The sequence below is a fragment of the Natator depressus genome, chromosome 4, assembly GCF_965152275.1.
Source record: "Natator depressus isolate rNatDep1 chromosome 4, rNatDep2.hap1, whole genome shotgun sequence".
Classification (NCBI taxonomy): Eukaryota; Metazoa; Chordata; order Testudines; family Cheloniidae; genus Natator; species Natator depressus.
The window spans coordinates 114,009,973-114,130,566 of NC_134237.1; the positions used below are offsets into that span (position 1 = coordinate 114,009,973).

General features: G+C 42.3%; 1 protein-coding gene and 2 long non-coding RNA genes across 4 annotated transcripts; 2 read left to right on the forward strand and 1 right to left on the reverse strand.

Moving 5' to 3' along the window:
• Nucleotides 1-21,947: 21,947 nt before the first annotated feature.
• Nucleotides 21,948-66,196, reverse strand: LOC141986771 (uncharacterized). Of its 2 annotated transcripts, none has more exons than XR_012639357.1 (3): nucleotides 65,988-66,196; nucleotides 32,594-32,655; nucleotides 21,948-22,889 (listed from the first exon to the last, which is right to left on the reverse strand). It is a non-coding gene; the product is annotated as an uncharacterized LOC141986771 (long non-coding RNA). The 2 variants fall into 2 exon arrangements; XR_012639356.1 differs by lacking the exon at nucleotides 65,988-66,196 and adding an exon at nucleotides 65,123-65,606.
• Nucleotides 66,197-66,279: 83 nt separating this feature from the next.
• On the forward strand, nucleotides 66,280-92,891 carry WDR1 (WD repeat domain 1). The gene is made up of 15 exons (XM_074951676.1): nucleotides 66,280-66,500; nucleotides 66,877-66,998; nucleotides 71,117-71,207; nucleotides 75,909-76,056; nucleotides 79,240-79,420; nucleotides 81,422-81,499; nucleotides 82,318-82,398; nucleotides 82,502-82,735; nucleotides 83,642-83,729; nucleotides 84,984-85,140; nucleotides 85,972-86,059; nucleotides 88,184-88,294; nucleotides 88,756-88,929; nucleotides 91,217-91,361; nucleotides 91,970-92,891. Exons 1-15 carry the CDS (start codon nucleotides 66,485-66,487, stop codon nucleotides 92,077-92,079), a joined length of 1,824 nt encoding a protein of 607 aa, XP_074807777.1. The 5' UTR covers nucleotides 66,280-66,484; the 3' UTR covers nucleotides 92,080-92,891.
• Nucleotides 92,892-109,100: 16,209 nt separating this feature from the next.
• Nucleotides 109,101-112,259, forward strand: LOC141985974 (uncharacterized). Its single transcript, XR_012639084.1, has 3 exons — nucleotides 109,101-109,223; nucleotides 111,179-111,425; nucleotides 112,077-112,259. It is a non-coding gene; the product is annotated as an uncharacterized LOC141985974 (long non-coding RNA).
• Nucleotides 112,260-120,594: the final 8,335 nt, after the last annotated feature.

Sequence of the window (120,594 nt, forward strand, 5' to 3'; positions counted from 1 at the left end):
TGGCAGTGACAGGAATTGAGGTCTAAATAAAGTTGGTTTATCTGGGAAGTGCTGGGGGGCCATATCCTGGTTAGAATTGTCTCAGTATGGTCTGCTGCTGAGTCTATACATAACATAACATGATGGTTTGGAGCTTGCCATTTGAGCTCTGGACACCAGATGTCACTGTTGTTGCACATTTCTATAGGACAGATGTCACTAAATCCTACCACATGACTAGGGCCCTTCGTTTTTAGTTTTTCCTGGGAATTTATCATTGTTTATTAGTACAACAACAGAAACAGGTGAAAATTGGTAGGAAAACTATTCATAATTTTTCTGGATAAATATTGGGGTTTATTTTGGTGGACAGAAGGATGGGGAGGAGTATTCAGGAGATTAATGCTTTGATGAAGGGAATTCAATGTGGTTTGCTGCAGAAGTAAAACAGAATTCAAAACACAATGCCACCTCTGAATTTAAGAAAAAATATCTCTCTAATCCTCAAATAAAACTTTTCATTTGAATAAACAGTTTACTGTTGTAGACTTAGAACAATTAGCCTATAAATATTTACATTTAATAGCTGGGCCAAACCATTTGCAGCGCATACCCACAACTTCATCCTTTTCTCCTGTTTTTGTTTGTTTAAAGCTTTCGAATACTTCCTTGTGTTCTGAAACATATTCTGCTACAGATTTTTGCCTTCTTCCCATTTTAGTGTGTCAGATCTTTAAACCATTATCTACTAACAGCTTGAACTGTGTATGGAATGGGCATGAGAGTAATCATTACGTTCAGATGTGCACACACTTTTGAGCTTGCACATGTGCCTGTTTGTTTATTGTGTGTATCTTCTAAACTGATACATAGCCTTACTTGAGCAGGCAGCTTTGCATATACACAGACTAATGTATTTTCATAATATATGCATCTCATACAATGCATTTTTTCCTAATAAAACAAATTATTTTTATATATTTGAACGATACAAAAGTATGGTGAAAATCAGGAAAAAAAACAAATAATACTTTCTTTTAACAGAATTTTTTTGATAAAAATCAGTTTAAACTGAAAATGAAGGGGCTTACACATGACAAATGGGCCGTGTTGGGAGTGGTCAGTTATTTTGGGGAGTTAAAAGAATCCTGTGGGTTCCCCATGAGATCCCCTTGTTAAGTTGTCTGATAATATTTATATATGCTATTTTTCTTGTTGCAAATCCAGATTAGCTGTTTTATGGAGCCTGCATTTAATACTAGTGCTTAAGACTTGGCTTGGTGTATTCTGGGGATAGCTGAGACCTAGAAAGGGGTCTATTGACAAGGGGTAGAGATTGCCCCTGCTATTGTGAATCATCCAAGCCCTTTGGAGGGTCCCCAATCCCTGGCATGGGTGACGTACCTGCACAATCTTGGATCATGCGTATGTATGTATATATGCAGCTTGCTAGCAAGAGTCAGGGACAACCTCACAGTGCTAAATTTTTCCACATGCTGTTGCTCAGGGGCCACTGGGCATCACCTTGTACCCAAATGGGTTAGGCAGAATCCCAGTTAGGACTGTGTAGGCCTTGTGCTTTTCTTTTGGGGGTAAAGAGGCACTTTTTCAGACATCTGGAGTTTCACTGATTCCTGTTCAGCCCAGTGTACAACGCAATAGAATTTGTGTCTCTTGTTCGAGTGGGAAGAAAACTCTCCCCTTCCCCCCCCCCCCGCCCGCCATCCCCACACACACACAAGCTCAGCAGTAGCCAGGCACACTGGAGTAAACTAAAAGTAGCCTAGACCAAACCAAATGCTAGCACTTGTAATTTAAGGAACAATCCTACATTTATAGGGAGATGAAGTGGATTATCTGGGAACATAGAAATTGTTATACTGGATCAGACCACTCATCTATCTAGTCCAGTATCTCATCACCAGCAGTGACCAGTATCAGATGCTTCATAGGGAAGTGCAAGAAATCCTGCAGTGGGCAGTTATGGGAAAACCTGCACCCAGGAAATGTTACCTTTGAAACCACAAATAGAGGTTGGACTATGGCCTGAAAATATATATATATAGCTCTGGATATTCTTGTTATTCTTAATAATGTCTAATCCTTATCTTGTATGCTTTTGCAGTTATTAAAAACAGTAAAAAGAAAAAGAGGACTTGTGGCACCTTAGAGACCAACAAATTTATTTGAGCATAAGCTTTCGTGAGCTACAGCTCACTTCATCGGATGCATTCCGATGAAGTGAGCTGTAGCTCACGAAAGCTTATGCTCAAATAAATTGGTTAGTCTCTAAGGTGCCACAAGTCCTCCTTTTCTTTTTGCGGATACAGACTAACACGGCTGCTACTCTAAAACCTATTTAAAACAGTGAAACCCAAGCTTTGACTAGTTACATTTTTGTACATTGCAAAGCAGTGAGACCTGCACTGCAATCCTGATGTGGAACTCCCCTTTGAAGAATGTTGTAGCAGACAGACTTTCCTGGAAAGCTTCTGAACCAAAAAGATTTAAGAACAAGCCCAATATGAAATCTTCCAAACTTTACCCTCTGCTTATGCCCACTTCACTTTATTTTTGTTCATATTCAAGCCAGGCCAAAATACATATTCCTAAAAAAGTCCTGAGTTGCTAATCTTCTAAGATTTCTGCTTAAAATAACTAATTTTGTAGTGTGAAAATCTACTTTCAGAAAAATTCTTCCACTGAAAAGTAATTTTCTCTGTTCCTTCCCACTTCCTCCTGATGTTGAATATATACAACCACTGTATGTAAGTTGCAATGCAGTTTTAAAATGTTCTTATTTCTATTCCAATAAAGTCTGGAGGCCATGCTCATATTAACAGACAATTTTGAAAAAATGTTATTTAAGCAAACTTGTTATATACATTACTAAACTGCAAAATTTAAAAACTATTCTTCAGAGTCTCTGTAGCAGTGGTGGGCAAACTGCGGCCCATGGGCTGCATGCGGCCCCTCAGGGTAATCCGCTGGCGGGCCGCAAGACAGTGTTTACATTGACCGTCCATAGGCATGGCTCCCCACAGCTCCCATTGGCTGGGAATGGTGCACCACAGCCACTGGGAGCTGCGGGCAGCCGTGCCTGCGGATGGTCAATGTAAACAGTGTCACACAGCCCAGCCCGTCAGTGGATTACCCTGACGGGCCGCGTGCAGCCCATGGGCTGCAGGTTGCCCACCACTGCTCTGTAGCTTATCTAGGTCACTGTATTTTGGTGTTGATGCACTCAATTAGGACTATGATACAAGAAGTCACAGTGTAGTTCGACATTTCTTTGTCATATGTTTGAAGTTTATCTTCATACACTCTGTCATTTAAAGATGTACCGAAGAATCTTCAGAGGTGGCAATTTGGTTGTGTTTCTAGGGATTTATTGGACTATTGTCTGAATTCAAATCCTAACTGTGCCACAAACTATTTGTGTGGCTGTGGGCAAATCGCTTAATCTCTCTATGCCTCAATCCTGCCCTGTAAAACAGGAATACTACTCTTATATTTTCTCACCCCATCTTTGTCTCTTTAGACTGTACATTCTTTGCGGCAGGAACTGTCTCTCGCTATGTATTTGTACTGCATTTAGCAAAATAGAATCCTGATCTCAGTCGGGGCTTCTAGGCACTATTGTAATACAGATAAATATCATCATTTGAGCACTTAGTTAAATCCCTAGAAAACACAGAGATTTTTCAAAAGGTGAGGGAGAACAGTGCTTGAGTTTTGAAAATGTAGCCCTTGCTCTAGGAGCCTGAGCAGCCGCTGGGATTTTCACGTCATCTCTCGCATGAGGCTTTCCCAGCTTTTGCTGTGCCTACTTGAAACAAAATCCCACATCATTCATAGTCTATATGCCATTCATAATCTATCAATCTTATCTCCATTTTCAGAGACAATGTGCAAATATCAAGCACGGAATTTTCAATTGCAACAGTGGATATAATACTAATTTCCCCCTTTTAATTGGTTACTTTTTTAAAAAAAACTGTGACATCTCCATTATGCTTGTGCTAATTTAAAAAAATAAAAGTTAATTATTTCCTCAATTTGTTAATTTCTCTTGTCCACACTCAGTGCTGACAGAGCAGTCTGTTAGAACTATTTTGCCTACATGTCAAATTACATCTTTAGTTATTTCCAGCATATTATTAATCTCCAAGTACTGCTTGAATCCTTATGTACATTTTTCTGAAATGAAATGGATCCTAAAAGCAAAGTTAAATCTCCTTAATTTTCTCCCTGTGGTGATTATACTGGTTTCAAATGGTGATATCCATATCTGACTAAAGGAGGCAATGTTTGTTCTATTAGCATTAATTCTGACAAATCTGAAACACCAGTAGCCTTATACATCCTTTGTTCATTTTGTAATGCAGAGTTCGTCTCCATCCCCTAATCAGTTTTGGAACCTGCACTCCTGCAACTTTTAACCATCTTTAAAAAAAAAAAATTGAAGGACCTGTCAAGGTGCCTGTCTCTTTAGTAGAAAGAATTATCTAATTGAAATTAATTTCCCTAAAATCTATCTATGCTTATTATGACAGCTTCCCTTGTTCCTAACCAAGAGTTAGTAAGCACATTATAGGGCTCGTTCTCCTACTTCATCTGACAAGTCATATGCCTGGGTATGCATCATAAGCAGTCCAATAAAGCAGTACATTGGCTTGCATTTTCTTGTGTCAGTCTTTGCAATATTGCATGCCATCTTATGTTTATAAGAGACTAAATGAGGCAGGAAAATACATATATACTCCCTTATGTACTGATGGGAGCTAGCTTCCTCAGATCTGGCAGATTCATGCTTTCCAAACAATTCACTCAAACCTTTCCTCTGGGCTTAGGCATGCTTATGCAAAATGATGGGTGAATCCTCAAAGCCTTCCCACCCTTCAGACCCATATACAACTCCCTTCTGAGCCAGCGATTAGACATATGGCTGTTGTCTGAGCAAAAAAACTCCACTTAGTTTTAAACTGCTTCATACCTTCAACCTATGTGTACTGGCATTTGCCACAAATCTCAACATTTGCAAAACTAAAATGGATTTACTCAAATTCCCTGTGGAAATATCAGCTACACTAGGGAGGTAATTTCCCATTAAGAATTCAGCATATCCTGTTATCTCTGATAAAGAGCTAGTAATGCTTCTGAAGCAAGCTTTCTTGGAGAGTCCAAATCAAGGGTCAGAAGTCATACCTCCCCTCCTGTTTGACTTGTCAGTAATTCCTCTCCCTCTGCTTGAAGTTACTATCTCTTTCTGGAACATGGGACTTTGTATCAGTGTTCAACATAGCAGGGGTAACATATTTGGTAAGACTTGTAACTGTCAGCAGCGAAGACTAAATAAATATTTGTTAAATACACACAGAAGCGTATACGTTGATCTGTTTTACTGACTTCAGCATGGAATGAGAATTTCTCAGCAGGAGAGTACTTTTTATAAGCTTCCCTTTCCTGGAGTTTATCCAGCCCTCTATGGAGACTCAGCCACTCTGTTGTTTTCCTTCCTTCTGGGAAGTGTTGTTCTAGCTAGGTAAAAGCTGCTTAAATTTTGATATAAAAAAAATTATTTCAGAGGGTTAAGACACTGCAGTGATACCCAGTGTTCTAAGTATATTTAGGGTTGCCAACCCTCCCAGATTGGCCAGGAGTCTCCTGGAATTGGCCTCAATCTCCTAGTTGCTATTGAAAGCAATTCATAGGATGTTAATAGGCCAAAAGTCCGGTCAGCTGCGCAGCGGGGCTAAGGCAGGTTCCCTACCTGCCCTGGCTCCGTGCGGCTCCCAGAAGCAGCCGGCAGGTCCCTGTGGCCCTTAGGCACAGGGGCAATCATGGCAGCTCTGCGCACTGCCCCCACCCCAAGTGCTGGCTCCGCAGCCCCCATTGGCCGGGAACTGCAGCCAATGGGAGCTGCGGGGGCAGTGCCTGCAGGCGGGGTCAGTGCGCAGAGCCACCTGGCCGCCCCTAAGCCTAGGAGCTGCAGAGACATGCTGTTCGCTTCAGGGAGCTGCCCTGAGGTAAGCACTGGCTAGCCAGAGCCCACACCCCCTCCCATACCCCAGCTCTGAGCCCCCTCTTGCACCCAACCTCCTTCTGAGAGCCTGCACCCCACACCTCCACCTGCACCCCAACCTCCTGCCCAAGAGTCAGCCTGAAGCCCCTCTTAAACTGCAAACCCCTCAGCTCCAGCCCAGAGCCCACACCCCCTGTCGCACTCCACAAGTTGGCAAGAGCAAATGGGACAAATGCCCATTTTTGCCAAAAATAATTTTTTTTTAAAAAGTCAGGACAGCCGGGCCAGGGCTTAAAAAGGGGACTGTCCCAGCCAAAACAGGATGTACGGTCACCCTAGCAGCAGGGCAAGGCACTTTTAATGCTGCATTGCTGAGTCAAAGTTCCCTTTGTGGACCTACCCCTAACTTCCTACAGAACCCCATGAGACTGATCCTGCTGCACTGAAATCAATTGGAGATTGTCTTCCACTGCTTGCAATGGATATAATGTTGACAGTTAAAAGTTGTCTGGGAACAAGAGTCCAGGAGGAAAAACCTATAAGAAGAGGGGTGGAGCTAAGACCTTCTGGGCATGATACAAAAATATCTGTAGGCTTTGATAGGCTTTTTGGAGAGGGTTGAGAGTATGCTTTCCAGAACAATGAAGGGGTGGAGAGGAGTTTCTGGAGGTGATTGACTGAATTCCTGTTGAAGTGATTAATGCTGCTGGGATTTTATTGTACTATCAGTGATGTATTAGAGTGCTTAAAGCCTTTCATAGAGTTGGGTTTTTTTTAAACTATTATTGTACTTAAATCTAAGTAAATTAGGAATGAACCACTTTTTTCCCCTCTCTGAATACTGAAGGAGATGAGCCACACTGTAATTTGTGGCTTGGGGGACTTGGCTGAAGCAAACCACAATTCATAATTTTGCTTTTGGGACTTAGACTTAGGAAAGCCAAAAAGTGTTTGTGTTTTGTCCTTTCAGGGGCAAGATATCAGTCTTTGCTGTTGAGTAAATGATATCCCACTGGTCTCTAAGCTTTCCTTTAAGTGCATACATTCTCCCCTTGGCTTATGCAGTTCTGACAGGCTTGCTTCACATACATTCATCTTAACATGAACAAAACACTTGAAAATACACTTTAAAAAACTATGTTGCCTGTGGGAAGATGGGTGAAGTGACCTAAAAAACGCTTTTCTTCTCTGCAATTCTCAAATTTTAAAATCTCTTTGTGATGGGGTGTACACCTCACACTAGCCCTGCAAGAGTGAATTAATCCAGTTACACCCAATCAGCCAATTAGGCTGCAAAAGGGAGAGATTTAAGCTGGAGGAAGCTAATCAGAAGGAGGCTTACCTCTGAAGGAACAGGCAGGGCTTCTATAAATTCAGGAGACTGGAAATAGTGTGGAAGGATGTAAGGAAGTTGTGATAAATGAAAGGGGAGGTAGCTCCCTTTGATAGACACCCAGCCAGCCAGTTAGCTGTAAAATTCATCTTGGTAACTGTTCTCGGCTTGCTTTACCAGTAAAGTGTTAACAAGCCCACAGGTAAAAGAAAAGGAGGGGGTACCTGACCAAAAGAGCCAATGGGAAGGCTAGAACTTTTTAAAATGGGAAAGAAACTTTCCCTTTGTTCTCTGGAGAAGCAGGGACAGAGCAGCAATGCTATAAGCAGGAATACTGTGTGTAGTTTGAACCAGATATGAAAAATTATCTTCCATACCTAGAAGGAATCATTTGGATAGGTATCAGAGGGGTAGCCATGTTAGTCTGGATCTGTACAAGCAGCAAAGAGTCCTGTGGCACCTTATAGACTAACAGACGTAATAAGCTTTCGTGGGATAGGGAATGTTTAGATAATGCAATCAGGTTTATTCTTTATTTTGGCTTGTGGACTCCTCTATGCTAACCACAGATGCTTTTGTTTGCTTGTAGCCGTTAAGCTGAACCCCCAAGAAAGCTATTTTGGGTGCTTGGTTTTTGGAATTGCTCCTTTAAAATCTAGCAAAAGCCTAAGTTCCAGATGTATTTTCTTTCTTTTTGTTTTAATAAAATTTACCTTTTTTAAGAACAGGATTGGATTTTTGGTGTCCTAAGAGGCTTCTGTATATGTTGTTTAATTAGCTGGAGGACACAGCTAATTTCAGTTGTTTTCTTTCTCAGCTCTTCCCTGGAGGGGGTGAATGGGCTTGAGGATACCCCACAGGGAGGAATTCCCAAGTGCTCCTTCCTGGATTCAAAGGGGGGTTTTTGCATTTGCGTGGTGGCAGCATTTACCAAGCCAAGGTCAGAGAAAAGCTGTAACCCTGGGAGTTTAATACAAGCCTGGAGTGGCAAGTATTAATTTTCAAAATCCTTGCAGGCCCCTACCTTCTGCACTCAAAGTGACAGCGTGGGGATTCAGCCTTGACAGAAGTTGTCTGCAGTCACTCCCTAGGAGAAGAAAGGGTTGTTTGGGGGTTATAGAGGTAGGTAGCCTATGATTACTCCCAGGAGTTGGGCTGACAAACCCAGAGGAGTGGGAAGAGACAGAAGGTATGGAAGACGCTCAGGGAAAGGCTGCAAGTTTCAGGAGGGAGCAGACTGTGACTGTGGCTGCTGACTAGAGAGAAGGATCCTTGAACTGGAACCCAGAGTAGAGGGTAAGCCTGAGTTCCCCTACCAGCCACTGAGGAAGTGGCACCATCTGGGCAGGGAATGAAAAGACTGCCTGAGCCTGTTCACAGGAAGGGACTTTGATACCATGGAACTCAGAAGGGGGGGATGCTGAGTGACCTGACCAGGGAGCTGAGTCATGAAGAAGCAGCAGTAGCAACTGAAGCGAGAAAGTAGCTGAAGACCAAGAGAGAGAAACACAGATGGAGTGTGAAGGGGGTCAGCCATGCAAAGATAATCTCCAGAACCCATAGGTGCTGGCACTAGGGGTGCTGCAGCACACTCTGGCTTGAAGTGGTTTCCATTATGTAGAGTAGTGGTGGGCAACCTGTGGCCCATCAGGGTAATCCACTGGCGGGCTGTGAGACAGTGTTTACATTGACCGTCCGCAGGCACAGCTACCCACAGCTCCCAGTGGCAGCCGTTCGCCGTTCCCAACCAATGGGAGGGGCAGGAAGTGGTGCGGGACGCAGGGGGGTGCTGGCCGCTGCTGCCCGCAGCTCCCATTGGCTGGGAACAGCAAATCGTGGCCACTGGGAGCTGTGGGCAGCTGTGCGTGCAGACGGTCAATGTAAACACTGTCTCGCGGCCTGCCAGTGGATTATCTTGACGGGCCACAGGTTGCCCACCACTGATGTAGAGAGTTTACAGTTTGGTTCAATGGCTTTCAGCACACCCACTATAAAAGTTGTTCCATCACCCCTGCCAGAACTGCCAGGAGGCAGCACCACCTACAGTGAGTAGAGCCCTCCCCACAGCACATTTCATGCTGAAAACTCTGAGTATGTGTAAATGCTTGCTCCAGCAGAACTTCTATTGCACAAATGCTAATAGAAATCTCAAAGATCCTTCTACACAGATCATAAATCAAAGTACATCTTAATATGTATTTATCTAGTATAGACAATATCTATGTATACATAGATGCCTGTGTGACATTGTCTAATTAAAATATAACTCTGCAAACCATTGTTGCTACCACTGCTATATAATTGCAGCAAATCTTATACAAAATATAACTCATGGCCAGAAAGGGTTAAACAGCTTGCAGGCTGAATGACCCAAAGCTGACCTTTAAAGACATGCTAAAAATGTTAATTAGGGCCATTGCATGCTAAGTAGGCTAGAATTTTGAAATGCAAACCTATGTTAGAAGTTAGAGGTAATAGTAATTGTGTGTATCTTCGGTGCTATGCATGTAATCGGACAGTTCCTGTCTGTCATTCTAACTATTGATTCAGAGCTCAAAATGTAATATTAACATTTAGATGAATCTTCGGTAAAATAATGTCTCTTTGTCTATATGTCTCTGAAGTCTGTGATAGACTGCCTAATGGATAAAGTGACCTATGTTAATGTGTGTAACTAATTACTGGTGGTGTTTAAGTAAGTGGTTACATCATTGTTTACTAACCAGGACTGCATGATCAACTGGATGCTAGAACACTGTATAAAAAGACCCTTGGGTCCTGATTCTGTCATCTCAGATCTGCTTAAGCTTCATCAGGGGAAGTTTGAGTTATACTGGTATGCCCTGAATAGGATATTTGGACATTGGACTATGACCCTTTATAATTCAGTTCATAGAACTCTTTGCAACTACAAAGCTCACCATCTCTGCTATGAATCTGAACCTCAATAGACTGAACTCATGTCTGTATGGATATTGATCTTTTAACCACACTCTTTCTCTGTTTTTTAATAAATTTTAGTTTAGTTCATAAGAATTGGCTGTAGCATTTATTTGGGTAAGATCTGAAACATTCATTAACAGGGAGGTAATGTGTCCGATCCTTTGGGCTTGGTAGAACCTTTTCTTTTATATGATGAAATAAGATTTTCAGAAATCATCATATTTGACTTAAGTACCTGGATGGAGGCCTGAGGCTGGATCGCTTTTAGGGAACTGCATTGTTTGGACTTCTGAGTAACAAGTAAGGTAATAAAGAAGCTGTTTTATGCTGGCTTGGTAAATCTAAGTATTGGAATATCCACCAGCTTTCTGGGGATTGTCTGCCCCATTCTTTGCAGTTCACCCTAATTGAGTGACCATAGCTGGCCCCCACTGGGACACAGTTACCTCAGAGGGGAGCCAAGCTAACTCTATATGTATAGGTTTCAGAGTAGCAGCCATGTTAGTCTGTATTCGCAAAAAGAAAAGGAGTACTTGTGGCACCTTAGAGACTAACCAATTTATTTCAGCATAAGCTTTCGTGAGCTACAGCTCACTTCATCGGATGAATAGCTCACTTCATCGGATGAATAGCTCACTTCATCGGATGAAGTGAGCTGTAGCTCACAAAAGCTTATGCTCAAATAAATTGGTTAGGCTCTAAGGTGCCACAAATACTCCTTTTCTATATGTATAATGGTGTAGGTATCAAGAGATAAGACAAGCCCCTTTTACTCAGAAGAGCAGACCCGCCCTCTGCCGTGTCTGTCACCGGTGTACTGGCACACAGATAGGGAAGAGGGAGGGAGATCTATATGTAGTGTGTGAAATAAAGACTGACTATAAGTAAAGTTAAAAACAACAGGTAAATGTGTTGAGGGAATAAGTACAATAAGGGGAGGGAGATGAGCATGAATAAACAATAGCTATAGGAACTAACATAAACAGGGAAACAGCAGCTTAAAACAGGAGCATGAAGCTGAGGCCCAAAATACAAAGTCACCCTGGCAATAACCATATAAAACCCCAACTAATAGAACCCTAATTATCTCACTATCAGCACATCTGTGGCGTCGAAGTCCAGGGTAATTGGAACCCACAAAGGAGGAGCACTGGAGAGTCCCTTGATGTCAACCAGGATGGAAGAAGAGGACCGAGAACCCTCTGGTGATGTCGTCCCCAGGAACAGGAGCAGGTAAGGTGGAATGTTGTCTTCTCTTTTCTCTTCACTTCAGGAAAGGTGGTATCCTTCAACGATGCACTGATGCTGCAAAGACCTGAACCATGCACGCACAGTCGCTAGGATGGACTGCGCCACTTGTCTGTGAGTACAGTCCTTTTATGCAGTTTGTGATGGGAAAACATGGTATAGTCCCAGCAAAGGCGGGAAACAGTCTGAGGTAAAATGTTCTTGAGATCGCCCAGTGGCGGGGAAAAACCAGTTTGATCCAGTTGTTACTAGGTCATGACAACAGGGCACAAGAGTCACAAATGGAGTTTACAAGATGACAGACCAGACTCCATCTTGGATTGCTGCCATATCCTTATAAACTAATTATTAGGCATAACGTGCACATACATTTAATAAACTAACAACAATTTAACAATTTACACCCAACATATCCCCTCCTTGGGGCCTTTTTACTTAACTAATTATAAAAGGTCCCAATCAACCTCAAACCATGTAGAATGATAACAATACATATTAACATAACAATGCACAAAGGATTCACAAATAATATAACAGGCAAGCATCTACAAGGTATTTAAAACAGAGATATCAAAAGGAATTTGCTTAGACTTCTTTCTACCTTTTCTGAGCTTACACAGGTAAACATTTAATATAACCACATATATGATTAAAACGGATTGTATTATAAAGAGCACCATGATTGGGTGGAGCATAGCAATCCAGGAGGCATGAGCTTCACCTGCATTGGTGGTAAGATACCTTTCCACCAATGTAATGGAATAGTTTCATCCTTCACCTTTTTGAGGACTCATTTAATTTTATCAACTGAATGATGGACTGTGAGCAAGGTTTTGAGAACTTCCGTTTTTAAAGTAATAGGTGAGCTGTTTGTGATGCAATAGTTTTTTAAATAGCTTCTAAGTTAGCGCCAATATGTATGGGCTTTATATAATTATATAACCGATATTCAGATTGTATAACTTTGGACTCTAAATCACGCAGTGTTAGGTTAATATCACATCCTGTTAAACTGAACACTTGACACAAACAAATATTTATAGTAAAGTTGTTTGCTATATGATAGAACTTATTTACTACAAACATTGGACAGAGGCTTCTCAAGCAAATATGTTTGTCCACCTGGACTATGGCTGACTGATATTCAAGGGAATGATGGTGTAACTCATAATTGCATGTCCCCAATAAAGAGTTTAGACACACATGCCTCTTCCCATATGCCCGAAGTACAAGTATACTCCAGTCCCTTTTGCTCCGTACAAGCCCGTAGATTAACTGGTTTATATTCTTTTCCTTTAAAATGTACCCATTTACTATCCTCTATAGGTACCATGAGGGATTTGTTGGCGAAGATTTCCAATGAAACTAGAGGATAGATGACTTCCTCAACAGCTGATTTTAAGGTAAGTACAAGGCTATGATTGTTTCATTGTGGGGATAATATGTAAAGCTAACAAGTTTCAACCATTCATGATGTTTCTTTTCAAATTCATTGGAATTACTTCCAATTATTCTTTTTAATTCTAAGGGCACGTTTCCATTCAAACCATCTCTCATGATTGATTTTGCCACACTCAGTAACCATTGTTGTGCCTCTATGCAGGTCAGTGCCTCAGACAGATTTGATTGCAAAATACCCAGTGCTCCCAAGACTTGCAGGTGGTCTTGTTCTTGTATATCCAGCCAATAAGGGAGGATATGAACAATATCAAACTCGGTGGTCCCTAACTCCATCAACGCTTATGACAATGGCTCAGTTAATGTCAAAATGTCATGCCCTAGATCGCCTATTTTTTTGGCAAGAAAGTTCTGGTCGATGGTATTAATTACTCCAAGCCTGACTCCTACATCTCCAAGCACCTTGGCTATTATATCCCTTTTCTTTCTTTGCTGTACAGAGGATGGTAAGATGCCTTGTAGCCACGCTTTCCATCCCATCAATTAAGGTGTCACAAAGGGTGCACGTAGAAGGTGTAGTGGAATGATGGATATCTGTATTGGCATTATGATTTTCTTTAAAACAAACTAAGGTTTGATCATTACAGTTCTTGAAACATCTCTTTTTATGACAAAAGGTCCTACATAACTAATTTTTGGTGGTGGCGCAATGGTTAATTTGAATGACGTTTCCAGTTCAAAGGGGCCCTTGACAACCCATAGTCCAGAATGCAGAATACTGGAGTTGAAGATTTCCAATTCAGGTGACATTATGGTGTTTTTCTGAATTGTCCAATTTACAAAACTTGGATGAAACATAATTAGTTAAAGAGAACATTGATCTGTACATAATTGGCAGGATAGAGTCATACTCTGATGTTCGTTGGTATGAGGAGGGGTTTTGGCCCTATACGCAAATCTGTCCCAGAATGTGTATGGCAGGTCCCCACAAATATATTTTTTTTAAACTGTTCTAGGGACCTCACTAGATGCACTTTGTTAAAAGTCTCATCTCCCTCCATGGTAGATGTTTGGTGACATTCTGCAGACGTTTGGTGACAGTTAAATAGCACAATCCCTTTGATTTATATGCAGATAACGTGGCCCATTCTCTTTCCTCATCTCTGATCTCCCTTCCAAATTGCATCCCTTTTCTTAGCCCTATTTCCTCTATTTTTCTAGGTTTTGCTGCCCTTAAGGGTATGGTAGTAGGAAGGGAATTTGTTGTTGTTTTCATAGTAGGTGATGGAGATACTTCCTTCCATGGTTTTTCCTGATTTTGAAGTTTTGCTTTATTGTAGTTGGTCTGACATATCCAATCTTCATTTTCAGGGATAACCCAATGTGCAGGGGTGAGAGGGATTTGAGTTCCTGGCAGATCTCATTTTCCCCTTCGTCCAAATCCAAAAGTGCGTCCCTAGACTGGTCCCATAGGTGGTGGTTCTGTTCTAATGCCCTCAGGGAAGGGCTTCATAGGAGCATTAGGTGGTACCATTCCCATCATTTGGATTCTAGTTCCTTTGTCATCATACTTGTGATCATATTCCTCTGATGTATAAGTCTTCTCTTTTGAATCTTCCTCTTGGTCATACTCTAAGATAGGGATTTTCCACTTATAGAGTAGACTTTCATTTACTTTACAAAACCAATGTTCATTCTCTTGAACAACTAAACTTTGACAAGTCCATAGGCATAACCATGCCATAACTATATACATTAGACATTTTTCAGAAATGTTCATGTTTCTTCCAGCACCTATAAAAGAGAACATGAAAATGTTAAATACCCTATGGTGGCTTATAATCACTTTTCCTTGTTCTTTCCTTCTCAGAATTATCAGGACAGATATTCCCTTTCCATGCCTTAAGTTGCGTACTATGGAACCACTTAGTGACTCGTTTCTTTCCAGATCTTAACTCTAGTTGGTACGTGGTGGGACTCACTTTGTTGACAATGGTGACAGGACCAAACCATCTGGGGCTGAGTGGATGGTTCTTCTCTGAGTAATATCTGAACAAAACTTGGTCACCTACGTGCCATTCAATAAACTTGAGGTTATTATTGTTTTAGGAGCAGCCGTGATCTGTATGCTATGTATAATCTGTATGCTCAAAAGGTCTGTTACACTTTTCTTCCCCACCCCCCCGTCTCCTCTCCCTCTTTGAATACCAGTGAAGTGGCTTTCCCCCTCCCCCTCCCTCCTGGATTGCTTGTGGGATGAATGGGGGTTCCAAAGAGGATGGATCTAGACTGTTCTCAGTGGTAGCAGATGACAGAACAAGGAGTAATGGTCTCATGTTGCAGTGGGGGAGGTTTAGGTTGGATATTAGGAAAAACTTTTTCACTAGGAGAGTGGTGAAACACTGGAATGCGTTACCTAAGGAGGTGGTGGAATCTCCTTCCTTAGACGTTTTTAAGGTCAGGCTTGACAAAGCCCTGGCTGGGATGATTTAGTTGGGGATTGGTCCTGCTTTGAGCAGGGGGTTGGACTAGATGACCTCCTGAGGTCCCTTCCAACCCTGATATTCTATGATTCTATTAATGGGCTGCTTGAACAGCTGGCAGATCAGAAGAGCTCCCAGGTAGAAAAGCTGTCTGGAACTTTAATTAGGCAGCGATCACACACCCAGTGCATGGACACTGCATGGATACTGCCCGAGGTGGAGTGTGACCAACCAGACGCAGCCAAGTAATCTCTAGTGACAGGCCATGAGGAGCAGGTCCTTAAAAGGAGAAGGGGCCATGTGCTCAGGAGTGCACTCACAAGCTTGTACCTCCCATGAAGGCCCTTCGCCCGGACCACCTGGCCAGTGGTTCGCCACATTGCATTCCATCATGCCTCGGGAAGACTTACCTTCATCACACCATCTATCGCTGCACTGTGGGACACTTACCTTGAAGGATCCTGACATCTCCAGTGCTGTGCCTGTCCTGGGAGCGTGAGTATGTGAGTGTGACCCCCCCATGTCCACTTCTTTTGAGCTTAGCTATCACTATAATAAACGTGCTGCTTTCTGCCAAACTCTGGTGGGTCATTAGTCCTCCCTAAGCTTACCAGCTGGCCCAATTTTGGGTAACAATTATTTAATATTTGGTCCATCTTTTTACAGTTGGCCTTCAGGGTGATAGCTACCATTTTTTGCACATCAGAGAGTACCTTCAGTAAAGATTTTATATACTGGTCAGTTACTACTTTCGGTTGATATTCATCAGGGGGCACCCCTCCTGGCACCCATCATTGCTCCGGTGTTACCATAGGCCTTCCGAAGAGTACCTCATGGGGTGTAAAACCATGGGATTCTATTGTGGATCTTATTGTCATGAGGATCAATGGGAGATGTCTATCCCAGTTTTTGCCTGAGGCGTCTATAACTTTTCGGAGTGCAGTTTGACCTTTCCATGAGGCCTGAAGCTTGGAGGTCGCCCACTACGCGATATCTTTGTCTCACCCCAGGGCTATACAGAGTTGTTTCATCACTTCTCCAGTGAAATGGAGGCCTTGGTCCAAATCAATGACTCTTGGTAAGCCAAATCGACTAAATGCATTTTCTAGCAGTAGTTTAATGGTAGTTTGGGCAGTACAGTTGCATGATGGATAGGCCTCGATCCATTTGGAAAAGGGATCAATACATACTAGACAGTACTGGTTTCCTCTGTTCATACGAAGTAGGGGACTGATGTAATCAATTCATACCCTTAGCTGTGGACCATCCACTGGCTGATGGAGAGGAGGTCCCTTTACAATTTTAGTGTCTGGATTATTCTGAGCACATCTTAGACAATTGTTAATAAGGTGCTCAGTGTCCCTTACAATTTCTGGCCATCAGGCCACAGTAGCCAACTTCTTCAGTGTCTTTTATACCCCAAAATGACTTTGGTTATGTTCTAATTGTATTAATTCCTGATGAAGCACATTCAGAATTACAAGCAGTGGAATGTTCTCTTCCTCTGATTCATGATCTTTACCTTTGTTCTTTGTTGCCATGATTAAGCCAGATGGATGCTGCTGAATGTTATATGATTTAGACTTTCCATTCTTTAAAAGCTGTTTAATTTCTGGGTCTCGTAACTGCAATTGTATAATGTCCTGATGGTCAGAGGGGTTGTTAGGGCATCAATAGTTGCCTTTACTTTGTCTCATCTGGATTCTGGTCCCAAGCTTGCAGCTTGCTTTGCTAGTTGGCCTACCTTGCTGTTTAGGAGGGTGATTTCTGCCTGGTTTTTACGGTGAGCCTTGACTTTGAACAAAAAGTATCACCCCCCGGATTCCGCTAGCTGCCATGCATATTGTAGGTATCCTGCGTAAGCCACTGGCTGGTTGTCTGTAGTTTTCATATCTCTTGTTTTCCACATTGTCATCCAGTCAAGTAGTACTCTCATTGCCCAATTAGAATCAGTACAGATGGTAATGTTCGTTGAAGCTTCAGCATTCTCCAAGGCTACAATAATTGCTACTAACTCTACAGCCTGGGCTGAGTTGTGCCTAATGGTTCCTTGGAACACCTTGTCTGTAGCAACATGTAAGGCTGCAAATCCTGTGGCTGCTTTTCCGTTAATGTACATGCTACTACAATCTACAACCCATGTGTCTCGATTACATGCTTTAGCTTCTTCATACATTGATTCCAATTTAAAGGGAAATACAATTTCAGGAGTCTTGATTTCCGGAAGTGGACATTCATGATTTGTCTGGGACTCTGTTGGAGCACAACGTGCAAATAGTGCCAGGCTAGGGTGTGTGACTTTCTCCACCTGTATCTCCTTGTTGATCAAGGCCAATGTCCAATTAGCTAAACGAGGGTGACTCTCTCTCTGAGTTGGCTCTTCCAGTCAGTACATACTTTACAGGAGTATGTGTGGTCTTCAGTACTATGGGAGCCATACCTACTATGTACTCCCAATGCGCCAGTGCCCATACGAGAGCTAGTAGTTCTAACTCACATTCTGTGAATTTTTGTTCTACTGCTGATTGAAACCTATAGCCTATGGATCTAAGGTACTAAGAAGTTCCATTGTGTTGTAACAAGATAGCACTAATTGCCATGCTGGTAGTGGCTAACTGGAGGTGGAAGGGCTTGTCTACCTGTGAGAACGCCAATGCAGGTGCTTCCATTAAAGCTTTCTTTAGTTGCTGGACCACTTTTTGTTCTGTTTCTCCCCACTTCCACAGTTGGCCTTTTCTGAGTAGTTGGTATAGTGGCCTTGCTTTTTCACTATAGACTTCAATAAAGTCTCTAGAGAAACTGACCAGGCCTAAGAAAGATCTGAGGGTACTCGCGTCTGTTGGAGCAGGCAGTTTGGATATCAGTTCTATTCGGTTAGTAGCTGGCTTTCTTCCAGCAGGACCCAGTTGTACTCCTAGATGGACGACTTGTTGTTGTACTAGTTGCGCTTTAGTTGGGTTCACCCTGAATCCAGCTTTCTTCGGAATTCCCAAAAATTCATCCAAATCTTTGATATTGTCTTGCTTGGTCTTTGTAGCTATCAGTATGCCATCCACATAGCTAATGATGTTATCTCGGTAAGAGGCAGTTTTCCACAATGCTGCAACAATCCAATGACATAGGCTTGGGGCATTGTGGTACTCTTGGGGAACCCTTGTAAATGTAACCTGCTATTCGTTGAAAGTGAATGCAAACTTATAGTAACAGGAGGGATGCAGTGGCATAGAAAAGAAAGTGTTGGAAATGTCCAGAACACTATTCCAGCATGCACCCTCGGTAATCAAGTTCATTACTTCTGGGACCTTGGCAACAACAGGAGCTAACCTGGGTGTCACTTTATTTAGTCCTCTGTAGTCCACAGTTAATCTCCAGGAGCTTCCATCTGCTTTTTTAACTGGCCAGATATGAGAATTACAGACACTCTGGCAAGGTATTAGTACTTCCTGGTGTAGTAAGACCTCTATGGTAGATCAAATTCCTTCTTTTGCTTCTGCAGAATACTGATACTGACACAATGGTTTCAGGTCAGGACCTTCCACTTTGCAGCTTGAACTTTACCACAACTCAGTTTACTGGGAGCAAACACTTCCCTGTGTTTGCTGGTAACACGTTGGATCTCTTCTTCCCATACAGGGAGTTGCAGTTTTTCTGGAGCCTTGGCAGCAAAGATGCCGTGGGCGGCATAGATTATGCTGCCTGATTCTCCTTGTTCTGCTTGGATTAGCATTCTATTGGGTAAATCGATGGCTTTATTTAATCGTTGTAATAGATTTATTCCTAGGGTGCTGGTGCTATCCAGCTTCTGTAGTCTAAAAGATGCCTGTGTAGATAACGACCCAATATGACAAGTGATAGCATATGTAAAAGGAATAACACTTTCTTTTCCATTATAGGATACCAGAGATTTTAGTTCTTTTACTGGTAAATCTTTGGCTGTAGAACTTCCCTTCGCACATAATAGACTAGTAGAGGTCCCTGTATCCACTAGCATTGGCTGTTCAAATTTTCTGAAGCTTCCCATTATTTTGATTTTAATGTAGGCCTGCCCCACTCATCATTGACTATAGAGGCTACCACTCCAGGGGCTTGGGAAGTTCGGCCTCCTCAGTATGTATCATTAGAGGAGACAAATTCTACTGGAGTGTTGGAATTTTATTCTCCAGCTCTTTGTCCAGATTCATATTTGGCTAGCTTCAAAAACATGTCTTCTGCTGACAGTTTTTGCTTGTTTAGTTTGTCCCATGGCTCATATTGAGACAGTCTCTTCAACATAATCTTTTTAAAAGTTCTCATTTCATCACCAGTCCCTCTGAACATAAAGTTCTTGTACTCCAGAGTTTTAGTGGTGGGGTTTTGTCCTGTGTTGTTACCTTTGCTATCTGTTGACTCCTTAAAAAGAAAAGGAGTACTTGTGGCACCTTAGAGACTAACAAATTTATTAGAGCATAAGCTTTCGTGAGCTACAGCTCACTTGACTCCTTGTTACTATAGGCATCTACCTTCCTTTTTGTTGATGTTCCTATACGGGCTGATTGTTGGAGCTTAAAAATCTCCTTTGCTCTTGCCCCTAATAAAGGCAGTTGAGTATTGCATATGTCTGTTGGACACACTGCTAACCGTGTGCTAGGAGATCAACCTTGTATATACAATTCTCTCAGTTCTGGTATGTCATAGGTATTTACCCCATTTTGGTTTACCCCTAATCCTGCCAGCCAGAACAACAATTTTTTTTTCTCATAAAGTACTTCTCTGGCCTCTCATCTACGCTCTGTTTCTCCGAGTATACTTTGCCCGTTATATTATCATGCGGATAAATGAATCTAAATACACATGCATAACACATATTGTTCATTTGCCTGAATTAACATGTTGTAAGGAAGAGCTGCAAAGTCAGCACTGGACATATACTCCCTCAATACACAAATCACAATCTTGCGTTAAATTTGGTGTTACAGATAACTTAGCTACCCAATTAAGCACAGTATCCCGATTACATGGGCCCATATGCTTTCTCATGGCTCTAGCTTGCTCTGGTGTTAGAGCTTTACTCTCGTCTTTCACCAGGCGAGGTAGCCCCGTGTTTTCGAATTGGGTAACCATGGTCACCACAGGATGGTTGCTGCTCTTTCCCACACCAGTCCATAGTTAAGGCAGCTAGAGGATTAGTGTCTACTGCCTTCATTAGTCCTTGTGTCAATTGCAGCTGGTCTTGCGATTGCTTAATGTGGCACTGACATTCCACATGGGAGGCAGGCTTTTCCCGGTTATCAGCAGTCTCCTTGATTAACTGCCTAACTGCTGCTTGTGACTCCAGCAGTTCTTGCATTTTGATCTCTGCTGTTCTCTCAGCTGCTGTAGCCTTAACGCTAAGGTCTCTCAGCTGCTGTACTAACTGAGCCACCTGAAGTGTCAGGGTGGGCACAGTGGCTTTCGCTGCTTGTAGCTCAGCGGCTCGTTGTTTGGCCGTCTGAAATTGCTGCTTGCTCTTTTCAGTTTTCTGGTCTGCATGCTGTTTCAGCAGTACCACTTGGGAGTTGAGCTCATGGCCGACCATGGCCAGACTACAGATTAGAGCTCATTTCTACTCCCTTTTACTGAGCTTGGGCTTGCTGGTGTTATAGCGAGCCCATAAGATGGAGAATTTGTCCAAGGAATCATCTCCTGCTAATGATTCCTACTGCCAAAGATTTCCTCCCTTCCAAAAGAATCAGTCACATGGTCCAAAGAGTTATTAGACCACGGAGTCCACCCTTGAAGGCTAAAGATATGGTCCATTGTGCTGTTAAGAAGTTGCTTACCCAACCCCAGGATAAAAAGGACCACTCAGAAAGAAAGGAGAGCTCCAGTAAGAAAACCACGCCTTTACACATGGCACCTGGGCCCAGGCTAGGCTATCCTTATGCCAAAGAAAAGAGTGGCCATCCTTTTGGAGCCCAGACCACTCCATACCTATCCCCTAGAGGGGAAAAAGGCACTAATGGCACTGGACAGAGCAACCAGTAACTGCTACCTACTACCAGTGGGGGGACCCCGAGCGTCCCCAGGACTCCTTGTCCACAGTAGCAGAATTTCAATGGGGCTGGGATAAAATCCCACCCTTGCCAAAGGCGGAGGGGAGGGGAGAAGAGCCAACTGGTTCACTTGCCCTTCAGCTATTACAATACTATCCCAGCATGAACTCCCTCCGAGTCTCACGGACAAACACTGCTGCTGTTCACAAACCAAACAAAACAAGCCTAAGAGGACCCTAAGGAGACAGCTAATCCAGTCCACAGAGAGTCCTTCCGTGGTCACAAGGAATGTTACCTCAAAGGGGAGCCAAGGTAACTCTATGTGTATAATGGTGTAGGTATCAAGAGATAAGACAAGCCCCTTTTACTCAGAAGAGCAGACCCGCCCTCTGCTGTATCTGTCACCGGTGGACTGGCACACAGATCTCCCTCCCTCTTCCCTATGTGTAGTGTGTAAAATAAAGACTGACTATAAGTAAAATTAAAAATAGGTAATTGTATTGAGGGAGTAAGTACAATAAGGGGAAGGGGATGAGCATGAATAAAACAGTAGCTATAGAAACTATCATAAACAGGGAAACAGCAGCTTAAAACAGGAGAATGAAGCTCAGGCCGAAAATACAAAGTCACCCTGGCAATAACCATATAAAACCCTGACTAAGAGAACCCTAATTATCTCACTATTAGCACGTCTGTGGCGGCAGTGAAGTCCAGGACCTGCATTCTTTGGGTATGTTACAGGGTCCCTGCAGGCTCTCCCTCTTGAGCCTGCGCCTTGTGTTTAGGCTGGTATAATAGAGTCTTCCACGCCTTCTTTTGCGGGATCACCCAAGTGTCTTTGTTTACAGTGTTCATGCAGTTCCCACATCCCCCAACAGCTAGTGCCCCACGGACCCTCCCCAGGGTCTCCTGGCTTTTGAGGTTTCCTTCTTTGGTAAGGAGACAGCGATACCACCCTCCTGTCTCCTCCCAGGCTAGCCTCCCCACTGAGGTTTGCCCAGGGCTTTTATAGCCCTCTCATGCGTCAGCCCAGCTGTCAGCAACTAGCTCAGCATGTTCCTCAGAGCCAGCCCTCATTAGGGCTTGCAGCTGGGCTCCCTGCTGAATACCTGTGTCTCAACCCCTGGCCTCCTGGACAGATAGCAGGCTGCAGCCAGCATTTTGGCAGGGCCTTAAAGGGCTTTACCCCTGCCCTGCCACAGGGTAATTGGAACCCGCAAAGGAGGAGCACTGGAGAGTCCCTCAATGTCAACCGGGATGGAAGAAGCAGACTGAGAACCCTCTGGTGATGTCGTCCCGAGGAGAAGGTAAGGTGAAATGTCATCTTCTCTTTTCACTTCAGGAAAGGTGGTATCCTTCAACGATGCACTGATGCTGTGAAGACCTGAACCATTCACACACAGTCACAGCCACTTGTCTGTGAGTGCAGTCCTTTTATGCAGTTTGTGGTGGGAAAACACGGTATAGTCCTAGCAAAGGAAGGAAACAGTCTGAGGTTAAATGTTCTTGAGATTGCCCAGTGGTGGGGAAAAACCAGTTTGATCCAGTTGTTACCAGATCAGGATGACAGGGCACAAAAGAGTCACAAATGGAGTTTACAAGATAACAGACCAGACGCCATCTTGGATTGCTGCCATATCCTTATAAACTAATTATTAGGCATAACATACACGTACATTTAACAAACTATTAACAGTTTAACAATTTTCACCCATACAACTCCAGTTGTATTATTAAAATCAGTAGAATTTGTGCAACTGCATTGAGTATGTGCAGCAATTAGTTCTGATACATGGAAGACACACTGTAATAACAAAAAGAAAAGGAGTACTTGTGGCACCTTAGAGACATGCTCAAATAAATTGGTTAGTCTCTAAGGTGCCACAAGTACTCCTTTTCTTTTTGCGAATACAGACTAAACATGGCTGCTACTCTGAAACCTGTAATAACAAAGGCTGTAAGCATAAACATCTACTATCATCACTGATGATTTCTGGATACTTCAACTGCTGTGAACAAGATATTAAAAATAATCTGGCTAAAAGCCATTAGGACGGCCTTTGGAATTACTATGTCTCCAAGAAAATGACACACATGTAAAAGAGGAAAAAAGAAGAATCAAATCTCAGAAAGATAGGAAGACAAAAGCTCACTCATGCATTAACTAACATCTTTTGTTTAGAACTGAATCTCTCTGCTTCCTACAGCCCCAGAAGGTCCTGAGGTCATTGATGGCTGGGCTCCTGCTCCATATTCCAGATTTTCTTACAAAAATATATTTGATTTTTTTTTTTAATTGTGTGCCCTTCAAAATTAATGTCACACATATACCTCAGTCTTTCCAAGGATGCTGCCCCATCTGGGTTCCTACTACAGCTGTAGAAATTTTTGCCAGCACTCCTAATTCTTTTGATTCATTTGTCGCCAGTGCAAGAGGATAAGGAGGAAAGTAGGCTACATGTCCGCATGAGAGATGGCAAAACGAGAGTGGGGAAAGACATTCTTCTAGGGCCCAATCCAACTCCCAAAGTCAACTGAAAGACTCAGCGTTAGTTTCAAGAGCAGGTGGAATAGTCCCTTAAGGAAAAAAAAAACATTCTTATGCTGAACACTCTTCCTGCTTTCAAAGAGAATGTCTAGATTGCATCTGGGAGTGAACAAGACCTGTGCTCGAGGGGCTTGCACTAGCGCACTAAAAATATCTGTGTAGACATTGCAGCTTGGAATCTGAAGTCTGGACAGAAGGGTGGGCTTCAGAGCCCAAGCTTCAGCCCAAGTCACAAGGTCAAAGCACCATCCACACAGCTATTTTTAGCATGCTAGTGCAAGCTCCTCTAATCTATGGACCCATGCTGGAGGTGGCGGGCTGGAGGGAGGGGAAGAGGTTGCTCCCAGATGCATTGTAGACATACCCTAGTCAGTTTGGATATGTCTGTACTACCCACTGGGTCGGCGGGCAGTGATCGATCCAGCGGGGGTTGATTTATCACGTCTAGACTAGATGCGATAAATCAACCCCCGAGCGCTCTCCCGTCTACTCCTGTACTCCACCGCCGCGAGAGGCACAGGCAGCGTCAACGGGGGAGCAGCAGTGGTCGACTCACTGCAGTGAAGACACAATGGGTTAGTAGGTCTAAGTATGTCAAATAACGTAGCTGAAGTTGCGTAACTTAGATAGATTCCCCCCCCTCCCCCCCAGTGTAGACCAGGCCTCAGTCATCTGATGCCCCACAGCATCCAGAGAAGAAAGGCCAGCAGAGTGATGGGTGACAGAATCTGTCTGTCTACAAAGAGAAAAGGAGTACTTGTGGCACCTTAGAGACTAACAAATTTATTTGAGCATAAGCTTTCGTGAGCTACAGCTCACTTCATCGGATGCATCCGATGAAGTGAGCTGTAGCTCACGAAAGCTTATGCTCAAATAAATTTGTTAGTCTCTAAGGTGCCACAAGTACTCCTTTTCTTTTTGCGGATACAGACTAACATGGCTGCTACTCTGAAACCTGTCTGTCTACAGGCATTTATAAAGCACTTACCACTGTATATTATAAAAGGGTAAGATTGTACCCCAAGGACACAACCCATAGTAAGGGATGATGTGTACCTGTGCAATCCCAGGAGTTTCCAAGCAAGTAATTGTGGTTCAGAGAGCCACAATTCCCACCTTGATCTTCCTTACTTCAGAGAGGTAGTAACTTGCTGTTGGCCTGAGTCAAAATTTAGCCCTAAAGTTGTCAGCAATGGCTGATCTATTTGTAAACCTTAGAATCCCCTCAACAGAAACTTGTGCCAGTGGGTTAGCAAAGCCTGTGCCTTGGAAGATCCACTGTCACCAGACAACCTTCCTTAAGATAAGTGGAATCACTTTGCTGGAAATGTGCCTTTCTCTGCCAAAATCTTTTACTGGCCAGTAACTGTCCTGAGAACCTGAGTGGGCCTGCACTAGAGAGGGACTCCACATTCAGGTAGTTCTGGTAGGTATGGTACATGTCAAGTCTGCAAGAAATCTGATTTTGGACTGTGAGGTCGAGTGATGATCTGAATTGGTAATGTGTGGGCCCCGCCACTTCCATCCCTTGAGGGGGACAAAAAGTTCTAAAAAGGAATCCTGGGCATTGATGTCCATATCAGAGAGCAAATCATGCCCATTTGCTGATCAAAACTTATGTCATTGTCCTGCATGAAGGAGCTTGGTACGTCAGTTGACCAGGCTTAGAATGACTTCCAATTTTGCCTATTGGAAATGTACTTAACCAGTAAAACCTCATTGTTTCCACAAAGTAACACTGAATAACATTTTTAAAGGCTTCCTGCTTATAGTGTACTGTGTTAATTTGGGACTGATGAAATTAATGATTTATCATAGAGATGTTTCAATTTTGTATTGAGACACTCTAGATGATGGAGCTACTGCAAGCCTGTTTCTGGAATGTCTGTGCTGAATGTACTGTTTGTCATATGGTTTCATGTTGTTTTTGAGGTCAGCAGGTCTATGTGCAATTCCTAGGATTGTAATAACATTCATTAACATTTTTGAAGGGCACTCAGTATTTTAACACACAAACGTAGAAGTTGGTCTACGTTCATTCATCTTATTCCTAAATGGGTTCCAGAATATTTTCTTTAGACTCATCACAATTATTAGAATAAAATCCTGTCACTTATACAATTTTCATATAGGAGACTATTTGAACAATACAGTATATTTTCTAACAAAAATAAGGGGTGGTACAGAAACTTACTCCAACTGCCCTAAATAATTGAATCATAGGACCGGAAGGGACCTCAAGAGACCATCTAGTCCAATCCCCTGCACTCATGGAAGTTCTCAGTATTCATAGATACTAAGGTCTGAAGGGACCATTATGATCATCTAGTCCGACCTCCAGCACAACGCAGGCCACAGAATCTCACCCACCCACTCCTGCAAAAAACCTCACCTATGTCTGAGCTACTGAAGTCCTCAAATCGTGGTTTAAAGACTTCAAGGAACACAGAATCCTCCGCAAGTGACCTGTGCCCCATGCTACAGAGGAAAGCGAAAAACCTCTAGGGCCTCTTCCAATCTGCCCTGGAGGAAAATTCCTTCCCGACCCCAAATATGGCGATCAGCTAAACCCTGAGCATATGGGCAAGATTCACCAGTCAGATACTACAGAAAATTCTTTCCTGGGTAACTCAGATCCCACCCCATCTAACATCCCATCACAGGCCATTAGGCCTATTTACCATGAATATTTAAAGATCAATTAATTACCAAAATCATGTTATCCCATCATACCATCTCCTGCATAAACTTATTGAGTTTAATCTTAAAGCCAGATAGATCTTTTGCCCCCACTGCTTCCCTTGGAAGGCTATTCCAAAACTTCACTCCTCTGATTGTTAGAAACCTTCATCTAATTTCAAGTCTAAACTTCCTGGTGGCCAGTTTATATCCATTTGTTCTTGTGTCCACATTGGTACTGAGCTTAAATAATTCCTCTCCCTCTCCGGCATTTATCCCTCTGATATATTTATAGAGAGCAATCATATCTCCCCTCAACCTTCTTTTAGTTAGGCTAAACAAGCCAAGCTCCTTGAGTCTCCTTTCATAAGACAAGTTTTCCATTCCTCGGATCATCCTAGTAGCCCTTCTCTGTACCTGTTCCAGTTTGAATTCATCCTTCTTAAACATGGGAGACCAGAACTGCACACAGTATTCCAGGTGAGGTCTCACCAGTGCCTTGTATAATGGTACTAAAACCTCCTTATCCCTACTGGAAATACCTCTCCTGATGCATCCCAAGACCGCATTAGCTTTTTTCACAGCCATATCACATTGGCAGCTCATAGTCATCCTATGATCAACCAATACTCCAAGGTCCTTCTCCTCCTCCGTTACTTCTAATTGATGCGTCCCCAGCTTATAACTAAAATTCTTGTTATTAATCCCTAAATGCATAACCTTACACTTCTCACTATTAAATTTCATCCTATTACTATTACTCCAGTTTACAAGGTCATCCAGATCCACCTGTATGATATCCCGGTCCTTCTCTAAATTGGCAGTACCTCCCAGCTTTGTATCATCCGCAAACTTTATTAGCACACTCCCACTTTTTGTGCCAAGGTCAGTAATAAAAAGATTAAATAAGATTGGTCCCAAAACCGATCCTTGAGGAACTCCACTGGTAACCTCCCTCCAGCCTGACAGTTCACCTTTCAATAGGACCTGCTGTAGTCTCCCTGTTAACCAATTCCTTATCCACCTTTCAATTTTCATATTGATCCCCATCTTTTCCAATTTAACTAATAATTCCCCATGTGTATCCCCCACGGTATCAAATGCCTTTACTGAAATCTAGGTAAATTAGATCCACTGCATTTCCTTTGTCTAAAAAAATCTGTTACTTTCTCAAAGAAGGAGATCAGGTTGGTTTGGCACGATCTACCTTTTGTAAAACCATGTTGTATTTTGTCCCATTTACCACTGACTTCAATGTTCTTAACTACTTTCTCCTTCAAAATTTTTTCCAAGACCTTGCATACTACAGATGTCAAACTAACAGGCCTGTAGTTATCCGGATCACTCTTTTCCCCCCTTTCTTAAAAATAGGATCTATGTTAGCTATTCTCCAATCATACGGTACAACTCCTGAGTTTACAGATTCATTAAAAATTCTTGCTAAAGGGCTTGCAATTTTGGGTGCCAATTCCTTTAATATTCTTGGATGAAGATTATCTGGGCCCCCCGATTTAGTCCCATTAAGCTGTTTGAGTTTCGCTTCTACCTCAGATATGGTAATATCTACCTCCATATCCTCATTCCCATTTGTCATGCTACCATTATCCCTAAGATCCTCTTTAGCCCTATTAAAGACTGAGGCAAAGTATTTGTTTAGATATTGGGCCATGCCTAGATTATCCTTAACCTCCACTCCATCCTCAGTGTTTAGCAGTCCCACTTCTTCTTTCTTTGTTTTCTTCTTATTTATATGGCTATAGATCCTTTTACTATTGGTTTTAATTCCCTTTGCAAGGTCCAACTCTACTTGATTTTTAGCCTGTCTCACTTTATCCCTACTTGTTCTGACCTCAATAAGGTAGCTTTCCTTGCTGATCCCTCCCATCTTCCACTCCCTGTATGCTTTCTGCTTTTTCTTAATCACCTCTCTGAGATGCTTGCTCATCCAGCTTGGTCTACAACTCCTGCCTATGAATTTTTTCCCCTTTCTTGGGATGCAGGCTTCCGATAGCTTCTGCAGCTTTGACTTAAAGTAATCCCAGGCCTCCTCTGCCTTTAGATCCATAAGTTCTTCAGTCCAATCCACTTCCCTAACTAATTTCCTTAATTTTTGAAAGTCAGCCCTTTTGAAATCAAAAACCCTAGTTGTAGATTTATTTTTGTTAATCCTTCCGTTCAGTTTGAACTGAATTAGCTCATGATCACTTGAACCAAGATTATCCCCTACAACCATTTCTTCTATGAGGTCCTCACTATTCTCCAAAACCAAATGTAAAATGACATCCCCTCTAGTCGGTTCAGCAGCTACTTGATGAATGAATCCATCAGTTATCGCATCTAGGAAAATCTGAGCCCTATTATTATTATTACTAGCACTCGTCCTCCAGTCTATATCTGGGAAACTAAAGTCTCCCATGATCACGCAGTTTACATTAGTATTTACTTTATTAAAAACATTAAAAAGGGCTCTATCCATATCCAAAATAGATCCTGGCAGTCTATAGCACACCCCAAGCACTATCCCAGGGGGAGGCTCTAATAGTTTTCTTCCCCAATGTAATTTTTGCCCAGACGGACTCTGTCTTATCCATTCCATCACTTCTTATTTCTTTACATTCTACCTCATCATTGATATACAATGCTATTCCACCACCTTTACCTTTATTTCCGTCTTTCCTAAACAGCACATACCCTTCAATACCTGTAGTCCAGTCATGACTACTATTCCACCATGTTTTTGTTATCCCTATAATATCTGGTTTCACTTCCTGCACTAGTAGCTCTAGTTCCTCCATTTTGTTATCTAGGCTCCTCACATTGGTGTACAAATACCTTAATTTTTGCTGTTTGGCCTCGCTCACATTCTGTACCCTATTAGGCACAGACATTCTACAGCCAGTATAACCTATTAGACTGGTATCCACACTGCCCTTCCTCCTTATATACATTCTTACTTTGTTTTCTTCCCTCTCAATGCTAAAATCCGGCATGGAGGTTACCTGGACATCTCCCAACCATCTCCCCCAAATTCCTAGTTTAAAGCTCTCTTAATCAGTTGTGCCAGCCTCCATCCTAGAAGTCTATTTCCTTCCCTACTCAGATGAAGTCCATACCGAGAGAACTGTCCTCTGTCCATGAATGCCTCCCACTGGCCATACATCCCAAAGTCCTCCTTATAGCACCACTGCCTAAGCCATCTGTTGATAGTCATAATCTTGTCACACCTTTGTTGCCCTTCTCTAGGAACAGGCAGAATCCCACTAAAGATTACCTGAGCCTCGATTTCCTTAAGCGTCTTCCCCAGCCTAGCATAGTCTCCCTTAATACTTTCCAGCAAGAATCTAGCCGTATCATTTGTTCCCACATGAAGGGATTCTTTCCTGCTCCCTTTAGGATCCTTTTCAACCTCAGGTCTACATCCTGTATCTTAGCACCTGGAAGACAGCACATCCTTCTATTCTCTGGATCAGCTCTGGTTACAGGCCTGTCTATTCTTCTCAGTAAAGAGTGCCCGATCACATAGACCTGCCTTTTCCTGGTGACAGTGCTATTCTCCAGTCTATTCCCTGTTCCCTCCGGCTGCAAGTTTTTTCCATTCCTATTCTCCCTTGTAATCCTTTTCAACCCATCCTGTATCCTCCTGGAGCTCATATTTGGTGTATTCTACATTGACGCTTCCCCTTTTCCTATAGGACTAGCTGCTCTTCTCTTCTTCCTTGCTCTTCCATCTTCAGCGACTACCTGCTGAGCCCCTTCATCTTCCAACTCTACAAACCTATTCTTGAGCTCTATTTCTCTTTCATTTGCCCGTCTTTTCCTCTGCCTAGTTCTTTTAGTCACATGCTTCCACTGACCACTTTCTTCACCCAGTCTCCCCTCAGAATTCCCCAGCCCTGCTTCCATCGGCAAGTCTGAGCTTTTCCCTTCAGGTACCTCATGTCTTTGCTCCATAATCTGCTCAATCCCCTTCCTAAACTCAACCAGACTTTCCACCTGCATCTCCAAACCTTGGATCTTTTCCTCCATCAGCTCTACCAGATGGCATTTCATGCAGACAAAACTCTTACCAGGTGCCCCCTTCAGGATCATGTACATACCACAGCTTCCACATCCAGTCATCCTCATTGTGTCTTCCACTACCTGGGTCACTCCCACTGCTGCCTCTATATCTGTCATAGCCTTCCCACCTAAATCCTGTTAATCTGGAAAACACAACCACCCACAGCAAAACCAAATCCTAAACAAGTACCACAATACAAACTCCCCTTTCAAACACCCACTCAAACTCCCCTGTTTACAGCTCTGTTTGCTGGCTCCTGTGCCGCTGCAGCGGTCTATCCTGCTGCCTGACTGGCTGGCTGGCTACCTTTTAGGACCCCTAGTCAGAGAAGCTCCGCCCCCTAATCTAGACCATTCCTGACAATTGATTATCTAACCTGCTCTTAAAAATCTCCAATGATGGAGATTCCACAGCCTCCCTATGCAGTTTATTCCAGTGCTTAACCGCCCTGACAGTTAAGAAGTTTATCCTAATGTCCAACCTAAAACTCCTTTGCTGCAATTTAAGCCCATTGCTTCTTGTCCTCTCCTCACGGGCTAAGGAGAACAATTCTTCTCCCTCCTCTTTGTAACAACCTTTTATGTACATGAAAAATGTTATCACGTCCCCTCTCAGTCTTCTCTTCTCCAGACTAAACAAACCCAGTTTTTTCAATCTTCCCTGATAGGTCATTCTTTCTAGACTTTTAATAATTTTTGTAGCTCTTCTTTGGACTTTCTCCAATTTTTTCACATCTTTCCTGAAATGTGGCACCCAGAACTGGACACAATACTCTAGTTCAGGCCTAATCAGTGTGGAGTAGAGCAGAAGAATTACTTCTTGTGTCTTGCTTACAACACTCCTGCTAATATATCGCAGAATGATGTTTGCATTTTTTTATTTATTTTATTTCTTTTGCAACAGTGTTACACTGTTGATTTTCATTTAGCTTGTGGTCCACTATGACCGCCCCCCTAGATCCCCTTCCACAGTACTCCTTCCTTCCTGGCAGTCATTTCCCATTTTGTATGTGTGCAACTGATTGTTCCTTCCTTAGCGGAGTACTTTGCATTTGTCCTTATTGAATTTCATCTTGTTTACTTCAGACCATTTCTCCAATTTGTCCAGATCATTTTGAATTTTAATCCTTTCTCCAAAGCACTTGCAACCCCTCCCAGCTTGGTATTGTCTGCAAACTTTAAGTGTATGCTCATTATCTAAATCATTGATGAAGATATTGAACAGAACTGGACCCAAAACTGATCCCTGCAAGACCCCAGTCATTATGCCCTTCCAGCATGACTGTGAGCCTCTGATAACTACTCTCTGGGAACAGTTTTCCAGCCAGTTATGCACCCACCTTATAGTAGCTCCATCTAGGTTGCATTTCCCTAGTTTGTTTATGAGAAGGTCATGCAAGACTGTATCAAAAGACTTACTAAAGTCAAGATATACCACACATCTACCACTTCCCCCTTATCCACAAGTCTTGTTACCCTCTCAAAAAAAGCTATCAAGTTGGTTTGACAGAATTTGTTTTTGATGAATCCATGCTGACTGTTAAGTATCACCTTAGTATCTTCCAGATGTATGTAAATTGACTGCTTAATTATTTGCTCTATTATCTTTCTGGGTACAGAAGTTAAGCTGACAGGTCTGTAATTCCCCAGGTTGTCCTTATTTCCCTTTTTATACGTTGGCAGTATATTTGCCCTTTTCCAGTCTTCTGGAATTGCTCCTATCTTCCATGACTTTTCAAAGATAATCGCTAATAGCTCAGATATCTCCTCAGTCAGCTCCTTGAGTATTCTAGGATTCATTTCATCAGGCCCTGGTGACTTGAAGACATCTAATTTGTCTAAGTAAGTTTTAACTTATTCTTTTCCTATTTTAGCCTCTGATCTTACCTCATTTGCGCTGGCATTCACTATGTTAGATGTCCAATCACCACCAACCTTCCTGGTGAAAACTGAAACAAAGAAGTCATTAATCACCTCTGCCATTTCCACATTTTGTGTTGTTATTTTTCCCCCCTCATTGAGTAACGGGCCTAACCTTTCCTCGGTTTTCCTCTTGCTTCTAAGGTATTTGTAGAATGTTTTTTTGTTACCCTTTATGTCTCTAGCTAGTTTGATCTTGTTTTATGCCTTGGCCTTTCTAATTTTCTCCCTACATACTTGTGTTATTTGTTTATATCCATCCTTTGTAATTTGACCTAGTTTCCACTTTGTAGGACTCTTTTTATTTTAATTTTTTTTTTTAAAGATCACTGAAGATCTCCTGGTTAAGCCAGGGTGGTCTCTTGGCATTCTTCCTATCTTTCCTACTCAATGGGATAGTTTCCTCTTGTGCCCTTAATAATGTCTCTTTGAAAAACTGCCAACTGTCATCAATTGGTTTTCCCCTTAGACTTGCTTCCAATGGGATCTTACCTACCAACTCCCTGAGTTTGCTAACGTCTGCCTTCTTGAAATCCACTGTCTTTATTTTGTTGTTCTCCCTCCTACCGTTCCTTAGGATCATGAACTCATCATTTCACGATCCCTATCACCCAAGCTGTCTTCCACTTTCAGATTCTCAACCAGTTCCTCCCTATTTGTCAAAATCAAATCTAGAACAGCCTCTCCCTTAGTAGCTTTCTCCACCTTCTGAAATAAAAAATGGTCTCCAATACATTCCATGAACTTGTTGGATAATCTGTGCCCTGCTGTGTTATTTTCCCAACAGATGTAGTAGTTGAAGTAGGATGAATAGTTGAAGTCCCCCATCACCACCAAATCCTGTGTTTTGGATGATTTTGTTAGTTGTTTAAAAAAAACCTCATCCACCTCTTCTTCCTGATTAGCCTCATCCACTTCTTCTTCCGTACTATGACATCACCCTTGTTTTTTACCCCTTTTATCCTTACCCAGAGACTTTCAACAAGTCTGTCTCCTATTTCCATCTCAACCTCAGTCCAAGTGTATATATATTTTTAATATATCAGGCAACACTTCCTCCCTTTTTCCCTGCCTGTCCTTCCTGAGCAAGCTGTATCCTTCTATATTTCAGTCATGTGTATTATCCCACCAAGTCTCTGTGCTGCCAACTATGTCATAGTTGTGTTTATTTACTAGCATTTTGAATTCTTCCTGCTTACTCCCCATTCTTCTCACATTAGTATGTAGACATCTAAGATACTAATTTGATTACCCCACCACCCCCAAGTTCTGTCTTGTGGTTCACCCTCACAAAGACAATTTATGTATTACAACAATATTCTGGTGATCCAAAAGAGAGGCTGCATCCTCAGTAAGAGGACAGACAAACATTAAAAAAGAAACATCATTCCATGACAGTTTAGATAATTTCTCTAATACTGTTAAGGTTCAGTGACAATCTTTTATATTTATAATACAACTTTGATCATTTGTAATGATGACTGGGATATCGATAGCAGATGACTCAGTGTTGTAAATTACCTCAGTAAGTGACAAATCATGAGTTTAATGTCACATCACAAATTTACTTTATTTTATGCTGACAAGAGTAATTTTAGCTTTAACTATTAAAATATACATAATATAATGAGGGGATTGTAAATGACTTATAAAAGGTCCCAGTAACATAGGATCTCACAGCACTCTGCTTCTAAATCTTCGCTGAAAAGTAACATGAGTTTCAGATTTTTTTTGAAAAAGCATTGGATTTGCAGATAATCAAAGTGAGAAATGGTGAGATACACTATAGTCCTGGTAACAAGTGCTTAAATTTAAAAAAATTGTTTTTAAGTGTCAAAAACAACTTCAATTATTATCATACATGTATGTGAATCAGAACTATGCGGGCCTATTCTCTTGTGTTAACAAGAATATAATAATTCTAAAGCACTCTAGATTAAAAGCTACAAAGTTTGCATTATGCAGATACACTATCCTCTACATAGTTTAGGTTGCAACCAGGTTCCATGATAAAGCATTGCATAATCTTCCTATAACTTTGGTTTGATAAACTGATTTGGCCTGAAAATTGCAAGATTATATCTGAATGTGAAAAAGAATATTTCTGAAAAGTTTGCAACAAAAAATTTGCATCACAAGTATTAAAAACATAACCCTGATTTGATATTTTGACCAAATTTCAATATAGTTAAATCTCCTTTAAATTTTACTGTGAAATTTTTACATAGGTTGTAATCAAGCAAATTAACTTTTTTTTTTTTGTGGATCGTAGGGGTCTATCCTGTTCCCGTTACGTTAACTGCAGGGGCTGCTCTACCAATTTTGCCGCCCCAAGCAGTCACCGCCGAATTGCTGCCGCGCCCGGAAGAGTGGCGGAGCTGCCACCAAATTGCTGCCACGGGACACGAACTGCCGCCCCATTTTGAATGCTGCCCCAAGCACCTGCTTGGAAAGCTGGTGCCTGGAGCCGGCCCTGGTTAACTGACTTTGATAGGAACAGAACTGGGACATATACACATATAATGTGTGTGTAAATATGTTGTCCTCTATTGAATGGTTGCACCGTTGGCAAAAGGGTCCCTTTATAGCTGACAGCTAAGGGCTCTTCCTTTAGCTCAAGTGATAGAGGCCTACATTTTTGGCTCCAGAGGACCAGGATTTCAGTCTTGGCTTTGCAGCTATGGTTTTTTGTGTTGATAGGGAGGGTATATCCTCTCTACAGGTAACAATAGCCCCACTGAAAGGCTAATCTTGCAAAATCTCTAGTGCTGCAGAGGGTAAGACACAGCAAAACTATTAAATTTTCTAAGCATCTATTCCATAACTGTCTTTTTTGTTACATCAGCAAGTGGGATTCTGAGCTGTCTCATTATGGGCCTGATCCAAAGCCCATTGCAGTCTATTTTTCACCTATTCTGTTCCAGCTAGTCAAGTCTGTGATTGATTGGCTGCTTTGTATATGAAGAGCACAAAGCCGCTGGTGTGGGAAGAATCTGATTCTATGTCTATTTTATGTGCAGTAGTGCGACACCTGTATTCAGTGCAAGGGGCAAGTGAATATATATGTCCTCATGGATGTGAAGAATGTGAAAGATATCTGTAACAGTTTTGTGACCGTGTGTGTGTCTGTGGTTATGTGTGGCTTGCTAAAGGATAACTAAGGGTTAAGTCAGTTGTATGTAGTTTGGAATGTTTGCAGAAACCAATGTCAATGACTTTAGATAGCCCAATTACAGGTGCTTAAATGATGTACAATCATCAAGGCCTTTGAAGGTTTGTCTGTCAAAGCTGGATACAACATCCCCTAGCTTGGGAGAGGAAAGGGGCCCTTCAGGTGAGGGACCCTAAACAAAGCTCTCTAGAACTGTTAAAAGGGCCCTGATAAAGAGAGGCAGGGTCTGCAGAGAAGCAGCCTTTTAAACCAGTCCCAAGAAGCAGGGGTACCTAGGATAAGAAGTTAGTCCTCACTGAAGCAAACAAAATAAGTAATTTTCTTAAAATGGGTGCTGAGCTGCTCCAGCTTTCATTCCTCCCAGGCTAATATTCTTGTTGCTATAAAGCTATAAAGCTCCAGTGTCGCTTAATTCCTCTGGATAATGGTGACCAGACTCACAGATATTTAAACCAAGAGGCCTTCAATGTTAGTCCTTTGTTCAAATAAGTAGAGTAGGACTGGCACCTCATCGCCCTACGCACTTTTGAAGATTCCACCATGGCCATTACTGTGATTCTGAAAGCAACAAAGCATGCAGCAGTTTCCTGTAGCAAGGGACCTTCTGCACTCCCTCCTGGTTGCCTCCTAGGTTTTAGCTAATAAGTCTCCATGAAAGCCACCATCTATTGAGCTTTCTATATGCCAGCTGTAGCAGAACACTTCAAAATCTTCTTGGGCAGCACCAGCAGGAAGGTATATATTCCCAAACTGTTTCCTTAAGGCTACAAGTAACAGCTTCCTTCACTTCAGTCTGGTCTGATAGCCCAAATGATTGAGTTTCTTAATTCTCAGTTTCCAACTATTATAGTACAGAACTTTCCAGAACCTTCCCGATCTTGTAACATTATCTTTAATGGGATTTTAATTAAAGAAATGTAATTTCAGAAGAGGATAGTATTTAATAGCTGCTCTTTTTTTCCCTCTTTTGGAGCACAAAGCTACCTTTTTTCTAGAAGGGGAAATGTTGGCTCCATTAGCAGGCCGGAAGGATGGTCTTGTACTTAAAATTCTAATCTAAGACTCCACCGATCTGATTTCAGTTCCCAGCTGTGCTGCAGACTTCCTGTCTGATGGTGGGGAAGCCAATTAATCTTTCTGTGCCTCAGTTCTCCATATTTTTTTAAAGGATATAATAATTCCATAACTCACGTTGTGTTTTGAAGATAAATTCATTAACACCTGTCAGGGACTCGGACATTACTGTGATGGGGCCACAAAACCTCCGTAGACAGATCAGCCCATGCTCCCTAACCACATAATGTATTGGTTAGAGCCGTGAACTGGTGGACAGAGCTCAATTCTTTCCTCAGCACTCTCACTGACTTGCATTGTGATCTTGTGCAAAATTACTTAAACTCTGTCTCCGATTTCTACATTTGTAAAATGGGGGTTGTACCTTACATCACAAAAGTTGCCATGAGGTTTAGTTAATATTTGTGAATGGAGCTGAGATATCAATATATTACAACATGATATAGAATCAGTAGACTAGTTCATCCCCTAATAACTCAAAGTTTTACTAAATTTGAGAGAATTTCGTACAAGATGATATGTTAGGTTGGAGTAGGTGTAACTTAGCCTCATGAATTCCTGCATTCAGAGCGGCTGTGATCATGAATAACTTCCCAATAAAAGTGCAAATAATTTCTTCAGGATTGGTAGAGGTTTACATTTAAATGCCTAATGTGGCGTAGCATACATCATTACTTTCTGTATCTGCTAAGGGCCTGATCAAAAGTCTATAGAAGTCAATGGGAATCTTTCCATTGACTTCAGTGAGTTTTGGATCAGGCCCTAAATGTTAATGAAGCAACAGTTTTTGTAGCATACCTGATGAAGAGTAGGGAAGACTCTGGGAGGAGTGGTAGATACGCTGGAGGGGAGGGATAGGATACAGAAGGACCTAGACAAATTGGAGGATTGGGCCAAAAGAAATCTGATGAGGTTCAATAAGGATAAGTGCAGGGTCCTGCACTTAGGACGGAAGAATCCAATGCACCGCTACAGACTAGGGACCGAATGGCTAGGCAGCAGTTCTGCGGAAAAGGACCTAGGGGTGACAGTGGACGAGAAGCTGGATATGAGTCAGCAGTGTGCCCTTGTTGCCAAGAAGGCCAATGGCATTTTGGGATGTATACGTAGGGGCATAGCGAGCAGATCGAGGGACGTGATCGTCCCCCTCTATTCGACATTGGTGAGGCCTCATCTGGAGTACTGTGTCCAGTTTTGGGCCCCACACTACAAGAAGGATGTGGATAAATTGGAGAGAGTCCAGCGAAGGGCAACAAAAATGATTAGGGGTCTAGAACACATGACTTATGAGGAGAGGCTGAGGGAGCTGGGATTGTTTAGCCTGCAGAAGAGAAGAATGAGGGGGGATTTGATAGCTGCTTTCAACTACCTGAAAGGGGGTTCCAAAGAGGATGGCTCTAGACTGTTCTCAATGGTAGCAGATGACAGAACGAGGAGTAATGGCCTCAAGTTGCAGTGGGGGAGGTTTAGATTGGATATTAGGAAAAACTTTTTCACTAAGAGGGTGGTGAAACACTGGAATGCGTTACCTAGGGAGGTGGTGGAATCTCCTTCCTTGGAAGTTTTTAAGGTCAGGCTTGACAAAGCCCTGGCTGGGATGATTTAACTGGGAATTGGTCCTGCTTCGAGCAGGGGGTTGGACTAGATGACCTTCAGGGGTCCCTTCCAACCCTGATATTCTATGATTCTATGAAGACCAACTGACAAACCTTTCTGAGATGACTGGGCACTGCTACTTACCGTATCAAGCAGGTCATTTCAAAACCAGCTACTCTAGTTTAAATGAAGCAACTCATAGTCAAGCGCTGAAGACTATTCTTCTACCTGAAATATTCATATGTCTAGCCACGTTGACTTTTTGACCACTCAGGGTTTGTTAAAATAGAACAATTATGTCTGTGTCTCTTCGGTTCCCTTACAAATACTTAAATGGGGATGGTATCTCACTTGCCTGTAGCAATTAAAGGCTAAAAACAAAGTGTCTGCAGGAAACTCTTGATTCCTTCCCCCTCTCGCCCCAAACATTCATAAGTCTCAGACTGTCATCCCTCAGTTAAAGTAAAACCTCTGACAAGAGAGTTATCTTTTGTTTTAATTTTAAAAGACTGGGCAGAAATGCAAAAAGAAATAGTGTCTTAAGGCCTATAGATAAATTATAAATCAGATTGTAATATCAACCTAGAAATGCTCTTTTTTAGACCCAAAAAAATGGGAAAAGGGTAAATAACTGTAGTTTGAATGGTCATGCACTGTAATTCACAAAGGCTATGTCTAGACTAGCATTTGCCGGTAAAACTTTTGTCAGTCAGGAGTGTGAAAAAATCACACCCCTGACCGACATAAGTTTCACCAACAAAAGTGCCGGGATGGACAGCGCTATGTTGATGGGAGACGCTCCAGTAATTGGGGTGGTTTAATTATGCTGACAGAAGAACTGTCTCTCACTGGCATAAAAGGGAGAGCTTACAGTGCCATGGTACAGCTGAGCCACTGTAAGGACTGTAGTATAGACATAGCCTAAGGGCTTGTCTACACTACCGGCCGCATCGACGGGCAGCGATCAATCCAGAGGAAGTCAATTTATCGTGTCTAGTACAGTCTACTTTGGTACAACCTCTAGTGTCCAATAGCTTCCCTCCCTCCCCAGCCCACTGGCTTGAGGTCCAGGGTAGCCAGAAGGATCCCATGTGTAATATGGGGAGTGGGCTAACTTTCCATATCTTTGCTTCCAAAGCCTGTTGGTGTGCAATTTTTAACAACAATTTCCCCAATTAAAAGGTCTGGCCTTGCTATACTAGAAACATACTGCGTCCATTTGTACTGCTAAGTATCAAACAGTGATCTTTTTCTTTGCTTTAGCAAGTGTATCCAAAACTTAGTGTTTCCTGATATTACCCAAAACATTGACAAGACAAAACATAGAACACAAAACACAATTTCTATTGTGACAGTAGATTCATGGTATTTTGGGTTGCTTTTCAGCTGGTATCAGCTTTTCCTGATATTCTGAAAGACAAAAAGAACATGTTTCTACCCCTTTTGGGGTGGCAGATTATTGCTTAAAATATTTCTTTCTTTTACAAATACCCTTGCTGATTGTAGGCAAAACAGAGGAATCTGTTAAATCATACCCCCATACTTTCCTGTGTTTTGTTCTATAGGCAGGCCAGGTTTCAATGGCTTCTACCTTTTAAGGGTTATGGGGAATTATGCCACTGTTTAGTCATTAAATCCATGAGGTGGGGTACCTCAGTTTCCCTTCGTATACAGCAGACCAAGTTTATAATGTTTTTCCTGCTATGTTAAGCTTTAAGTTTATTTACAGGTAATAGTTGAGAAGCATCATTACCATATGACCTTAAAGGATTTTTTTTTTAAATCATACACACTATACATTGTTACAGGGGTACTTATTAACATGAAATCTATTAAAGGTATCTTATTATACCATGCCTTTTATTTAGACAATTTGTTTGCTGACCAGCTATGTCCTTTATCTGCAGCTCCTTTGTGCTGCTTTCTTTATCAGTTAGGTAATTTACATGAACACAGACGCTTTCTGGCTTGCTCTTGGATCCAAAGCTATCAGCAGCTCAGAGACTCTGTCTTAAAAGGGACACAATCAACTTTCACCAGAGTTCTGATTACTTTGCACTTTTAACTCCTGCTTTCAAAACACACAGCAATCTGAAAAAGAAAACCCAACCTATTGTGGCTCCCTTTGGAGCCCTGATAGCATTTTAATTAAGTAGTATGGTATGTTTTCACATTTTTTTTTTTTACAGCTTCTACAATACACACTGCACATGTCCTGGGGAAAATGCACATTCCTTCCATAGTTTAACTTCTATATCATTATATTAGTCATATTAATTTTTACATAAGGTGCAACTGTTTATTTTTGTGCTTACAGAGTTTTCATGTACCTTTATCAAAATGACAATCTGATTACACAGAACCATCTTAAGGCTCAGTGTTTCTAACATTGCTTCTTTTTGTTTTGTGCACCTCACCCCTGCTGTTGCTTCAGAGGAGCACTGTCTTTTTAAATTTCTTATTCTTTTACTACAGCTCTCATCTGCTATTTTGTTACAGAAAACAAAACAAACAAACAAAAAGAATCCAGAATCTTTTCCTGTTCTCCTGATTTTGACTGCCCTGCTGCAGCCACAACTTAAAACCATTTTAAATTTTGTAAAGCATTAAGTTACCTCTTAAGGGTTAAATGCTAAATCCCAAAGCCAAACAACACTAATCACCTGTGTCTGGCAAAAAGGTCTGTCAACTTTGCAACTTTTAATTAAAGAGTCAAATGGATTTTTAGTAGCATTATTTAAAACAAAACAAAACCAATTGGTCCTTAGAACTTTACATATTTACACATTTTCTTTTCCTTAACATCCCTTCTAAACTGCTCCATTTTTACATAACTGTGCATAGATTACATTTCCTTTATACATTTGAGAGCAGCTAACTTTCAATAGAAGCCCCTTATGTTCTTTTAGGAAATTTGACTAAATTGTCCATAATCAAATGATTTTAATCAGATTGTCTCTTTGCCTGGATTATTTACAGACATTCCTTTGGAAAAGGGCCCATTTATCCTTCAGAATGGCTGCAAACACTTTATCTTTTTAACATTTTCACAAAGTTTAATTGCTTAATTATCCTCCAGCATTTACAGAGTTAACTTTTTACTCTTTTCTTCTTAAATTACTTGCTTATTTTTCAAAATGACACCTTAATTAACTTGGATTTCACCATTCCAAGTATTGTTTCAATTCCCCATGTCTGCACTTACTCCTTTCCTTACTCCTGCCACTATGCCTATTTTCCATTTTCTTTATCTGTTGCCTGCCTGCTTGTCTGGGCCCGATCCTGTGTTGGGGTTTTTTTGTTTTTCCTTGTTGAACCGTCCCTTTCCATGGGCACAGGCTTTGTTCCACTACCAATTTAGCAAGGAGGGTGGGCTTCTCAACTGGCCCCCACCACTCCTGGTCCCTTTTCTTAAACATTTATTTCAAAATTGTGAAATCACCACAATATCACTCAAAAAATACTACACTGCCCTAACTCCTGTATCCTTCAGAGTTTGATTTAACAGAGCAAGATCTGTTTAAAATTAAGATCTTATGTTTGCCTGTGCCAGTGTCGGGGCTTACAAGTTTCTTTGTTCACCCTGTTGCCCATGCCAGTGCCGGGACTTATGATTTTAACGCACTCTGGGCCAGAGGGAGAAATGCTAAGTCCCCCTCTGTATTGCTTGGGCTTCTATTACCAAGGGGTCATACACCAAATATAAAAACCCCTCCCAGGGCCAGAGCAAGAAACCCCTAAGTTCTCTTATGCTCGGCCTTGCTATGGCTGAGGGTGTATGCACCTATAGTTTTTATAGTTTTCCCCGACAGATGGGTCGGAGCAAGGACTCTAGTCCTTCCTTTATTGCCTGCACTTCTACGACCGGGGGTATACCCACCTCCAATTATTTCTCCCCAGCAGTCCGGGGTGGAGAGAGGGGTACTAAACCTCTCCCCTTTTTCTCAGCCCTGCTACAACCGAGAGTGTGAATACCTTTTAATCATAAAAATTCTCAATTGATAAGATACCAATAGTGAATACAATATTAACCACAACTGGTTCCCTCTTTACTACCCAGTATCTCTATGACCAGGAGTGTGCACACGTGAATGATCGATCACCTTTAAGTATATGGTGTACCTTTTTAGCAGTATTGTCAATAATTACAGCACATATTCTTCCCCCTTTCGCAATTCTCCACCAAAAATGTTATGCTATACAAAGCACACAGGAACTTTTATAAGAGAGAAGGCAAATACGCCATATTTATTGAAATACAACAGTTAGCATATGCTTTTCAGTCACACACACATACACATCATGCACACAGTCCTGCCAGTTGATGTTTTTATAGTTACCAGTCTGTTGTAGCTCGAGTCAATCTAATGGCCAGTTAGTTTGAACACGAGTGAGGCGCTGGGCTCTGTTGGTCACGATCTGATGCTCTGAGGTTTTGGCAGGACTGAACCCAAAGTTTCATGGCAAAACACCCCAGCTTTATACTCGTAAATTCCCATTTGAGTCCATGCATTTTGCAATGTCATCCTGTAATCATTAGTCCTTTAGTGGGGTAAACTTGGGGTTTTCCGCTGTTATCATTTGATGGTTATTGTCAGGCTTCCCATCGTTATCTCCTATTTGTTGTCTTGCCTTCGGGATGGTTGCATTTAGCCGTATGGAGTGGAAATCTATCAACTGCATGAAAAAACTTGTACAGATACAGACTGACATCATCTTCCTTTCCAAATGCAAACAGATGGACATCGTACCAAAAGGACTGAAGGTAAAAAATCCATTACAATCTACATACCACACAGACTATGCTGACAGCTTGTACCACATGCTCTCAAAGAAACTGCAGAACCACCTGATCAACATCCTCTACAGCAAACAGGGAAAGATAAAGAATGAGCTTTCAAAAATGGATACTCTCATAAAAAACCAAACTTCCACACAAACTTCCTCGTGGCTGGACATTACTAAAACTAGACAAGCCATTTACAACACACACTTTGCTTCTCTACAAAAGAAAAAAGACACTAAACTTTCTAAACTACTCCATGCCACAAGGGGCCACAGCAATGGTTCCCTCAACCCACCCAGCAATATTGTTAACCTATCCAACTATACTCTTAGCCCAGCAGAAGCAGCTGTCCTATCTCGGGGCCTCTCCTTCTGCCCCTCCACCCCCATGAACATGATACAGTTCTGGGGTGACCCAGAATTCTATTTTCGACATCTCCTACTGAAGGAATATTTCCAACACACCTCTGAACAACATACTAATCCACAGAGACCTCCCTACCGACACTACAAAAAGAAGGATTCTAGGTGGACTCCTCCTGAAGGTCGAGACAGCAGACTGGACTTCTACATAGAGTGCTTCCGCCAACGTGCACGGGCTGAAATTGTGGAAAAGCAGCATCACTTGCCCCACAACCTCAGCCATGCAGAACACAATGCCATCCACAGCCTCAGAAACAACTCTGACAACATAATCAAAAGGGCTGACAAAGGAGGTGCTGTTGTCATCATGAATAGGTCGGAATATGAACAAGAGGCTGCTCGGCAGCTCTCCAACACCACTTTCTACAAGCCATTACCCTCTGATTCCACTGAGAGTTACCAAAAGAAACTACAGCATTTGCTCAAGAAACTCCCTGAAAAAGCACAAGATCAAATCCGCACAGACACACCCCTGGAACCCCGACCTGGGATATTCTATCTACTACCCAAGATCCATAAACCTGGAAATCCTGGGCACCCCATCATCTCAGGCATTGGCACCCTGACAGCAGGATTGTCTGGCTATGTAGACTCCCTCCTCAGGCCCTACGCTACCAGCACTCCCAGCTACCTTAGAGACACCACTGACTTCCTGAGGAAACTACAATCCATCGGTGATCTTCCTGATAACACCATCCTGGCCACTATGGATGTAGAAGCCCTCTACACCAACATTCCACACAAAGATGGACTACAAGCCATCAAGAACACTATCCCCGATAATGTCACGGCTAACCTGGTGGCTGAACTTTGTGACTTTGTCCTTACCCATAACTATTTTACATTTGGGGACAATGTATGCCTTCAAATCAGCGGCACTGCTATGGGTACCCGCATGGCCCCACAGTATGCCAACATTTTTATGGCTGACTTAGAACAATGCTTCCTCAGCTCTAGTCCCCTAACGCCCCTACTCTACTTGCGCTATATTGATGACATCTTCATCATCTGGACCCATGGAAAAGAAGCTCTTGAGGAATTCCACCATGATTTCAACAATTTCCATCCCACCATCAACCTCAGCCTGGTCCAGTCCACACAAGAGATCCACTTCCTGGACACTACAGTGCTAATAAACAATGGTCACATAAACACCACCCTATACCGGAAACCTACTGACCGCTATTCCTACCTACATGCCTCCAGCTTTCACCCTGACCACACCACACGATCCATCGTCTACAGCCAAGCTCTGCGATACAACCGCATTTGCTCCAACCCCTCAGACAGAGACAAACACCTACAAGATCTCTATCAAGCATTCTTACAACTACAATACCCACCTGCGGAAGTGAAGAAACAGATTGATAGAGCCAGAAGAGTTCCCAGAAGTCACCTACTACAGGACAGGCCTAACAAAGAAAATAACAGAACGCCACTAGCCGTCACCTTCAGCCCCCAACTAAAACCCTCCAACGCATTATCAAGGATCTACAACCTATCCTGAAGGATGACCCAACACTCTCACAAATCTTGGGAGACAGGCCAGTCCTTGCCTACAGACAGCCCCCCAACCTGAAGCAAATACTCACCAGCAACCACAGACCACACAACAGAACCACTAACCCAGGAACCTATCCTTGCAACAAAGCCCGTTGCCAACTGTGCCCACATATCTATTCAGGGGACACCATCACAGGGCCTAATAACATCAGCCACACTATCAGAGGCTCCAGAGTAACAGCCGTGTTAGTCTGTATTCGCAAAAAGAAAAGGAGTACTTGTGGCACCTTAGAGACTAACCAATTTATTTGAGCATAAGCTTTCGTGAGCTACAGCTCACTTCATCGGATGCATACTGTGGAAAGTGTAGAAGATCTTATTGTTAAACCCTGGATTTGTGCTGGAAATGGCCCACCTTGATTATCATACACAATGTAAGGAGAGTGGTCACTTTGGATAAGCTATTACCAGCAGGAGAGTGAGTTTGTGTGTGTGTGGGCGGGGGGGGGGAACCTGGATTTGTGTTGGAAATGGCCCACCTTGATTATCATACACATTGTAAGGAGAGTGATCACTTTACATAATGACAGGTTTCAGAGTAACAGCCCTGTTAGTCTGTATTCACAAAAAGAAAAGGAGTACTTGTGGCACCTTAGAGACTAACCAAATTATTTGAGCATAAGCTTTCGTGAGCTACAGCTCACTTCATCGGATGCATACATAAGCTATTACCAGCAGGAGAGTGTGGTGGGTGGAGAGAAAACCTTTTGTCATGATAAACACCCATTTTTTCATGATTTGTGTGTATAAAAACAAACATCTTCTGTATTTTCCACAGTATGCATCCGATGAAGTGAGCTGTAGCTAACGAAAGCTTATGCTCAAATAAATTGGTTAGTCTCTAAGGTTCCACAAGTACTCCTTTTCTTTTTGCGAATACAGACTAACACAGCTGTTACTTTGAAACCTCTGAGGCCATCAATGCTGCTAACATGTTTAGCATCGGATACAATGGATGTTTTCTGATTATCTCCTGGTGTTTCCAAGTCTCTCACTTTTTCTTGACCATCTGGACATTTGTGATGGTTTTCACCCCTTATCTTTTCCTGATGCATGCATTCCTCATTCACACAATCTCTCACAGAGAAGGCAGCAGTATTTTATATTCAGCAGAATACACTGTAAATTAAACTTCACTAAATCTTGTGGTCAAAACAGTTTACATTGTGGCTCAGGCTTTTAATATTCCTTTAATCTAATTAGCATAGACACAATACAAGATCCTGTCTTTTACTCACTAAACCTTAAACCAAAGAAATGACTAGAGGGAAGTTTATAATGCATATAGGAAACAAGATCCCATCTCAGACGGTCATTCCTTTCTGTTATTCAGAAAGGGTGGCTGGCAGAATTAATTCAAAGTTTACATCAATTTTTATAGTACAATTATAAAATCCTGTCCCTAAGAGTCATGTGGAGTAATACCTTATTTTATGAGCAGTCCTATTTAAGTTGATTGATTTCAGTGAGGGTTGTGTCAAACCCTTATTTCACAAACAGTCCCTTAAACTTAGTGTCTTTATAAACCTGAGCTATTCCAAATAACCTGCCTGGATGAGCAAATTTATCATCCCTTATAACTTTAATTTGGAAAATTTGCATCCTGTAACAATAATATTCTTCTCTGTTCTGGAGATATTTCCTGAATGGGGAGACTTAAGTTTATCTTTGGAAAATACACAGACCATATTCACCTTCAGAAAACGAGCAGCTTTTATGAAAGAAGGTCCCTGTGGGGAAAAAAAAAGATGGCAAACCCAGGGTTTGCCAGTCACTCAAAGATTTCAGTTATAAATACAAGCATTTTCAACTTGACACACTACACCAGTTGTCATGCTCCATTACCATTAAAGTTGTGTAATTTTAAACTAGCACAGAATTGTCAGATGCACAGACTATGTTAACACAGTATAGACCTGTTACAAAATTCAGCCTTTTCGGAAATTATGACTTGTGATTTTTATTTCTAAAATCATAAAGCAACTATGTCTGCTAGAATCCTTTATGCTGCTTTTGAGGGTTATTGAAGAGGCAGTGATAAGATCACATTCATCAAGGTTAAAATACTTGTATTTTTTATCAGTCCATGATTTTTAGTATCTACCGAAGTTATGAATTTAAGCTCTCAGGCCCATCTTCTGAAAGTGATGTGAAGGTTTCCTTTGAGCATGAGGAATGATAGGTCAGATATAGAGATGGCTTTATGAAAAATGTTCACCCACAGGTTCATAGGGTATTTTTGTCTTTTATCATTTTCCTGTGTGAGTTCATGGACTGAACAGACACTGGATTTATGGCTTATTACAACAATCTGTAACCCACTAACAATCCCCCTCCCTGACTCCCCCCCTCCCCCCTGTGGTGTTAAGCAGCCACTTCACCTTGAATGGTGCCTTGAAATATGTTAATTACTTATGCTAAACAATGTGTTCAAATCTTGCACTGTATTTAGCAGTAACACTTTGAGTTATTTTCCCCAGATCTGAAGATCTCTGGGCATGGTTACACTAGAGAATTTACAGCCGCAAAGCTTTCCTGCGGACATAGCTCTGTCCACACCGGCAATTATGTCAGTGTAACTTACATTGCTCAGTGGGGTGATTTTTAATAACCCCACTGAACAACGTAAATTATGCCGACCTAAGCTGTAATGTAGATATAGACATAAAAACAAACACACACACACGAACGGCAAAAGTTTTACCAACAAAAAGCACTGATGTGAACAGCACTTTGTCAGCAGGAGCGCTCTCCTGCTGACAAAGCCGCTGCCGCTCCTGGGGGGTGGAAGTTTTTTTTATCAGTAGGAGAGCTCTCTCCTTCCAACAAACAGTAGCTACACTGTGTGCCTTCTCGAGGCACGGCTGTAGCGGCACAGCCGTGTCACTAAAAACCTCATAGTGTAGCCATAGCCTAAGCCTCTGTATAAGCTTGAAAGCTTGGTTCTCGCAGCAGCAGCAGCATAAATTGGTCCAATAAAAGCTATTGCCTCTCCACCTTGTCTGTGAAGTAACAGAAGAGGTCCAAAAGACTAAATGCTAACACTGACAAGCTGTAAAAAATGTGACGTTCACATTTGACGTTCACGTTTGGTGCTGATGTGTGAATTTGTGAAGGAAAAATGAATTACTTTCTGAATATGTTGAATTCATAAGGAAACACACTCTGGTGCACTGGAGTCTCTTTCTATAAAGCAAATGTATCTGACCTTGGGGGAATTATCCCCAGTGCAAGGGAAAATCCTCCAGTGGCTTAGACTTTCCAAAGAGGCTCCTATGTCACCTCTTTCACTAATGCCAATATGGCAGATGGGGCAATCCCTGGCTGTGATTTTGATTCTGCAGCGCTGAGAGTGGCCAGCATAAGTTAGAGCGGCCATCAGGTCAGACATTGTTCTTTATTTGTTAATCTTATGTATTTTAAAAAAATGCAAGAATCATATTCTCAAAAAGAGAAGGGGGACAGAAGCTGGAACAGGAACCAGTGTGTAAAAAAACAAAAACAAAAACAAAAAACAGTAAAATAGGAAGTGAAGCTAGGGCTGCTGCACCAAAAATATTGAACTAGAAGCCTTTGCAGAGGGTCTCGCTCTCCTCTATAAGGAACCCTCGGACATACCAATGCACTATGAGGAAAGGCAACTGGCAAATTCAAAGGAAATCGAACATGTCACATTTTGCCCCAAGCCTGTTTAAAGCAGTGCCTTTCTAGCTCTAGCTGAAGCAAGTCAATAAGGGCCTCTGAATGACATGTCACATCCCATGTTCTTTCACAGGATGCCTGTGATCTCTCTTGCATGACTATTTTTCTTGACAGCTTATTCCACGCTATAATTCTTTGCATTTAAGTAGGGTCTTTCATGTGGTGATCTCACATACAGTCCTTTACAAGAGGTGTGTATCTCTATTATATAGTTAGTGTCATGAATAGAACCCGTGTTTCCTGACCCCCTGTCCACTGCTTTCATCACTAGACTAAACTACATTTTTGGAATACATGTGCATTATTTAAGTCTCTTATTACCAGTTACCTAACCTAGATTTACTTGAATCTCAAGGATCTGCAGTTTTCCCACTTACTAGTGGCTGTGGTCAGAAATGCTGGGTATATAAAGTGAACCTCACCTCTTTGCCAAGCAAAGGTGCATGGCCTATGCACAACTTAAGCCTCTGAAACAGGTTAAGTGAGATTTTAAAAGGTACATAGGCCTTTTGCTGTCTCTCTGCACAGGGTGAATTTTACCCTTAGAAGATGACTGTATGATGAGGTATAATTCATTTTACAGTATCATTTAACAAGGCATCTCAGAGGTACATGCATTTGGAAAGGCATTATTGGAATAAACATCCAGCTCCTAAAATACATCTATACAGGAAGAAAAAAAAAGTGGCATTGAGTCTCAGCCTCGGTCAATGGGCTCATGCTACAGGGCTAAAAATAACAAGGCAGATGTTCAGACTTGGGCTAGAGCCTGGGCTCTGAGACCTTCCCACATGCCAGGTTTCAGAGTCCAAGCTGGAATGTCTACATGGCTATTTTTAGCCTATAGCATGAGCCCTGGGAGCACCAACTCAGATGACATGGGCTCTGAGATTCACTACCATGGGGTTCTTTTGTTATGCAGACATGCCCCTAGACACATGTCAGGGTTCCTTCCCCACTCTGAACTCTAGGGTACAGATATGGGGACCCACATGAAAGACTCCTAAGCTTATTTCTACCAGCTTAGGTTAAAACTTCCCCAAGGCACAAAGTCTTTGGATTAGGTAAACGCTGCCACCACCAAGTGATTTAACAAACAATCAGGGAAAGGACCACTTGGAGTTCCTATTTCCCCAAAATATCCCCCCAAGCCCTTACACCCCCGTTCCTGGGGAGGCTTGAGAATAAACAAGATGAGCATAAACCAGCCTTGGATTTTTAAGACCCAAAAAACCCAATCAGTCTTAAAAAACAGAACTTTATTAGAAGAACAAAAAAAGATAAGAGCAACTCTGTAAGATCAGAATGGAAGATAATCTTACAGGCAGTCAGATTCAAAACATAGAGAATCCCTCTAGGCAAAACCTTAAGTTACAAAAAGACACAAAAATAGGAATACACATTTCCTCCAGCACAGCGAATTTCACAAGCCAAAACTAAGAAAACCTAGCGCATTTTCTAACTAGATTACTTACTAACTTTACAGGAGTTGGAGAGATTGCATCCTTGATCTGTTCCTGGCAAAGATATATCACAGACAGACAAAAGCCTTTTCTCCCCGCTCCAGATTTGAAAGGATCATGTCCCCTCATTGGTCATTTTGGGTCAGGTGCCAGCCAGGTTACCTGAGCTGCTTAACCCTTTACAGGTAAAAGGACTTTACCTCTGGCCAGGAGGGATTTTATAGCTCTGTATACAGAAAGGTGGTTACCCTTCCCTTTATATTTATGACAACACATTTCATGTGATTGAGCTAACTCTCTTAAAAAAATTATTTTCTGAAACTAGCAGACAAACTCAACGAAGCTATTTTATTCGTTGTTTGAATTTTCAGACAAAATAATCTGAATTAAAGATATTTAAATTACAACGAAGATCCTGTTATGATACTGTTCCTTTTGTAATCTTTTTGCAGTGACGAAAGTGAAGACATTACCACTAGAGCAGGGATCGGCAACCTTTGGCACACAGCCCGCCAGGGTAAGCCCCTGGGCCGGTTTGGTTACCTGCCGAGTCCGCAGGTTCGGCCATTCACAGCTCCCACTGGCCGCGGTTCGCTGCTCTGGGCCAATGGGGGCTGCGGGAAGCGGCACGGGCCGAGGGATATGCTGGCCGCCGCTTCCCGCAGCCCCCATTGGCCCGGAGCAGTGAACTGCAGCCAGTGGGAGCTGTGATTGGCTGAACCTGCAGATGTGGCAGGTAAACAAACTGGTCGGGCCCACCAAGGGGCTTAGCCTGGCGGGCCACATGCCAAAGGTTGACGATCCCTGATCTAGAGTATATGCTGTGTGCCACAGTTACAATTGCTTCTGGAATTTCCCCTTTTTCAGTGAGATATCATCTAACATACTACAAGCCTGTGTAACAAACTGGTATACATGCCACTGAGAGTTGATATGCCTTTTCTCCAGTGCCAAGCCATTAATCCTGATAACACACCATTATTAAGAGACATACTAAAGCCCTCAATAACATAACTGTGCTTTCTTTTGGCTAAGTAATTCAAATGGCATTGCTCTCCATTCTGTGTTAACACTTTCTTGGTGTCATGTAAACAGCATGCCATTGCTATTACTAGCAAATGCCCATAATTTTTTTACTCTTTCACATGCTATCATATCCCCTCAAAAACCATTTTTCCTCCATCCCTACTTGCTATATACCCTAAAAGTACTTTCAATGGTAGTTATTTTACTTCCTATACATCCATGATGCCTTACATACCACTCAATAGATCTTTTGACAAAACAAATGGTAAACCCAAGTTACTAAATAGTCATATTTAGACTGTAGGTTCCTCTGTTTGGGAGGGGGGGTTGTTTTTGTTTTTTACACACTCTGTAAAGCCCCATGTATTTCTAACAGTGCTCATTTTGTTCAACCTTGAAAATATTGGCTTTTTTCATACTTGGCGTGCTGTGAAGCTAGTCAACTAAAATTGTTCCAAAAACATCAGGGAGCGTGTGGACTGTTGCCAACCATGTATGGTGCTTATCCTGTCTCCCCTTAGAAGTGTTAACAACATGGACATTAAAAATGTCCTAATGTAAATTTTTTACTCAGATTAATGGAACTAGCAACCGTACTAAATTTCACCGCTTCATTCATTTCACTTTCATTTTTGTTTTATCCTTCATCTCTATATCTATTTATGTACTATAACCCCCGTGAAGAAGAGAGCTTGACTTAACACATTTTTGAGCTATGCAGGCCTGACCCAAAGCCTGAGGCACAGGAAAGATTCCAACTGACTATAATGAACTTTGGATCAGAGCCTATAAAATAAATAATATGACACTTGCAACTAAAGAGTTGCATGATGGAAGTAAGAACTCTCCGGGTGGCTGCCCCTAGCATATCCATACTTGCATACCCTACTGCTTCCAACCTAATCAGAGTGCCCTGTTTCTAACCTATACAATCTGCTCAGTCTAGAAGAAGCCAAGTATAGGCTTATGAATTATTTTGGTACAATATTTCTAATGAGAGATTACTTATTAACAATAGAGAATTATCCTTAGCAATATATCCCCGTAACCCAGGGATCTCCTGATGCCAATTGGCAGAATACACAAGGGATGCATAGAATTTTACAGGGATCCCCTAGGTCAGATATATGCACAGTAATTCACCAAAGGGTGGCATGTGCAGTCTCTACTAAGAGCCAGTGGCCCATTGGTCATCATAACTTGTACATACATTTTGAAATGATTATGTATCTACACTGAAAATTATGTTCTTATGATAAGGCAGGTCACCAGAAGGTCCACTGTGCATTGTCCACTTTACAATATACGTCTACTTGCATGTGGAGTCAAAATGCTAACCAAGAGATTGTGAATTCTTCAAGAGAGGGAATGTACAGGAAGAAATAAACAGCAGGATAGCATCCTGTTTATGAGAAAAGATTCTGGCTTGCTGGCGTGTATGTGGGGCAGAGGTACCCCCTGCATCTTTCACCAAGGAAGCAAGCTGCCAGTTTGGCTTGTCTCATGAATGAAAGGTCACAGTTGAGCCTGGCCGTAAAACGCTACAAGGACTTTGGGGGTGCGCATTTGCTCTAAGACATGAAAGGAACCAGTTAAATAAGGTCTAGGGTTTAGAATGCAAGGTATGATTTTATTTTATATATAATCCTCTGTTTCCAATATTTCATCTGAATCTCATCTTTGTTAAATAAACTCTTGCTTGTTTTCATTGTAAACATATCTAAGTGCTGTGTAACGCAGAGCTGTGACCTAGGCTGTAACTGGTACAGCTGGGTGGTACTGTTCCTTTGGGGACAGCCAATCTGTACTGCAAGTGTCCAGTGGAACAGCAGCTGGATGATCCAGGGAAATGCTTGGAGGGCTCAAGAGTTGTGTATGCCTATCACTATGTAGAAGGACAGCAGAGCAGGTGTAGGCAGAGGGGGGGTGCTTGTCTTGCCCATGGCTGGTGGAGTCAAGGATCTGAACTCTGGCAAATAAGAACGTAAGAATGGCCCTACTGGGTCAGACCAAAGGTCCATCTAGCCCAATATCCTGTCTTCCAACAGTGGCCAGTGCCAGGTGCCCCAGAGGGAATGAACAGAACAGATAATCATCTAGTGATCCATCCCCTGTCACTCATCCCCAGCTTCTGGCAAACAGAGGCTAGGGACACCATCCCTGCCCATCATGGCTAATAGCCATTGATGGACCTATCCTCCATGAATGTATCTAGTTCTTTTTTGAACCCTGTTATGATCTTGGCCTTCACAACATCCTCTGGCAAAGTGTTCCACAGATTGACTCTGCGTTGTGTGAAGAAATACTTTGATTTAGACAAGTTTTCCTCAGACTAAGGGCCTATGATAGCAAAGTGCCTCACAGGCCTGGGTACTCCCAGGAAGTGTCACAATCACCCCACCGAAAATAAAAATGTGTAACAAACAAATCAATCAAACAGGTTCTATGGGACACTTACTATGGGAAAGCCATAAGGGATAGGCCTTGAAAAAACAGGTTACAAACAGAATTAATCTAATCTTACTCATGGAGCTTTGCTTTCTTTTGAGTGGGGTCATTCTGGAAGACTACTTGATTACTGAGCTTGGAACCTCATGGCAAACAATGGTTTCTAAAAAATCCAAGTACGCACTTCAGAATCAGATCTTCACTAGATGGAAAAGTGATCACATCCTGGATGTAATTCACTGATAACTGGAGTTTCCTCTGCTAGACTGAGTAAACCCCTTGTGTACAAACACTTTTGCTGCTTTACACAACGCAGGCTGTACCTGGCGCACTTCTGAATAAAATGCACCTCTCTCTGTTTCAGAGCTCTTACTGAAGGTCTCTGGGGCAAAGGATGGCCTTGCTCACATATAACTTCTCAACAACTCCCCAAAGGTGAGATAGTATTCTGTGACTCAAGTTTTATCCTGCTGCATTTGCTGGTGTAGCTTGCTTCTGTCTCAGTCTTGCCTATTAGGTCGCTCTCCATACTGTAGAATTTCAGTGATGTTGTGCCCTCAAAAACTTACTGAATTCAAGGGGCGTTGCAAGTGCTTGCTACTTCTGGAAATCAGGTGACTTTCTTTAGGTGCCTAAATGTGGATTTAAGTGCATAACTGCAGGCTTTCAACTTTGACAACGTTTAGCTTTGGATTGCAATTGCATAAATCAAAACTTAAGAGAGCCACTGAGAGTGCATTGAATTGTGTGGGAGGGATACAGAATTAAGAGGACTTATAGTGAGCAGTGGGCAATACATCACATGGTATTACAAATTTAATTTGGCTCTTACCAATAACATCAGTGGTATGCTAATGGGAGCAGAGGATATGTCAGACATCAGTACAAAATGTGATACATGCTTATGGAATGTGTGGCATGGTACCAGTAGCAAAGCCAATATGCAACAGAGCACCAGTATTCAAAATAAAATGCTGATGTCAAATAATCTACTATAAAGGATACTGCCTAGTCTTCTACCTCAGAACACTCAAAGGTATGCTAGTGACAGCTGGAGGCCAGCATGCCTTATAAGCGTGTGTATGTCTGGCTGTAATATTGGAATTTCTTTTTGAAAATAGTTAAGACCTGACATACAGTAAGTAATCTCAGGTCTTGGTTTTTTGTCTCCACTATATTTCCATTTGTTTCTTCATACTGTTAGCAACAGGATTATTACCAAATTGCAGCTTTTCTTATCCGGCCAGATCAAAAATAACCAGTTAGAGTGGGGTAGAGTTTTTGCTTTATCTCATTATGAAGGTGTTTGCGCTACTGGAAGGATTAAATACCACATCCAGATCTTTCACGCCCTTCCCTCAGGGCATGGTTTATTTAATTCAAATTAAAAACAAATCAGAAAGTAACACCAAACAATTATTTCCCTCGCAAACACAAGCTGCAGAGACCCAGAGATCTTTCAGTCTGCACCTCTCTCTACTCCAGGACCAAACACAGGAGCCAACCTCCCTCTTGCAGCTCTCCTCCAACTGAGCTCTGTTAACGATTCATAGGCATCACCAGACCCCCTTCCCAGCTGAGCCTGATAAATGAAGAGGATTGGGCCCAGGCTCCAGGGCCCTTAAAAGATAGGCCACCCTGTATCAAAAGGGTACATACCTCTGGAGAGAACAAAAGTCTAGATGTGTTTTGGAAGCTAGATATCTTTTTTGTTGTTACAAACAACTATTTTAATACCACATCTACTTTGCAGTAGGCATGGAAACAATGCTAATGCGGGAAATCTGCAGCATAACAGTAAAAAAAACTAATGTATAATCATAGAAGTGTAGGAGTGAAAGGGTCAGTAGGTCATGTAGTCCAGTCCCCTGCACTCAATGCGGGACTAAATAATAATAAATAATCCCAGACCGGTGTTTGTCTAACCTGTTCTTAAAAACCACCAATGATTCCACAATCTCCCTAGGCCAGTGGTTCCCAAACTTGTTCCACCACTTGTGCAGGGAAAGCCCCTGGCGGGCCAGGCCAGTTTGTTTACCTGCCGCATCCGTAGGCTCGGCCCTAAGCTATCCTTGCTGACTTCCCCTCTGCCCAGTGGGTGCTTCCACTCAGTTATGCACCCACCTAATAGTAGCTCCATCTAGATTGTATTTCCCTAGATTTGTTTATGAGATGGTCATACGAGACAACAGTATCAAAAGCCTTACTAAAGTCAAGATATGCCACTTCCCCCCATCCACAAGGCTTGTTACACTGTCAAAGAAACATCTCACATTCTATGGCAAATGTAATACATGACCCAAAATGCAACAAAACCCCTTTTTTGTTGGTGGTTAGGAAGAGAGGAACTGTAATGCTAAATATTATTGACAATTGTAAGCTGTCGTACATAATTTAGAGTAAGTGTGTCTGACCATTTGGACCACCACAGAAATAAGATGTGTTCCATAAGTCTGTTCCTATGAGTATGATTTTTAAATAACACAGAGCAGACCAATAGCCTCTGGTCCATTTAGTCTAATATCCTATCGGACACTGGTCAAACCTCGATACTTCAGAATAAGGCACAAAACCTCCATACTACACATATCTATATAATACTTCGCTATGGGTAAATTTCTTCTGAACTCACAAGGATGTTCAGCCTTGAATCATGAGAACCGAATGTTTATCTACAGCAACATAGACACTATTTTTATGCATATGTATTCTTATGTCTAATATTTATAACAGCCGAATCTTACTAAGGCATTTGCCTCAATATTATCCTGTGGCAGGGAATTCCAAGGGTCAGTTCTCCAATGCTCCTTTTATCATTTTAAAATCAATTGCCCTTTTAATGACTTTTTGAATTATAGGACAATTTATAATCTTAAATTCTAGAGGAATAAAATTTATTTTCTCTTGTAGTCCTATGCATTTTAATCTCAATTTATATTCCTGTGCCTCCAATTACTGTTGTCATATGTTTATGGTCTATTACCTCTGCTAAATATCTTGATGTCCAAAACCAAATGCAATGTTCCTGGTGAAAACATGCCCTTAATTTATACAATGGTGTTATGTTTTCTATATTATCTATATCCTTTCCTTTTCTTAACATAGCCTAGAGCCTTACAGAGGTCTTAATTAAGCTGCTGTTGACAATGACACCCAGATCTTTCTCCTGAGAGGCTATAACTAATTTCATACCCATCAGTGACAGGTTTCAGAGTGGTAGCCATGTTACTCTGTATCAGCAAAAAGAATGAGGAGTACTTGTGGCACCTTAGAGACTAACAAATTTATTTGAGCATAAGCTTTTGTGGGCTCAAACCCACTTCATCAGATGCATGCAATGGAAAATACAGTAGGAAGAGAGAGATATATATATATACACACACAGAGAACATGAAAAAATGGGTGTTGCCATACCCACTATAAAGAGAGTGATCAGTTAAGGTGAGCTATTATCAGCAGAAGAAAAAAATCATTTTGTAGTGATAATCGGGATGGCCCATTTCCAACAGTTGACAAGAAGGTGTGAGTACGTGATTAAAGTGCTACACAATGTTTAGGTTTAGACTTGGCCGATTGAAACTAAACATGTTGGTCAAGATCCTAGCTCCAGACCAGTGATTGTTGCTCCTTGGCATGTACCAAGGTGACCAACAATCTAGTTCTCAGCATAAAGTTTCAAGGCTGTTCTGCTTTACACTGGCTATCTATGGCCCCAAGGCCCATTTCAGCAGCCAGGGAAAACACACAGAAGGGGGGATTCACCAATTACACCACCTTTTACCTGACCATGCTGCCTGAGCCAGGGGCTAGGAGAGTTTTGGTATAGGCTCCACTCTTGTGGCTCTATGCCACCTGAACATTCTCTTAGTCAGGGAGAATCTGCAAGGCTCAGATTTGTCAGGTCCATTTTCCAATATTATTTAGGGCCCTTTTGACCAGCTGCCTTGTGCCAAGCAGTTGCAGCAAGGTCAAGAATGGCGTGACATTCTGGTCTACTGAAGTCAATGGATGTTTTGCCTTTGATTTCAGTGGAGCCAGGATTTCTCCCTAGTCCCTAATCTTAGGCCTCATCATCACTAGAAAATTAGGTCAGTTTAACTAGAGGTCAGGGGTGTGAAAAATCCACACCCCTGAGCAGTATTGTTAAGCTAACCTAGATCACCATGTAGATAGCACTAGGTCAACAGAAGAATACTTCCATCAGCTACCACCTCTTGGGAAGATGGATTATCTACGACCCCTCCTGTCTACAGTAATGCACTACAGCAGCGCAGTTGCAACAGTGCAGCTGTGCCGCTATAGCTTCTTAGTGTAGACCTATACTTAGTGTCAGGGTTCCCTCCCCACTCTGAGGTACAAATGTAGGGACCCGCATGAAAGACCCCCTAAGCTTATTTCTATCCACTTAGGTTAAAAACTTCCCCAAGGCACAAATCCTTCCTTGTCCTTGGATGGGTATTGCTGCCACCACTAAGTGAGTTAGACAAAGATTCAGAAAAAGGAACACTTGGGAGTTCCTGTTTCCCTAAAATATCCCCCCAAGCTCCTTCACCCCCTTTCCTGGGAGGCTTGAGAATAATCTACCAGCCAAATAGGTAAACCAGGTGAGCACAGACCAGAGCCTTGGGTTTTTAGGACACAAAAAACCAATCAGATTTTTAAAAAACAGAACTTTATTATAAAGAAAAAAAGTAAAGAAGCACCTCTGTAAAATCAAGATGGAAGGTAACTTTACAGGGTAATCAGATTCAAAACACAGAGGATTCCCCTCTAGGCAAAACTTAAAGTTACAAAAACCAGGGATAACCCTCCCTCTTAGCACAGGGAAGCTAAACCAAAAGACAACCTAACACACCTTGTCTTGTTTACTTACACTTTTTGTAATATCAGAGACTCGTTTCAGGATTGTTTGGAGGAGATGGATTTCCCTGACCTGGTGCCTCTCTGCCTCCCAAGAGAACACACAGAAACACAAAACAAAAATCTTCCCCCACAGATTTGAAAGTATCTTCTTCTGTTATTGGTCCTTTTGGTCAGGTGCCAACCAGGTTATCTGAGCTTCTTAACCCTTTACATGTCAAGGAGGGATTTTATGCTACTCTTAGCTGTATGTTTATGATACTTAGTCTAACAAGTTTCATGTGGCCAAACCTTCTGTTTAATATTTGCATGAACCCATTAGAGGAACCCTTTATATGTTTTAGACTCCAATATCACCAGATGTTTACAACACTCTGCAGTGTTCCTTTTCATTGAACCTAGATCCCACATTCCCACTGTGTCCCCTTGGAAGTCGATCAAAACAAGAATCCAATTAATTTCAAAGCACAATGCAAGTTTTTTTGTTTTTGTTTTTTTGTTTTTTTAGTTTTTGTTTAATGTTGTTGTATTTGCATTTAAAGTGCCTATCTTCCATTGCGTTAGCAACTTTTGGAAATCAGGTATTTGCAGTGTTATAGCTGTGCTGGTCCCAGGATATGAAAGAGACAAAGTGGATGAGTTTATATCTTTTATTGGACCAATAGGTATTGTAAATTAGCCCCATTGTACATAAACTAATAAATCCCTTATATTAAACTTCCTACTCCATTTTTGTTTGTTTGCTTGGGGGCTGCTTTTAAACCTGCTGCCTATCAATTTCATATGGTGGCCCCTAGTTCTTGTGTTATGAAAAGGAGTAAATAACACTTCCTTATTTACCTTCTCCACACCAGTCATGATTTTATAGACCTCTATCATATCCCCCCTTAGTCATCTCTTTTCCAAGCTGAAAAGTCAGTCTTATTAATCTCTCCTCACACGGCAGCTATTCCATACCCTTAATCATTTTTGTTGCCCTTTTCTGAACCTTTTCCAGTTCCAACGTATCTTTTTTGAGATGGGGTGACCACATCTGCATGCAGTTTTCAAGATGTGGGCATACCAGGAATTTATATAGAGGCAATATGATATTTTCTGTTTTATTTATCCCTTTCTTAATGATTCCCAACATTCTTTTTGCTTTTTTGACTTCCGCTGCACTTTGAGTGGATGTTTTCAGAGAACTATCCACAATGACTCCAAGATCTCTTTCTTGAGTGGTAACAGCTAATTTAGACCCCCATCATTTTATAGGTATAGTTGGGATTATGTTTTCCAATATGCATTACTTTGCATTTATCAACATCGAATTTCATCTGCCATTTTGTTGCCCAGTCACCCAGTTTTGAGAGATCCTTTTGTAACTCTTTGCAGTCTTCCTGGGACTTAACTACCTTGAGTAGTTTTATATCGTCTGCAAATTTTTTCAGCTCACTGTTTACCCCTTTTCCCAGATCATTTATGAATATGTTGAATAGGACTGGGCCCAGAACAGACCCCTGGGGGACACCACTATTAACCTTTCTCCATTCTGAAAACTGACCATTTATTCCTACCCCTTTGTTTCCTATCTTTTAGCCAGTTAACAATCCATGAGAGAACTTTCCCTCTTATCCCATGACAGCTTACTTCGCTTAAGAGCCTTTGGTGAGGGACCTTGTCAAAGGCTTTCTGAAAATCTAAGTACACTGTATCCACTGGATCCCCCTTGTCCACATGCTTGTTGACCCCCTCAAAGAATTCTAGTAGATTAGTGAGGCATGATTTCCCTTTACAAAAAACATGTTGACTATTCCCCCAACAAATTATGTTCATCTATGTGTCTGACAATTTTGTTCTTTACTATAGTTTCAACCAGTTTGCTTGGTACTGAAGTCAGGCTTACTGGCCTGTAATTGCCGGGGTCACCTCTGGAGCCCTTTTTAAAAATTGGCATCACATTAGCTATCCTCCAGTCATTTGGTACAGAAGCTGATTTAAACAATAGGTTACAGACTACAGTTAGTAGTCCTGCAATTTCACAATTGAGTTCCTTCAGAACTCTTGCGTGAATACCATCTGGTCCTCGTGACTCATTACTGTTTAATTTATCAATTTGTTCCAAAACCTCCTCCAATGATCACAGAATATCAGAGTTGGGAGGGACCTCAGGAGGTCATCTAGTCCAACCCCCTGCTCAAAGCAGGACCAATCCCCACCTAAATCATCCCAGCCAGGGTTTGTCAAGCCTGACCTTAAAAACCTCAAAGGAAGGAGATTCCACCACCTCCCTAGGTGACGCATTCCAGTGCTTCACCACCCTCCTAGTGAAAAAATTTTTTCTATGATTCTATGATACCTCAATCAGGGACAGTTTTTTCTATTATTCTATTATACCTCTATCAGGGACAGTTCCTCAGATCTGTCACCTAAAAAGAATGGCTCAGGTTTGGGAATATCCCTCACATCCTCCACATTGAGACAACTTGTGTAAGGTAATTTCTTTTATTGGCCCAATTTCTACTGGGGACAGAGATAAGCTTTCAGGTTTACACAAAGCTCTGCTTCAGGGCCAATAGTGGATGCTATGTAGTTAACATTCTAGACGTTCTTTATAATAACCCATTCCCAGGTCTGTCTTCCATGCTCTCCCAAAAAATTCCCAAATGCTCCAATCTGTTTTTGTTTTACATAAGCCCCAGTCCTGCAAACACTTGCATGGCTGCTTATCTTTAAGTATGTGAGTAGTCAGTCCCTTTGATATCACAGCTTAAAGGTAAGCATGTTCACAGAATTAGGGCCTCTGTAAGCCTTCTGTGGTAGGGAATGCAGCACTATCTACTTTGCAAAAAGAAAAGGAGTACTTGTGGCACCTCAGAGACTAACCAATTCATTTGAGCATAAGCTTTTGTGAGCTACAGCTCACTTCATCGGATGCATACTGTGGAAAGTGTAGAAGATCTTTTTACACACAGAAAGCATGAAAAAATACCTCCCCCCCACCCCACTCTCCTGCTGGTAATAGCTTATCTAACGTGATCATTCTCCTTACAATGTGTATGATAATCAAGGTGGGCCATTTTCAGCACAAATCCAGGGTTTAACAAGAACGTCGGGGGGGGGGGGGGAGTAGGAAAAAACAAGGGGAAATAGGTCTCTCCAGCGAGAGACTGCTGAATTGGAATTCATTTGCAAATTGGATACAATTAACTTAGGCTTGAATAGAGACTGGGAGTGGCTAAGTCATTATGCAAGGTAACCTATTTCCCCTTGTTTTTTCCTACCCTCCCTCCCCCCAGACATTCTTGTTAAACCCTGGATTTGTGCTGGAAATGGCCGACCTTGATTATCATACACATTGTAAGGAGAGTGATCACTTTAGATAAGCTATTACCAGCAGGAGAGTGGGGTGGGGGGAGGTATTTTTTCATGCTTTCTGTGTATAAAAAGATCTTCTACACTTTCCACAGTATGCATCCGATGAAGTGAGCTGTAGCTCACGAAAGCCTATGCTCAAATAAATTGGTTAGTCTCTAAGGTGCCACAAGTACTCCTTTTCTTTTTGCGAATACAGACTAACACGGCTGTTACTCTGAAAACTATCGACTTTGCAAAGCAGCATGCACATTTTTAGTAAATAAAGGAAATTAATCATAATAATTGCCAGTTTTTCCTCTAAAAAGACTTCATGGATGTTAAAGGTGTTACTGTATGATCATGCTTTCAAAGATGACGCAAATGCTACAGTTCAGTGTCCGCACAGGTCTGAGAAAAAGCCATTAAAGCATATATTTTCAAAATATTCAAAAGCTTGGACTTCTCTCAATTTTTTCCTCCTGAGAGGTGCTGAGCACCCACAACTAGAGCTGAGTGAAAAATTTTCATTGAAAAATCACTGACAAAATAGAAAAATTTGTGAGGGAGGAATAAAGATACCAACAATTTTCTCAAAATTTCTGTAGAAAAATGAGGAGTTCAGGGTGGGCTCCGGGCTGGGGGAGAGGGTTGGGGTGCGGGCTCCAGCTGGGTCGGGGTGCGGGCTCCGGCTGGAGGTGCAGGCTGTGGGGTGGGGCTGGGGATGAGGAGTTTGGGGTGTAGGAGGGTGCTCTGGGCTGGGACCAAGGGGTTCGGAGGGCAGGAGGAGGATCGGGGTGGGGCAGGGGGGAGGCTCAGGGGTGTAGGCTCTGGCCAGCGCTTACCTCAAGCAGCTCCCAGAAGTAGCGACATGTCCCTTCTCTGGCTCCTACGCAGAGGCGCGGCCAGGCAGCTCTGCATGCTTCCCTATCCGCAGGAATCGCCCCTGCAGCTCACATTGGCCACGGCGCTTGGGGCAGGAGAAGCGTGCAGAGTGGAGCACCCTGGCTGCCCCTACGCGTAGAAGACAGAAGGGGGCCATGCCGCTGCTTCCGGGAGCTGTGTGGAGCAGCCCCAAACCCCGCTCCCCAGCAGGAGCTTGAGGGATGGATTAAAACAGCTGGCGGCCCAGATCTGTATTTGAGACTGATCCACGGGACCCTCTGCCCTATCCATGCAAGATAACATATGAATCTCTAAAAAGAATAACGCATCATGCTAATAGCCTAATTATCTACCCTTTTAGGTGTGGTTGCTACAAAAGTCCCTGCTTCACATGTAGCCACAGAAATGCTGACTCTTTGTGCTTTCAGTGTTCCCCAGCATACATTTTGCTTTATTCGCTTTGTTTGCCTTACAAAGTGGAGTTCAGTCAGTTTCCTGTGCCTCCTCCCACTCCTACTCTCAAAATGATAGGAAAGATGGTCTTGTGTTGAAGGCACGGGACTGGGCCTCAGGTCTGTGTTCAAGTTCTGCCTCTAATACAGACTTCCTGTATAGCTTTGGGCAGTCAGTTCTCTAATGGCCAGTTCTCCAACTGTTTATAAAATAAATGGATAATTTTACTTCCCTAAATCACAGGAATATTCTGAAGAAAACTTCATTGGTTGTGAGGCATTCAAATACTACCGTGATGTGGGGAGGGGGGAACACACTCAAAAATACAGATAAAAACTGGAGATAGAATCATAGAATATCAGGGTTGAAAAGGATCTCAGGAGGTCATCTAGTCCAACCCCCTGCTCAAAGCAGGACCAATCTCCAACTAAATCATCCCAGCCAGGGCTTTGTCAAGCCTGACCTTAAAAACTCCTAAGGAAGGAGATTCCACCACCTCCCTAGATAACGCATTCCAGTGTTTCACCACCCTCCTAGTGAAAAGGTTTTTCCTAATATCCAACCTAAACCTCCCCCACTGCAACTTGAGACCATTCCTCCTTGTTCTGTCATCTGCTACCACTGAGAACAGTCTAGATCCATCCTCTTTGGAACCCCCTTTCAGGTAGTTGAAAGCAGCTATCAAATCCCTCCTCATTCTTCTCTTCTGCAGACTAAACAATCCCAGTTCCCTCAGCCTCTCCTCCTAAGTCATGTGTTTCAGTCCCCTAATCATTTTTGTTGCCCTCCGCTGGACTCCCTCCAATTTTTCCACATCCTTCTTGTAGTGTGGGGCCCAAAACTGGACACAGTACTCCAGATGAGGCCTCACCAATGTCGAACAGAGGGAAAAGATCACGTCCCTTGATCTGCTGGCAATGTCCCTACTTATACATCCCAAAATGCCACCGGCCTTCTTGGCAACAAGGGCACACCGTTGACTCATATCCAGCTTCTCGTCCACTGTAACCCCTAGGTCCTTTCTGCAGAACTGATGCCTAGCCATTCGGTCCCTAGTCTGTAGCGGTGCATGGGATTCTTCCGTCCTAAGTGCAGGACTCTGCACTTGTCCTTGTTGAACCTCATCAGATTTCTTTTGACCCAATCCTCTAATTTGTCTAGGTCCCGCTGTATCCTGTCCCTACCCTCCAGCGTATCTACCACTCCTCCCAGTTTAATGTCATCTGCAAACTTGCTGAGGGTGCAATCCACACCATCCTCTAGATCATTAATGAAGATATTGAACAAAACCGGCCTCAGAACCGACCCTTGGGGCACTCGATACCGGCTGCCAAGTAGACATAGAGCCATTGATCACTACCCGTTGAGCCTGACAATCTAGCCAGCTTTCTATCCACCTTATAGCCTTCAAAAATGATAACAGCATGGAAGTCTGATGGGTTTTAGGGCTCAGCTAAGCTTTACCACCCAGAAAAGGCTAACTGAAAGTATAACTCAGCTACTTAGCACCCCTGTAGGAGAGCACCCAGAGTTAGAAGGGGCTTCATTTCTTCAGTGGTCTGGGGTATGGTGGCAGGAGCAAATTCAAGTGATTAAATGCCTGTGTTCACTACAACTATATCTGGGTTTTTGTGCTGGCACCTTCTTCTAAGTTATAACAAGCATGGTTGTGCCCATGAAGCAGTAATTTTCAGAACAAAATCCACGTATCACCTATGTTGTGTAGCTCAGCAATGGCTCCCAGTTCACTGAGGACAGAAGTAAGCAGAGCAGGACTGGAGACCAGCTAAAGTAGCTTCTAGGAGTAGATCCTTCTTTCCTCCTCCGTTCTCATATTCCCTACTGATCTGCTTCACCATCTACCCAACCTCCTCCTTCATCAATCCTCTCTCATCCTGCCCAAGTCTGCTCCACCATCTGCTTTCACTCACCTGAGATCTGCTCTGCCATCTTGCATCCAGGCCTGACCAGCTCCACCTCTCTGCAACCACTCCCACTAGCTCCAGTTTCTCCCAGCAACCACCTCTGCCTGCTCTCTCTCCCCACTCTTGACCAGCTCTGCCCCCTCCCCCTGTGCCCACGCCTGATGTGGGCTACCCTCCATCCCCTCCCACACTCTGCTTCTCAGTCCTAACCTCCTTTATCTGCTCCTTCCCGCCCCCCAACAACTCCTGCTCGCCTGTCTTCTCACAGCCCCCAATGCCCCCCGCCTTCCTCCTCAGCCCCACCCCTCAGTCCCACACTACACAGCCCCACCCCTCAGTCCCACACTACACAGCCCCACCTCCTCCCTCAGCCCCACACTACACAGCCCCGCCTTCCTCCTCAGCCCCACGCTACACAGCCCCGCCTTCCTCCCTCAGCCCCACACTACACAGCCCCATCCCTCCCTCAGCCCCACGCTACACAGCCCCACCTCCTCCCACCCTCAACCCCCACGGCCCCTCCTTCTCACCCCACTACCCAGCCCCCCTCACTCCAGTGTCACTCCGCCCACGCCTCAGCCCTCACGGCGGCGGCCCCTCTGCCCTTCCCCCCACTGCCCGCTCGCGAGCGCTCCCTCTTTTCTTTGCCCTACCCTGTTTGGCTCGGAGAAGGCGGTGGGGGCAGGGCTCGCTGAGCACAAACAGCCCCCGCCGTACACCTTCCCCTTTCGCTCACTCTTCCGCGCACGCGCCAGAGGACGGCCCGCGAGGGAGCGAGCATGCGCAGAAGCCGAGGCAGCTCCCAGGCCCGATGCAGAGACCGGGCGAAGCCTCTCCCCTGCTCTCTTTCTCGGTCGCGCGCGCGCGCGCTCAGCCTGGGGTGGAGCCGGCCGGGGCTGGCGCGAGCCTACGGCATTTCCGGGGCGGGGCGTGGGGCGCGGGCTCGCGGTGGGGAGCTGCCGCCGCTCCTCGGCGAGCGCGGAGTTGACTATATATGGTCAAAGCAGGGGAGTAGCGGCGAGCTCGGCGGGCGCTTCCTGCTCTGCAGCTTGGGGCTGAGGCCGGAGCGGGAGCAGAGAGAGGCTGGGCCACCGCCACCTGGGACCCGAGCGCGTCGCCTGCCTCCGGCTGCGGGAACAAACGGGCCAAGATGCCGTTCGAGAGCAGTAAGTGCGGGGGGCGGCCGGCTGCTTCCCGTGCCCCGCAGGGAGCCGCCTTCGCGTGGCTGCCCGCCCCGGCGGCTGGCTCGGGGAGCGGCGCGCCCGGAGCCGCCGGCTCGGGCTCCGGCCGTGCCTGCGCTGCCGCTGCCCCGGGCGGTGCCTGGGTCCGCGCTAGGCTCGCTCGCCGGGGACCCCCCGTTCGCCCCGCGCCGCTCCAGGGTGGCTCGCCCGGGTTGTGCCGGGTGCGGAGCGTCCCGGGCTCTGGGGGCAGCAACAAGTGGCTGTTCAGCCGCAGACCCTGGGGCGGGCTGCCTTGCTTCTGAAAGACGTTGGCTGGTGATGCCCCATATCCCCATCTCTCTGTATTTTCTTCTTTTTGTAGAAAAAGTGTTTGCCAGCCTCCCCCAGGTTGAAAGAGGTGTCTCCAAAATTATTGGAGGGGATCCCAAGGGCAACAACTTTCTGTATACCAATGGAAAATGCGTCGTCATCCGAAACATTGATGTAATGTATTCTACAGTTTTTGTTTGTTTCATGATGTAGTTCTTTCCTCTGAATTTTTTTTTTTGTTTTTTCCAGCTGCTTTCCCATATTGGCTTGTTTCTGATACTTTGGGATTTCTATTGAGGTCAGATATGTCTGTGATGAAGAAGGGAGGGTGTATGACTCAGTCCTAAGATTGTGGGCAGGGAGGGGACTACAGAAATCTGTAGAAAATCTCTGCGAAATCTGTGTAGTCTCCTCCCCTCGTCCCTTTCTGTAGAATTTAGGATGGGATTGGTATTCCATGTTCTTCTTGGGCCTGGTTAACCTGGCCTGGTTACCATTAATATGGTAATTCAAATATGTATATTATGGGACCTAGGGATCCATTAAAATAGATTTATTAAGTTAATAAATACCCCCACTTGCTGGGCTAAGCTGTCTTCTTGGAGAAAACACAATCTTACAAATCAAATCCAGTGCTGTGTAGCTTACTTTGTTCACTGATGATCACCATGTAAGAAACAACTTACTGAACATACCTGTTTTATATATTTCATTCATATGTAGTGCAGTTCCCTAGGATTAAGACTAAGAGCTTTGAATATGCAGATATTACATAAACTTTCAGTCCAATAACTGAGAGCTGTTTTGAGTTCTCAAATGCAACAATGTGCCATTTAAATGGTAATAATCAGGCTGCAAAGATTGTGTTCTATTGAAATGCATGCAGAAGCTGACTTGTAGAGCTGTTGTTTTATTCTGTGGGGCTCCAGATTCAATATAGTCTTTTAAAATGGTAAATGTATTTTCACTACTGGAAAATGAGACTCCTCACCCTATTCTCCTTCATTTCCCCTTCCCCTTTAATGTAATGTAAACTTTGTTTCTGGGGGGAAAAACCATTACAGGTGGGGCGATTATAGATCCTTGGAATTTCCAGCTTTCCATGACAATGTTTGTCTCTGACAGTGGTTCTCCAGGATTTCTGCTCCCCCTCCCACTTGTTGGGTATATTCAAATCTCTTATCTAGCTGCCAGTGTGCTGAAAGTGCCTTCCATAACATTGAAAACAATTTAGTATTTGGTTCTATTTTTTTTTTTTAAATGTTAAGTTTTTCTTTTTTTAAAAAAACTTCCTTGGACTCTAGTTTTAATGTTTCAACATAGTTGTGGTCCCACATCTTGGCTAAATGACCACAACAGCAAAAATGTCCCAGTCTTCTTGATACCAAAAGTTTCAGCTAAGAAGGTAAAATAATGTAGTATGACAGATGCACAGAAATGTATCTGAGCCAGTTGATTTAGTCATAACATTAAAACTAATACCTAAATCTTTCTATATTCTATAAAAGTAAGAGTAAGCTGGCAGGCAGGGGGTGAGTCTTCTGGTAATTATCAGCTGACTGCAGCCTGTTACAAAATTTGTTCCAATAGTCAGTTTTAATGTCACAAAAGAATGCATCATAGTCTTTGGTTCAATTTAATAGTATCATTAAATGGAAATAATCCTCTTCCTGGTAAAGGACTATGCCTGTACTACGTATTGACTTAGTCTCTGAAACACTCCCCATCAAAAATAGGGAAGCCTAGACAAATAACTCTACCCCCCATGTCCGCACGAACAAGGGACAGACCCTTGGAGAATACTACATGTGACTCCTGTACAATCGAATAACTGTCCAAGTTCCACCTGGGACTGCTTCATCCTAGCCAATAAACCAGACAGGTCATTCGTGTCTTACAAATCCATTATCCCGAGTGAAGTACTTGGGGGGCTGATGAGGATGGTCTCTTAGCTATGACAGAAGTCCAAAACGTGATTCAGTACATTGAAGTCTTGGATGTGTTGGAAAAGCACTGCTAAGGCAAGAGGGATCAGTGATACTTAGAAGACCTGATATCTCATGAATATTTTACTTCCATATGGGTGCCTCTTCCTGCAAAGTCTGAGGCAGTTTGAGTTCCAAGCTATTCTAAGCAGCTCTGGTATCCGTGTAAGGGCCACATTAGCTCAATGAATTCTGGGTTTTTTTGTCTTGTTGAACATGTCCCTCCCTCCTTTTCCTGCTAGCTGGTCCTCTTTTTTTTTTTTTTTTTTTTTTTTTTTTTAAAGAGTTAATGATGGTGTTAGATACTGTACCTGCCCCTGAATTTCGATTCGTTCCATTCTTAATTTTTCTGGTCCTTTCATAACTTCTAATTCTAAACAAATGTTTTGCTCTTCCCTGTTGGGTGAAAGATGCATGCAAATGAGGGAACTGACTGTAATTGGGTGGAAATAGTGCTATTAAATATACAAAGAAAATAAACTGGAAAAAAAGCTAGTTTGTTTGGCACTCAAGCTTTAACAGCAGTAGGCTTTTTAAAAAAAGGCAAAAAAAACAGAAGCTTGACTGTCTTAAATTCAGTGCCCCTTAAGTCCAGTTTTTATCCACTTAGCTTCAGTGAGCTGTTGTAACTCTGCTATAAAACAGGTACCACTCATGATGTTGGCAATAGAATGTAGTATACAGAGAGCCTCTTGAACTTATCGGAGATGAAACTACAATAGAGAGGAATAGGAACTTATTTGACCTGTAGGACTGTCATGTTTTGCTTACTTAAATTCAATCACCCAGCAAAATGGAGAGTCGCAGGGAATTGGGTGACTCTTGATAGTGCAATAATTTCTGACTTGCCAGAGCTAGAAGTGCACTCAACCAGTATAAATGTATTCTAGACCAGAAATAGAAAAGCTAACCCTTGCTTGAGTAAGCTACATTACATCTCTGAGAGACTTATATTACTGGCAAGAGCAAGACCTTTTCCTGGTAAAAAGCCTGCAAGCTTTCTAATACAGAGTACCTACTCTGTAACGGTCCAGTTTCTCCTGAGCACATGATCAAATCATACTATATTACTTAGTGATTTTTATGATGCAGTCAAACAAATGTTTGTTTATGAATTACAGCATCAAAACAATTTCACCCACACTTTTTTCCTTTTGACCAAACAACACAAGTCGTTTTGGAGATGAAAGGTGAACTGATAAATTGCAGAACAATAGTCCAAAAAAATTAATTTAGCTGGTATGCGGCACGTGAACAGTCAAACTCTGTGGAATAAATATATGTTATGACATGCAATAACAAATATAGACAAGTATCTCTTGTGTTTTGATGGCACTCTCCTTGATGTGGTCTGGATGATAGAGCTCCTCAGTCATCAACACTCATTCATTCACTGTCTCAGTTTTGTGGTTAAACTTTGAGGCATCTGAGCATGTGTTGAATGACCTAAGTGTCTCTTCTGCTATGGAGTTTGAAGACCTCTCCAAAGAGTAGCATAAAAGCTATAATTGTAATGTCTTGACAGTCAATGATGCAACTGTTTCTGCATCCCAATTTTCCTATTGATCATAGGAAAAACTTTTTCTATATTAGCCCTTCTGTTGAAATCCGTTTGGGGAAAGCTGCTTATAAATTAGCTTCCCCAAAAGACGGACGTTTCAATCCACATTGATTTACTAAGTAATCTCCTGTGCCTGCTGATGCAACTCTTGTAAAATGTCTCTAGTTCTAGCAGTGAAGACTTACAGTATTAATACATCAGAAACTACAGGTGCATATGTCCTGCTAAGCAAAGGGCTGTCTAACGTTTTTGTTCTAAGGCTTTATGGGCGTGTTTTACTGAAGTAACTTTTATACATGCTTAGTACTCTACAAAGTGGAACATTACGTTCTTCTCTCACCTACCCATCTTGCTATACAGTTCTCTATATTTAATTGGTTTTATCTTGATTCCTGTTCTGGAACCCTTTCTCTCTGCATTCCAGTGCAACTTAGTTTTTATCAGTCAATGAGTTGCCAACCTCCAGTATTGTATACAGGTATTTTGGGAATTACGCTAATGTGTGATTGGCCAGTGGGGATATTACTTATCACAACAGCAGCCATGTTACACCCTGTATTGTTTGTCACACTAAACAGTAAGTTTCCACTGATCAGCGGCATGTTTTACTTTTGTTCTCCCTTCCTCTTTATTATACATGGGATTTAAGTATCTCCAATGTCTCAGCTTTAAAACAGTTTTGATTCTCTTTTCTCTGAAACTCACAAATGTCATCTTGTAACTTTTGAATTCTGTTTCATCTGTAGAATCCAGCAATTGCTGATATCTATACTGAGCATGCCCATCAAGTTGTGGTTGCCAAGTATGCTCCCAGTGGATTCTACATAGCATCTGGAGGTAAAGTATCAGATCGCATTCTGGTATGAGCTATGGGACAGGACTGCTAAAATGCTTAGGTAAAACTTAGTGGGGCAGACTTTAGTTATACAGCTTGATCATATTTAACAAAGCTGTAACAAAAATAAGTATATTTTTCCTAATCATATGCCATTAATGTTAAACTTGTCTCCTCATGGAGGAGACAGTGTAGTGTATTATTTCTTTTTGAAGTGATACTTCTTAGTTTAAATCCAAAATAAATTTTAATATACTCTACTCTACACTTAATTTTATGTCTGTGTACAAGTTTATTACTTTATTATAAATGGTCCTTTTAGCTATAGTGAATGCTTTGTATGTGCATCAGCATTAGGAGTGAACTGTGGAATTTTTAATTTTGGTTTTTGCCCTTTACAAGTTCTCTAAGCTGTAAATATGGTGTCAAATTCTCTGTCTTTAAAATGAAATTCTGCCACTGGTTCTGTGTGTGCATGTGTGTGTCTGTCTTTCTCTCACTCATGCACACAAAAAGGTCCTCATTTTCCTTGTTGCTGGCCTGATCCCTCAGCACTGTAAACTGAACTGCAGCTTTCACTGCAGCAACTTAGCAGGGAAAGAATGCTGATTCTCAAACTTTTTGTGTAAAGATTCTATGAAAACTTTGAGAATCTACACTAAGCGAGGCCCTTGCTGCATCATCTGGCTTCCTGGCAGAAACTAAAATTTATTTTTGATACTATTGTATAAACAAGGACACGAATCTACATGAATGCCATGCTCCATTAGAGAATTGATGATTGTCAGATGAAAGGACAAAAATCAATAAAGGAAACTTTAAAGATGGTAAGTGTTGGAGAATAAATATTAATAAACCATAAATACTTTTAAAAGATTTTTAAAAGAAAATTACATAACACTTTCATGGTGGCTGTATTGACAAGTAGGAAACTTCTTAACTTGAATTCAGGCACCTAACTTGTCTTCATATTCATTTTTTAAAGAAGTTCCCAACCCGTTTGGTTGAGAATAAAACCTTCCAAATGTGAACGCATGCCAAATTGACTTCTGGAGTCAGCAAGATGAAGTCTGCTCCAGGCTGGAATCCTGGTTTCAACAAAGTTCCTGAATAGCCACACAGCACTGCCAAGATCTCATGGGCCAGGTTATGGCTGTAGAACCACTCCATGGCTTTGGATCTAGTCTCAGAACCTCTGTGAAGGACCTGGAGATCTATCAGCTTTTTCGTTAAAGCTAAGCTGTGGACAGGGAGGTTCCATGAAGCCAGGTTCCACAGAACATTGGGTGTGCATATTCTTTGTACATACTCTCCGTAAATAGAAGAGCCACTATGGACCTTCTATGACAGCGCGCTCTTACAGCCATGTTGAGTGGGGCACAACTCTGCAATAATCTCAGAGTGGGACCACCTAAATCCTCTCTGCCATTTTGAAAGATAAAATGGAGAACCTTGAATTTGGGGGAAGTTTCAGTGATTCCTCCCCCCCCACCTCTCCATGCATATCCCAAGCTTTGCACGTACCTTTTGAGCACAGATCGGTAGGGTGCAGGCTTATAAAATAGTCTGTATCAAAGGCAGGGTTTTCCTGGCTCTCAGTCCATGTGTTTGTCAAACTGATTCCTTTTAAAATATTGTGTGTGGTGTTCCCCTGCCCCAAACCCAGCACTCTTGGGTTTGTTCTATGCTGATACTTCACTTTGCCCAAGTGCCCATCTACTTTATTCTTGTTAATAGGCAGGGCATTAGAAATATAAAATTCCACTCTGAGGGACTCTGAACAGTAGTGTGTGAGGTCCCCCCCTCACTGAGATCAGTGCTGCATTTTTCCTCAATTGTGGTCTGGTTGGAGAAGCTGCTGCTAAGCACAGATCATTATTAACTGAGTCTGCTAGCAGGGGCACCTGAGCCATCATCCATCCTACCACATACTCAAACACTGAGTATCAAAAGTCTTCCCTTGAAACTTTTTTTTGGGGTGTACCCTGTAAGTAACTTGCCACTACACTGAGCACAGATCAAAATTATACATTTAACCTTTAAGTGTGTCACTCTTTTTTTGTTTGTTTGTTTAGGAACAAAACACTCTTTAAAATTTGAAGCAATTGTGCATTAAGTCTTAAATGTCACTATGAGAAACAACCATGCCTGCATTTGATGGGAGGGGCGAGGAGCAATAACAAAATGCTAACGTAGATGTTGTCTTCAAGTGATACTTCAGTGGGCAGGGAACAGGACTTGGACTTGGGAATAATGGGTTTGAATCCAGGTTCAATAACATACTTCTAGGTGTTCTTCAAAAAAACACTTAATCCACCTCGTGTCTCTTTCCCTGTCTGTAAAATAGGGATAATAAATCCCTACCTAGGGTGTTGTGAGGGGCCAGATACTATATTGAAGAGGACCATATAAATATACAGAACTTTAAATACACAAGCCTGAATTCTGCTGGGTGGAATAGATTAATATGCAAACTTTTTCAGACTGCCTTTTTTAAAGGCCTAATACAAATCTATTTTGTGCGTTTTTATATTACAAAAGATTAATGCTGTCTGAATTACAAAATGTTCTACTTGTGACATTCCCCTCTGGTGTTATCTAGACCGCTGATCTGCTAGGTCGCTCCAATCCTTGACTCTGGGAGCCAGCCTTACCCTGCTCTGCTGTGAGACCCCACTCCTGGGCTGTTCACTCACAACCTCTGGCATGTAAGCTGCTCCTTGGATTGTGCAACCTAATGACATTAGCCAATATCACCGGTCCCAGACACATCCCTAGGAACCTTAGTCTTGCAGTGCCCAGTTATGTCCGCTGGATGTTGCAAGCTTCTGAGAGTTTGTCAATTTAACAAAGAAATTAATATGTATCAGGCTTGTTATCCCAAGGAGAGTCTCTGACACTTCAAACCAAATGCACTGCTTCAAGTAGAATAAACAAATTTATTAACTATAAAGATTTTTTTTTTTAAGTGACTATAAATCAAAACAAGTCAGATTTGGTCAAATGAAATAAAAACAAAACGCATTCTCAGCTGATCTTAACAGTACAAACTTAGATACTTCTCACCACAGGCAGGCTGGTTGCTCTTCAGCCAGGCTCTCCCCTTTGATCAGTGCTTCAGTCACTTGGTGTGTGGTGCCTGTAGATGTAGGCGGGAGAGAGAGAGAGAGAGCATGGCAAATGTCTCTCTCCCTTTTATCAAAAAAATAAAAATGAGGAGTGTGGCACCTTTAAAGACCAAACATTTATTTGGGCATAAGCTTTCATGGGTAAAAAACCCACTTCTTCCATGCATCTGAAGAAATGGGTTTTTTACCAACGAAAGCTTATGCCCAAATAAATGTATGGTCTTTAAGGTGCCACCAGACTCCTTGCTGTTTCTGTGAATACAGACTAATAAGGCTACCCTTCTGATACGCTCCTTTTTATCATGGCCTTTCTTCCCTCTTGGCATTGCGTATCCCCCACAACCCCCTTCAGGGTCAGGTGAGCATTGCCTCATTGCAGTTCCAAATTGACCAAAGGAAGAGGGGTGACTCCCTCGAGAGTCCTAACATTCTTTTGTTGCTGCCTAGGCCAACGTCCTTTGTTCCTGTGAGGCTGAGCTGGGTTTGTCCCATACGTGCCCTGATGTGGTGTTAACTGCCTCTCTGTTCTTGGAAAGTTTTTTGCCTGTGCTTGCTTTAAGCCATGGAGATACATTTTGAGCCTCATAACTATATACATTACTGTAACGGTTACTGTAACCACCATGCTTAGTGCATCATGAGCCTTCCGAAGACACCCAACATGACAAACTTTGCATTGGATACCACACAATCATTTTATAAAGATGAACATGCGGTTGTAGGGTGTTCCCCCGAGATACAGAGCGTCCCAGCTTGTGACTAGCAACACCACAATATTTCCTCTGAATTGAAGCGTGTTCCACACCTCTCTAGTATTCTGAAGAGGTGGTAATTGATTCAAGGCAATCGACAATGCATGCTCAGAATATTAGGCATAAATGAGACCTCTGGTCTAAAAAAGATAGACTGGTATCCCTTGCCTGTCATGACATTGCTGTTGTTGAATAATGGAAAAACGGGATTGACCGAGCAGGCCAGGGCTCAGACCACCATCCCAGGCTCACCCATCTGCTTGGAAATGTCTGCAATGTGGAAGAGTCTGGTTCTAGAATAGGCCTCCTCAGCCATCCGCAGACTCTCCAATAACTTGAAATTGTCTTTCCTGGATTGTCCATCATCCTCAACTTCGAGGGATCGCCAACGATTGTTGAATACACTTATTTGACCTTTGGGTGGCAATCCAGCTTTTAAACTTTGTACGTGTGCATTTAAGTTCTGTATGCACAGAATAGGCCAGGTATTTATGCTTGTGGTTGGAGACCTACAGGGTCATTTGCACAAATGCCTGACTCTCATACACACAGCAAATCTGTTCCTACCTCAGACACACCTGTAATCATCAATTCTGCATGCTGAACTTTGAATATATGATTTTAAAGCGCTCCAATTTTTAATGCTTATTGGATTCAGTTTTATTTAGGAATCTTGGTCTGTATAATGGCATATGATGGTAGATTTTTTAGCACTAGCAATCAGTAAGGCTGAAAATTTTTACTGTGACAGATGGCTGAGACACATGTGACTATTTGATACTTGCTGGAACAGTGATACTTATGTACTACTGTGTTATGGCAGATGTCTCTGGAAAGCTTAGAATTTGGGATACCACACAGAAGGAACACCTACTGAAATATGAATATCAGCCATTTGCAGGAAAAATAAAAGATATTGCCTGGACTGAAGACAGCAAGAGGCTTGCCGCTGTGGGGGAAGGCAGGGAGAAGTGAGTAATTCTCAATCTACTGTAAACTATTGTGTCCTAACAAAACAAAATCAGTGATGGAGAAAGCTCTCAGCTCCTCTAAGAGAAATGTGTGTCGCACTCCTTGTTTAGACTTCTAGATTCGTTGTTTAGTAGCAACATTCTTTACATAGTATTTGACAGCTGCAGAACTGTGTGTAGCTTATTCACTGGGGAAGCACAATGCCATTAAAATAGACCTTTCTAGAGCATACGACTTTTTTTTTTTTTTTTTCCCCCTTCCTTAAATGGTAGCAATTCAAGATTAGGGAGACAGGTGGGTGAGATGGTCCAATAAAAGATACTGCCTTCCATGCCATGTCTCGCTAATTCTGGGACCGACATGGTTACGACACTGCATACAATCAATTCAAGATTGCCTGTTCTGTTCAGAGGGTGTGGTGGTTTTTTTGTTTTTTGGGGGAGAGGGGTTGTTAAGCAGGGAGAACCGCAGGGATCTTAAAAACTTTAATGTTTTACAAAATGTGTTGTTGGGGAGAGAGAATCACACTTATGTTTGCATCTTCCACATGAGCACAGCTAGATTTGGGGGGCAGTTAAGTGCAATAAGAACATAATTCACCACCAATTGCCTCTTGTCTGTCAGGCTAGAAGTGCCTGTTGTATAGCTTCAATCGGGTACACGTGTACACTTGCTAGTACAAAAGGTTGGCAGACCTGTGAAGATGGGGACCAAATCCAGCAAGAGTGGCCTCCAGGCATAGGCCACATACTGTGTCTTAAGACTAATTACTGTTCTGTGCAAGTGGTTGGGTACAGTAGCACCTCAGTTATGGACACCTTGGGAATGGAGGTTGTTCGTAACTCTGAACAAGACATTACGGACTTCAGCCACTGGGGGCGGGAGGGGGGGTTGCAACTGCAGGATGGGGAGTTCAGAGTTCCAGGCATGGGTGTGGAGAGGTCAGGACTTCTGCCCTGTGGGAGCATCAGAGCAGGGCATTAGACCCAGAGGGAGCGCTGGGGCTCAGGGCTTCAGCCCTGCAGCTCTGTCCCTGGTCTCTTTCCCGTGGGGGGGTGCCCCATGGCTCTGCTCCCAGTTTCAGCAGGGAGCACATCAGGGGTTTAGCTATGGGGGGAGCGCTGGCGCTGAAGCTGGGAATGGAGCAGTGTGGCTGAAACTACAGCACTCCCCCCCTCCCTCTTTCTTTCTTCTCCTGGGCGCCCCCCCCCCCCCCCCCAGCTCTGAGCCCCAGTGTTCCCGCAGGGGAGAAGCACCGAATTTTTTTTTTCCCCTTTCCCTCCCCCGGCCAAATGCCCCAGGGCAGTACAGCATTTGCTGTATTTTTGTTTTTGTTGCTGCTGCTGCCTGATTGGTGTCCGGTTGACCGGTAAATCTGTAACTCTGGAGTTCATATCTTTGAGATTCTACTGTATATTGACTCCTAACTTAATGCTTTGGGGAGACACCTCCTGCCTTAGTTTGTTTGCTAATGTCTCAAGGGTTGGTACTGAAGAAATGTGTATGGTGACTTGCATATCAGCGTTCCTATTTTTGTTTCTTTTAAAATGCCCAGAAGTTAGGAGAACTTAAGAAATAATAGAGCAAAGTTATTAAGGTTTCCTAACTAATCGTATTGCATTTCTAGCAAATCTAGCTTCATTTTAGAAACTTGCTGAAATGATGGTCTAAAGCTTGTTTAACTACATTACTCTGGCAGTGAGTATTTTTTACTGTTTTGAAAACACAAAAGCTGACAAAGGATTTTTCATGTGTTCTGATAAAACTTGTTTTGTTAATGCATTGTGGTTACAGACTAACTTTTTGGTTTTTTTTTTTTTAAATGCCCCTGAAATAGTAACTGCCAATGCTTTGGTATGCTAAGATTTGTCTTCTCGTCACTCAGTAGTTCATGTCCCTCTCTCCTGCGGTTCACTGAACTGTCGCTATAAAACATTACAAGAAGTTATTCTGGAGATCACTAGGTGTTGTTCAGCATAGGTGAAGTACTAATTACTTCACTAACATCTTGTAGATACCTACAGGACTTTTAAAGCAATAATCAACTGTTCTGTCCTAAATCACGTGGTTAGGGCCCTGCCAAATTCACCATGAAAAACGCATCACAGACCATGAAATCTGGTCTCTTATGCGCTTTTACCCTATACTATACAGATCTCATGGGGGAGACCAGCATTTCTCAAATTGGGGGACCTGACCCAAAAGAGAGTTTTAGGGGGGTTGCAAGATTATATGGGGCGGGGGGGGGTGCAGTATTGCCATGCTTACTTCTGCGCTGCCTTCAGAGCTGGTCGGCCAGAGAGCGGTGGCTGGGCACCCAGCACCTCGCTGGTAGCAGCATAGAAGTAAGGGTGGCAATACCATACTATGCCACCGTCTGTGCTGTTGCCTTCAGAGCTGGCGGCTGGAGTGCGGTGGCTGCTGACTGAGGGCCCAGTTCTGCAGGCAGCAGCGAAGAAGTAAGGGTGGCGCTACTATACCATGTCCTCCTGTCTTCTGTGCTGCTGCTGGCGGTAGCGTTGCCTTCAGAGTTGGGCAGCTGCTGGCTGGGAGCCCAGCACCAGCAGCAGCGCAGAAGTAAGGGTAGGAGTACTGCAACCACCCCTACAATGACTTTGCATTCTCCCCCCCCCCTTTCTTTTTGGGTCAGTACCCCTACAATTACACCATTATATCTGAAATTTCACAAATAGCTAAAATAATGAAATTTACAATTTTTAAAATCCTATGACTGTGAAATAGACCAAAATGGATGGTGAATTTGAGCCTACATATGATGGACTTGATGCTGTTTTATATTCCAGCCTTCCATACTATCCATTATCTGTTTTGTAGCAACTATCCACCTGGGAGATCAACTTGCTCCTCTCAGTAAGCTTTAAGTAGTTGATCCCTTAAAATGAGATCCAAGGGATATTTTTAATTTAAAAAGCTTTGTATATTTGCTTCTCTGCTTGGTACATGTGGCAGATGTCATCCTCTTCTGAGTTTTTGGACTCTGTCTCCTAGACAAAGGACTTGAATATCCTTTAGGGAACATTGCTGCACTCGCATGAGATTAACTAGATGACCTAATTTCTATTGTCTGCGTGCACTCTATGCAGATTACTGATGCTCAAGGAGTTAGCCTTCATGTAATTTTTTATTTTATGGACTATGTGTATTGTGTCATCTTTAAATAGATTTGGAGCAGTGTTCCTATGGGATACTGGCTCTTCAGTCGGAGAGATCTCTGGGCACAACAAGGTGATCAACAGCGTGGATATAAAACAAACAAGGCCCTATCGTATAGTAACTGGCAGTGATGACAATTGTGGTGCTTTCTTTGAGGGACCGCCATTCAAATTCAAGTTTACAATAAGCGTGAGTCTAACTTACTTTTCTCCTTCTGTACATAAGTTCGGTTATGTCTCTGTGTTAAGTCGTATGGATGTATACTAAAAAGTCTTCACAGTTCTCCAGTACACTTAGTTTTTTGTGATACAGCTCATTGCCATAACAAAATCTTGGTTTCCAGTTTAAAATCTATTTAGCATTGAGTAGCTTTTTAAAACCCATGTTTGAAGATAATTGAAGGTTTAGCTCAAGCTCAGAAAAACAAAATAAATGATGGGTTAGAAAGGAAACTCGACTAGTTCTTCAAAACCATATAATTTTAAGTTTAGTGTCATCTCAGATCTGTTTCTGTGCTGGCTTTCATTACCCTTTTGTGGGTTTGTAGGAAGTGTAACTGGAAACAAAATTTTCAGTATCCCATCTTGAGGAGCTGTTTGTTTCCTTCATTTAGTGCAATTTCAAAATATTCCACCATATTTCTTAACAATACTTTCAGCAGTGCCCAGTTTAGGGGCGGGGGGAGCTGTGGCAGGAGAGGGGTTTGGAATCTCCAAATCTCTTTAAGGGATTTGGATTCTCAATTCTAAACAGGAATTAGGCATCCAAATCCCTTGAGGCAGCTTTGAAAATGTTAGCCTAGATCTCGAAAAATGACTACTGGTTATTAAACTTGAAATTACAAATCTAACGTTCATCCTTTGCTGTTACTTTCTATCTGGACAATGAAAATAACAAGTCAGCTTTAATTTCTGGTTTGTGTTGCACTAGTGCAATGTGAAAACTTCCAAATACTGGAATGACTATATCCAAACCATTCATATTATGTCATCCCTTAGGGAGTCTCTTGGCCTTATTACTTGGGGCCTATCTTCTTCTGGGTAGGCCTTGCCACATGGCGCTGTTGCAGATGAAGGTCCTTACCATACTAGTAGGTCTTCTTGAAAAGTTAAACCTGGCGATTAATTTTAAGGCAATTGGAAACCTGTTGTTTGCATGTGGCTTAAGTTGACTTTAAACCTTAAGTACTTTTTAGTCCTATTTCCATTCCAGACTTCGCAAACGAATAGTTTAGAGTGCCACAATCAGTTAAGTGACATCACTGCTGAATATTCATTTGAACTTCAGTAGCTACTTTTTATTTTTTGGCTCTCTTGCAGTATGTCTACACTGCAAGCGGGGAGGGAAATTCATCAGTGAGTCTGAGAACCCAGGTCAGCTAATGCTGGCTTGTGCTACGGAGCTGAAAACAGCAGTGTAGATATTCCCACTCTGGCTGGAGCCTGGACTCAGACCTGGCAAGGTGGGGGAAGAGTCTCCAAGCCTGAGTGGAAACATCTACCTTGCTGACCCAGACTCTGAGACTCTCTGCCAGGGTTGTTAGGTTTTTTGTAGTGTGGACAATCCTCTTGGAGAACAAATTCCTGAAGGTTTAAATGATCACTAATAGTGGCTAGATTTGTGTATGGGCAACTCAGCCTCAGACCATTCAGCTTTCAGTAACAGCTTCTTTAGCAAAATCCAAATCAATGAGTATTATAAGCATTGGGCATAAAATTGATGCATTTTTCTGATTATTATGGGTGGAATTCAGCTCACCTGCAGAAGCCTGATTCCTAAGGCTTTATACATATGAAATGACCAGATGGGGGGTGGAGACAAAATAGCAATCCTGAATGGGATGGGGGCTGTCGTTCAGCCGCCTTCCCTCCTAACCAAAGCCATGGTGATTACTTCTAATCTGATTTTGTATGCTGCATTAAAGCTATTTGAACTGCAGAACCATGGATCCTGTGGTTGCTCTTGACCTATCTCTGTCACCCTCCATGCTTACCTATGCTGGACGGTGCAGAAGTTTCCACTGTCGGCCTCTTCCTCACAGCCAGTCTGTGGCTTGAGTAGGGCAGAGAGTCTCTTGCTTGAAAATTTCAGTGTAAATGAATGGGTCTCATGGGGATCCAGTAACTTATATGAGATGTCTTTAAAAAGCTTTTCTGTTTTTGGCTGGGTGCTAATTGCTGTCTCCTGCAGGACCACAGCCGTTTTGTTAACTGTGTGAGGTTCTCTCCTGATGGGAACAGATTCGCTACATCTAGTGCAGATGGCCAGGTAAAAATGAGCTGCCGCCTTGATATCCACGTGTGGGGGAGGGGAATAATTGTGAGTTACACGCTCTTTGAGGGGGATGGGGTTTTGGGGAGCAGTTCCACAGCCTACATACTGATTCTCTTTACTGTGAGAAAACAGACTTAAGAACTGTCATTATCCTCCCATGATACTGCTGCAATGCATCATCCCCCACGCAGGTTACGTATCTGCTGGGGGGATGATACCCCTGCCTACAGCTTTTAGCAGCAAGGCTTTCTTCAGACTCAAAGGAAAATATCCCCAAATTCTCAAATTTGCTATGGAAAGGCTTGATCTTGTACCACCACGTAGCCGTGCTGGTACTTCCACTGCTAGACTCCTTGCTCTGGCTGAGAAGGTGGGTGCAGTATAAATGGCTAGGTAAGAGCCTACCTCTATACATTTTTATCAGCTTAGGAGGTTGAGAATGACAACAGCACTGTTGCCATGGATAGCTCCCTGCATATGGGCAGATTCCAATGACTAGCAGGGAGATGCGGCTATCACAGTAGGAGCCATAAGCATAATACTTTCCAATATTTCAGATGTCAGAATTCCTGCATGGAACAGCTTGCTGCTTTTATTTAGAATGCCTGAACATCCTCTGGTACCTTAAATATTTAATATACAAGTATGCATTTGTCTTGAAGACTTAACTTGACATTTACAAAGTTACTTTTATGCCTGCAGCAAAGAGTTAGCTGTATATATAATACATTTTGGAGATTGTATATGTGCAAGCCTTCCTCTAATTGTCTGTCACTTTGTATAATATGCTTATGTGATTTTTTTTTTTAAAGATTTTTGTCTATGATGGGAAGACTGGAGAGAAAGTTTGTGCTCTGGGTGGAAATAAGGCTCATGATGGAGGCATTTATGCTGTAAGTATTTTTTGTGTTTCATAACTGCAGCACAAAAAATATCTTATACTGTTGTCGCTGGAAAGTGCACTTGGTATACTAAGGCAGGTACTTGTTTTTACAGATTAGCTGGAGCCCTGATAGCAGTCACTTGCTTTCTGCTTCTGGAGACAAAACGGCTAAAATCTGGGATGTTGGTGCTAACTCTGTTGTCAGTACGTTTAACATGGGATCGGATGTTCTGGATCAGCAGTTGGGTTGCTTGTGGCAGAAGGACCACTTACTGAGCCTCTCCCTCTCTGGTTACATTAACTATTTGGATAAGAATAACCCAAATAAGCCTCTACGTGTCATAAAGGTATGGTGACCTTGATCACGCTGCAGCAGACCTTCTTCTACACGTAGTTTGGTTTTAGCAATAATCTGTTTGGGAATAGTAACTGTTCCATTAAAATGTGGCTGTAAAGATTCTCTTTGAACCGTCAAGCTTGGATATTGCTGAGCGTATCACTGACTAACACCTGAGTCATAACAGTCAAATATAGTAGTTATACTTTGTGCAAATGTGTAGGTGAGTAATGGTCTTAATTATGCTAATAAAATAGCTTACTTCCACACTAGTTTTTAAACTTGCTTAAGATTACACTAAAAGAATCCTGAGTTAGAATACCACCCATGGGTATCTTATTTCATCGTCCTGCAAGCGCTAACTGTTATGAACATGGAGATATGGTTCATTATGTCGTCAAGCTCTAATATTGGGAATTATTTGGCAGGGTGACAAAGCAATCCCATGGGAGCTTACATTTTACCTGAACTAGAAACCTGTGTCCTAGATTTTTTTTTTTTTTTTTTTTTAAACTATTGTTGCTTTAGTTCTGGCAACCAGTACGTGTAGGTGACCATATTTGACCATCTTGTAAACACTGAACTTGCTTATGATGGAACATAACACATATGCGTGGAAAGGGTCCTAAAGAGATCTCTGTCCAAAAATAAGTGTGTACCTATTCATATTACGGAATATTTAATTCTTCAGAATTTGTATGAAAATGTCAGTACTGTAACACTTTTTTTTAATGTATTGATTCCTTGAAACAGACCTAGACAGCTAGTCATTTGAACTTTGAGATTGAACAAAGACCAAAACCAAGATGTGATGTTACTTTCTAAATCTTACCAGTTACACTTTGTGAATAGATTGCTTTTCTTTTAGTTTGAATAACTGAGAAATTAATTGCCCACTAATTATATTCTCTCACAGGGTCATAGTAAATCAGTTCAGTGTCTGACCGTGCATAAAAATGGTGGAAAATCCTATATTTACTCTGGAAGTCATGATGGACACATTAATATCCTTTCTGGTGATCAAATGGTGTTATTATAGTCCCACTTCTCTTTAAGATGGGTATGCTACTTTCTAGGAACTTTTTAAATCCCTTTACTGAAGACAAGATAACTTCCTCTGACATTCCTGAATAAAATTGTATTGCTGAACCAAATTCCTGCTAACTTGTACTATACATGGCACTTACCTGTAATCTTTACCATTCTCTTAATAACTTGCTTTCCTGATACCACAGTAGTCTTACCTGAATCCCTATTAACATTCATAAGAACAGCCATACTGAGTCAGACCAAAGGTCCATCCAGCTCAGTATCCTGTCTTCAATAGTGACCAGTGCCAGGTGCTTCAGAGGGAATGAACAGAAGAGGTAATCCAGTCATCCCTAAACTGAAAGGATTATGAACTCCTTGTTGCTCTGCCTCTGGGCTTATATACTAATAAGCATAGCTTTCTGCATTGTTCTCAGAGCTGCAAGTTTCTCACCACCTTATCATGGCCTTAGTTTTTATCCTCATGAGTGGGTGACAGTCTTACCGTTACTGTTCCTTATCTAGCCAGTGTCTCAAGCATAATCAGGTCCCCAGCCCCCAGAGAATTTGCACATCTATTAATTATATAATAATCCCAGTTCCCACTGGTATGTGGAGCAATAAACATGGAATGCGATCTAGGGTGTGGGTCAGGGTGTGGTCAGTGGGTCAGCCTGCGAGAGTTTTTGGTTTTGTTTTTTGTAGAGCTGAACACCATTAGCTTTTTCTGTAACAGGCAAATGTGAGTTTATACAATTTTTTTTATATATTCCCTTAAACAACATGTGATGTATAATACATTTACGCTCCTTGTGAACATAATGCACACACTAACTGCATTATCTTTTTGGCAAATATATGAAGCAAACTTGAAGGCTTGCTGAGGAAGAAGCCCTCATGGTGATAACACGTCAGATTGACTAGTCCCTTGTGTAAAAACCACTCATTTTACTTTTCCTATCCGTATCCCTCTTGGAAAGTGTTGCTTAGGCATTGAGACCTAACACTAAATGATTTGTTGTTTGCCAATACTTTTTTACTGTTCTAAAATGGTTATTCAAATAATTATTTTATTTAGTTCCTTTATGGAATACTTGAGTCAGTGTTCGTTTTCATTATCTGGAATTGGGAGTTGGAACTCCTAGTTTTTCTGCAAGCCTTTTTTCTCCCCTTCCCCTCTCTTCCCCCACCCCACTCCTAAGAAAAATTTTCTTAATTCTACTTTGCACATTATTGGGATTCCGAAACTGGGGAGAATGATGACTTTTCTGGAAAAGGACATACAAACCAGGTTTCTAGAATGGCTGTGGATGAATTGGATCAGCTGGTCAGTTGCAGTATGGATGACACTGTGCGTTATACTAGCCTAACCAAGAGAGACTACAGGTTAGTGAGGCTACCATATTTGGTTGTGTTTGAATGTATTGGGTTGTGTTTTTTGTGTTGCATCAAGAGAATTTCACTGGTACAGTGTGGGATGCTGAATAGCTTCATCATACAACTTGAGAAAATTTTTCAAGTTACCATGAAAATCCTAGAAATGCTTGCAATACCCAACTTGCTTTATCTGTGAAACAATAGTCATTTAAATTTTTTTCTTCTACCTACATAAGACTAATTTAGTATTTTCTGATTTTATTTTTATTTTTTAGGCAGCCAGATATATCTGTCTTGTATTGCATGACTTTTGTAGGGTTTTGTCTTCACTAGATAGGATATAGATATATCAGAGAGAGAGCGTGCTTCAGCTCTTACAGTGTACTATATAAAGCCACGTATCAGAGGAAAACAAGCTCTAAGATTCTTTTTGGAAACCATTCTTTCCCCTGTGGTTACGCCAATCCTGCCTCCTCGGGAGATGAGTCCTTTTAGGATTACCCAGTCTATCTCTATCTCTCTGAAGTTAAATTAAGATGAATTAAGGTCACTTTTTAATTCTGAATCTGAGTATCCCCATGAGAATTTAATGTGGGTAAAGTAATCCACTTTAAAAATTTTAAAACAGGTTAATTTTCTCAAGTGTCCCCATGTAGATAAGCCCTAACTTCTAAGACTGGAATCCAGCTGTAGATCGTGATTGTGAATCTGCATATTGCAGACCTGAAGACTTATTTCATGGTAACTTTTCAAGGATCTCTCAATGGCTGACTATTGAATTGAGACTTGTACATGAATAAAATAAAGACACGGAAAAGCAATTTGTATTTTTCTTTTCAGTGGCCAGGATGTTGTAAAAATGGATGTCCAACCAAAATGTTTAGCTGTTGGTCCTGGTGGATATACAGTAGTTATATGCATTGGACAGGTAAGTATCAGGATAATATCTGGGTCTGTCTACACAGCAACTAGACCCCCACAGCTGGCCTGGGCCAGCCAACTAGGGCTTGTGAGGCTCGGGCTACAGAGCTGTTTCACTGCTGTATGGACTTCTAAGCCCTGTGAGCCCAAGTCAACTGGTACGGGCCAGCTTCAGGGGTCTGGTTGTGTAGACATGCCTTGTGTAACCTATACAGTATTTAATGTTCTGAGTATGTCATTGGTACACTAAGAAATTTCTAAAATTTATTTCAGTGGGGGATTCTATGTTGGTAGAGGCAGCTGTCAATGTGGATCAGCTGTTAATGTTAGCCCATGGTAGCACTTACATAGCACCTTACTATTTTTAAATTCTGTACAAACATAACTAAATCAAAGAATCTGCTGGTGTAAGACTTGTCTAAATACAGTGTTGGCACTGATTTTTTTTTTTTTTTAAATGAGCTTGTTATCTATTTTAAATTGGTGCAGACCTCTAGTGTGGATGCATTACACCAGTATCAAGGTGTACCTGCATCCATGCTATGGGGTTGCACCAAACTTTAAAACTGGTAGAAAAGCGAAGTTTGTTAAATCAGTGTCTGAACTGTATGTAGCCATACGCCTCTAATGAGGTCATTGGATTTAGTGGCCTAAAAAGGCTGAGTCAACATGAAAATCTACCTGAAATTTGAATCCAGTGTTGATTACAGCAGTGTTGGTTTCTTCTTCAATTTGTTTTCCTCCTTTTGGTGGGTGTGTGTGAACACTTTAAATATGGAAGGTAGCTTTTTCTGTTAATGAGCAGGAGCAAATACATATCTCACCTTCTAGCTCATACAGTGATTATACAGATGTAAAACCAAAATCCCAATAGATACTTAACATCTTTAAATAAAATAAAAAAAAAATTGGAAGGGAGATTATTGCTAATATAAGAAACACAAAATCATTAGTCGCTGATAACTATATTAGATATGGTCAGTATAACAGTTTTAGGACCTTGGTCAGTAGTAAAAATATAGAAGCAGGGACTAGTTCTCCTCTTAGTCTTTTGCTTAAATATTTGTTACTTTTTGGCAGGCTAGTCCACTTATGCTGTTATATCAATCTTTGGTGTACAGCTTGCTTATCACCTGGCACCATAGAGATGGATCTCTTGGCTATTGTTGGAGCACACTCTACAATAGTTGGAGGATTACTCAAGCTCCTCAGAATGATTCAAATGAAGCAGAACCAAAGATCCTTGTTTCTTCAGGGATGTGTCTATTTAAAACCACACTTACATTAATGGGTATCAAAGGCCACGGAAGGCTGAGCCTCCCCAAACAGCCTTGCATGGCCCCACGCACAGTCAGCCCCCAGACCTCTTCCTGCTTCCTGGTGCTGTGCTGAGGGGGGGCTCTTCCCCTGCGGCTGGGACTAATGGAGGGCCAGCCTGCGCTCCGGGGGGCAGCAAGTTGGGGGAGGGAGGGCCTCTGGGCTCTGGCAGGAGGGGCGGGGCCTCAGGCAAAAAGGGTGAGCTGGCCACTTGCGTCCCCGAGCCCAGGGTTCACCAGCCACCCATACTTACATTCCTTTGCAATGCTTTTGACTAATAAGGATGTGGGTTGAACTTTCATGATCTCAGCTGCGTCATTCCAAACTACTTGTTTTTAGTTATGATTTGCCTCTAATGGGAAACTGTAACTGGCCAGGAAAATGACCCTTTACACATGATATTAACAGCCTGTACTTTGTAACTCAGTCATCCCAACAAAAGATAGTAGGCATTGCTTGAAATGCTTGATTTCTTCATGCACCTCTTTTGTTGTGACTAAATGAACTTCAGCTAACTGTATGCAAGAGCATGTCCTGACTGCTTGCAGTTAGTAGATTGAAGGCGGTCTGCAGCAGTACCTGCATCCCTGTCAAATGCTCATAGGAGGAAAAAGCTTAGTCGCAAGGTATAGGTGTTTTATACACTTCTAATCTGTATAGATTAGAATGAATCTCAATACTCTTTTGAACCAATGAAGTAGTAACTCCTATTGTGGCTGACGAGCAGAGTGCACTAGTATGTATGGCGAGACACTATAGCCTGTCAAGCATTTTGAACCAATGGTCTCTATGGTACATTGCTCTACATTTATAGATCATCTTGATGAAGAATAAGAAGAAATGTTTTGCAATTGATGACCCTGGCTATGAACCAGAAGTGGTGGCCGTTCACCCAGGAGGTGGTACCGCTGCAGTGGGAGGCCTGGTAAGGATACACTCTTGTGAACACTGGAACAGTATTCCATGGTTGTGGGGTTTTTAGTTATGCTTGTTCTTTAAACATCACTCCGCTATTGCTGCACCAAGATATCAAAGTTGGCAGTATACTAATATTGTTGCTTTTAATTTAAAGTTATGCTGTTGGGCTTTTTGTTAAACTGCTGTCTTCTGGCCTCCTTCCATTAGATTCTCCCACTTTTGTGGTTAGTATACATTCCCCAACATATTCTCCCTAGTTAGTTATCAAGTAAGCTTTTTCTCAAAACTCTCCGCCCATGTCTTAAAGCAGTAGCATGTTTTTAATTTGACGACATGTGGCCAATATACCCTAAAAATACTGACTGTATCTCTCAAAAGGAGAAATACCTATAATTGCATATGATCCTCTAACTTAATAACCTTCCTGATTTTTGTTGTAAAGCTTTGATTTTCATTATTAACTTGCAGGATGGGAATGTCCATCTATATTCAATCCAAGGAACCTCTCTGAAAATCGATGAGAAGACCTTGCAAGCTAAAGGTCCTGTGACTGACCTGGCATATTCTCACGATGGTGCCTTTCTTGCGGTTTGTGATGCAAACAAAGTTGTCACTGTCTTTAGTGTTGCTGATGGCTATGCGGTAAGAATTGCTGTATCTGACTTATGATTTCCAACAAAAGTATTTATTAGTCCTAAAACTGTGTGTAGAAATAAAGGCACAGCCAGGTGTGACTTAGTGTACTGGGGGTAAAAAGTCAAATGCCACTAATGCCCACTTGTGTGTAATTCTGTAGTATCTCCTGTTGAGATGATTTTCACAACAGCCAGTTTTGAAGTCTCAAACAGAATTATGACCTTGGGTGAGGGGAAGGAAAGAGCAGCATAGGTTGGCTACTAGAAAAAAGATACTAACTTCATCGAAATTAGAAAACAAGAAAAATAGAGAAAACAAGTTCTTTCCAATCAAAGGTGCCTTTTAAAAATCACTTGGCAGGGTGTGACCTGAAGGGGGAGGGGCAGGTCAATCTGATCTGTGGTAGGCTTGCTGCTATTCAACATAAACTATCTAGGGTCTCGCAAGTTCGTTATTTGACCTGCATTGTAGTGTATCTGTAATGGAAACCTCAGTCACAACCAATGCACAGTGACCTTGAACAAGTCTTTCCCTATCCATCAGTGTGCATGTCAGCAAAGATTTCCATAACTTCTGGAAACTGGGTTGGCCTGAGGGAGTAAGTAGTCTGATTAGACTGCAATCTGTGCAGAACTGTAAGATGCACTTTCTAATAAAACTTGTTAGCCACAATGCTTAACTCTGTGAAGGCCATGCACTGAAATGGGTAGAAGAGGAATTGGGGATAATCCATATGCTCTCTTTAAAAAAAGAAAGCAAGGACTGAGAATGAAGCTTTTAAATTAGCTGGACTGAAATTGCACTGAAATGGAATGTCGAGGAGCTGGGGACGGGGGGGCTGTTCCTTCTCCTTCCATGCTATTGTCTTGCACTCTTGGCTCTGAGCAGAACTAAAAAGGTTTCTCTTCTCAAAAGATGAAGTGGGTCAAGGTTACTTTAAAAAAAAAAAAAATCAGACCCGCTTATATTGATGGAAAGACAACTGTTCAAGCTTACACAGAACTCTTCTTCACGTCTGGGAAAGATGCACAGACCTGGTCTACATTAGAAAATTGTCAGCTTAACTGTGTTACTCAGAGGTGTGAAAAACCCACATCCCTGGGCGACATAATATGAGCTATCCCCTGGCCAGCACTAGGGTGACTGAAGAATTCTTCCCTTGACCTAGCTGCTGCCTCTTGGGGAGGTGAATTACCTATACTGACAGGAGAACTCCTCCCATCAGCCTAAGTAGTGGCTACACTGAAGCACTACAGTGGTGTAGCTGTGGTGCTGTACCATCTTAAGTGTAGACATACTCTGTGTCACAGTTAATTCCTTATCTGTTCCACTTATGTATTTAACCCACATTCAAGAGACCACCTAAGGTGACCATGGGTAGTTAACACCTCTGTTGTTGTAGGACAGAGGGTTAGTGGGTTACAGATAACTGTAATGAGCCATACATCCAGTATCTGTATTAAACTCTGCTGGACACCACGGATCAGTCCTAAGTTCCCAGGCTCATCTTTTGGAGGTGTTGTGCAGGTTCCCTTTGAGGACAAGGGCTGCGAGGTCCGATATGGAGTGATCATTTTTGTAAGAAATGCTTGCCCATGGTTATGTTTTTTTTCCTATCATTTTTTCTGTCTGAGCTCATTTGAGAGCGTAGTGTCTCTTTTTCACTCACTCAGTTGTTGGGGCACTTAGTGGACTGGATGAGGTACGCCACATGTGGAGAACCTGTGGATCTAGAAAGTTGTAGAAGTTTTGCATCTGTTGTGGCAGAGACTGGTGCCACTTTGATTTGGGGTGCTCTGGTCAGTGGGGGGTGTTTGGGAAAGATTTCATTCAGGATGTGGTCACCATCAAGTATAGGTTGTTTCTCAAAACACCTACTGTACAGCTGCTTTCAAAGGCTTCAATCAACCCCTTCTGTGCTACAGCTGAGGCTGAGCAGGACATTTTGAGAGTCCTAGGATCTCCAATTTGTTTTTGCTGAAAACTTGAACATCCAGTCCTACCACTTTTGATCCATTTTGGTTTGAATTCTGTTGGCTCCTTTCAGATGTTTATAGAAATAGCATAAAATGGACATTTTAAATGACAGACTTGTGCAATAACCATGCTTTTCAAATGTAAAAGGCACTTAGCTTAGAATTTTACTGTGTACCTGGGGTATACAGATATATTTTAACTTTTTCTAGCAACATGTTAAAATTTGTTCCTGTTAATGAGGGACAATGTCACAGGTAAAACAATAGCTACCTGAAGTCTGTAAAATAACACCATTTTCCCAATAACTCCACAATAGGAACATAACATCTTCTATGGACACCATGCAAAAATTGTTTGCCTTGCCTGGTCTCCAGACAATGAGCATTTTGCCTCTGGGGGCATGGACATGATGGTTTATGTTTGGACCTTAAGTGACCCAGAGACCAGAGTCAAGATACCAGGTACGTTGTGCACCTCTTCTTTGCTAGAAAGAGGTTTAGTTTTGAGAATTACTAGTCTCTCTCGAAATATGGACAGTGCTTTCTCTGTCAGAACTACACTAGCAATTCTCCTCCTCCTAGATAGGGGTGGAGACATCTAGTCTACCCTCTGTAATGTAATTTTAAGCTTCTAACTGTTACGGATCAAGACGGCCACTCACTAAGTGCACTTTGCAGGCAACTGCATTTTACAAGTACTTTGTGCACTACAGTTCGAAAAAGAACTAGATACGTTCATGGAGGATAGATCCATCAATCGCTATTAGCTAGGATGGACAGGGATGGTGTCCCTAGCCTCTGTTTGGCAGAAGCTGGGAATGGGCGACAGGGGATGGATCACTTGGTGATTACCTGTTCTGTTCATTCCCTCTGGGGCACCTGACATTGGCCACTGTCGGAAGACAGGATACTGGGTTAGAGGGACCTTTGGTCTGACCCGGTATGGCCGTTCTTATGTTCTAATTCAAATTTTTTTCAAAATAAAAATATTGTCGTAAGATGACTGTGATAACCTATCAATTCTTAATAAATTGTGAGTTTTTAAAAAATATCTCTTTCCATCTGTATAGACGCTCATAGACTACATCATGTAAGCAGCTTGGCATGGCTGGATGAACATACCCTGGTAACAACATCCCATGATGCTTCTGTCAAAGAATGGTCTATCTCCTACAAGTGAACAGTCCTACTTGGAAGGACCTCATCAGGGACTAGAACTACTGCAGTGGAACATAGCATTTCTCTTTAAAAGAAAAAAAAAAAAATTCTAATGGCCTCTGGGTCTTCTATCATATCCTCATATCTTTACAGGGTGTTCATATCTGTAATTAAATGTACTTTGAAAGCTTTAGCCAGTAACAGTTTGCACATGAAAAGCACTTAAATTATGTCTGGAACTTAACCTTTGTGCTGAACATTCCAGAGGCAACAGCCGAACAAGTTGGCATGAAAAATTTAAACATGATCAGTTATTTTCTACCAGAGTCCTTGTGAGATTGTACAGCATGAGAGAAATACTTCTCATTTTTTCTAATTGCAGAACATTTCTGTACTAATGGTCATAGTAAGAATATTTAGTTGTGATTCAAAACAAATCAAGCTGTGTGCAGCTACTGTATATTATGTTGCTTGTCTGTACTGCACCAAACTGTTGCCTCAGATTTCCTCCTCCACATAATGAAATGGGGTACACACATAATAAACTCTATGTATTTCCTGTCAAAGTTTTGTGGTTATTTTAGGATGGAAATATGGGATTTTAATGTACTTACTGTTGTCGGTTTAATGTTTACAAATAACTCTATTGGCATTTTCTCACTCCAGAAACATCGTTGTTACCTTATGAACAACTGAGGAATGTCTGGTCATTTCAGTGTCAGGGGAGAACCTCAGCTTCTGTTTAAAGATAAATTTGTTTCCTTTTGAGAAGAATTAAGTTGATGTAAACAAATTTGCAGTAATTATAACACCTGTTTCAGTACAGGAATTAAACAAAGTGAATCATTGTTATGACTTGAGGTGATTTTTGCAAACCAATTTAAATGTTTTCTGATTGCCACTTCTGCACTTTCCAGAAATACACACTGTTACAACAGAGCTATTAACAAACTGTTTAGATATCACTCATTTTCCCCACCCTACAATTCACTGTCAAGTTTGCCTTAAGGAAGGGACTTAAAGTTCTGAGGGCTGGCAGAGCAGACAAAAAGACTTAGTTATCTGTGGAGTGTTGGTGTGAAGTGGTAGATACATGACCAGTCCTAGTGGCCAAAGAGGAAACTGCCACTGCCCACAGCTTCAAAGTGTTTAAATAGCTGGATTTTTTTTCTAATCACATGTTAATATTCAATTTCTCTTCTCTTTCTCCCACCCCCTCCCCAAAAATTGATGCTCCCTTGCTTGTGGAAATCTTCCAGCTTACCTGGTTTTCACACTGTTACTAATGACTCTTGGCAGCACAGAAAGCATTTCTGCTCCTGAAACCCACTCTCTGGCCTTTGCTCATTCGTTACCTTCATGGAAACTTTTCACTGTCAAATAGTTTAGTGTGGGGCTTTCTAACGGAAAGCTATTGAGTGTCTGGAAGTTACAATTTAAAAACAACCTTTTGTCTTCTGACATAAAGCCAACTTGTAGAGTTCAACAACTAAGGTAGCTTTTACTGGAAAAACTGGAATATTTATTTTATATCAGCTATTCTTGACTCGGCCTTTTGCACCATTCCCTATCTTTCAGCATCTTTTGTACACTGAACTTCAAGACAGGAAATTGCAGGAGTGTACATGTGCACATAATTGAAGTGAAGAGTGATGAGCAAGTGCCAAGCTAACAACCTTGGCTATATAGTAGTCTAGCTACACTTATAGTGCAGTGACCACTGGTCTTCAAATATGACCTGGAGGCACTGCTATAGCATTGAATCTGCTCTTTCTGTGGTAGTCAAGTCTGTCTTCTCTGAACAAGCAAATGTGATATCAATGAAATGATCACTGTCATTATACTGAAACAACTACTTGAGTTATTCACTACAGGTGGTTCTACCATCTTGTGGTGGTGAATTTTTTTTTTAATGGAAAAGTCACCAGTTATTGAGGCTCCCTGCCATCCAATAAATAAGCTATTCCGAGCCCACCTCTAGTAGCTCCGTATCTCAGTTGGAGGGTGTGATCTACAGGAGGTGGAAGGGAAATGAGTGCTGTGCAGAGTCCAGCACTGCTCTGCTGGTTGGTGGAGGGCAGCTCTTCCCTAGTCTAGCCAAAAGTGGTTAAGTTTACTGCCCACAGAAATTAGTCTTAAACTGAATCTGATAGTACTAGTAAGTGCTTGTTAGCCAGAGACACTTGTGTTTGACTATGACTAATGCTTAGATAGCAGGGTGTAGGAATACTCTGGGCTTCAGCTTCTGTCAGATTCATTATTGGCATTGATTATGGGTTTCTAATCTGGTAGTTTAGACCTAACTTCTTTGGTTGTGTAGCAACTCAATATACAACTAGAAATGTCTGATAGAAATTCCTAAAATACAGTAAACTGCTACCATCGTAGAGGAAGAACCTAATGAATAAAATATGAAGAGACCCAACTTGCTATTATACTGACTAATAACACTTGTGAATGACTGTCACCGTCCTCTCAGTAAGTACAATAGCAAACTCGTGACAATTCTCATCAGAGTTCTTTGGTGTGATACTGTCCAGTGATAGCTTGCAAGATCCTCTTCTGCCATTCTAAAGTGGGTGTCTATGTCCTGTAAGAACTGTTAAGGACTTTAAGGGGGTGGGGTGAAGACAAAGATTACAAGTATTTCAGATGTTCAAGAAAAGAGCCTTTAGGCTGAGAATGGGGTTTCCTTTAGAGGAGTGGTATGGGAATTAGGCCCTGTTTTCCAAAGATGCACATCTTCATCAAAAAATAGGGTAGGTAGTGATTTCTTCTGCAGTCTAACGATAGTGCTTTGGTAAAAGCAAAGAACAAGGCCTGCTGGGTCTGTAGATTGGCTGCCTATAGGATTTATTAGTCTAGGCTAAATGAACTGTTAGCATCCATCAAAGAACACCCACTATGCTATGGTGGAGAGAGTGAGTACTACAGGGCTATTCATGCAGCTGAGATGAGAACAATGTGCAGAGACCTATTACAGCAGAGGCTTGCTGGGGATGAAGTAGAAAGAGATGGTCTAGAGAAGCTCTGGGGATGAGTTCAATCTATTTCTTTTCACATGACTGAAAATATATTTTCTCTGAAACACCTAGTATCTTAACTAGCAGGAGTCCTATAAACTAACTAGATTAATGCAAAATTAGATTTTAATGTAGATGGCAAAAGCCTGTTCTTAGTTTAGGTAGTGGTCTCTTTATGAAAAAATAATTTTAAAAAATGGGAGAATCTGCTTCCAGCATGTTAAACTTTTAGATCCAAGGCCTTTAGAAGTGTGTGGAGACACAGGTGAGGTACCAGCTATACTCTAAAATCCAACTCTTGCAACTACTGCCTCTGGCATGATAGGCCCCAAAAAAGAGGAGGAATTCAAGGAAATCTAGATTGCCTCTGCTTTTAAATAAACAAAAACATTAATTTTAAATGTTCTAATTTATTTTGGGCTAGATTTCAAAAGATCTCTGCACTTTTAGCTTCTATTTAAATGCTTGTAGGAAGGGGCCAGATGACTCTCAATAGCAGCTGAGCATTTTTGAAAAACTGACATCTGTAAACTGCTGGGCTCTTTCAAAAATCCAGACCCAACCGGATGCTGAGCACTGGGAAAAATCTGGCCCTTTAGTTCTTAGCCTGATTTGAGCACTGCACAAACTCACTAGAATACTTAAATGCTTAAAATGTACATACAGATGAAGCAAAGAAAGGGGATAAGGGATACAACACAAGACCATTCACTTAAATTGTTACTATTTTAGAATAAGATGGTAGAAGGGAAACAATGACAGTTATAAATAATAGGGATGAGATAAACCAGTAGTTACCAACCTGGGCCCAGTAGCAACAGTATTCTGGGGTGTGATAGTCACCTGTGTATGGAGAAGGATGTTTATTGCCAGTGGGTGCCATTTAGAAAGGATGAGCTATGTATTTCCTACAGTCTACAAGAGACATGGGTAGACTGTAACTGCCAGATTTAGTATGGAGAGCAGTAATATGATCTTTGTTGTCAGATTTAGCTTCCGGATTCCCCGTGTCACAAGTGAATTTTATGCCAGATTGACATGTACAATGAGCTGCAGTGGTGTGGTTCTAACTCTAGATGGCATAGTGGTAACATCTGGTGTGTGTATGTTCTTTCATCTTCCAGCAATTTTAAGCTGATGATTACTTGCATTTTTATGGCTGACTTAGAACGCTTCCTCAGCTCTTGTCCCCTTACACCCCTACTTTTCTTGCACTACATTGATGACATCTACATCATCATCTGGACCCATGGGAAGGAGGCCCTTGAGGAATTCCACTAAGATTTCAATGATTTCCTCCCTACCATCAACCTCAGCCAGGACCAGTCCACACAATAGGTCCACTTCCTAGACACCTCAGTGCTAATAAGCAATGGTCACATAAACACCACCCTATACTGGAAACCTACTAACTGCTATACTTACCTACATGCTTCCAGCTTTCATCCAAACCACATCACACAACCCATTGTCTTCAGCCAAGCTCTAAGATACAACCGCATTTGCTCTGATCCCTCAGACAGAGACAAACACCTACAAGATCTCTATCAAGCATTCTTAAAACTGCAACACCCACCTGGTGAAGTGAGGAAACAGACTGACAGAGCCCGAAGGGTACCAAAAAGTCACCTATTACAAGACAGGCCCAACAAAGAAAGTAACAGAACGCCACTAGCAGTCACCTACAGCCCCCAACTAAAACCGCTCCAGCACATCATTAAGGATCTACAACCTATCCTGAAGGATGATCCCTCACTCTCACAGACCTTGGGAGACAGGCCAGTTCTCGCTTACAGGCAGCCCCCCAACCTGAAGCAAATACTCACCAGCAACCACACACCACACAACAGAACCACTAACCCAGGAACCTATCCTTGCAACAGAGCCCATTGCCAACTGTGTCCACATATCTATTCAAGGAACACCATCATAGGACCTAACCACAACAGCTACACCATCAAGGGCTCGTTCATCGGCACATCTACCAATGTGATATATGCCATCATGTGCCAGGAATGCCCCTCTGCCATGTACATTGGCCAAACCGGACAGTCTCTAAGCAAAAGAATAAATGGACACAAATCTGACATCAGGAATCACAACGTTCAAAAACCAGTAGGAGAGCACTTCAATCTCTCTGGTCACTCAATAACAGACCTAAAAGTGGCAATTCTTCAACAAAAAAACTTCAAAAACAGACTCCAACGTGAAGCTGCAGAACTGGAATTAATTTGCAAACTGGATACCATCAGATTAGGCCTGAATAGAGACTGGGAGTGGTTGGGTCATTACAAAACCTAAACTTAATTTCCCCAATACTAATTTCTCCCTACTGTTACTCACACCTTCTTGTCAATTGTCTATAATGGGCCACTCTCTTACCACTTCAAAAGTTATTTTTCCTCCCATGGTATCCTGCTGTTAATTGATTTATCTCATTAGCCTGACCTCACATTTGGCAAAGCAACCCCCATCCTTTCATGTATTTATACCTGCTCCTGTATTTTCACTCCATGCATCTGATGAAGTGGGTTTTAGCCTATGAAAGCTTATGCCCAAATAAATTTGTTAGTCTCTAAGGTGCTACAAGGATTCCTCATTAAAATCTGTTTTATTCTCTCCTGTTCATGCATCCCAGGATTGCATTAGCCCTCATGGCCACAGTGATATACTGGGAGCTTGTGTTCAGCTGATTAGCCACCATGACCACCAAATCTCTTTCAGAGTTCCTGCTTCTCAGGGTAGAGTCCCGCATCCTGTTATATGGCTACATTCTTTATTCTCAGCTGTATACATTTACATCTAACCTGATTAAAACACACATTGTTTGCTTGACCCCCACTCTATCAGTGACTATCCTGTTCATTTTTTTATCACTCCCCAATTTTTTGTGTCATCTGCAAATCTTATCTGTGGTGATTTTGTGTTTTTCTTCCAGGTCATTAACAAAAATGTTAAATAGCATAGGGCCAAGAACCAATCTCTGCAGGACCCCACTAGAAACACAGCCATTCAATGATGATTCCCTTTTTACAATTACATTTCGAGACACATCATCTAGCCAATTTTTCATGCAGAGAGTGACGATGACACAGAGGAATGTTCTGAGTTAGTGAGTAAATTCGGTGGTAAATCAGTTAGCAGGTGTCACTGGTGACACAGCAGTGAAAGTCTATGCAGTGGGTATGGCAATGAAGTTGAAGGCAGTGCACTGAATTAGTGGATTGAAGTAACAAAAGGAACCATTCAGCAATGAATCAATTTTACAATAAACTGATCAATTAATTAGGTATTGCAATTAATATACTACTTATCAATAGATCATGTTTAACAGCATCAAGGAGAGGGTAAATCAAATCTGCAATAAGTAATAATTAGTAATCAATTATGCAATGAAAGTGGTGGTGACCTAAATTTCCTCTAAGCTGCGCAGCCATGCAGCAGCCTATTTAGCACCACTCAGGCACACAGGGCTGCTGTGGGAAGCGATTCCTCTCCCCCAGCCCCAACCCAGCCTGGCTCCGACCTGCTGCAGCTGGGGGAGAGGCGCCCCTCCCCTAACCCTCCCTACACCGTTTTCTATAAAGACAAGGTGCAACTTAGACCAAACCCAGCCTTTCTCCCAAAGGTTGTGTCCCAATTGCACTCCAACCAGGACATTTTCCTACCGGTCTTTTACCCTAAGCCTCACATGGATAGTTGAGAACAAAGGCTCTACTCCCTGAACGTTCAATGAGCGCTAGACTTTTACACTAAATGCACAAAGAGTTCTGTAAGCCGAACCAGCTGTTTGTGGTAGTTTCACACTGGATGAAAGGTCTCCTGGTCTCGTCGCAGAAGATTTGATCGTGGATCAGGTCCTGTATCTGGGCATGCTATGATCTGGCAAAAGTACTGGCTCCTGCACTAACAGCACATTCCACAAGAGCGCATTTGCAGAGTGGCAACATGGTCCTCGGTTCACACTTTCACCTCTCATTAAGCAATTACCTAGCACACCAGAGATGATGCAGCATTCGGCAGAGTGGTGCTCCAGTCAGCGATTCCATGAACTCTGACCCCACTGCCTGGTTAGGGCTTGGGAGTCACCTAATTGGAATCAACATGAGCAAGCATTCAAAGAAGAAAAAATGGTTACTCCCCTTCTCATAACTGTTATTCTTCGAAATGTGTTGCTCATGCCCATTCCAAACCACCTGCCTTCCCCTCTGTCAGAGTAACCAGCAAGAAGGAACAGAAGAGGCGATGGGTCGGCAGGGACCTATATTACCCGCCTTGGAGGCGCCACTCCAGGGGGCTCCACAGCTGATCCGACAGGTGCTGCTAGGGGAAAAACTTTCCGACGACTGTAGACATGGCGCACACACACCTAATTGGAATGGACATGAGCAACACATCTCGAAGAACAAGAGTTACGAGAAGATGAGTAGCCGTTTTTTTCTCACAGAGGTATGATTCTGCTCGCACTTTTACAGATATAAATCAAGCAACTTTGTGAAAAATTCTAGTGTAGTAAAACCAATGTAAATAAGGCCTTCAGGACAACTACACCATGGATGAAGTGCCATGCTCACAAGGCTGAGGCCTTGGAATATAGTGTGCCAGTCTCTTAGTATTGAATAAGGTTCAGCACACTATTTCTTCACCAGTTGAGTATTTTTTTAGGCATAGGGAGGTCAAGCCTGGATTTTGGGAATCTGAGTGTCTGATTGTCTACCTCGTACCTGCTACAGCTACATAATAATAGATTCTGTTTTCTGCCTCTTTAGCCCTTTGAATGATCAGAATATGCCTATGTGTATTGGCATATGGCATTTATAAATTTTCTCACTAAATCTGATATCTTAGATTATAAGGTTTTGTGGACAGTGAATGTATTTTATAGGGCTGTCGATTAATCACAGTTAACTCACGCGATTAATTCAAAAAATGTAATCTCAATTAAAAAAATTAATCGCAGTTTTAATCACACTGTTAAACAAGAGACTATCAATTGAAATTTATTAAATATTTTGGATGTTTTTCTACATTTTCATATATATCTTGTATTCTGTGTTGTAAGTGAAAACAAAGTGTATATTTTGATTACAAATATTTGCACTGTAAAAATGATAAACAAAAGGAATAGTATTTTTCAATTCACCTCATACAAGTACTGTAGTGCAATCTCTTTGTCCTGAAAGTGCAACTTGCAAATGTAGATTTTTTTTGTTACATAACTGCACTCAAAAACAAAACAATGTAAAACTTTACAGACTACAAGTCCACTCAGTCCTACTTCTTGTTCAGCCAATCGCTAAGACAAACAAGTTTGTATACATTTACAGGAGATAATGCTGCCCTATTCTTATTTACAATGTCACCAGAAAGTGAGAACAGGCATTTGCATGGCACTGTATTTACGTGCCAGATTTGCTAAACATTTGTATTGTGAAAGTAGAATGAATTATATTGAAATTATAATTCATTAAAGAAATGCTGCTTGAAGGGTTTGTTGAAATATAGTTGTCAGGAAGAGAAACATTAAGGAGTGTGAGACAATGGGTCCTCAAACTAATTAACTTAGAGCTCCTGCTGAGCTAGGAGATTGGTAAACATTAGTATGCAAATAAGATATGTATGTATATTTGTCAGTTTCTGCTTCCTTTTGTCTCTTATGTTAAATTGGCTTTCCCTTATCTGTTTAAATAAGTTAGCTTGAGCTTTTGCAGGAGGCTCACATATCTGGGTGCATTGGCAAAGCGCTTTGCTAATAAACAGAGTGGTCTGACAAATTTTGTGAGTCTTGAATCTGACTTTGACAGTATGCCCCTTCATGCTTCAGCCACCATTCCCAAGGACATGCTTCCATGCTGATGGCAGTCATTAAAAAAATAATGCATTAATTAAATTTGTGACTGAACTCCTTGGGGGAGAATTGTATGTCCTCTGCTCTGTTTTACTTACATTCTGCCATATATTTCATGTTATAGCAGTCTTGGATGATGACCCAGCACAAGTTGTTCATTTTAAGAACACTTTCACTGCAGATTTCACAAAACACAAAGAAGGTACCAATGTGAGTTTCTAAAGATAGCTACAGCACTCGACCCAAGATTTAAGAGTCTGAAGTGCCTTCCAAAATCTGAGAGGACTGAGGTAGGGAGCATGCTTTCAGAAGTCTTAAAAGAGCTACAGTCTGATGTGGAAACTAAAGAATCTGAACCACCAATAAAGAAAATCAACCTCCTCCTGTTGGCATCTGACTAAGATAATGAAAATGAACATGCATCAGTCTGCATTCCTTTGGATGGTTTTCGAGCAGAACCCGTCATCAACATGGATGAATGTCCCCTAGAATGGTGGTTGACGCATGTGCATCTGGCACATAAATATCTTGTGACACCAGCTACAACAGTGCCATGAGAACACCTGTTCTCACTTTCAGGAGACATTGTAAACAAAAAGCAGGCAGCATTATCTCCTGCATATGTAAACAAACTTGATTGTCTGAGCGATTGGCTGAACAAGAAGTACGACTGAGTAGACTTGAAAGCTCTAAAATTTTACATTGTTTTATTTTTGAATGCAGTATTTTTGTGCATAATTCTGTATTTGTAAGTTCAACTTTCATGATAAAGAGATTGCACTACAGTACTTGAATTAGGTGAATTGAAAAATACTATTTCTTTTGTCTTTTTACAGTGCAAACACTTGTAATCAAAAATAAATATAAAGTGAGCACTGTACACTTTGTATTGTGTGTTGTAATTGAAATCAATATATCTGAAAATGTAGAAGACATCCAAAATATTTAAATAAATGGTATTCTATTATTGTTTAAGAGTGTGATTAATCACGATTAATGTTTTTAATCATGCAGTTAATTTTGATTAATTTTTTTAATTACTTGACAACCCTAATATTTTAGGCAGATTGTAAAATGCTGCATAAATATATGATGCTATATAAATGTGTAGTATTAGTAATAATAATTAAATTATAGCTATAATATTGTATTCACACAGTTTGTAGCTAGTTGGTTTCTCCACAGTCCCATGCTTCTAAAAAAATGAATTATCCTTCATGGTCATTTTGTGCCAGGCAGCCTTGTACAGGGGTCTACCCAACAAGTATAAGGATCTTTCTCCATGCAGCTGGCCTCCTTTTGTCTTAATAAACTCTTTCTCACAAGATGACAAGACTTTATAATAACAATGCAATTAATGTCCTGTCTACTCTATTGGAATGTGGAGCTATATTAGACTCTGTACTTAATAAATTCCTTTGGGCGTGTATTAGTTACTGTTTTGTTAACATATCATTAATCAACTATCCAAATGATGTTCTGTGTTACTAGCAGGAGTCTGGTACAATATGTGTCTAACTTTACTGTATGTACGTAGAAGTAGTTTTAGTTGATTGGTTTTGTTTTCCCACAATCTATTTCCTGTTTCTTGTCCTCTTCCATTGTAAATGTTTGTCCTCTTAGCAATGCATATGGGAAGGTCAAGTGAGTAGCCTCAGGAAACTGCTTATGGAGATTTTTTGAGTTTACACTTCAGAGATGATCAAGTGTTGACAGAGTGCCACCTAGCCATTCTTCCATTCACAATACCAACTCTAACAGCTTGGAATGTTCTAATGAGTTACAGGGTAAGATCATTTTATTGCTCAACCAGTGTGTTTTGCTACCCTACTGTGTATAATTGCCTCCTTAGCACAGAGAGGGCTGGTGCTGCTATGGTTTACCAATATTTTGTCCTGTATGGTATAAGTGGCTCCTGTAATTGTACTGTACTGTAATTGGTGATGACCTAAATACCTAATCAGTCCAATATAGCATAGAATTCTATTCTGGAGTGCCTAAGCAATGTAATACTTCATTTTTAGCTAACATTCAGCGTTATCACATGACTTCATCGATCTAATCTTTTCCACTCTTCCTTCAGCAGTCTTTCAGCATCACACATCATGCATAAGATATGCATTATGTTAGTAATTACAGTCCCTGCTACATGCTATGTGTGTGGCAGGGAGAACTGTTCCTAATATTATACTGCTGTTAGCTTATTTATCACAGCACCATGTTAGTAGTCCTACTTCTCTCATAAAACTGTACATTTTTTTCCTAGAAGGGGATATTGCTCTGTCACCTACTTCTGCATATCTGACTAGGTAAGTAGTGATTTGTGATGTTGAACAAATTGCTAAAGGAACTATGAAAACAAAACTATGAAAACTGTCAGCATGATTTGTGGCCTGAGGCCTGCCCTCAAATGACCCGTATAGACATAACTCACTGTGTGGTGTTTTAAAGTGGATTATGCTAACACTAATTTGCAAAACATTTTGTGAGGTAGGACTGCCTTCTTAATTATTTAGCAACAGAGGACTTGCCAGACTAGATCAGACCCAACGTATATCTAGTTTAGTATCCTGCGTCTGACAGTGGCCAGCACCGGATGCTTCAGAGGACTGTGTAAGAAACCCCACAGTAGGCAGATGTGAGATAATCTGTCCCCCACATAAGGTCTCAACCTGGTCTTTAATAGTTAGAGATTGGCCTAAATCAATTTACAAATAATACTCAGCTCTTCTATAGTGCTTTTCATCAGTAGATCTCAAAGTGCTTAACAAAGGAAGTAAATTTTGTTATGCCCATTTTATAGATAGGGAAACTAAGGCATAGAGAAGCAAAATGATTTGTCCCACACAAGTAGGTCAGTAGCTAAGCTAGCATTAGAACCCACGTCTCCCAACACCCAGCCCCTTGCCTTAGGCACTGGAGCATCCTTTTGAACCACCTCATCTCTAATTTCAAACATCATCTCTTTGACTCTATGTGTGCTTGCTTTCAAATATAATTCCACATAACACGTTTATAGATTAACGTGATCTTCGTGTCAGTTTTCAACCAATTTAAGATAGCATCGTAATGCTACATGGATCATTTTAATTCTCTATTGATTACAGTTCACACACTGCACTGCAGAGACATCTCCAAAAAGTCAATTGACACTGCAGTCCAGTACATGTGCCCTAGTTTTAATTTGCCTGCACAGTTTGGTTTTACGTTTCCTTCAGTGATGAAAATTCAATATAAACAAAGTTTTTTTAAAAAAAAAATCACTGGGGGCAAATGTTACGTAAGGTACTATTTCAAAGTTTGTCATATAATATAAATAACTAAAAGTGCAATTAAAGTAGTTTTTAGTTTAATTAAAATATCGTTTTTTAATCTTTGTATGTATTTATGCTGAAACATTAAACTCTTGCTCAATGACATCAACATTTCTTTCTTTTCTTAGGTATTTTGTCCCTGATTCGCCATTGTATTACTCCACCAGTGTGGAGCAATACAATGGTAGATCATGCCCAGAAAGTAGTGGTGGAAATTTACTTGTTTCCTACTACTCCTGTCCTTTCCACTATGCCTCTGTCATTCTGTTAATAGGAACTTATATTCATTAAACTTTTCAGTAACAATTCATTTATAGTATTTGCTCATCATAATGGCAATGTAACTATTTCCTCTCAAAGTTCATATGAATCTCTTATCTAAAATTAGATAGTAAGCTCTTTCGTGGAGGGAATTTGTTTTTCTGTTTGTCCTGACAATCACTTTGGGTGATGTATAAATACTAAATAAATTAATGTTAATAAATAGGGCTCTGGTTGTGACAATAACTGTGAAAACATGAACTGAACCTAAACTGCAATGAAAATTGGGATCAACAACTCCTCTCCTCTGGCACAATGGAGCTCTCTACAATAAGTAAAGCTTGTCTGTGCAGGAGACAGAACTTCCCTGGGGGGCCAGACCGAGACTGTGGAAGGAAATCCCCCAGGAGCTAAGGACCATCACAAACCTCACCACCTTCCACTCCAAGTCCAAGGTGCACTTCTTTGACCTTGCCTTCTCTAACATAAATACATAGCAACCTACAGCTTGCAACAAGAAGTGTGAACTGCCCTGTCTGTCCCAGTAGGTTGTTAACTCTGAAACATAAAGAAGACAATTTAAACAACAGCATTGTTAACTCTTTCATTGCTGATAATTATAGAAGAAATGCTCAACCAAAGTGCTTTTTCCACAATTGCAAACTGTGTCCCAGGGCTCGCCATGTTCCAAAAGCCCTGTCGAACTGCCCAAAGGTTCACTTTACCTCCTGACAACTTCTGTTGTGATCTATGTTGTCAGCACAAACATTTTTTGGCACCCTGGAAACTGGCAAATGTTGGAACACGATAACAAATAGAATCTAATATAAAAATAAATAACTCAGGAGCTGCTGTACTGGCTGTTGCTCATTTTCATAGTTAATTCACTGAAAACTCAGAGATTTAGTTTAAATGGAGCTGTTGCAGAATCTCCACTCTGACTGCCATGGAATCTGGGGAACTGGCCACTGAATTTAAGTCCAGCTTGCCATAGAGCCTAAGTAATAAAAAATATCTATTTAATCAGTGTGGGGCTTCATGGTGAAAACATGAATGAAGGCGGAAAAATGTGTCACGCTTTGTAGATACAGGACCAAATTCTAGCCCTGTTCACTATATAACAAAGACCAACCAGAATTGTGCAGTCCAGCCAGTCTACAAGGCCCTACTCCTTCTGGAAGGGGTTCCCACCCTTCAGTGGTGACTTGGTATTTTCAACAAGACTTCCAAGCTCCCTCTCTTGCTCGGGGGGAAATATTCACCCTCCCTGTGCTCTTGGGAATGTTGTTGCAGAGATAAAGTACACACAAAGACCCTCCCTGACTCTGAGATGTGAGGTCCCTATGGCTAACTCAGTCAGTCACAGAGGGAGCACAAGCCTTAAAAAGGGACTTAAGGCTGAAAGCTCCAAAATGCACCTAGGGTTTGATCCTGCATCTTTGAAGCCAATGGGAGATATTCCATTAATGTCAAGGGAAGGTGACACAGGCCCCTAATGAGTGCGTAACATGATGGAGCTCCCATGGCATTTTTCTTTCACTCTCTGTGGTCACTTTGGTATCACTTCTATTGTCATGGTTTGGCCAGAGGCAGGAATTGGAGCTTTGGTCCTTAAAATTTTTTCTTTCTTCCTCCTGACTTGCTGTTGCTCTGCTGTCCCCTATTGTGAAAATGGAGCTTGATAAATTTATTAATGGCAATACATGACAAGGTTGCCTGTGATAGCAGGAGAGTGGTTGTGGTGACCCAGGAGGTCCCTTCCCAGCCTTGGCTCTTCTGTGGTAATCCCAACATTTACAATGCCTTTCTTCTTTCCTTCAGAGCTCTGATTACAGCAGCCCAACTGCAGTAGTGCTTAGCATTCACGACTCCAGCTGAAGACCATCAGAGATCTTGGTGCTCAACATCTCTGAAAACATCTCTATAGGCCTATTTTCTTTTGTGTGGATGTTTGTTTTTGACCTCTTCAACTACTATCAAGCCTCTTCCTAGGCTCATTCTATCAGATAACTTGTAGGTTGGTTCATCTTGAAATAGCTTTTTAAAGTTATGTCTTTTTAGAGACACTCTGCCATATCATTAATAGAGCATGTGTAGCCTGGCGGTGTAAAAGGGTAGACTTGACGCCAGTCTTAATGGATCACAATCTCTTTGAATGAAACTATGAATGAATAAAACCACCAGATGCAGGACTGTACAAATGTCCAAAACAAATGACATTCCTTGTGTTGTTTTACTGCTACGGTTTTAAAACTCCTTCCTTATGTTAGACAGAGGGGAAATGTGTGACATTTGTCCTTTTACCATGGCCAGCCCTTGACTTTTCCTAATAAACTGCATTATTAAACAAAAGGGTTTGTTACAGAGTATTTAGTTTATTTTTTGTGCAACCAAAATACACCTTCTATGGATTTTTGGGTTGAAATATTAAAACTTTGCCAACTAATACTGAGAATTAGACTGGAAGGAAGAAGGGAAAAATTCCTACACCCAAGTTCTGTTTTAAGTTCTCTTCTCTCTCCTGAAGTAACCGGGTGGTGGGGGGAGGATGCGTGGTCTCCTGTATCACCATGAAGTCAACTGCATGCCTTGTGAGATAGGATGGAAACCTTTGCCATTTAGTTTGATTGTTTATGTCTTTGCTATTCTGTTCCTACTTACACTTATGTGACATCACTTGACATCACTGGGGTTGCCTGAGTGTAACTGCCAATAGAATTTGGCTCACAGATTTATAATTATCATACATAAAGTTTGTTAGTATGGAGATTATTAGCGTCGCCTGTGAGGCAGCTTTATGTCATATATCCCAATAATAATGAGCCAAATTTATAATTCACTGTGTCTGTGGCAATTCTATGCTCTGACTGGGTTCTGTCCACAAGGAGCAGTACTGGAATCCTAGGGACTGCAGAGCTTCTTGGGGGAGCCCACTGTTTACCTCTCTCCATTGTGAAAACTGACCATTTATTCCTACCCTTTGTTTCCTATCTTTTAACCAGTTACTCATCCATGAGAGGCCCTTCCCTCTTATCCCATGACTTTCTACTTTGCTTAAGAGCCTTTGGTGAGGGACCTTGTCAAAGGCTTTCTGAAAGTCCAAGTTAGGGTGACCAGACAGCAAGTTTGAAAAATCGGGACCAGGGGTGAGGGGCAATAGGGGCCTATATAAGGCAAAGCCGTGAATATTGGGACTGTCCGTATAAAATCGGGACATCTGGTCACCCTAGTCCAAGTACATTATGTCCACTGGATCACCCTTGCCTGCATGTTTGTTGAACCCTTCAAAGAATTCTAATAGAGTGGTGAGGCATGATTTTTCTTTACAAAAGTCATGTTGACTTTTCCCCAACATATTGTGTTCATCTATGTGTCTGATAATTCTGTTGTTTACTATAGTTTCAACCAGTTTGGCTGATACTGAAGTTAGGTTTACCAGATTGTCACCACCAGGATGGCCCCTGGAACCTTTTTTTTTAAAATCGACATTATAGCCTATGTGTCAAAAAGAGCTAACAAAAACTGTGTGTCAGTATACTCAAATAGACGTGAAACCTCTGGCTTTAGTCCATGGAAGTAAACAGTTTCATCTCTTTATTTACAGGATGTTTGTGTTAGTTGAAACTGACCATAAATCACTGGTTGCCATTGCCAGAAAGGGCCTGCCAAACATGGGTGTGAGAATACAGAGATTGTTTTTTTCAGACACAAAGTTATTATTTGCAAATTGAATACAAACCTGGGAGAGATTTGGTGGTTGCAGACACACTGGCTAGACCTTTGACAAAAATGCAGTGGAGCAAAGTCCAGAACTAGATTTTCTACATGTCAATCTGAGTTTTAAAAACAAACAGAACACACCACATCTGGTCTCAGATCAAATGGGGGTTTTGATTGCCAGAACTACTGCACAGGCTGAGACCCTGCAGAAAGCAATTAAGGCTATTAGCATATGGTGGCCATGACAGCATATTACCAGCCCATATTATTAATTTAAGGGGAAGGTCTCAGTTCTAGATGGGATTTTGTTTAAAGGACGATGATACCTAAGGTGTTACAGAAAAATATGTTAACAAAAGGATTCAGGAAGGTCATTTAGGGATTGAAACATCTATGAGAAGGGCCAGAGATGTTTTATACTGGCCTCAAATGAACAGTGACCTTGAGGAAGGTGTTTAGGTTTGTCATGAATGCCAAAAATATAGGGCAAATCGAGTGAAAGAGCCCATGTTGGTGGCGCAAGAAGAATTGGTGCCTAGAAACAAAGTAGGCATAGATTTGTTTATGTTGGCTGTACTTGTCCTAGACTATTATTCTCACTTCCCTGATATATCTGACTAGAAGACACTACAGCTAGACAGATGATTGTGCATATCAAATCTAGTTTTGCTAGACACAGCATACCTGACATAATAATGTCTGACAATGGGCCACCGTTTAGTGGGCATGAGTGGGTAGTCTGCAGTGACATATGGGTTTAGACATGTGACCACTGGTCTCCATTATCCACAGTCCAATGGGTTGGTAGAAAACGGTGTCAAATAATAAAACACCCTTCTGAAAAAGGCGGTGGAGTCTGACTCTGATCCATGTTTATCACTGTTAATTTGCAGAATGGCATCAATGAAGCCTGGGTTATTACCTCCTGACATTTTGTTCAACAGAAAAATGAATCGCTGCACTGTTAGAGAGTGATGTCCGAGTCCCTGAGGACTTGCAGGTGTGTAGAGAGATAAAGCAAATAAAAGTATCAATATAAACTGGGATCCGGTGAGCTGCCACCAGGTCATGAAAATGACACTGTATCTCTATGATGGGAAACAATAGTTGCAGACTGCAGTAGTGTCATAAACAATTGCCCCGGGGTTGTATGAGGTTGTCACCAATGCTTAATTTGCAAGGCAAGAGGTGCTGGGGCTCAAGCAGTAACAATGGTGTCCTCTGCACAGTATGACCTCACATGTACCATACATGAGAGGTCACATTGCCATTTTGTAAAAACAAAACGGCTTCCTCCAGGCAAACACCACACAGTGTGACCTCGCACACGCTGTACCTGCAGGGTAACGCCTTACATGCCACTGACAGAAGAGGTGCTGGGATTTTTGCCCCGGCATGAAAAGAGGTGCCAGGACTGAGCCCCAGCAAGACCCAGCACAAATTAAGCTTTGGTTGTCCCCACATGGGCACATACGACAGAGCAATAGGTGACACCTTCTCCAATCCCAGAAGGGAGGGAGATAAGGGGCACAGAATCTAATGTTTTGCCCATGAGAGTCCCTGCATCCTGACCTTCCAGAGGAGACCTATACCACAGGACACCTCAAGGCCTACTTGAACATTGATAGTAAGTTTAGTTATTAGGCTGCTTATAAATATTTGCAATTATGTGTTATATTAATAAGGTTTTAAGTGTTATTGTTATTAAGTTATGGCTTGGAAGGGAAGATGTGGTACTGGAACTGTGCCGTTAAGGGCTGAGCTTCCTAGACAGAGAGTCTGAGAGGGGCGTTATGAAGCTCTTGTTGTTATGCAGAACCTGTTGGACAGGTCACAGAATAAAACATCAATAATTTACAATAATTTAGCAGCAGAAGATCCTTAAGATGTTCTTCTGCATAACAGAATACAGCTAAAATAAGGGAAGGCTGAATTTTAGTTCATATTGAAGAAAGAATTTTCTGACACATATAGTTTTGTAATCAGCACCTAGATACTATTTTGCTGAGCATGTCAGAAGTGTATAGATAAGATCTTCATTGGTCCCAGTTTTCTTGAGGGTGCACATTTTAAATGTATAGATATGGCTTGTGGGATGACAGGCTGATAAAACAATAAACTTTAGGGAAGAAGATTTTTTCCTAAACCAGATGACCCCTATATTCTATGATATTTATTGCTGGTCAACTACAAGGCTTAAGCTGTTTTTATTTGAAAATTAAAAGCTAGTACACAGCAAATGTCTGGATCTTCACTTGCCGCTTTTTTTTTTTAAATGATGTGTAATCCTTTTGTCAGGTGGAGTCAGCGGCAAAGAGGGCCAGGTTCAATATCTAGCTGTTCCTCTTAACGATACAAATAGAACCAGCTCAAACCCTCACCCAGTAATCAGGGAAAATTAACCACTGCCTCTGGGTGTCTCTAGGAGACAATACTTGTCCACTCACAAGCACAGAGTGTGTGAATAACAAAAGGTTTCAGAGTGGCAGCCATGTTAGTCTGTATCCGCAAAAAGAACAGGAGTACTTGTGGCATCTTAGAGACTAACAAATATATTTGAGCATAAGCTTTCGTGAGCTACAGCTCACTTCATCGGATGCATGCAGTGGAAAATACAGTAGGATGATTTTATATACACAGAGAACATGAAAGAATGGGTGTTATATACCATGCACACTATAATGAGAGTGATCAGTTAAGGTGAGCTATTACCAGCAGGAGAGAAAAAAAACCCAAAACCTTTTGTGGTGATAATCAAGATGGGCCATTTCCAGCGGTTAACAAGAATGTGTGAGGAACAGTATGGGGTGGGGAATAAACATGGGGAAATAGTTTTACTTTGTGTAATGACACATCCGCTCCCAGTCTTTATTCAAGCCTAAGTATTTGCTTCAGGTTGAACCTGAAATACTCAACAGCAACCACACAACAAAAACACTATAACTCTCGTTATAGGGGTTCAGCCACCACTATCCCAACCGTGTTGTTTGACTCCTTCAATGGAGATGGAGGACCACGGAAGCAGGTTTTGGAGACGAGGAAGATGATGATGATGAGCCTGTAGATAGCTCACAGCAAACAAGCAGAGAAAACGGTTTTCCCAACAGCCAGGAACTGTTTCTCATCCTGGACCTGGAGCCAGTACCCCCCAAACCCACCCAAGGCTGCCTCTCGGATCCGCCAGGCGGAGAAGGGACCTCTGGTGAGTGTACCTTTTTAAATAGTATACATGGTTTAAAAGCAAGCATGTTTAATGATTAATTTGCCCTGGCATTCGTGGTCAGTACAGCTACTGGAAAAGTCTATTAATGTGTCTGGGGACGGAGCGGAAAGCCTCCAGGGACATCTCCAAGCTCTTCTGGATGTACACCCAAAGCCTTTGCAAAAGGTTTCTGGGGAGGGCAGCCTTATTCCGTCCATCATGGTAGGACACTTTACCACGCCAGGCCAGTAGCACATACTCGGGAATCACTGTAGAATGAAGCATTGCAGTGTATGTTTGCTGGCATTCAAACAACATCCGTTCTTTATCTCTCTGTGTTATCCTCAGGAGAGTGATATCATTCATGGTCACCTGGTTGAAATAGGGTGCTTTTCTTAAGGGGACATTCAGACATGGCCGTTCCTGCTGGGCTGTTTGCCTGTGGCTCAACAGAAATGTTCCCCGCTGTTAGCCACGGGGAGGGGAGAGGGGCTAGCCACATGGTGGGGGGAAGCAAAATGCAACCTTGGAACGAAAGCACATGTGCTATGTATGTAATGTTAACAGCAAGGTTTACCATGAAAGAGTGTACCCATTGTTCTATAAAATGTGTCTTTTTAAATACCACTGTCCCTTTTTTTTCTCCACCAGCTGCATGTGTTTCAAGAATCACAGGATCTTCTCCTTCCCAGAGGCTAGTGAAGATTAGAAGGTGAAAAAACCACACTCACGATGAAATGTTCTCTGAGCTCATGCTGTCCTCCCACACTGACAGAGCACAGACGAATGTGTGGAAGCAGACAATGTCAGAGTGCAGGAAAGCACAAAATGACCCGGAGGAGAGGTGGCGGGCTGAAGAGAGTAAGTGGTGGGCTGAAGAGAGGGCTGAAGCTGAAAGGTGGTGGCAGCATGATGAGAGGAGGCAGGATTCAATGCTGAGGCTGCTGGAGGATCAAACTAATATGCTCCAGCATATGGTTGAGCTGCAGGAAAGGAGCTCTGTTCCTGCAAGCCCAATTCTGTTGCCTAGCCGAGCATGTGTGATGTCTCACACCAAACCGGCAGGCACTCAATATAGGAAGCAAAATGCGACCTTGTACCAAAAGCACATGTGCTATGTAATGTGAATCGCTTGATTCAGTGTAAAATAGTCTTCCCTTTGTTCTCTAAAATGTATCTTTTTAAATACTACTCTCCCTTTTTTCCTCCCGCAGCTGCAAATGTTTCTACGCTCCCCCATCATGTCCCTCCCAGAGGCTAGTACAGATTAGAAGGTGAAAAAACCACACTTGCAATGAAATGTTCTCAGAGTTCATGCAGTCCTTCCATACTGAAAGCTCAGCAGAATGCGTGGAGGCAAACAATGGCAGAGACCAGGAAAGTGTTAAATGAATGCAATGAGAGGAGGGACGAATGCGATGCTGAGTCTAAGGGGGGCGCAAACTGACATGCTCAGGCATCTGGTGGAGCTGCAAGAAAGGCAGCAGGAGCACAGACAACTGCAGCCCCTGTATAACTGCCCGCCCTCCTCCCCAAGCTCCATATCCTCCTCCAAGAATGCGGGGGGTAAGGGGGCGGGCAGGAGGCTACAGGCACCCAGGCACTCCACCCCAGAGGACTGCCCAAGCAACAGAGTATTCAATAAGTTTTGAACTGTAGTGTGGCCTTGTCCTTCCCTCCTCCCCTCATCCACCATCCCACCCTGTGCTTCCCTCCTCACCCACCCTTCCCGGGCTACCTTGCGAGTTTTCCCCCTATTTGTGTGATGAATTAATAAAGAATTCATGATTTTGAAACAATAATGACTTTATTGCCTCTGCAAGTGGTGATCGAAAGGCGGAGAGCAGTTGGCTTACAGGGAAGTAGAGTCAACCAAGGGGGTGGGTTTTCATCAAGGAGAAAAAAACAGAACAAACTGAACTGTCATACCACAGCCTGGCCAGTCATGAAACTGATTTTAAAAGCTTCTCTGATGTGCAGGACACCCAGCTGTGCTCTTCTAATTGCCCTGGTGTCTGGCTGTGCATAATCGGCTGCCAGGCGATTTGCCTCAGCCTCCCACCCCGCCATAAACATCTCCTGCTTGCTCTCACAAATATTGTGGAGCACACAGCAAGCAGCAAATACTAGTTTTGCTGAGGTCTAACCTAGTTAGTAAACTGCACCAGCACGCTTTTAAATGTCAAAATGCACATTCTACCACCATTCTGCACTTGCTCAGCCTATAGTTGAACTGCTCCTTACTACTGTCCAGGGTACCTGTGTATGGCTTCATGAGCCATGGCATTAAGGTGTAGGCTGGGTCCCCAAGGATAACTATAGGCATTTCAACATCCCCAACAGTTATTTTCTGATCTGGGAATAATGTCCCTTCCTGCAGCTTTTGAAACAGATCAGAGTTCCTGAAGATGCAAGCGTCATGAACCTTTCCCGGCCATCCCACGTTGATGTTGGTGAAATGTCCCTTGTGATCCACCAGTGCTTGTAGCACCACTGAAAAGTACCCCTTGCGGTTTATGTACTCGCCGGCTTGGTGCTCCGGTGCCAAGATAGGGATATGGGTTCCGTCTATGGCCCCACCACAGTTAGGGAATCCCATTGCAGCAAAGCCATCCACTCTGACCTGCACATTTCTCAGGGTCACTACCCTTGATATCAGCAGATCTTTGATTGCGTTGGCTACTTGCATCACAGCAGCCCCCACAGTAGATTTGCCCACGCCAAATTGATTCCCGACTGACCGGTAGCTGTCTGGCGTTGCAAGCTTCCACAGGGCTATTGCCTCTCGCTTCTCACCTGTGAGGGCTGCTCTCATCTCAGCATTCTTGTGCCTCAGGGCAGGGAAAAGCAAGTCACAAAGTTCCATGTAAGTGCCCTTACGCATGTGAAAGTTTCGCAGCCACTGGGAATCGTCCCAGACCTGCAACACTATGCGGTCCCACCAGTCTGTGCTTGTTTCCCGGGCCCAGAATCAGCATTCCACGGCATGAACCTGCCCCATTAGCACCATGATGCCTGCATTGCCAGGGCCCATGCTTTGAGAGAAGTCTGTGTCCATGTCCTCACCACTCTCGTCACCGCGCTGACATCGCCTACTTGCCCGGTTTCACTTTGCCAGGTTCTGGTGCTGCATATACTGCTGGATAATGCGCATGGTGTTTAATGTGCTCCTAATTGCCAAAGTGATCTGAGTGGGCTCCATGCTTGCCATGGTATGGCGTCTGCACAGAAAAAAGGCGCGGAACGATTGTCTGCCATTGCTCTGACGGAGGGAGGGGCGACTGATGACATAGCTTACAGGGTTGGCTTACAGGGAATTAAAATCAACAAAGGGGGTGGCTTTACATCAAGGAGAAACAAAAACAACTGTCACACAGAATGGCCCCCTCAAGGATTGAACTCAAAACCCTGCGTTTAGCAGGCCAATGCTCAACCCAATGCTCAACACACTGAGATATCCCTCCTCCCTGTATTTCAGACAGGACCAAATCTCAATTAAAAACTTTTCAAGGTGCCCCTGACAGACCTCATTGAAACGATTGTCGGCCTTTGATTTCATGGAGGAAGGGAGGGGGGAGCAAATGAATACAAAACAAATCTGGTGTATTTCTTCTTTTGATTCACTCAATCTATCTTTTACATCTTTGGCTGGCAGCAGACGGTGCAGTAGGACTGCTAGCCACCCTCATCTCCTGGCTGCTCGGCAGAAGATGGTGCAATAGGACTGCTGGCAGGACTAAAGAGAATGACCTGGTTGAGTCACTCCAATTTTAGTCCCTGTGCCGATGTCTGCCCAGGCGCTCCTGACCGACCTTACTGAGGTGGCCAGGAGCACCTCGGACTTGATGACGATGCTTTTCAGGCCTATTGCACCGTCTGCTGCCACAAGGCAATGGGTTGCTGCTGTGTAGCAATGCAGTACTGCGTCTGCCAGAACCCAGGAGACATACGGTGACAATGAGCTGAGCAGGCTCCATGTTTGCCATGGTATGGCATCTGCACAGGTATCTCAGTAAAAAAGGCGTGAAACGATTGTCTGCCATTGCTTTCATGGAGGGAGGGAGGGCCTGACAACATATACCCAGAACCACCCGCGACAATGTTTTTGCCCCATCAGGCATTGGGATCTCAACCCAGAATTCCAATGGGTGGTGGAGACTGCAACTGTGGGATAGCTATCCACAGTGCAATGCTCTGGAAGTCAACACTAGCCTCGGTACTGTGGAAGCACTCCGCTGAGTTAATGCACTTAATGCACTTAGAGCATTTTGTGTGGGGACACGCACAATCGACTATATAAAAACGATTTCTAAAAAAACGACTTCTATAAATTCAATTTAATTTTGTAGTGTAGACATACCCTAAGACTCTTTAGGCACAGTCTGCACCACCAGTGAGGGATACTCTCAGCCATTTTCACTGTCATTTGGCATCCCTACTCCCTACTTAGCAAATGGGGTTCAATTTAGGGTGACCCCTCAACCAGGGCATGCTAAGTACAGTTCTACTGCCCTTTACCAATACAATAAGGACAACAACATTTCATTACCCCTTCATTCAAATACTAAAGTGATTTGTAACCCAAAACCACCAAAATTGATCACTTTGGCAAAGCAGTTTCATCTGAGCCCCTAGGCAGAGTAGGTGTGTCTATGCAAATACAGTCTGCTCCTGAAGTCTTTTTCCTAGCTTATCACTAGCTGTTAGGGGAATGCTCATTCAGACCCTGCTTACAGGTGTAGTTGTGGATTCTGCCCTTTTGGGGCAGCCCACCACATTTACAAAATTCTGTGATACCATCTATGCCAGTGCTGTAGGGCCTATACTCAACTCAAGGTTCTAAGCCTGTGAACCCTGGGGCCTCATCATGAACAAGCAGCTCCTCTTTGCTTCTCACCTTTCCCAGCACACCCTCATCAAAACCTCACACAGCCTCAGCCAACACCAAGGGGCACTCCTGGGTCACAGTGCTGAGTAATTCATTGTTGACTGCTTGTTGCTAGTTGAGGTTGAGTGAAGAATGTGAGCTGGCATCATAGAATCATAGAATATCAGGGTTGGAAGGGACCTCAGGAGGTCATCTAGTCCAACCCCCTGCTCAAAGCAGGACCGATCCCCAATTAAATCATCCCAGCCAGGGCTTTCTCAAGCTTGACCTTAAAAACTTCTAAGGTAGTAGATTCCACCACCTCCCTAGGTAACGCATTCCAGTGTTTCACCACCCTCCTAGTGAAAAAGTTTTTCCTGATATCCAACCTAAATCTCCCCCACTGCAATTTGAGACCATTACTCCTTGTCCTGTCATCTGCTACCACTGAGAACAGTCTAGATCCATCCTCTTTGGAACCCCCTTTCAGGTAGTTGAAAGCAGCTATCAAATCCCCCCTCATTCTTCTCTTCTGTAGACTAAACAATCCCAGCTCCCTCAGCCTCTGTAGCCAGACAGCCAGCCCCCCCCCCCCCCTCAGACCAGCATTGCTGGAAACACACGGGAGCCAAAAACCACAGGGCACTTAACATGAATTCCAGCACAGCCTTTGAAGCTGAGAGAAGCACAGGTGTGCTGCTACAATGTGCCACTGGGAACATATACAACAATTGGGCTCACAGCAGGCAGAGGCGCTGTGACAGACATGGCTCTTAGCCCCTACTAAAACAGCATGATGCACACACACCAACATCCTAGGTGGGAAAATATTTACCCTAATAAAAGGAATGTCCAGTAGTTGACACTTATTGTTTCTCTCCCTTGCAAGTGTGAACTACTCTTGCGAGAGCTGGCGTCGCCCAGACAGACCAGCCCCAATTTGGCATAAGAAAGGAGAAAGAGAATAAAGGAGTACAGAGGTATAAGTAGGGGACCTACAGCACCATGATTTTTGAGTGCTTTTCACTATCTATCTGCTGGTCAGATAAGTGACAGCCTCCCAAGGCTTCTGCAGCTAAGAGGGTCCCTAAGCCTTGTCCCTTATTCGTCTTTCTGCGGAATTGAGTGACCGATCCTGGCTTGGCACCGCTGGAATCGAGAGATGCAAGGAGGGTAAGAAGCACCCACACCTGATCTCCTATCTTTAGTGTACACATATTTTGAAATAGAGCTCTATACTTTGTTTTCTTTCTTTGGGATTGTAGCTTCAGTTTTGTAACTTGTTTGTGTGTGTAACATCTCTACATTTAAATAAGTAGGCACTAGCAATTTTGTAACCACATGATTAGAATCTAGTTTAATAAATTTTGGTAACCATTTGTGCATAAGCCTGACTTGTTTCTCTGGTTTACTGTGAAGCAGCCAACACAATTAAAGAACCTCAGCCGTTTTGGCTATAAAGCCTGGCCATTAGGTGAGAGTACTAAGAGCCTAGCGTTGAGTTGTGCCGCCTCCACGGGGCAAATTCTTGGGGCACCTGTCAGTCAATCCTGACTGCCCGCTGCGAAGGAGCTCTGAGCTCTAGCAGTTAAAGTCACGGGTGTGGAGAGGCTCTTAGTGCTGCCATTGGGGCACCTGTCAGTCAGTGTTGACTGCCCGCTGCGAAGGAGCTCTGAGCTCTAGCAGTTAAAGTCACGGGTGGTTAGGACCTTGGGGCATCCGTCAGCCTAGCCCGGGCTGCCCGCCGCGAAGGGACAGTGCGTCCTAGCGGTTAAAGTCACGGATGGTATAAAAGGGCATAGCTGGCACCTCACCAAACATCCCTGGCCATCGGCTAACAGCCTCTCCTCATAAGTCATGTGTTCCAGTCCCCTAATCATTTTTGTTGCCCTCCGCTGGACTCTTTCCAATTTTTCCACATCCTTCTTGTAGTGTGGGGCCCAAAACTGGACACAGTACTCCAGATGAGGCCTCACCAATGTTGAATAGAGGGGAACAATCACGTCCCTCAATCTGCTGGCAATGCCCCTACTTATACATCCCAAAATGCCATTGGCCTTCTTGGCAACAAAGGCACACTGTTGACTCATATCTAGCTTCTCGTCCACTGTAACCCCTAGGTCCTTTTCTGCAGAACTGCTGCCTAGCCATTCGGTCCCTAGTCTGTAGCAGTGCATTGGATTCTTCCGTCCTAAGTGCAGGACTCTGCACGTGTCCTTGTTGAACCTCATCAGATTTCTTTTGGCCCAATCATTAGAGTCTACGGCTGCTGCTTTCATGGAATAACAAACAGAAGAGAAGATCCCATCCTGGCACTAAGGGGAAAGATCATGAGTGATTCAAGGCTGTGTTGGCAGATGTCAAAGGGAAAGAACTGCATATATCCTATGTTCCTAAATCTCATGCTTCAGGTTTTCAGCTGGCCATGTGCAGGGGCTGGGAAGGGATTTTTTTTCTTCCCAATGTATTCTGGTTTTTGGTTTTTTTGGTGTGTGTGTGTGCGTGCGTTAACCTCCTTCCTCTGAAACCTCATGAGAAGGTCATGGCTGGAGACGGGACATGGAGCCTGGGGGGTGGGGGTGGGCTCTGAGGTGGCATAGAGCATTCTCTCTCAGGTGCTTGCCTGGCTGGTTCTTGCTCACATGCTCAGGTCTAACTGATCGCCATAAGTGGGGTTGGGAAGGAATTTCCCCCCAAGTCAGAGTGATTATCTGGGTATATCTCCCTTTATCATTTCCCTGTTTCAGGTACAGGTGTACCTCAGTCTTTCCCATTCTCTTCCTGTGGCACAAAATAGTCTAATCTCCTGTGGGCTGTAATACGTTAGTCTAATTTCGGTCTTGGTCTCTAATACCTTGGGACCAACATGACTACAACTACACATTACCTGGCAATAACTAATTTAAAGTATTTTTAATGTTTGTGAATATTAATTTTTTTTTTGAAAAAAGCTACTGATCACACAACAAAGCACAATGCATTGTGTAGAGAGACAAGGTGGGTGAGGTAGTATCTTTGATTGGGCCAACTTCTGTTGGTGAGAGAGACAAGCTTTTGAGCTTATACAGAGCTCTGCTTCAGGTATATGTACTGGGTATACACTCAATCTCTGACCTGTATTCTAGAGCTTCACATCCAGCAAATGTCTCTCTTCCCTCATCCCCATAATAATGTTAGTGAGAGTCAAACAAATCTCTAAATGTGTCCCTGCTACAAAAGGCCAAGACTTGGTAGCTGTAGTCAGGCAGATAGCCAATGGATGGGGTCTGATGTCTTTTGTGATTCTGCGGCCAATGTGAATCTTACTCTACAGAATTGTGGATCAGAATTTATGGTTCCATTTGAAATATCATTCCCAGAGTGCTGCAGAAACAAGGGAAGTGGGGTCCATGGCAGAATTGAAATCCAGCTTGCTGCAACGTGCACAGATCCTTGTCTAGAAGATTGCTTAAATGAATGAGAACACAAGGATTTGGCTCAAAGTGGCCAACCTTTCATTTAGATGGAGTCTTTCTCTCTAAAGTAGCATGTGCTTGAAAAAAAGCTACAGGTGTGCAGGAATTGACCTTTCATTCCTGGATCTGTACTCCATAATCCCTGGCTAATGTGACTCAAAGATTTATTGTCACAGGTAATTTAATTATTCAGATATGTCATTTGCCAAGTATGGTAAATCTTTATCTCTACATTGTTACCAAAGACCCTTTCTAAGAATCTCTTTGCAGCTATATTATGTATTAACCAGATCAGTCATGTTGATCTGGATAGAGATTGTTCTCTAGATTATATCCATTATCTGTGTAATTATGGTTTCATCTTTACACAACCATGGATGACTAATAAACCTTACCTGCATTTCAGATTGTTAGAAGATTTTGAATTCTGTTTGTAGACACGATATGAAACATTTTATCAGGAGTTCTCCAACTGTGGTACATGGAGCACTGGCTGAAGGCCTGTGGAGAGCTGGCTGGTCACATGGTACTGACTCCTCCTATCTAGCTGTTTAATCACATTAAGTGACCAAGAAAAATGCATTACATACTTTCTTAATATGACTTTCATGTAAACGATTGCCATCATGGCCACAAGGCTGATATGCAGTCATGAATAGGAAGGGAGGTTGTCTACAGTGCAATATATTAGGATAGAATCCATGCTATGAGAAGTTTGAGAGCTCCTGTATTATAGTATTTGAAAAATGGTATGTGATCACATAATGGTATAATGCATATGCACAAGGATGCAGATGGAAGGTTGTATATTCAGCTTCTGCAGATCCTACTATTGATTGTTCTGCTG

Coding starts and splice junctions, on each gene's coding strand:
- WDR1 (XM_074951676.1), top strand. Junction 71,208..75,908: donor ATTCTACATAGCATCTGGAG/GTAAAGTATCAG, acceptor GTGTTATGGCAG/ATGTCTCTGGAAAGCTTAGA. Junction 81,500..82,317: donor CATCTAGTGCAGATGGCCAG/GTAAAAATGAGC, acceptor TTTTTTTTAAAG/ATTTTTGTCTATGATGGGAA.